The sequence below is a fragment of the Phaenicophaeus curvirostris genome, chromosome 9 (assembly GCF_032191515.1).
Source record: "Phaenicophaeus curvirostris isolate KB17595 chromosome 9, BPBGC_Pcur_1.0, whole genome shotgun sequence".
NCBI lineage: Eukaryota > Metazoa > Chordata > Aves > Cuculiformes > Cuculidae > Phaenicophaeus > Phaenicophaeus curvirostris.
Genome location: NC_091400.1, coordinates 15,938,078 through 16,050,903, shown reverse-complemented (window position 1 = coordinate 16,050,903; position 112,826 = coordinate 15,938,078). Strand labels below are relative to the sequence as shown.

Sequence of the window (112,826 nt, the reverse complement as noted above, 5' to 3'; positions counted from 1 at the left end):
CTGTTACTTGCCAAACGGGCTGAAATCTCCTGAGGTATCATAACCAAGCTGTGTTTGAACTACATAGGAGACGTGTGCTTTCATGCTGTTGATCATCTCGTAGCGCATACTTGCCTAGTTTCTGCTGGTGTTGGGTTTCGCATGCTAAGTGATGTATTTCTTACACAGAAATATTCAATAACCTTGAATTCTTCCATTAAAATAGTGTACTCCATTTCTTCAATAGTCTATGATGCTGGCCAAGAACTCACAGGTACAGAACTAGAATCTCAATGAAAATTAGTTTGGAGGACCTAGTTTTATTTTCCTGTTCTTGATTCTCAGAGTTAAACATATAATCAAAGCTGTAATCAACGCTGTAATCAAAGCTGTTCAGGGAGCATCAACTTGGCTCTATTGAGAGCTGTGTATTCTCTTCTTCATTCCCTGTTTTTTTTTGTGTAAACTATTGTTGGCATGTAACCAGAATGTGAGAGATGCAACAGGAATAAGTGACAGTGTTGAAATTTTTTGAGCTCTCTGATTTCCCATCCCTATGTGCTTGCTGTAGTTGTGTGTGATTTCATTTGCAACTGTATGCAGTGGATACACTGAATTGTGACCGTGCAGGTGCAATTCCTTTTATACTATTAGTTGTTCAAAGGAAAAAACTTCCTGGTTCTCCCTTCCTTGTCTTTGGAGCACTAACTGATGCATCAGGTCTTTTTTATGGTGCGAAGGTATTCTTAGTTTGTCTTTTGCCCTTGAATCTCTTTTCAATTTATCTGTTGCTGACTTTTATTAGCAGAGCTTATTAATTGTATATGACATAAGTATACCTGCCATGCTTAATCATGCATTCAGTTAGCATTTTCATACTTGTAGGTGTACTGTGAAGAAGAAATTACTGCTTTCATGCAACACAACCAATCGATGGCTAATTTCTCCCGTCATAGCAACAATTTGCATTCTTGCATAGTGATGCTACCTTTCACTTATGTTCAAGATCTACTGTCATTCATACAAAAATAGATACTTAATTGTAGAAAGATAAAGAAATTGCAAGTTTCATTTTGAGTTTCGCAAGATTAGGAAATCGTCCCTTAGGCCATTTGTGATGTTTTGTATCCTGGCTTTTTTGGTGCCTTAAACACCTCCAGGGAAGGTGACTCAACCACCTCCCTGGGCAGCCTGTTCCAGTGCCCAATGACCCTTTCTGTGAAAAATTTCACAGAAATTTCCAGCCTAAACCTCCCCTGGTGGAGCTTGAGGCCATTCCCTCTTGTCCTGTCCCCTGTCACTTGGAAGAAGAGGCCAGCTCCCTCCTCTCTACAACCTCCTTTCAGGTAGTTGTAGAGAGCAATGAGGTCTCCCCTCAGCCTCCTCTTCTCCAGGCTAAACAACCCCAGTTCTCTCAGCTGTTCCTCATAAGGCCTGTTCTCCAGTCCTGGCACCAGCTTTGTTGCTCTTCTCTGGACTCGCTCCAGACCATCAACATCCTTCTTGTGGTGAGGGGCCCAGAACTGAACACAGGATTCGAAGAGCGGTCTCACCATTGCCGAGTACAGAGGAAGAATAACTTCCCTGGACCTGCTGGTCACACCGTTTCTGATACAAGCCAAGATGCCATTGGCCTTCTTGGCCACCTGGGCACACTGCTGGCTCATATTCAGTCAGTTGTCAACCAACACCCCCAGGTCCCTCTCCTCCAGGCAGCTTTCTAGACAGACTTCTCCTAGTCTGTAGCACTGCATAGGGTTGTTGTGCCCCAAGTGCAGGACCCGGCATTTGGCCTTGTTAAACCTCATGCCATTGGTCTCAGCCCAGCAGTCCAGCCTGTTCAGATCCCTTTGCAGAGCCTCCCTACCCTCCAGCAGATCGACACTTCCACCCAGCTTAGTTTGGTCCGCAAACTTGCTAAGGGTGCTCTCAATGCCTTCATCCAGGTCATTGATAAAGACATTGAACAGGGCTGGACCCAGCACTGAGCCCTGGGGAACCCCACTTGTCACTGGCCTCCAGCTGGATTTCACACCATTTCCCACCACTCTCTGGGCCCAGCCATCCAACCAGTTTTCCACCCAGGCCAGAGGCTGACAGTTTCCGAAGCAGATTCTAGTATTAATGAAGAATAAATAAATAAAAGTTGCTAGGAAAGGATTATGAGAAGTTGTGTGTCTGGGGTGCAACTTGTAAATGTGCCTTCTTCAAATAAAAGGACTGGTTACAGACATTGGTTCAAGGTGGTGGTGGGGTTGGAGTAGAGAGTTGCTATGTTTCATCTCTCCTCTCTGAGGAGCAACACAGAGCCTACATACTGAAGACAACCTGTCTGGGAGAAAAGTCCCTGCAGGATAATGCTACCAGTTTCAGATTGGTCACTGTAATTTGATCACCTCTTCCTTATTCTTGCAGTTATTGTTTGAATTACCTTGGAGATGTTTGCTTTTTTCCCTTGTTGATTTTGTCAAAGCCCGTGCTTATGTAATTTCTACTGGTGATAGGCTTGTATGCTTTCGGATCGTCAGAATTCAGATTTAAATTGTGCAATCAAGTTCCACTTACAGGATGAGAAAGAAGCCAAGACTTGTCTTGGACCGTATCAAACCCTACCCTATCTGACAATATTTAGAAAGCTAAAGAGTTGGTAATATCTGTCTGTCTGTCTAAATGGACCCAATTTTAACTAAGCCCGACTTCAGCGCTACTGGAGGACCTTCAAGTGTTTGCTCAGCCCGTGCTACAGACTGTTGCTGCAGCAGAGCCAGAGCAGAGCCTGGGGCTTGGCAGCACGCTGTGTTCCGCGGTGCTGGGCCAGCAACATAGCAAGCTGGCCACCTGCTCGCAGAGGCTGCAGGCCTTCGCTTCAGCTCTCTAAATGCGTATTAGTTTTTCACTTTGGAGTCATTACTACATCCTAATGTTAGCCAGTTAATGAAGTCTTGATCCCACCTGCACCTCTGTGAATATCTTGCTTCTGTATTCCTTGGCTGATTTCCCATCCTTGTTCAAAAAAGTTTTGCTAGAAATCTATAAGTGGAGGTGAACAAGGAAATTTGACATGTAAATTTATTACCAAATTGGTGGGATTATTAGGTAAAATTCCAGCCATTTCTTTTAAAGAAAATAATTATGAAAATGATCAAATCTCTTCCTTCTTTAGTCTTCCCTCATTCATGCTTTTTAGTATGTGGGCATATGGCTGTCCTGAGAATGTTGTAAATGCAAAATCTTGATGTTCTAAACTTCTGCCATGGTAATCTTCTTTAATTAGGTTCATGTAGGTATCTCTGTGATGACCTTACTCAATTTGCACCCCGGTGTCTTTTAAACTCATGTGTCAAAGAAGAAAAACATGAAGCAGGAGATTCTTGTGTTTTGGATGGCCCGGATGCTGCCACCAAGATGTCAACTGGGTGGATGGTGACCCTTTAAACTTTTTGAATCAAGGCATTTTGGGAAATGCGCAATGTTGATATCATACTTTCATTTGTCTTAATTATAGCAGGTTAAAAGACAAAACATCTGCAGCAAACACTATCTTAGAGCTTTATGTTAGCCTGTATTAGCAGTTTTTTCAAACCTAGAAATGGTAATGTAAAAAGAATGTGAAAATGTACCGCTTAGAACAGAGCTTTATCACAATTATTGACTATTAGTAGTGCAAAGCAGCTAAATAAAGATGTCTCATATTATCTTATCTTACAAGGTACATACTAGGCATTATATGTCCATCGTGTCTTGTGAAACTGAGCAACAGCCTTTCCAGTTTCCTTCAACTGCTTTTTAGCACAAGTGGGTTGTGATAGAGAACCACAGAAAACTGAGCCAAATGTTGGCAACTTGCACGTAATGAAAAAAAGCTTTATTTATTTTGTGCTATTAAAGGGTGAGGGGTTTTTGCATTTTTTTTTTGTTTTGGTGGTTTTACTGGTGGAGTTCCCAGACTGCCCACAAGCAGAGCACAGGATGGCTTTGGCTAAAGGGAGTTCAAAAACAGGAGGTAACTCCAGAGCAAATGTAGTAAAAGCTTCATTTCTGATTCATTGTGAACCAGGGCCTTCTGCCTTCTCACCTCAGGAAAACAAAATAGCCCCCACTGCACTTCTATCATGATTTGATCTTAATCTTTGTTTTCTGAAAATGTTTTGGTTTGGTGGCTATAGCAAAATATTAATCATGGTCAGGAGTTGTCTCTGAAACCCTCCCTTCTGGTCGCAAGGTAGGTGTGACTTAAGAGAACAGAGGGGTGGCAATGGGAAAGATTCTGCAGTGTGGTAAATCTAATAACTACAGTACCATCATTCCTCATGGCTCAGTATGACATTTTCCTCAGCAATGTGCAAAAATAACAAACCAGAAGGACTTTACTGACTGAAAATAAAGGGAGTACTGTGAAAACCATGATGGTAAATTGTTCTTCAGTCATTACATAGCAATAACTTCATATTTGTTATCAAGACTCAGAAAATGACATGTTTTATTGTAATATTAACACTGTATGTTTGGAGCTGTATTTAGCTGTTTCTATAACATCATAAACCTTCCAAGGAGGCTTTGCCTGGACTCTAAACCATCGAAGTGATTATTTTCTCAGGGAGAGTGACTGGTGTAGAGCCTGGCTTTGAGCTGTGTAGCCTTTAAGTGGAGCAGGCAGGAGTCTGGACTCAGTTGCCTCTCAGATCAGGTAGGGAGTTTATTTCTAGCGCCACATGATTCACAAACGTTTTCTTGCATGAGAGCAAAAGACCTTATTACCATTTCTTATTACTACTTTTCAGTATCCCAGTCCACATCCCACATTGTGTATAGTAATTCTGTGTGAACAAGGGCAACTTAAGTTATTCTAAAATCTCAATTGCTATAGCATTAGGAGTTATAAATGGATTTGTGAATTTTAGTCTGTGTTTGCAGAAACCATACTAGCCAATGGATGCTCACAAATGCTTTTCGGGTGATTTCTTCTGCAAACCTCTGAGTTGCAGATAATTCTAAAGAGAATTTTTAATTGTTCAGTTTGGTGTATGGGTTTTGCAGATTTTGTTAGGAGAAAAACTGGAGAGCATGCCTGTGGCACTTTGAAATTATTTTCATCACAGAAAAACAGAGCATTTTGCACAAAATAGCATGCAGGAATAAACTCAACCTGAATTTCCTGACTTCTGCTTCTCCATTCTACTTATTATGGTTGTTTCTCAGGTAGGTGTATGAAATACAGACAGCTTTGAAGAATAATATATTGAAAAAAATATGAATTTGGAGTCTCTATGAAACTTTGAATTTTTAACACACTTTCTAAGCTGAAAATCATCCATTTTGATTATAAAGCTTCAAGCAGTTTTGCAGAGAGAAGTGTTGAGAACACCGTGTCATTTGCCTTGTGAAGCATAACATGCTTAAGTCCTTATTCAAGCCCATGAAAATACTCACTGATTTCAGTAGGCTTTGGATGAATCCCATATTTGCCAACTTGTAAAAATGCTGTCAATGTAGAACCAAAGTTTTGACTGTAAAAATTTCAGTTTGACAGCCAGATTGGCAAAGACTTTAATACAAGTATTTATACACTCTCTAGTTTACAAAGTATGTTCCCCCAAACTTAAGAACTTTATCATTAATTCTTTCCTTATTTGTGAAAATCATAGATTTGTGTATAGATTTGTAATCTGCACAATGAAAAGGCATTTTTGAAGCTTTAATTTCTAATATTTTTCCTCTTTATTGAGCTTTGGTGTTTTGTGAGTGTTTTTACGCAAAGTACAGAGCATGCCAGAAACACAGAAAGCAATTATTCCCTCTGAATATTCCTAAATTGCCTTATTATTAGGTTACTATTTGTAATACCCTTGAAACACAAATACCATCAGTTTTATTTGAGGAGATGTTTGTTTTCAGGTATCAGAAGGTAAGTAGTGTTCTAGTAGGTTTTTCTCCCCTGCCTTGCAGCACTGCTACACCAAACACTATGCATCCTTTTCAAGGTTCTGCTTGCTCTTTAATGAACTGATTTTTTGTCAAGATAGGTAAAATAGATTGAAATGCTCTTAAAACTAACCAGTCTGAGGGGAAAGCATTATAATTAATTTCAGGAACACTGAGGTTCTGAATATGCTAAGGAGAAAAATCATCAAAACAGAAAAGAAGAAAAACAGCAATTTTGAGCAATTGTGTGCCTATTTCCCATGGGTATTTATGAAGTATAGTACCATAAATTAGCTTGTCCAGTTCCTTGTTTAGGCTTAGTTGTGCCTAATCTGATAAAGTTCCCTCAGTTCCTGATGAAATGCTCCCTGAGGTAAGTTTAACCACTTCCTAACATGAACTGCTATCTTCTGTGCAATTGCCCAGAGGATGCGGGTGCTGCAAGGTGTATGGACCCAGTCACTAACCTGCAGGCAACAACTTCCATACAAATGCTGTCTTCTAAAACTGTTGACTGCCTTTGAATGTTTAATATTTTGAATGATCAGGTAGAATAAACAAGGTAAATCAATGTCCAGAACACCATAGTTTCTGCAGATATGTGTTTGTAATGCTATATCAACATGGGCTTGCATTACGCATCACCTTTAACTTCATCAAAATCGTATTTCGTTAATACTTCTAATACAAAGTAAGAAGAATTCTCCAGTCTAATTTGTTCTTATTTATTCTGAAATAGGTTTTTTTTGGTTTTTTTGTCCACCAGTCACTTAATCTGTTGCTCTTTTTCCCTCTTTTTTATAGGAGATAAGGTGTTTGCCAGTCATCCTCTAAATTCATTGAAGAACACTGATTCTGTCCAGGGAAAGAAATGCTGTTCGTAGGTTGATATGGAGCCCATGTGGGGAGCTTGCTCAGGTCACGTATATTGTCAGTGCCAAAAGCTGCAATTCACAGAGTTAGCAGAAAGACAGCTATTTAAACAAGCAGAGCCATCCTCAGTTTCAAAGGTTTTAAGGTTTTTTTACCTGAAAACTTCTTACTCTTTGAATTTAAATACTCATTAGGCCTTGGCTCTGACAGCAACTTCTCCTGAGCCTCCCATAAGCAAAGTGCATTTGGCTGAGCCTTCTGACCAGGTTTCATATGCTTTTTCTTCTTGCAGCAGCAGGACTTCTGAGCAAGCACAGGTAAACAAGGAAGACAATGGCAGACAAAGTAAAACAGCTTTTTTTTTTTCTTTTTCGTTCCCAAGTCCTGCATTGTAAGACCACAAGTGATTACAGGATTGAGTAGAATAGAAAAGCCAAATCATTTATTAGGTGCCAGGAATAAAAACCAAACCCCATCAAACGGAAATGGCTGATCTGCCATGTCAGCCATAGCTCATCCTAAGAGACTGCTCATCTCTTTCTTGCCAGTTTACTGCTGAAGAGCACAGCGTCAGCACCTTGAGCAGCCTGTGGCAAGAGGTGGCATTTCATGAAAATCATAAGGCTTTGGATATAGCAATAATTATGCAGGGATTTCATTAGCAAGGCCTGTCCTGTTTCCCTAAGGCCAGTCATTATAGCAGACTTGCTAATAAATCTGATCTGAAAGTTATGTATCTCGTGCTATATTTTCCTTTCCCAAGCTCTTTTCCAACCTTCAAAAACTTTCTGCAAAACCCAGGTGGGGATCTAACCTCTGATCTGCTTTTTCAGACTTGCTTCAGGATTAATATTATACAAATCAAATAGGAAGGTAATGAAAATACATCTTCCTGGCAGGGTACATGCTCTGGGGGAATGTCACTTAATGCAGGGATTAAGTTCAAAACTCATACACACGTGATAGGTCTAGATAATATGATTTGCAAAATGTTACCGTACTTTAAACTCAGCCCCTGATACCTTTTGTGTGTCTGCTTTCTCTGGGAGAGGAATCTCTTCTGGACGACAGCAGCAAGTCCTGAGATGCCAAAGTCCTTTCCTGCAACTGCTCAGTGTATGTGGGAATGTGAACCAAAACTGGTAAAGCATCTATTTATTTCAAACCCACCTAGTGGGCTGTTAAATTCACTGCTGTTTTGGGACTGACAATTGGTTACTAATGTCTCTAATATTTCCACTGCAGCTGGTATTATATGAACCAAGATACAAATCTAACCCTGAATTTAACTCATTTCATGATATGTGCAAAAAATACGTTTGTGGGAACTTAGTATGACAATGGGTGTTCACATTATATGATACATCAGTTATGCAGGTATCCTGGGCCATAGAAGTATCTTAAGGCGTGTTTAATGGGCAAACATCTAAAGATATATATGTAATAATCTTTGCCGTTCTGCAGTACTTCACTAAAGTGCATTTGTAAGGTGGTAAAAGAATATGTTTAATAGAAATGTTCAATTATACTGATAATAGTGGCCTTTGTTAAACCAGTGCACTTTCATTCAAATATGGAATTCCTGATTTGCTGAAGGAAATATTTTCCCTTGCAACCTTTATGTAAGGTCCAAATGATAATTTAGTGCTTTATAATGGGACTTTTCAGGCTTACCGCAGGACTCTCTATCACAAATACAGGTCTAGATGAAAAGAACAGGTAATAATTCTTGATAATGTTAGACTTAATGTGATTTCTGTGGGACTCAATTTCTATACAATTCTGGCTTTGTTTTTGTATTTTGTGAGGGTTTTCCATGAAGAAGTGATTACAGTTTTTAAGTTTCTTTTGGTTTATTTTTTCCTGTTCTGTTTTGGTTTTTTCCCTGTTCAATAATGTATGTGCACTTGGACAGTAAGTATGAGCAATTTGACAGAAAAGGAAGGGGTTTTGTGATGAAGGCCCTGGCCTGAAGCTTTAGAGACCTGGACTTGGCACCTGGCTCTGTACCAGCGCTTTTAGGTGACCCAGAGCAGGCAGCAGCCGGCACCCAGGTGCAGCTCAGCAGGCCATGGAGAGCAGGTAGGACATGTTGGATGTGAAGCACAGCTCTGGGCTGGGCTCAGTGCCTCCACACCAGCCCTCCCCACTAGCCAGGAGATGCAGCAGCCCACCTGAGCCCAGGGGCACTGAGCTGCACCTGATGGGACCACAGCTGATGCTAACCCAGTTTAGGCAGCCTTACCCACTGAACTGCCCCAGCTCCTGTTTAGCTGGTGAGCTGACCCAGGGCTCCTCACTCAAGTGTCACTCCCAACACCCCCACACCCCACAGAGCAGCGCCCACTCACACTGGCTAGTGGGGGAGGAAGGCAGGGCCCCTTTAGCTCTGTCCCTTCTCTGGGGATTCTTCCCAGCTATAAAGCTATTCCAGTCACTCTCTCATAGCCTTTGCCACATAAGCTCCAGCAACGCTCTTTTCATCTCGAAGCCCATCTCATTGCAGCTCCCAGGTAACTCCTCCAGAAAATTCCTGTGTAAATAGAGATCTGTGGCTGCCTCCAGTAAGGTAAATGTGATTATTTTGGTTTTGACTTTAGTGTGGCAAGCTCATTCCCTGAGCTACATAGTTTGAGTGTGACATTACTTTTGTAAAAACCAGTATGCTTTGTTAATGCTCTGTTTTGAAAGCCAATAGCCTTTATCTGAGAATCATGATGTGTTGTTGTTTTTCTTAAATGAGGCTGCAGTAAGACTAGAAATTATTGACCCTACAGTAAATCAGCTAATCCCCCATGCTTCAGTTTCCCCGTATGAAAAAGTGGGAGCAATGCAGCGATTTAGTAAAATTTCTGGATACTGAAGGATACCTGAGAGGGGGAGCTGCAGAAGGTGCCCTGTTGCTTGCTGAGCATTCAGATAACCTCACAGGAATTAAATTTCCTCAAAAACATTACCTCTGCATACAAATTATAATTTGTTTCAAAAACTTGTATGTATCTGAAAGGCATTTTAGTATACAGAGTAGAATGAAGATAATTGTGGACATAGAACAAACATAGCTGAGCTTTCAGCTGGGGAGAGATGCCAGAATAAACACACACTAGTTTTTCTTTGGTGTTACTTTGGAAGAACTAGCTGTGCACACATAGCTGCCAACTTCTGTTGGCTGAGTTGATATGCTTCTTACAAACAGAGATATAACTCAGCCAATGATTACAACAGACTTTCTTTGCCTTTTTATAGTTGTTTAATGTTTCTCTGTGCCTAGCTCAGCCTACTCCCAATTACGTCTTTACAGGTGAAGAAATAAGCTTTGCATTTCTGGGCACCCTTTACAATTTCTTAAAACAGCATGGCTCTGATGCTTTTTTGCTTATAGTTGTTTAATGTTTCTCTCTGCCTAGCTCAGCCTACTCCCAATTACGTCTTCACAGATGAAGAAATAAGCTTTGCATTTCTGGGCACCCTTTGCAATTTCTTAAAACAGCATCGCCCTGACGCTTTTTTGCTTAAGGGATTCTAAACCCATACTTCTGTGCAGTTGCTGAAACCTGATAGTGTCAATAAAGAATGATGCTAAGTATTAAAGCAGCCCCCTTTTCACCCTGAGAAATATGTTGTTCTTGTTCATTCTCCCCTATGATTTTCAGATTATTTTTTCTTTTTTAAAAAATGTTCTTAAATAAGCAGTAGAAATTGTTTACACATGGAATAATTCTTTGTCCAAATTGTCACCATATTTAAGCAGAAGAGTGTTCATATTCCCCAAAGAAGAGTTTTCTCTGAGCCCTGGTCTATTAGCATTCCCTTAGCAGAACGAGCCTGGAAGCTGGAGCACACATCTCCATGCTACTGACTTCTCTCTTTTCCCAGGATGACGAAATGGGCAAAATGGTACATGACTATTAAGCCATATGCAGTGACTCCCAATGACCCTTGATTTCCACTCTCTGCAGTGACAAATGCCACTAAACATTGCTTTTTTTTTTTCCTCTCTGGGGTTAGGACTATCAGAACTTTAGTGGTTAACCCCCTATTTGGCAGATGCAATAGATGAAAGGAGAAGAACAGTCAAGCAGAAGAGGCAACAAAACCAGATAAGAAAAAGTACTGAGAAATCTTAATATAATGTCAACAGTACCAGTATTTGTCACCAGAATATTCTGCTTGCTCTAATATATTGTTACTTTTTCCATCCTGATAATATCAGTGTGGTCCTGGCCCAGTACCAATGAAAAGACTTTTACTAATTTCAATGTACTTGGAATGAAGCCAAAACAGGGCAACACAAGCTAGACACTTAATATTACACACTATGCTTATTTTTCTGGCATGTCTTAGATTTCCTTTTTTATCAGTTCTAAAGGCTGCAATGTTTTCAAAAAATTGTTTTTATGGTATTTTCTTATTTCAAGCATGTTTTACACAATATTATCTAAGGTGAAGTCCATTGAAAACCTGAGTGCATTCTTGTAGCCTACAATCACCTCTAAAATTCAAGACAAAGTACTCAGGAAATAAGAGCAAAATAACATACTGGCCAAACTAAAGAATTAAAATTATCTGATTGGAAACCATGCCTTGCATGGCAAGCATCACCTTGCTCTCTTTTGTTTTAGAGGTCAGTATGGGCAAGTACTTAGTTTGCATAGTAAGAAAGCACAGCCAGTCTCTCTATATTTGATGGTGGTTTTCTGCTACAAACTAGCATTACCTCAAGAGACTAGTTTGTTTCTTTATGGGAAGCTTTGTGGAGGGCTATTAGGATAATGTCCTGAGTCTGCAACAGTCAGCCTAGTAACATCACAAAATTTCAGCCAGCCTCAACCTTTGTTATTCCTGGGTTAAAGCAATGTGCTGTAGTGCCAGAATTATTGCTTTCATTCCTCTTTACCAATTTGTCTTCTGTCTGCCACTACATTTTGACCGCAGTAGCCCTCTTTCTCTTCAACAACAGCTGATAAAGCACAGTCAAGTTTGCACTGTCTGGCATCCCACTCGCTTCAGCCCTGGCACTGCTGCTAGGAACATTAAGACTACCAAAATTCCCTCTTTGTAGTCCCAAAATTCCCTAAAGAAAGTTGAACAGAACCAGAAGACAATGCAGCAAAGAGCAGGCAAGCTTGGAGGTGTTTGGGAAAGAAAATCCTGAAGCTGCTTCAATGGAGAGAAGCTGCGACAGGGAACAGTTCAGCTCCTGGCAGCAGCCCCTGCTTAGCAGGAGCTCACCCAGACTTTCTGTATTGACAATTTGCACCAGATTTCTGTGCTTTCCATAACCTGGGTGACTAAGGGAAAGAAAAGAGAGATGCCATGAACTAGGACTGATATTTGAGCATTTTGGCTCAGCCCAGAATCAGGCTTATCTGCCTGCTGAAAGCAAGGGTATTTTCATACCAAAGGTATGGCACAGGTACTCCCTGCTAGCTTTCCTGTGCCTAAAATGGCTGAGTATTTGCCCTAGCTCTGCCTTTTCCTTTCTTTCAGCAATATTTACTTCACATTGAAGTAAATAAAATAGCTTAAGCCTTATCAACACGTTATCTTTTCAATGTTGTCAGTTATTTCCAGTCAGAGCTACATTAATCCACTACTGGAATAAGACACAGTAATTTCACACAAATTATGCAGAATGAAGATCTCGGCCATTGGAGCAAAACCACCTCACAGTTTTCTTATTCCTAACACTGCAGGAGGGATCAGGTAAGGCATTTACTCTTGGATGGCAAACAGCTGCCCCTGCTCACTTAACAAGGAAGACTAAAAGCCCTCATCAAACTCAAAGTCAACAGAGAGCTTCTGGCCAACATACTTCAAAATTCAGGGGTGTATTGTTGGGCTGCATTTGGAAAAGCTTATCACTCTTCTGTCTTTTGTGTTTGTAGTGGTGTGGATCCTCTCTGCGTCCGAGTTTGTAACACAGCTGTGTGCCTCCAGGATATAAACAATTATTGGTAAAAGGTAAGTGAAAATTTACTATGTAGTGTAACTACTCAGAGTTGGCTTCAGTTCTAGTGTTGGTGGATGAGACCTGAGTGGTTGCACCATGTAAACAGCATTGTGTGCAACAACAGGCAGCACTTCAGCTGTTTGCAGATGAGTCTGTTTTCTGTAGCCAGAAATGTGCATCTATTTGTTCACGTACCAGCTTTCTGGAAAACTCTGGCCATCTGACCTCATGGCTCTTCACAAAATAATTTTAGTATATCAGCTGTGAGGGTTGTATGCTTTCCTACATTTCCTATGAGTGTTTTAAACAACATACACATTTTTGCTAAAAAAAAACCACTTTTTTTTTTTACTTGTCTTTGAAATTTGAAAAACTAAAAAGATTCTTGTGGGACTGAAATGACAATAGGACTGCCTGTTAGTTAATGAGGCCCAGGATATTTTCATATTTAATAGCTAGGGGATGTGAAGATATAATGAAATTATCTTTGATTTCATTTTTGGCAATACTGCCTTTAAAGACATTTAAATACTTGCTTAGAGGCCAGCTGAAATGCTTGGAGAGGAAGGGAAGACCTCTGGTTCATGGCACGGTTTTAATTAACTAAACACTGTAGAGTGTTTACATTTTTTGTTAGTTCAATGTAGACACAGCCTATCTCCTTCGGCTGAGACAGCCATGTGGGAACATGTGTTGAAATACAAAAACAGGAGAGCAAAGGAACGGCTTATTAAGCTGCAGCAGGGTAGTCCTGTATATTTCTGGAAAGTGTTAGTGGGAGAATGTGTTCTCAAACATATTAAGAAAAATTTCACGTTCCATAAGTGTTTCATGTTGTTCGTATAAGGCATGTGATTTTGGCATTGTGATTTTAGCTACAGCAATTGTTTAAGTGTCGTATCACAAAATCCAAGTGTACATGTGCTGCTGAACAGGGCAGATGGAACTGAAGCACTTGTCTGTGCTGACAGGGTTGGGTGGTTAGGGACCATTTAACAGAAAACCAGAGGTTCTTTAGTCTGCTGGAAGTTTGCTTCGTGGCATCTCGAAACACAGAGCAGAGGCTGAAATTCACTGCAGTGCTTTAGAGATCCCAGTAACATTTTGAGGGTGCCTGGGTGCCCTGTGCCTCAGCTAGAGGGGAGGGTTTATCCTTTCAGTCCTGGTAATGAAGTCAGCACTTGATTATCATAGAAAGAAACATAGAATTTAACCTGCAATACTTCAACCTCTAAAACCACAAAAAAGCTGTCTGCTGCTGACTGTCTTCTGCATTAATTATACTTGGATTTAAATGTGACAATACTTCACTAACGGGCTAGCAGAAGAAATCTGTGTCACACTCAAAGTATGCAGGTGAGGTAGATGCTGTCATTAATACTGGCAGCAAGTAACCTCTCAAAATACCGGCATTAAAGAGAAAATGTCAGGGGTTTCCATTTTTAAAGGACAATATGAAGTGGTGTTTTTGAGAAAACAAAACCAGTGGTGACATGCCTCAGGGTTACCCAGGACAGGCTGGGGATTGTGAGAAAGCAGCACACAGCAAAAGTGCCAGGTGCCAGGGCCTCGCTCCTTTTCCCAAAACAAGAGAAGCCACCTTCAGAAATGTAGGAATTTCTGCTTCAAATGAAGGGAAATGGCTGTCCTGGGCTTCCTGATGAAACCTTCTCATATCAACACACTGGCAGAAACTAAACTGAGAAAAATCAGACATCTAAAGCTCAGTATGAACTATAAGTCTCCATTGCTTAGTTGTAGCTCTCTGCATCTGCTCTGTGATACTTTCAGCATAAACTGCATACCTTAAAAATGTTACTTTTCTACTGGGGAAGGAAGAATAAGGGGGAATGAGAATACCAGTGGCTATACATCCCAGCTTCAGCCAGCAAATTTACCAATTTTTGTGAACAACCTTCATCACTCGAGACTCATCACAGGAGAGCTGAAGCAGTAGTCTGGAAGGGCAATTTTGGCAGCAAATGCAGACTAAAGAAGAATAAATTCTGCGTTTGACTCTTCATTCCCATCCTGAGGTCTCCCAGAAGAGAGATGGGTAGCCCATCAGAAAGTTATTAATTAACATCATACTAGAGTAAATATCTTCATTTAATAAAACATAAAAAGCGCTTGGGCAATCCCTATTTCAGGTCAACAATCTATTATCACTAGGGTAAACAGTTTGGTAAAATTCTGTGATTTTTTTTTTTTTTAAACTTGAAAGGTGCTCAGAGAGGACAGAAACGTTTAGTGAATTGGATCCAAGAGACATTTCACCACCAAGGCAGACGTTATCGAAAAGGATCATTTGTATTGGCAGTCCTTCAAAGGTTACCCTCTAACCATGCTCAAATCAGGTGAGTTCCATGGAGAACTCCTACTTTATTCTGGGCATGGCTTCAAAGTTTGCAGCCACACAAGTCTGTCGTTACATTTTAACTGAAACTAAAATTTCCTTCTGATCTTTTAAACTCAGGTAACCTGTGATTTCTAAGTATGTATTTTTAGACAACTGCATGTTAATAAACACATAGAGGCTGCTCAAGATAGTTCTATTCCTCTGGGTTTCAAATGCAGCTTTTTTAGTAAAAAAACTGGAATAGTATCATCTCCAATAGATTGTAAGAATTTTTCTTCTCTATTACTAGTTAAACATTATGCTGGTGCATTCTAGAAAACTAGCAAACTTTTACATTTATCAATGTTTTTCTACTTTCTTTTCTTCTATTTGTCTATAAATGGGAAGAATGAAAAATGAAAACCAAAATGTTCTTTTCACAAGTTGTGAACTACGTTTTAACTATGTTAGGCAGTCAATCCAGCATTCAGCAGCTTGTGAAGCTGGGACAGACCTCTGCCAGTCCTCAGACATGGATTTAAAAAAAGACATGGTGCTGCTTGTTTGCACTTCTTTTACAAAATAAACTTTGCAGGTGAGTCAAATAAACAAAGCACCAGTCCCAACAAATAATGTTGGCATTCAGTTTATCCTTGCTGCGTACTTAAAAATTTGGTTATGTGAAATTTACACTCTTATGCCAGGTTTTCTGCAGCCTACCCAGTTTTTTTCGGGGGGGCTGGGGATTCTGGAGATGGGGGTGAGGGGATCCAAGAATCTCATTGTATTTTAACAGAGAGATATGTTCTTTGTATATTATTTTCTCTTTTTGTGATTTGTTTTTCTGACAATTAAAGTTGAGTGAAATGTTCAGAGAAGGGCTGCTAAGATACAGTGACCATTTCTGACCCCTGATTCTTGCAGATTCAAAGGTCTATACCAGGGTGCTCCAAAGCATTAGCAACGCAGAGCTTTGCTTCCATGGGGAGATGGATCTGCCCTGCAGTTTCATCTGAGGGCAGGTCTCTATCTATGTTGATTAGGGTGAAACACCGGAATCAGGTACATTACAAATGTCATCTTCTCCATTTCTAGGAAGGAATAATGTACCAGAGGGAACAAGTTCTTTTGTATTCTTTTCACATGAGGCAGACCTCATGTGAGCCTAAGATTTTGTTTATAGGGAAAAAAGTCAAATATACTTGGTGTTTTTAGCCAACTTCATTTTGCTTCTTTTCTTTAGAGAAACAGAACACAGCTCTGTAAAGCTGAGAATCCTCTTTCCCTGATATTTCCAGTCTGCCTTCCTGAGCAGCAGCTTTCTGAAACACATCACTTTGCCTGGCCTGTCACCAATTGATCATTAGTTATTCTAAAAATGTCCTCTTTGTGTCTAAAGGGATTTGGTCTGGCTGTCTGAAAGAAGGCTGTGAAAAACAGCCCCCAGCTCTCTCTTGGTGCTCAGGCTGTCACTGCCTAAGTATCCAAAGGAAGATGGTGACAGGCTGCAGTGCCTTCATTTCTGAAAATGCCAGAGTCAGAAGGAAGAATGGGAAGGTTGTTCTGCTTTTCATAGAAGCAGGACTTGCAGCTCTGTAACCTGGATGGTTACAGCATGCTATAGAGGGACAATGAGGCTGCATGAACTTTATCAGTGTACAATCTACAAAATAAGTATCTGAACTAAAGCAAGCCTCTTAAGGCACTCTTTTCTTGCGTAACAGGATGTGTACATTGACTGCTGTCCCAGTGACACAGCAAACTAGAAAATTCACCGCTCAGATGTATATGCTCTTGTATTGATGAGTGAGACAATAAGGGAAGGGCCCCAGTGGTCCTGTTGTTTATGAACAGAGAAGGACTTATGGGTGATGTGATGGTTGGAGGTAGTCTTGGGCATAGTGATCATGAAATGATAGAGGTTTTGATTCTTGGAGAAGTGAGGACGGTCATCAGCAGAACTGCCACCTTGGATTTCCAGAGGGCAGACTTTGGCCTGTTGAGGAAGCTGATCAGATGCACAGTTCCCTAGGAGGCAGGACTGACAGGCAAACGAGTCCAGGAAGGCTGGACATTCTTCAAGGAGGATGTCATAAAAGCAGGCTGTTCCCATGTGTCAGAAGACAAGCCGGCAGGGAAGAAGACTGTCCTGGCTGAGCAGAGAGCTCTTGCTGGAACTCAGGAAGGAGAATTTATGACCTTTGGAAGAACAGGCAGGCAACTCTGGAAGCCTACAAGGATGTTGTGAAGTTATACAGGGAGAAAATTAGAAAGGCCAGCTAGAACTTAATCTGGCTGCTGCTGTTAACAGGCAATAAAAAATGTTTCTATAAATATATTGGCAGCAAAAGGAGGGCTAAGGAGAATCTCCAGTCTTCATTGGATATGGGGGGAAACTTAGTGACAAGGGATGAGAAAAAGGCTGAGGAACTTAAGGCTTTCTTCGCCTCAGTCTTTAATAGTAAGACCAGTTGTTCTCTGGGTACCCAGCCCCCTGAGCTGAAAGATGGGCCTGGGAGAAGAATGGAGACCCCATAATCCAAGAGGAATGGTTTAATGACCTGCTACTTCACCTAGACAAGCACAAGTCCATGGGACCAGATGGGATCCACCTAAGAGTACTGAAGGAAGTGGTGGAAGTGCTCACAAATCCACTTTTGATCATTTATCAGCAGTCCTGGCAAACTGGGGAGATCAGAGTTGATTGGCGATAAGCAAATGTGATGCCCATCTACAAGAAAGGCTGGAAGGGGGGTATGGAGTACTACAGGCTGGTCAGCCTGACCTTGATGTTGGGGAAGGTTGGCAGCTAGTCACAAGTTGTGGTCCCCAGGGCTCAGTGTCTGGGCTGGTTCTATTTAATATCTTTATCGATGACCTGGATGAGGGGGATTGAGTGCACCTGGAGTAACTTTGAAAATGACACTAAGTTGTGCGGGAGTTTTGATCTGTTTGAGGGAAGCAAGGCTCTACAGAGGGATCTGGACAGTCTGGATTGATGGGATGAGGCCAACTGTGTGGGATTCAACAAGGCTCGATATCAGGTCCTGTACTTGGGCCACAACAACCCCATGCATTGCTACAGGTGTTGGGACAAATGGCTGGAAAGCTGTCTGTTGGAAAAGGAGCTGGGATTGCTAGTTGACAGCCAGCTGAATATGAGCCAGCAGTGTGCCCAAGTGGCCCAGAAGGCCAATGGCATCTTAGCCTATATCAGAAATAGCATGGGCAGCAGGACTAGGGAAGTGGTTGTTCCCCTGTACTTGGCATTGATGAGGCCACACCTTGAATCCTTTGTTCAGTTTTGGGCCCCTCACTAGAAGATGGACATTTGGTGCTGGAGCATGTCCAAAGAAGGGCAATGAAGCTGGTGAAGGGTCTGGAGTACAAGTCTAATGAGAGGCAGATGAATGAACTGGGATTCTGTAGCATGGAGGCTGAGGAGACCTTATCACTCTCTATCATCCCCTGAAAGCAGGTTGTGGCAAGGCAGGTGTTGGTCTCTTCTCTCCAGTGATAGGATGAGAGAAAGTGGCTTCGAGGTCTAGGCTACATATTAGGAAATATTCCTTCTTGTGCTCCGTTTTCTTTTTAAAATGTATTTTTATTTCTTCAAAGATACATTTATGGAGTTATATAAAATACAGCAGCTGGTGTCCTTACTGTAGGTTTTTCCTATATGGTGACAATGCTACGCAAAAATTAAATTTTTGTATTTTTTTTCAGTTTTATGAGGCCATTTTTGTGTGATGAAAATCATGAACTAAAAGATGCACCAAGATAATGAAGTTCACTGTAACATGGGCCCCATTCAGCAACATTCTTTTATAACGTATAAGAACATACTTTATACGGAACAGACCACTAATAAAAAGAGCATTATTAGAAAGAATCTAATATAAACACATTACAGCTTAGACCAGAGATTTTACTGACTTAGTTCCTAGTTGAATAAAGTTATAGTGTTTAGAATAATGTCTAATTTGATTTCAAAATTGTCATTGATGGACTATCCAGCATAGTACCTGGCAAATTGCTCCAGCAAATCAGATTGACAAAACTTTGCAGTTTATTTAAATCATAGAATCGTAGAATAACCAGGTTGGAAGAGACCCACTGGATCATCGAGTCCAACCATTCCTATCAAACACTTAACCATGCCCCTTAGCACCTCGTCCACCCGTGCCTTAAACACCTCCAGGGAAGGTGACTCAACCACCTCCCTGGGCAGCCTGTTCCAGTGCCCAATGACCCTTTCTGTGAAAAATTTTTTCCTAATGTCCAGCCTAAATCTCCCTTGGTGGAGCTTGAGGCCATTCCCTCTTGTCCTGTCCCCTGTCACTTGGGAGAAGAGGCCATCACCCTCCTCTCTACAACCTCCTTTCAGGTAGTTGTAGAGAGCAATGAGGTCTGCCCTCAGCCTCCTCTTCTCCAGGCTAAACAACCCCAGTTCTCTCAGCTGTTCCTCATAAGGCCTGTTCTCCAGCCCTGGCACCAGCTTTGTTGCTCTTCTCTGGACTCGCTCCAGAGCCTCAACATCCTTCTTGTGGTGAGGGGCCCAGAACTGAACACAGGATTCGAGGAGCGGTCTCACCAGTGCCGAGTACAGAGGGAGAATAACCTCCCTGGACCTGCTGGTCACACCGTTTCTGATACAAGCCAAGATGCCATTGGCCTTCTTGGCCACCTGGGCACACTGCTGGCTCCTGTTCAGTCGGCTGTCAAACAACACACTCAGGTCCCTCTCCTCCAGGCAGCTTTCTAGACAGACTTCTCTTAGTCTGTAGCACTGCACAGGGTTGTTGTGCCCCAAGTGCAGGACCTGGCATTTGGCCTTGTTAAACCTCATGCCATTGGTCTCAGCCCAGCAGTCCAGCCTGTTCAGATCCCTTTGCAGAGCCTCCCGACCCTCCAGCAGATCAACATTTCCACCCAGCTTAGTCTGCAAACTTGCTAAGGGTGCTCTCAATGCCTTCATCCAGGTCATTGATAAAGACATTGAACAGGGCTGGACCCAGCACTGAGCCCTGGGGAACCCCACTTGTCACTGGCCTCCAGCTGGATTTCACACCATTTACCACCACTCTCTGGGCCCGGCCATCCAACCAGTTTTCCACCCAGGAGAGTGTGCGCCTGTCCAGGCCAGAGGCTGACAGTTTCTCAAGCAGAGTGCTGTGAGAAACTGTGTCAAAGGCTTTACTGAAGTCCAGGAAGACCACATCCACAGCCTTTCCCTCATCCAGCAGCCGAGTTGCTTTGTCATAGAAGGCGATCAGGTTAGTTTGGCAAGACCTGCCTTTTGTGAACCCATGTTGACTGGGCCTGATCACCCGGTTCTCTTGTATGTGCTTCATGATAGCACTCAAGATCACCTGTTCCATGACTTTCCCTGGCACTGAGGTCAGACTGACAGGCCTGTAGTTCCCTGGGTCCTCCCTGCGACCCTTCTTGTAGATGGGCACAACATCAGCCAGCCTCCAGTCCAGTGGGACTTCCCCAGTCTTCCAGGACTGTTGGAAGATGATGGAAAGAGGCTTGGCCAGCACATCCGTCAGCTCCTTCAATACCCTGGGGTGAATCCCATCCGGCCCCATAGACTTGTGGGTGTCTAGTTGGGCAAGCAAGGCTCTAACCACCTCCTATTGGATCATGGGAGCCTCATTTTGCTCCTCTATCTCCTGGGTTTGTACACAGAGGGAACAACTTTCTTTACAATTAAAGACTGACGCAAAGAAGGCATTAAGTATCATTTAGCATCAGCTCATATTTCGTCAATCTTGTCACATGGGTAAATTTCTGGTCCTCCTATTATTTGCTGTCTCCATGTAGCTACTGAAAACTTGTCTCAGAATCACAGAGAGGTGGATGTTAGCAGGAACCTCTGGACATCATCTTGTACGAGTTCTCTGTTCAAAGCAGAGGCACCTAAAGCAGCTTGTCTAGGGCTCTGACCTGTCAGGCTTTGAACATCTTCAAGGATGGAGACTCCAAAACATCTCTGAGCAACCTGGCCCAGTGTTCAATTACCCTACAGTGAAAAAGCTTTTTCTTATGTTTAAGCAGAATTTCCTGTGTTTCAGACATTGCCCATTGCCTCTTGCCCTGTCACAGTCGTGTCACCACAGAGAAAACCCTGTCTTGTTTTTCTTTATTCCTAACCACGACCATTTAGTATTTATAAACAGTAATACAATGTTCAATTAATTACTCCATGTGATCTCAAAATCTTTTTAGAATCCATTTCTTCTCTCTAGAGAGAATACCACATGGCTTCTTCCATTTTGGACAAATTAATTCCCATTTGCAGATGTACATAATTCATTTGGCTTGTCAGCTCATGCAGATTGAATGGTAGCAGTGGACTGGCTGCTTTCTGGTTTGCCAGCTCTCTGTCTTCAGAGTAAGTTTTCATACATGAACTTAATTCTTTCCTGCATTTGAGATTTGCTGAATTGGAGGACCACAGTGAACATGCTCTTGCTCTGATGTCTGTGTTACTACACAGAGTAACAGCAAAGGAGAGTGGGAAGGGAAAAGAGGCAGAGGAAGGAGGAACACTGTTTTGGATGACCTGATTTGGTCAGGGATTTGGAAGTTCATAATAATCTGCAGTTGCTTATTGCTCTCATTTGGTATTTCTATACTAAAAGTAGATTTTTACTTGCAAGATCTGACAAAGGTATGATTACTACTTGTATTAATTCAGCTTTATTATTCAGAAGAGAGATTAAGAAATTAACTGACACTTTTCCTGCAACTGCACTTTACGATTTATAATGCAGTGCATGAACAAGAACAATCTATTCTATAAACTTACTCAAGACCCACAGATCTATAGATCTTGAATAGGCAGGGTGGTGACTCAAGGCAATCCTGCTAGAAGATTCTGTAGTCATGGCTCACAAAAGCCCACTAAAGTCACAACCAAAATGTATGAGTCTCTTCAGTGGGAGACCCGTGCCCTTCATCCATTACTGGACTTTTATCTGACTGCTTTTCTGTTAGAACTTGAAAAGGGCCTTATCTCACAGGAAAACTGTGAGCTTCTGCTACGCAACCTTAGGTTGTTGAACTCATCATGAACCCTATTTATTTTTACTTCTGTAGAGAGGACACAAATTATCCCTCTGACACCAGATATGAGTAAGTAGATGCACTCCACGTGCTCACATTCTTTCTATTGCAGGAGGCAGCAGCAGACTCCAGTGCTTCCTCTCAGTACACTGTTCCTATATATATTGCTGCGTGGTAGGGATATGCTTACATGGTCACGTGGGGAAAGGATCACGTAGCTTGAGAAAAAGTGTGTAGGAGTGAATCATTCTCAAACAGAGAGAAGAAAGCCCCCAGGAGTTCACAGTTGAGCAAAGCTAGCAGATCTGAAAAAAAAGTGCAGGAGTTTCATGTGATCTCTTATGCTACCTGCAGTAAAACCAAAAAGGATATTTGGTCCCAAAAATACCCAATACTTTGATTCAGATATAAATAAAAGGTAGAATTTGCAGATGGGAGTCTCACCCTCACACATAGTGGACTGCTGCTGATTCCAGCCCTTTTTCAAAACCTGAGTGAGACTGAGCCCAGTTCCCCAGGTGCAGGGGCTCCATTTTCCTCATGTTTCCTTCATGCGAAGGAGCATTCACTGGCAGCTGGGGAGGCTGCTCACTGGAATTTGGGCTGGTGTGGTATGGCTGGCATCTTGGTTTTAATTTCACAGGAGAATCTGAAGGAAGGGGCTAATGGTTCCTGTCGTAGCAGGAAGCCGCAGTGTGAGACTTATTTCTGTGGTGGTCACTACATCTTTAGCAAATGAAGGAACTAAAACCTTTTTTGAAGCCTAAGAGAAAGTGCTGCAATGCTGCTTATTTAGTTAGCTGTCAGGAAAGCCCTTACTGACAGATGAGAAGTACTTCAATTAGAAACTCAGCAAGAAGCGAGCTCTTCAGTCTGCAGTACTGGTTCCCATGATTTATTGGGGCAGGTCTTGCTGCTAGGTTTTACACAGGCAAGCAAACCTTGGAAATGCAGCTTGTGGCAGAAGAAAAGATGCAGGAGATCAGAGGGGAATGAGAATATGGGCACAATCAGAAATACTTGAAAATTGTACAGAAGTTATTAAAAGGAGAAAAGGCTTTAAAAAGGATGGCTGTGTACATACAGCATCTGCCAGAGGAGGAAGCAGAATGCAATGCTCTTTCTGGCCAGAATCAGTCCAGCGTGGTATTGCAGCAGCACACATGGATGAAATATCTGGACTAGATCCAGTAGCTGCAAATAGATTACAAGGTGATGGGAGCAGAAACTCATTTTATACTCAAGCTTGTGTAAGATCAGCAGCTTTCTCCATATCATCCAGTAATTGCTATCTGAAGAAAATGTCCCAAGAAGAATCTCAATAACCTAAAGCATAAGTGAGTCATTTGGCTTTTGCTTAGTTGCTAAGATCAGACTGAGAAGCTGTAAGGTGCTTAATTTGAAGTCAAATAATTTTATTTACAATATTTGAATATAATTAAAGATAAACTTTTCTCATGACTCCAGCAAAGCTCACGACTAGTTACATAGTCTTTTTGTTACAGATGGTTTGGCAAACTTTTGCCATACATCCTGGAACAAAATTTATTCTGCAATAATGAGAAAAGTACTAAGAAATGGACTTGTGAAACCAACTGCATGTGTCACCACTACCATTTCAAGCAAAGTTATGATCTATAACTACTTTTCCATTGCTAAGGTGATGAAGGTAAGAATAAAAATGCCAACCAGAATTTACTTTTAGGGAAAAAAATCTACCAGGCTGAAAGACTAGAAAAAAAATTGCATGACTAATTTTAGCAATTCTGCATTACCTTTTAAGAAATTCTGGCCGTGGCTGAGTGTTAAAGCAAGGTATGTTCTTTATTGCAGCAAAATGAAACCCTAACTCAGTCCCATACAGTCAATGGTAACAGCTGCTTCTCAGCATATTTGAGATAAGGCTGTCAACTTCAGCAGAGGAAACTATGATGCTTATGTTACCTGGAAACATCCTACCCACCACAACTTGACAGGAGTTATATATGCTTCCAAATAATTATAGAGTGCTTTATGAATATATAGTTAATAAAGAAAGAATAAAGAAGGGCCTGTTTTTCAAACAGTGAAACCTATGAGCCTGCAAGTGGTGTATTTACACATAGGTGACACTATTGAACAGACGAGACAGATGATATTTCAACATAATTTTACCATACAGGTGCTGAACTGTACAGTCTGCAAGTGCCACATATATATGGCAGCAAATTCCATATTTCTGGGTTTTGATAGCTATTTATGTGTACCTTTAGATTTGTTCATAAAGGTATGTAAGCTGTTGCTGTCAGAGTATTTGGAGTGTGTTATTACCAAGGCATTTAAAAACAGACTAGAAAGAAAACAAAACTACAGTGCTTTTAAATATTCTGACCTGAGTAGTCATTAAGGACAGACAATCATTTCAGCCAGCCTACAGGTTGCTCAACTGCGTGGATTGCTACAAAAAGAAAACTCAGAAAGGTCCAGAACTGCACAAAGCAGCAATGTGTTAAAGCAGAGGGGATACAAAATTAACTCCATATTTCAAAATCCTTCAGGGAGAACCTGAGTCCCTCTTGTCCCTATTAACAGAGCTGTTACTGTTCCTTTTGCGTTATGCGGTCATGAAAAACCTGAGAAGTATAGTTATCTCCAGCTGGAAGGGAAGGACTTGTGTCAAGGGGATGTTTGCTGGAGTATATTCTTTGGACATATTACATGCAAACTTTTTAATTCTGAGGGAAATTGAATAGCTGCTTTCTTTTCTCCCCCTAATGGTGATGACAGGACCCTGGACTGCCAGAACTGAGAAGGCCCAGGGGAAATCCCTACAATTGCAGCTGTAGAAGCGCCAACCCTGCCAGCACTCCCTTTGATATTAAACCCAGTTCTAAATGCCATTAAGAGCTATCTCAGGACAATCCAGTTTTAACCATTGCATCACAGAATGATTAATTTTAAGATTTTTTTTTTTTTTTAACAGGCAGTTATGGAGCTTATCACTCAGCCTAAAGAGGGTTTCAGGCAGGAAAACTGTTTCCACATAGGTGTATTATTTAGTTTATTTGTCTATATAATAATACACAGCTATGCCATAACAGAACCTCTTTAACCAGAATAAGTCATGTGGAAGTTTGTTGTTTTTCCAAGCATTTTGGAGTGCTTACCATATCCAAGATCAAATCTTTCCAGTTATGGTTGAATGCAAATAGTTCTGCACTCAAGGAGTAGGTTTGGCATTAAACGAGAACCACCCTTCACTGGTTAGCCAGCATTGTAGTACTGTTTACAGTGAGTTTCTATGTTGCCTCTATTTCTCTCTTAGAAAACAAAACTCCATATTTACCATAGAAAAATGTCATGAGCTACACTAAACAAAAGCACACTTTAGAAAAATCACTAATTTTAGAATGATCATAAATATTTATACCAGACAGACCATAAATAGCACCTTAGAGACTACACTCTGTTTATATAAGTCCATTTTAATTTAGAAAATATTGATTTGATAGACTGAGACAGCCATATCTGCTATACAGTCTCCCGTGACCAAAGTTCCCCCATTTGCACAGCATTCATATTTTGTTTCTGATTAAAGCTACACATAAGAGTTGCCTGCCATATGTTTTTTTTACAAATGTCTATTCATCCTGAGTTTGCTCTGGTGCAGTTATTATAGCTGGAAGTACACAGGCAGGTCCTTTCAGCCCTGCGCCCACTCATGCAAAGGGTTTCTGCACAACAGCAAAAGTCCAGCAGTGGGCAAGGGCTTCATGCTGCAAGCCATAGGCAACAGGGACCACGCAAGGTTGTGTGGTTAGCACACTGGGTTCCCATCCTCCTGAGCTGCTGCTGCAATATAAACTAAATTATTTATTTAAAGCAGTAAAAAAGTATTAGAACTACACATGGTTTGAAAGCACTTTTGTAACTCAGAATTATGGTCGAGGATTATCCCAACCTGGACTGCTGAATACTGAACCCAGCAAAAACCAGGTGTGTTTTGCAGCTGCATGAGTGTCCTGCTCTAGTCACTGCCTGTTCACACAGGACAGAGAAATTGGAAGAAAAATACAGGTGAAGGAGGAGGGCATGGGGGAATTTTTTGGTGTCACCTTGCACTTGGATTGACTTAGAGCTGTTGGGAAACCATTGTACTAGAAATGATTGCTCTAAATTTTATTTTAAATTCGACCTTGATCTCTGTCCATCTAAGTCTCATTTTCTGCCTAGAATAGACAATTACATCTAGAAATACCTCAGCTATCTACAGGTTATAATTGCAGTTGGAGGCTATTTTTAGATGTTCTTAACCCAAAAAGGTATAGTTAAATGTTAGTTCTGTACACAGGCTGTATAAACAAGAAAGGCATGCCATTGAAAATCTTTCTATTTCATTTGCAGATTGCAGTGGTTTGTGCAGTAGTGTTGCCCACTTAAAATCATTTTTTATTATCATAGAGTAGAGCCTCTGACTATCTTTTTCTAATCAAAAAGAGGGGTTACCCTCTTCCCTTCTCTGTGGGCAGGTTCAAAGCTGGGGTATGAGAAGTAAGGGAGCAGCTGGGTTTCAAAATCTGCACCCAAGCCACTAGCAATAATGGCACTGGATTCCTCAGTCATAATGAGGCCACATTCCCCCAAACAAAAGTATTTATCTGACATTTCCTATCCTGCAGCAAAAAACAGGGAGCAAGTTGACTGAAACCCTTGCTAATGAGAAGTTATTTGCCAAGTTGCCGTGTCACATTAAGGCAGCATAGTGTTTGCACTACTGTACTCTTTTCCCAAGTTTGAACCCAGTTTCCTGAAATGAAAGCAATTTCATATAAAATGTGAAGACACAATGTGAGGAACAGCAGCTGAGGGCTCTAGGTGCACGAATACCAATGCTGCATCTCATTTTAGTGACACAGATTGTGGGGAAGTGCAACTTTTCTAGAAGTATTTTCAAGTTTATATAGTGTGGTCAAACTGCAACTGAGCTGCAGTAAGATCTGCATTTTCTCTCTTATATCCTGATATTCTGATATTCAGATGATGTTGATCTGTCCTTGGTCGTGTTCTGTGCCTTAGTATTATAGCAGTTCAACAACATTTTTAGCAAATTTACTTAGTTAACCCAAATAAAGCCAAACTCCCAAGAACATGCCGGGTTTGGTGGTTTGCTGAATCTGTGTTTTTGTCAGGGTGTTTATTTTGGTGTTTTGCCCTTCTACAAGACCTCTCATTACTTTTTAACTTTATTGCTCATTTGTTGCTGCTCTGCACATAAATCAATGATAGTATCATGTAGTTTTGACTGCAATTTTTTCTAAATATATCTAGTTTATATGGTATAAATTCAAGTCACTGAGTGGAATAATGAATTCTTCAGAGAATTACCCGGAGAGATGCTTCTAAAGAAACAATGAGGCTAGCACAGGGTCCTATACCTGTACTTCCCCGAATGTTGTTGCCTCACTGGCTCTTTCTCAATTTTCTCTGAGAGAATCATAGAATCATAGAATAACCAGGTTGGAAGAGACCCTCTGGATCATCGAGTCCAACCATTCCTATCAAACACTAAACCATGCCCCTTAGCACCTTGTCCACCTGTGCCTTAAACACCTCCAGGGAAGGTGAATCAACCACCTCCCTGGGCAGCCTGTTCCAGTGCCCAATGACCCTTTCTGTGAAAAATTTTTTCCTAATGTCCAGCCTAAATCTCCGCTGGCGGAGCTTGAGGCCATTCCCTCTTGTCCTGTCCCCCGTCACTTGGGAGAAGAGGCCAGCTCCCTCCTCTCTACAACCTCCTTTCAGGTAGTTGTAGAGAGCAATGAGGTCTGCCCTCAGCCTCCTCTTCTCCAGGCTAAACAACCCCAGCTCTCTCAGCCGTTCCCCATAAGGCCTGTTCTCCAGCCCTGGCACCAGCTTTGTTGCTCTTCTCTGGACTCGCTCCAGAGCCTCAACATCCTTCTTGTGGCGAGGGGCCCAGAACTGAACACAGGATTCGAGGAGCGGTCTCACCAGTGCCGAGTACAGAGGGAGAATAACCTCCCTGGACCTGCTGGTCACACCGTTTCTGATACAAGCCAAGATGCCATTGTCAGCTGTCAACCAACACCCCAAGGTCCCTCTCCTCCAGGCAGCTTTCTAGACAGACTTCTCCTAGTCTGTAGCACTGCATAGGGTTGTTGTGCCCCAAGTGCAGGACCTGGCATTTGGCTTTGTTAAACCTCATGCCATTGGACTCTGCCCAGCGGTCCAGCCTCTTCAGATCCCTTTGCAGAGCCTCCCTACCCTCCAGCAGATCGACACTTCCACCCAGCTTAGTTTGGTCTGCAAACTTGCTAAGGTTGCAATGGAATTAATGGTTCTTATAGCGTACCACTTGGCCTTCACGTGAATTCACTCCCTTACTTAAAAGCAAAAAAAAACCCCAGAACATGAAAAAAAGGGCACCTGCTGTTCAAAGGATGGAGAGGTGGGCTTGTGTGCTTAGAGATACATAGGGGAAATCTTCAGAAGGGGAGGGTCCATAAAAGAGAACAAGGGCTCAGTCACTGTCTACAATGGATTTCAAAATTAATTCTGCTTTTCGAGGACACTTGCTAAACCCTTTTGTATGCTGCCGTCTCTTGCAACAAAGCTTTGGCAAAAGTTTTGGCTGTGACTTCTACTTAGTCCTAGATTTGGTCCTTATATAGCTGTCAGTCCTTGTATGTCAGCTATGCAATCCTAACACATATTGGTGAGGTGCATATGTAGGATGGATAGCTCAGATTCAACTGTGCTTGCAGCTGCAAAGAAAGATTGCAGCACTAGAGTGTTAGTGCCAGCTCTGTCCTTTGTTTGAGGTCCTCTAAGCACCATTGTCCCTCTAAGCAGTGGAGAACTTGGGACTCCTTGAGTAAAAGTTTTCAGGTTTTGGGTTTTTTTTCCCCCCTTTCTAAGAGGATCCTGGCCTATCTGTGGCTTGCAGGTTGAAATCAAGTTGTTGTATTCAGCATGAAAGAGTACCTTCTGGCAGTAGGAATGTGAGCTTGGGGATAAGCTCTGACATGGGCATGTGAAATGCTTCTCCTAATGGAAGTCAAACCCAGGTTTTAATGCAGTTGCAGCAAGGAAAATCTCCCACTGACCGGGGCTGGTGGGCTGGGCATAGGGAAGGATGCCTGCCACTGAAACTTTTTTTTTTTAAAGTCTTGTTAGCAGTCCTGGGAGATATGATATGACCACTAGATCCCTCATACTCTTCATTCTCCTAAGATATAAGGCTAGAAATGCATCTGTCTTCTGAACCTGCAAGAAGTTAAAATTGTGGTTTCTTGTCATGCTCTTTGTGCTTTTAAGCCCACAACCTGACCCTGCATATTTTGGGGACTCAGTAGCTTTTGTGCTATAAAAGGCTCTGGCAGATGATCCACATGCCCCTTCCTTCCTCTGTTGACGAAGCCTTATATAGCCACAATGCCCAATAGTCTGCCCGTGCGTAAGGTTGAGTCTCAGACTGACCTCAGCAAAAGGTCTGGATGACAAGCTGGATAGTCAGAAATGTGGCCAAAGTGCTCTGTGCACTTTGGAATATCCCAGTGTGCAGCTCAAAGCTGCAGTTAATGACAGCAGCACCTTTCATCACTGAGTTCTTACACTGGGGGCAGATGGAGTAGCTGATGTACTTTTAGCTCCCTTCAGCCTCCCTGAAAATCCCTGGGAAGCTATCTTTCTGGAGTACAGCCCTTTACCCAAGATATACTGCTCAGGTATCCATGATAAGGATGAGGTAGGATAACCTAGATAAAGGAAGAGACTCATGAAGTACCTGTAAACGGGGCTACAGGAACATACTAAGTGTGTTCACCTTTGCCATCAGCTCTCTAAAGAGAAAAGGGAAAAGGTTTAACTAAAAGTAGGCAAAGCTGTGTCTGAGGTGAGCACAAAATATTTCCTGTTATGAGCTCCAGAACAGAGGCATCAGCTGAAGTCAGTCTGATTAATCTATATCTTGGGTAAGTGTATGTACTTATCACATGATGTCCTTTTTTTTTTTTAATTAAAAAGAAACCCCTGTTCATTGAATATGAAGTTGGTACGTTGTTTAATATGGGATTTGTTGTGGGATCTTCTTGGAAATGTGGTGGTTGTGTCTTTATAGTACTGTCTGGTAAAGTGAATTTATGGGTACATATTTTACAACATTAGCGTCACCAAAATTAGAATGACCCATGACTATGTTTTATTTCTTACTAGGGAAAATATTTTGTGGCATCTCGGTATTTATCAATAGAGTTTGTACAAATGTTTCAGTGTTGACTGTATTCCTATCCACTGTTAAATACTTGATAAATATATATGTACTTGGAAATATATACATACTTTCACATTGCAAAACTGCTTAAGTACTCTGCAAAACCATGTAAAGAAGTTAGTTGTGTTTTTATTCTGGAAAATGCAAATACTCTATACATCCAAGAGGGATTCTGCCATTTTCTTCATGAAAAACAGTTCCCTCAGCGTACATACAAGTTATCCATGAATCCCCTTTATCTCTTTAGCTGCTACTTCAGGTATTATCAGGGTTATAGGGTAATCCACCTTTCTTTTGAAAGTGAAGGGAGTACCAGAGAACCACTGAAATCCAGTGGAAGCTTCATTGCAACAAGGTCGAGATCCAGAAAGAAACTGTCACCTAAGTCCTTCTGCTCCCCTAACTCCATTTATCTGCTGCTTAAGCCCACAGGCAGATAAGTGTGTAGCGCCTTCAGTTTTCGTTGTTAATGTTTCCCAATTGCCATGCACCAGGCAGAAAGCTCAGTGACTATGTGCTTGGAGAAGGACACCTTAATGTCTTCAATGTTTGCATTTCAGCCTGTGAGAGGCAAAGAGATAGGAAATGGTGGGGTTGTCACAGCCAGGCTACCAAAATCCCATTTCCATTTAATCTTGAAGTCTCTCTGCTGTATTTATATCACTCTTTCCAATTCTTTTATGTAACGTAAATGGGAAACTTGAAAGATAGATACGTTTTAATTCAGACTTCTAAGAAAGGAATCAAAAGGGAAAAAATCAAAAGTATCGAGGCATTTGGCAGTGCTGAAGTAAGAGAATTTTTTGAAGTATAATTAAGTAAAATGTAAAATAAGTTATTGAGAGGAGCAAGACTTAACACACACTTAAATGTTGCTTGACTTGAATGGTTTCCATAACCAGGTAGCTTTTATGGAAATATTATTGAAATGCCTTGCTCCCCTTTAGGAGGAGCACAAGCAGCCTCAGTTCTAAACTTAGGGAAAAGTTTTTACGTCATCAAAACCCAGCTACAGGCTTAGGAGCCTTCATATTTGCTCTCAGATGTGACTACCCCCACATGGTCACAGCATTCTCATTCCACTCGCATCTTCCTCTGCTCGGCATTCAGATGGTCTCTTCTGCTTACATTGAAAATCCAGCACTTTCATACTGATGTGCTTTCAAAATTTTGTCAGTCTTAAATAGAATATTTGCAGCATGTAACATCTTTATACTAAGTAAACAAATAATGAAATGTGATTTTGTAAAATTAGAACAGCCATAAAAATACTGTCTTCATTAGTGTCTGCAAATGTTGTTCAGGGTATTACTCAAAACATATTTAGGAGATAAGGAAAGATTATCCACTTGGCCTTACAAAGGACTGAGAGGACAGCATGTCATTGCTGTAAAATACTCATAGGCAAAATATGTTAAGCACTGCACCCTTAAGCCACAAACTAGGAGTTTCTTTGTCTCATGCTGAACTTTTACTGATTCATCTTATACAAAATACCACATCATTAGTACGCTTTGTTTGGAAAGGTAGACCAGAAGGGGAAGATCTCGACAGACAGGGTCAGCATGCTGGCAGGGTTTGTAGAGGAGGTCTGCAGACCTACACATCCTGCAGAAAAGTGTGCTCTGTGTGGCTCAGTCCAGTGATGGTTCCCTCAGCTTCACAAACAGCTACTCTCAGCCACGTCGTTTAAAAAATAAATTAAAAATAGTTAACTTTTACAAGAAATGCCTTTGACTATAGTTTACATTGCTAATTACTGTAATTTATAACAAACATTACCCAAGCCAAGCACACAATTAACTGCTGGTTCCTTTTATGATATTGGTATCCAGTGTTGTTTTGCTCTTATTTTAATGGATGCTGCAATGTAACCCTGTGGTGGCTTCATTATAGAAATCCAATCTTTTTTTGCTCAGACAGTAGGTTTTAACTCCACAGTTAGACTGACATCAGTATGGCACATCTCTGCACTACCTGATTGGCCATCTACCTCCAGCTCCTTCAGAGTAAATAATAAGCCAGAAACGCATGAGAACTGGCAGTGATTAAAAAGGCAGAATGACTGGAGAATAAGGTTTAATTGCTAGTGCTTCAATTGTACCAGGATAATGCTATGAACACTGACTCATCAGAATATACTGATTTGTAACTACAGCACTATGTTTTGAGAGAACTGAGAGAAGAACATTTGACAGGGTAGACAAATGTGAAATTGCTTTTAATGTTTAGGTGCAACCTCTGCAATTCCATACTGCTTTAATTTCCAGTCTGTAAGTTTAATGGGGCAGCATATTTCAAGATACCACAGAAAGGTTTAATATCTATCTATTACATGACCGCCTGTGATTGTGAAGTTCATACCTGATGACTCAAGTGTGATGACTTCCAATGTGATATTGCTAACAAAGTGTTCTGCTGAATCACCTTCAACTACTTCACCCCATTTTTTCCTGAAGGCAAAGTGTAGTTACTGCTGACTCACAGTAGCACTTACAGCCTGTGAATTGCAGGTGTATAAGGTGAGAATAGCTCTGCTGCAAGTTTGGGAATTGGGGATGCACAGGAGGCAAAATTTCAGGGAGCCCAGGAAGGGAGGTAAGTATGATGGCAGAATTACTGTATCACCTGACCTACAAAACCAAGAGACTATCCAAAAGAAAACTATTTGCAGCCTGTTCAGAGTAGGGCAGGGAATCAAAAATAGCTCCTTCTACTCCAGGAGGCAAGCTTTGCACTAAGGATATATTTGTTAACTGTGTTTGAAATATTCAGCAGGCCTGCAAAAACACGAAGATAGGTGGAATGGTTTAGATCAGCCACACCTTCACACCTCCATCTTCTACTTTACTTCTTGTTAAAAGAAAATCAAATTTGATTTGTAGCTCTGGTATTTGCTGAATGAAAGGAGTAAAACCCCTGTGAAAATAGCGAGGGATAAAAATACATGTATTTCTCAGTTATGTTTCCAAATCAGTGAAATTAGCTGGAGGCTCTCAGCACTCATCGCCCCATCACTGGTCCATCTGTCAAACGTAGGAGTAAACTAGATGTGTAAGAGGAAGCAGATACTGGCAGTACAACTATCTCAGTGTCTCCTTAGAGCAGATGAATACTTCCTTAAGCAGCACTGAGCTGCAGCCATCCCTTGCTGGCCGAGCATGTGTTTGGAACTGGCTAGACTCTGCTTGGCAGCCAGTGTGGGAAGTAAGGAGCTACAGTTAGCATTAAGGACCGGATGGTGGAAAATATCCAAGGACTTCACTCCACGTTTGGTCCTTTTTCACTTTTGTGCTGCTTGCCTGTTTGAGAGGCAGTCACACACGTCTCAAATTTATTGAAGAATGGAGACACTTATTTGCACCATTATCTGAAGGGAAATCCACACTGTCCGGGAAACCATGTGGGCTCATGGTGTTGAAAAGGAATGCCCTTTGGAGAACAAACGATGCTTGAACATAATGAGCCAAAATCATTCCAGCAGGACTGGCATTAGGTCAATTGGAATTTCCCTACAGACACTTCTCCCTCACCAGCAACGTCAGACCGAGTCTGTTGTGTAATCACAGAACCAGCAAACTCTTAGTAACATCAAAGATTAGTTACAGGAGGCCAGAATACAAAATCAATTGGAGAAAATACATTACAAACCACAGTGCAGATTTTCCTCTGTAAAGGTGCATAAAAGGTTTAGTGGTTTAGTGTTTGATAGGAATGGTTGGACTCAATGATCCGGTGAGTCTCTTCCAACCTGGTTATTCTATGATTCTATGATAAATAAACCTTTACTTAAATTACTGCAGGGGCTCCCATGCTGTTATGCAAAAACTTGTGTCTCAGAGGCAAGAAGTTGCTCTGACAAATACCGGAATCATGGATGAAAACAAATCCCACCATAGTCTCAAGATAATTTTAAACCTGTGACAAATGTCCCTGTGGCACCTAAACCACAGGTTATGTGCCTATGAATTTCACTGCTCTATTTACCCAAGGAACAGTGTAAAAATAAAGGTAAATTATTAGAAATTTATTCTGGTTTCTAGCCTTGCTGGAGTAGTGGTAACCCTGCTGTTCGAGAAGACCCTTCAAAATATTATGAGAGACCATTTTTGTGAGTACTGCTTTAACAGCTATGCCTTGAGGGTTTAAAAAATAGCCAGTAAACAAGACAAATTGGAAAACAGGTAGAATGGTGTTTGGCAAATGTCCAAAGGCCACTTCAGAAAGCAAATGCTAGAGCTGCTAATAATGTTCCATTACAAGTGGAGAAAATGCACTTCCCATTCTCTGTAATGTTTTTTAATAAAAGATGTTTAGTTTTGTACATCAGGACCATCCAGTGAAAAATCAGGTTTTTTAATATCTTTTGTGAAACCACTCCAATTGCTAACAACTGCAGACAGCAATTAAGCTATAACCCATCCCTGTTCCTGGCCAGAGCACTATAGACAGAAACATTCTCCTCTTGTGTCCTGAAATAACACTTCAACAGGTTTCCTTGTCAGAGAACATACAGCAATGACTATTTGACAGAGCTTTTATCCACAGCTTCCCTCTCCTGCAGCTGCTCCTGTAGCTCCAGAGGGACTTTTGCCTCCCTTCCTCCATAGTGGCTGTCCCACTATGGGCTCTCCTCACCTTCCTGCCTGCACTGCAGCATCATCCCTCGGGCCCTTTGGCCTTTACATGCAGGCCAAGAACTATTTTCTTTGTTGCTAATCTAAAAACAGAAGGTGGCAAACATGCCTCACATTTTTAATTCTGCACGTCAGCAAAGCCAGGCATTACATCCCAGAGCTAAGAATATTTCAAAAAGGCTCCCAAGAGGGACAAGCAAGAAGCAGAGTGGCTAATATAATCCATATGGAAAAGGAGGAGTCGGGGAGAGAGCATGGTATTTTACATTTGGAACCAGTCTGCTCTTGCTGCCCTAACATGATAATTAATTATAACTCTATGTCTCTGCCTAATTGTTCCTTGTAAAGACACTAGTGCCATATGTTCACTAGTGGCTGAGGAGGGCATTCATACATACTTGTGAACTGTAGGTCCTGCAGGGTAAAATCTTGCCTTCTCTAAGGAGCTTTCAGCCCATGGAAGGTAACTGATTATTTAAAATGACTGCACAGGCCTCTCTTTCCCCATCACTACCATGCCGACAGAAAGTAATTCTTTCCCATATTACCACAAGAGACAAGAAAGACTACACCTGTCAGGGCGAATGACTTCACACCGTCATGACCCCAAACTCACCTCAGATGTGTGCCCTGGGCAATCTCCTAGAGCTAGCAAGAGTAAGATGTGAGCTCTAATAACTATCTAGCAAGATGTGATCTCAAAACCAGACTTCTTTCTTCTTTTCCTTCTCTGAATAATGACTGAATCTCGAAGAGGAGAAATTCAGCACAACCTCCACTGTCAGTTAGCTGCTTGAGGCTATCACTACATGACACCCTAACCTGCACTTTCCTAGAATGTACACTTGTAGCATTTGTATGACATTTTATACTTAAGAAGTAGCATATTTTTCACTGAATAGAATAAAATGCAATGTTATTTATATAACATTATTATGTAACATTATTCTTGAGAACAAGAACATAATATTTGACATTAAAATTTTCCACTGAAAACTTCAGAATACTTTGTTTTGCTAATTACTGGCTAGAATGAATATCAGAGTTGATTTCTTGAGTACTCAACTGCTTATGGATTTTGAAATAGAGGAGCAGAGTCTTCACTCATACTCATCACAGTGTATTGCCCCATCACTCTCTCTTCAGCTGAGAAGGCTCTAACGAAGTCTACACTGCATTCAGCACAGGTCCAGATATTCCTTCAATGGTGTCTTGGCCTTATGCTTTTGTCTGAGCCAATGTAAAAAGTTGGGAAACTGATCCCAGTACAACTGGGATACTGAGATAGAGGCTTGTGAAATGCTCCTTTTGTTTTTCTCCAGCATGGTAAAGGTTTGATTTGGAGGAGGACGAGTGTCATTCAGTTATTTAACAAGTAACCACAATGTGCTATACAATCAGTATCTGCTGCTCTCATTTTCTCAGCTGCTGCTAATGCAGCACTCAGCACTAAGCCACCACTCCCAGGCTGACATTACGCCTGCAAAAGATTTACTTCACCAGTAACACCTACTCTTAAAGCATCCTTTCTCTCCTACTGGTGGAGGTGGTTTTTGGTTCTTGTCTGGGGGAATTTTGAGTGGTTCTAGCCCTTCCTGTCTTAATTGCTGGGGTTTCCTTTCCACCAGCAGACTGTTCCTATGTACTGGGATTAGGTACTGCTCTGGCGACCTTCCTGAACGAAGAGACTGACAGACCTCCGAAAGTGATACTGTCCAGCAATTCAGATACCCACGGCCTTTCAGAAGAGTATGTGAGGTAAGAAAAGGAAGATCTTCCAGCCTGATAGAGAAGTGAAGCTGGGAAGAATGACTTGGAAGTTAACATTTCATGACTTCCCAATGCAGACCAAAGGGCAAATGCTTTTGCAGTGCAGCTGCTGAGGTGGTGGTTACAGGCACAGAGACCATGTGCTGGTCTTGACTGTGCAGCTTTGAAGGCCAAAAGGAGGATGGGTCCCTTCCAAGGGAACACTGAAGTGGAGCAGAGAATGTTAGTAGCACTTTTGCCACTCCCCTTTGCTAGATGGAGAGTTTGAAGGTTACCAATATTTGATATGCAATTGCCACCTGAACACAAAATCACCTTTAGCTGTCCCCATCCAACTCTGCAGCTCCTGTGTGTTCCTGCACCCTATCAGTGTGTGACCTGAGCTTTTTATGGGTAGAGGAGGGGAGATTTAGTGATGGCTGTGGCTGTAGTCTGAGTTTATGGATGCATTTGTTTTCCTGTGGTCATTGCTATGATGCTGAGAGCCAAGCCAGACAGATCTGCACTGCACCATGATGTTCTTGACTTGAACTGATGGACCTGTAGTATTTAACTACCTTTCAACTGAGGTATAGAACTGAGTGTTTTGCTTGATTGTTTTTTTGTTTCTTTGGTGTGTTGTAGTTTTGTTTCAGGGTGGTTTTTTTTTTTTAAATTATATAAATTCTGTTGTTACTGTTGGGTTAAATCAAGGTAGCTGCTTGCTTTCAGGACCTATCTGTCTCCTGGTTAGATATTGGTCTAACTCCAGGCATGGGAAACTGGAGGAAGAACGTGAGTGGGGCAGCAGAAGACAGAAGTAAAGTGTTGCAAAGAAAAGCCTTTAAAAAATAAATAAATAAAAGTGCACACACACAAAACCACCATATTGCGGGCTTTCTGTGATTTCAGTTGATGATACTTGCTGCATACTATGTATTCATGTGTTAAAACTATATTTTCTCAAAGGAGTATTAGTAAGAAATATTTGTCAAAAAAAATATATTTGTTTTTGACATCACAATTGCACAGATTTGACTTCGTGGTTAACTGCATTTGTGTTTGTGATTGGGGGCAGAGGTGACTGTTTAGGGTAGGAGTTGTGTTGTGTGAATGTTTTGGGTTTGTTCTACTATTTCTGCAAGAGAAGGGAATTGCCATATTGGTCTCATTGCCACTTAGTCAGCTGTATAGCCAATTTAATGCTTTTCCTAAAAGTAAAGAGCAAGATGCTGCAAGGCTAAAAGTAAGCAAAATACCATGATGACCTAAAACAAGAAGAGAGAGCAGAGCTGTTTTTCCAAAAACACCTTTGAAGCACATAGTTCTCATATTTACTTTATTCTTCCCCATTTATTTATTTTACAGTATAGTAAGCTGTAGACCCACTTCTTCTCTTGCAGACTTCCCGTTTCTGGTATACTATGTTTGTTTGTTTGTTTGATGCTTACTCCTTTCCCCTGAATAGATTCTGGTTGCTAACTTATTGTAACCAGAATCTTGACAGTCACTCCTGTTAGAAAGCCCAGCCTTTAGCTGTTTAGCAACTTCATCTTTTCCCCTATGCTCAAAGGAAGCTGGGGATGTAATGCATGTACACAACTGCTATACTTACAGCGCACTGCAATGCCTGGAGCATCTTACAAAATTATCAGCAGCTGAGCAGACCCACGTGTTCTGCCTCACCAGAATTAACCCTGAGTTTTTCTACCTTACTACACTCACTAAGATCATCACTGAGCCACCTGCAGTGAACACCGCAAAACCAAGTGTTAGTCTGCCTTTTCTGTACAAATCCTATCCAGCTTGCATTAATTTTTTCACTGAAGCAGAAAAAACTGTTCTACCAACAGAAGAAATGAAAGCTGACCAACATAAAGAGTCTAGAAAGGAGATAAACAAAGGCTGGAACATTATAAGCAGTTTGCAACGTAGGAAGGAGGAGCAGGAAAAAGATTAATGCTTTTAGTGAAGGAAATGTCATCCTTAGAATAAACTGTTCAGTTAAGCTCTTCACTGATTCAATCTGCCCAGCTGTCCTAAGCTTCACAGTCTATTGAGTTCTACACGAACTTATTGTATGAAACAGACTAAGTCAACTAAGTTGAGCAATGAAAGATGGGTGCTGAGCTGGGCTCTGTTTTCACTGGTGAAGTTGAGGACCACACAGCAAACCTCTTACCAGACCTAGCTGAGAGTGATAGTTTTGCCTTAAGGATCCAAAGATCTCAAGGGTTCTGTTTCAAACACAGATGAAAAGTCAAAAAGTCCATTGCATTGCATAACCTAGAGAAGCTCAAGCACTTACAGGATGTTGAGGGGAAAAAATAATAAAAGCAACAGTTTCCTTTTGTCCATGCAGAGTAAAACAAGTAATTAGGAGCTTAATTTTAATTAGGCTAACATCTCAGAAGCCTCTTTCAACGTAAGAATTGGCAATAATAATTGGAAAGCTTATAGAGCCTCCCACCAGGAGGGTTGTAAGAACAGGTTAAGCAAATGCCAGTCAGGAATGGCTCAAGTACAGGTGATTCTTGAAACAGGAGGAGAGGCCTCTCAAGGAGGGATTTAGTGCATCCTTAGTTTCTTTTTTTTCAGCCTTATGGGAACATTTCACTCTTGATCACAGTTCAGTTTAAAGCTCAGAAGTGTCTGAAAGGGATGGGAGATTTTGCGTTATGTACACGTAAACACCATAACATTTACCATATTATGACTAATTTACCAGATTTACCATGTAAGTTGTAGTAATTTGTTTAGATAGATATAATTACATAAAAAGACATTAACTTATTGCCTGTGAAAACTCTAATTCTGTTCTGAGGAGGTGTTCAGATGCTGATCTTCCAGAGTGACAGATTTTCATTAGCAGGAAACATCAGCAAATTTCAATGTAATTTTCCATGGTCTAGGCCTAGCTTCACAAAAGTGAGTACAGTTATTAGGAACCCAACCTGAAACACCTATGTTTGAAAAATGAAGTCTTCAAGTACTGTGTCACTCATAGGCTATAACTGAAAGTCGTCTTAGACCTACAGAGCTATAAGAGTGAATCCAGTCACCCATTCTGTCACCCTAGTGGTGGAAACACAACTCTAATGCAGCTAGAAAAGTGACTTCCTAGAGGAATAAGATTATGCCCCAGGTTTGGAAGCTCTGTTTCAAAGACTGCATCTGCTTTATACCTTCATATGCTAAAAGAGCAGCCTCTAAGATGCATGTTTGAATCTCCAGGGCTAAGATGTTAATCCAACGGTGATATTGTTTTTCTCAGTTTCTGATAAATACTATAAATATATTTGCTCATACCTTCATCTATGAGCCTGTTACCTTTTTGATGGATGCAAGCTTTAGTGTAAAAAGCAAGCTCTGTTTTAAAAGAGGAAGGAGTGAAACTGCTTTGGTGGGGAGCGGAGAAAGGAGAAATCCTTTGCTCTTTAGACTGAAGGCCAGCTTTGGAGCTGCTGAGCAACTATGCAGCACCACATTACCTCTCCACTGGGCAAATACGATCTTGCAAGGCTGACGGAGACCAGCTCACAGGGACTAGACGACTAGAGAGACTAGACGGACTACTGCTCTGGTGGCAAGTAGCAATTCTTTATTCCTCAACCAGAGTTTTTATACTCTCCTGGGAGAGCTTGTCAGTTTCTACCAAGCTTGAGTGCACTGTTTACATTACGGCTATTCTTACCGTGAGAATACAAGTTCTGCAAGTTCTACAAGTGAGGGACTACGTGTCTGTTCAAGGATTCACACATTATTCTGTTTGTGGTGGTCTTATCTTAGACCTGCAGGTGTTCTTGAAATATATTTAACTCAGGCCCTGGAATGATGAGAAACTAAGCATGTTGCCAAGAGCCCTGATAGTCCACATCCTCCCTGTCAGGAGGAGCAGCTTTGTTGGCATGATATTCTGTTCCTGACCCTTTCAGGCCAGACAGAATATTGCTCTCCAGGCTCTTGGCTTTCATTATTCTGTCTTTGACCCTTTCAGGCCCCCAGAATGTCTAATAGTTCTCCTCACAAGGCATCTTCACAAAAAAAGGTGGCTTAAAGCTAAAGCTTTGTCAAAGGAACATGTCTGCTGGAATTTTTAAGTGCTTTTATGTCTCAGTGAAGAGAAGGACAAGTAAGCATTTTCAGTTCTGATGGCTAGTAACAAAACTTGTCTGAAGGACAAGAAATGCCACTTTTCCTTATGGTGGAAGGCTTCTACCCTACCCAGTAGCCTTACATCTGTTTTGTTGCAGCAACATCCCACATTGAGGCAAAGGAGTCTTCAAGTTAGTTCACTTACGAATGTCTCTTCAGTTCACTTTTCTTTCTAAAGCAGAGAGTTGGTGTTGCAGTGTATATCATGGTCTAAGAGCTGAGTTACCTACCTAAAAAACAGCATAGTACATAGCAGAGCTTGAGACAGGTAGATGCCAGTGGGGAAAGGAGGGCTTTGTGTCCAGTAGAAGCTCTAAATAATTCCCCACAACAGAAAGATGCTGGTAGAGCTGTTTTGTCTTTTGAGAATTGTTTTTTTCATAACTAAAACTAATTTCTTACTGGAACCCCCCGACTTTGTCTGCAACATTGAACTAAACTCGATCTTCTCACTGGATTTTCATAATATATTCAGAAATCCCATGCAAAGCATCTGGTGTGCAACTGGTGCTGGCTCACCTGCTCTGTTGCTGTGATGGTCAAAGTTGCCACCCAGGAGAAGCCAGGTACCAAACCCTTTGGCCCCTGGGGATTAGGGCTCTTGGGCTATTTTCTCCATTCTAAGTTATTGCAAGTGTAGGCTGATACTGCAACGTCAGAAGTGAATGGCTGGCTTGAAGACAGAAGCTTGCTTTTGCATGGAGTTGTTTGGTACTGGTGGCAGTTCAGCTGGTTCCTGGGCTTAAGAGGCAAAAGCCCAACCTCCCTGTACCCCAAGCAGCAGTGCAGCTGCAGGAGGCAGAATGTGGCAAGTACCAGGTGAAAGTAAGTCACGAGATACTAAATGCTGCTATCTAGATGCACCCATGCAAGTATCACATAGGCTACAGCTCAGCAGGTTAAGTCTAGCCCTCAGATTAAGGCAGAATCCTGCCAGACTCACTCACAGCACAGCAAGATCCCTGACAGAATCTGTCAAACAAAAATACTCCAGTTGAATTTGTTAAGATGCAGCGTGTTTGGGGTTTGTTTTTTGTATTTTTTTTTCTTTTCAAATGATGCAACTCCTAAGGCAAATACTTTTAAGGATCTCTCATTTAGGAAAGAAATTGAATTTCATCTTCAGGGTAATGCCAGCTGCTGACCACATACCATACCACAACCAGCTTTAGCAACATCCCGTGGCATAGAAAATCAGCTGTACCTTATACCACAACTGAAGTTGCTTTAAAAGTTCAGAAAATAGGCAGATTGAACTGACACAGTAAGAGCAAGGTGTATCAAAACACAATTTATTCTTAAAATGGCTCATTTACACATAACAGCAAGGGTTACGTAGGGGGAAAAGTGCAATTAGTGGAGAAGGCTTATTTCACCGTAGTATTTATCATCTCACTGCATTGCAAGTAGCTTCAAACTCAGGATATTACACTTCTTAGCAATGGCAAAAATGTGATTTTAACTTTGATGTTAATACTATTTCTGTACAGCTAAAAGCTGTGGCAGTACTCACAACTGCCAATGTATTGGACAATTTCTCACACAAGTCTTGTATGAAACAGATCACCTTTACAGTGTGACAGCTCAGACAAACAGATAAAATACACGTTAGTTTACTAAGTCTAAAAAAAACTTCAAAAAATGAGGTACAATAAAACAGAGCAGTTTTCTATTTGTGCGCAAGCCTATATTCAGTCTATAAAAAAAAAACTAGTAGCAACTCTGCTCTTTTAAAGAAATCAGCTTTCACAAAGTGCAGCTAATTCACTGTCTTCAATATGAAGGACCTTGCTTATGTTACATGCTTTTAAAAGGCATCGCTAACTGCAATAGGGAGCAGGATACTCAACCATCAGATGCTGTAAGATTAGATCAGGTGATGAATCAAATCATCTAACACTGCTACAGACTAGGAAGTTTACAAATCGCTCAGTCTGTTTTGTCAGCTACACACATAGGGTGGTTTCAAAATCTTTTTAAAAAGCATGTTTTTCTTTTAACATTAGAAGGTAAACATCTGCTTGCTAAGTGAGCAAGTTGATGAAGTCAAGGTCAGATTTGTTCTCAAAGGCAACACATTTATTATTCACAAAGCCAACTAGGACAGAGACATCTTTCCAAAGCAGTGGTCACTTTCACATTGCATTGTTTTCCATATTCTCCTTTTTATCCCATAGAAATTTCTCTGAGATTTAGAAGACCAGCTTTGGAAAGAAGTTAGAACATTGCATGACTCCAACTTATAAAGCACATCCCATCTCTTCCCCCTCTCCCACTTCTTCATTATTCTCTCCAATTTTCTTAACCTTGATTGAGGCCACAGATCCTAGTCATGCACTTCCACTTGCCTCTGGTACAAGCACACAGAGGTCATAGCAAGCCTCCATCCTGACAGGATCACCTCATCTCTACTGCACTCCTAAGAGGTATAAAATGAATTGTGATTGTCTGTTCATGTAACATCCCTGTGCACGCATACATACTCCCTACAGCCTGCCGAGGTACCATCACCTTCCATACTTCCTCACAAGAGTCTCTCATCTTAGTGACTGAGTAAAGTCTACAGCAGGAAGCAAGCAGCATCTACTTATGATACAGTCATGCTATTTCTATAGTAGGTGGCATATGCGTGAATTTTGTCTTTGTTTTCTTTCCTTACAAGGATAAACTTTGGCTAAGAACTTCAGTAGCATTATACTGTTTAACAAGTCCTGTAGACTAATAAAGGTGAGTTTGTTCAGCCAGCCAACAAAACCTGCCAGGTGGTTTTGTCACATAGGATGTGAACCAGAAAACTAATGCTACTCTATTGCCAAATGGAAGAAAGCTTCCTCGTTAGCATTGATCACCAATATGGTGATGAATTTTCAATCTGACCCAAGCTCTGCCACTGGGGGAAGAGACCACTGGACAGTCTCGGACTGCCTAGTTGATCAGGCTCTCTCTCTTGTTCTCTCCTTGGAGTTCGAAGATCTACACAGTCTTTCTTGGCAGATGGTATCTGAACACCATCAGACTTCCACTCTGCATGGAGAATCTTGTAATTCTGACCCTCGTTATTGTCCCAGAAGGTATGTTCTCCGCTTTGGTAAGAAATGCAAAACTCTATCTTCTCTTCAGAGGAAATGGCAGGAGGAAAGTCAATGGTAAATGAGAAGGTATCATTTTCAGAATCACTGTAAATATTGTTCATGTATACACACTCAACATCTGTGTAGGTCTTCCATGTATCAAAGGTAATTCGAACCTGAACCTTTTTTTCAAAGCTCACATTTCTTACTTTCACAGTGCCTGACAGCACCTTCTCTTGCAGGGTGCAGTTCTCCAGGCAGACCAAGTTCTTCTGCAGGCGGTTCCTAAAGTCCAGGTAGTCAGCTGAGGGCCGAGGGAAACCAAGAATTAAGTTTTTCTCCTCATGTAGCTTCAAGCCAAATGTTACGTTTTCAAGGCCTAAGAGGTCAAACTGCAGATCCCACCCAGGTTGCTCTTGGAACTCTGAGAATGTGTGTATCGCTGTCAGGGACAGCCCCTTTGAGTCCGCAAACACAACTCGCTTCTTGGCTCGGGCTGCTGAGTGTTTCCAGTCGCTCTTCTGAGCTCCAGAGTCAGGTTTTACATGAAGACATGGTCTGAGAGGTTTGAATCTGTTCACGAAGTTGTTTCTTTGACAGCCCTCAAGGGGGCCGAGAAAATTCTTCAGTGGTGGAGAATGGGCTAAGCAAATTCTCATGGCCATGTCCACAGGCATTATGGAGCTGGGCAAGGGTCTTGGGTCCAAGATCTCTATCATTCTGAAAGGAGCAGAAAGACAGGACGTTATTATTTATTTGTTACATGAGGTAAGAAGCTTCTTAAGAATGTGTATTTACTTCACCCACTGTCTTAACTATTCATGGCCTCACCTTTGCACAGCTTTAAATAACACAGCCTAAATTAAAATTGACGTTTCGAGCTAAGGAAGTAGACTAAGACTATTCAGTCATTTCTTGGTAATTCTGAACTCTTTTAATTCAAATGTAGTCTCATTCCCAAACCTCTGAAAAACAGATTTTAGTGACAACTAATCAAACACATTTCCCTTAAAATACAGAAAAGAACATTCTAGTAACCAGTAAAACAGATTCAGTTACAGCAGAATGCTCATCCATTTTAGCTTCCCTGCCTAAGATTCTGAGCCAGGTCTTAAAATTCCAGCTGGATCAGCTGCTTCATCTCTGAGCCAAGGCAGAACTATATTAAGCAAGTCACCTATCCCATCACAGCATCAAATGGGATGCTATATACCTTGATGCAGAACCATCATGCTGTGGCTCCAAACAACCGTAAGTACATTTGTTAGGCACTCTGGTTTTGGTTAATTCAGACTATTAAAAATGCCAAAGCACCTTTGGAAATATTTTCTACGAGCTACTAACCAAAGGTCTAGGTAATAGAGCTCTGCTGCACTGTTAACTTTGACTGCTGAGTGAATTAGGAGGGAAAAAAAGGGGGTGAAGACACACGCTTAGTATTTTTCACCTCATGCTTCAACAACTGGCTTAAAACCCATCTTTTTATAACCCTCAAAGTCCATGCCAAAAACCTTCTGCAAGTATTCAGTAAGAACACTACAGGTTTATTTCTCCTCTTTCAGATGATGAAAATCACAATTCCTGTGCAAGGACACGGCACATTTGAAGCCAAGTTAACTTGACCGTTTGTAAAAGGGTGCTTCAACTGCAGCACATCCCTTGTGAGAAGGATGCAGTCCTTGCTAGAAACACAGATATTTGTCGAGTCATGGGAAGCCAAAGCATTTGCTTTGTCACATAAATAAATGGCTTTCTCCTTCCTTCCCAGGGTTCTCAGTGGTATTCTAGAGCCCTGCCAAAAAAAAGCCTCTTAATTCTTCTCCTTTTTCTTTTTTTATTGTGACAGTGTTTACCATAATAGGATGACGAGAGTACCAGCATCAAATTAATCAAGTCCTGCCTTGCTTTAATAGGAAAACTAAGGCTTCAAAATACTGTCTCTGCAACTTTCATGTCCTGCTCCTGAACGTTATCAAAAAAAAAATAAAAAATCATAGAATAAGAAGGTTGGAAGAGACCCACCAGATCGAGTCCAACCATTCCTATCAAACACTAAACCATGTCCCTTAGCACCTCGTCCACCCGTGCCTTAAACAATCTCCAGGGAAGGTGAATCAACCACCTTCCTGGGCAGCCTGTTCCAGTGCCCAGTGACCCTTTCTGTGAAAAATTTTTTCCTAATGTCCAGCCTGAACCTCCCCTGGCGGAGCCTGAAGCCATTCCCTCTTGTCCTGTCCCCTGTCACTTGGGAGAAGAGGCCAGCTCCCTCCTCTCTACAACCTCCTTTCAGGTAGTTGTAGAGAGCAATGAGGTCTGCCCTCAGCCTCCTCTTCTCCAGGCTAAACAACCCCAGCTCTCTCAGCCGCTCCTCATAAATAAGAAAGTAAAAAAGAAAGGGAAGCGGAAAAAAAACCTAAACCTGAAAACAAACAAACCAAAATACCTAACAGCACAACCTGACAAAGGCTGCTGGAGGAGGCACAAATGAGCCGCCAGCCGCGTTCCCAGGCAGCCCGAGGACCTGCACAACCGGGGGAGGGGAGGAGCGCGGGGCGAGTTCCGAGGCTTTACTCCTGCGAAGCCGAAGCCGAAGCCGAAGCCGCGCACCGGGCAGAGGCAGCGGCGCTTACCTGCTGCAGTGCATGCGAACGCTCCTGCCCTCGGGCCCCGCTTCCCCGCGCCACCTCCTTTATGGGCCCTTCCCACTGCCCAGGGGCGGCTCCGGCCCGGGGGGGACGGCCCGGGGGCGGCCGCTGGCGCTGCTCCGCGTGGCCCGGACGGGGGCGGCGCTCTCGTCGTTCTTCTCCACACACCCCTGTTCCTTTTTTTCCCTTTTTTTAACTCTTGCTTTACTCCCACCTCCTTCTTTACCCCCTTTTCATTTTTTACCTTTTTCTTTTTTCTGTTTTTTACCCATTTATTCCTTTTCCTTTTCCCACTATTTTCTTTTTCGCCCTTCCCCCCCCCTTCCCCCCCCCTTCCCCCCCCCTTCCCCCCCCTTCCCCCCCCCCCTTCCCCCCCCCCTTCCCCCCCTTTTTACTTCTGGAGAAGTATTACAAGTCTGCACTATTTGAATCTTTGTCCATGCATCTCCCCCCACAGCACAGATTGGTGGTGCTGCTGCAGTATTGGGGAGCACATGCAGCAGCTGGGGGTGCTAAATCACATGACCTATGGGCAGGCATTAAATGAGACCTAGGAAATTATTTTATTCCATGCTTGAAGCATGCACAAAAGGAGTCACCTCGAGGCTTTGCTACACACTTTCCTCCTACTAGGTAGCAGCTCATTGCCCTGTTTGCTGCAAGAAAACATTTTGTTCCTGTTGTGTTAAAATATCTGGTTTGCCTGACTTTGAAAACATTATGAAAGATTCTTTAAAGTGATATGCTTAGCAAAAAAACAGTAGTGAAATACAGAACCTTTCATAGGCAGACAGTTGCCCAAGTCAGTAAATATGGACTGGATACAGCAACTTCGTGCCTACTTGGTAACCTGGAGCACGTTCATGGCCACAGACTGGTGTCCCAGTTTCTGGGTTGCCAATACAAGCAGAGAGCGCTGTGCACAGCCAGGGTAATTCTTTCCTCATCTGAGGAGACATCTCTGCATCAAGGCAAAGTGACAGGGTTATCTGAGGCAGCACACCAGTTTGCACTGTCAATGAGGGTTCTCTAGCTGTGCTTTTTATAGTGCGCTCAGGTTTCCAGTTATTTCAGTTTGGCAGCTCTACTGTCACAGGCAGCTTAAAAATGTAGATCTATCTGTCTTACCTTTCAAGCAGGGCTGCTAAATTGGGAGCACTGAAGAAAAAAAAAACACATTGTTTTACTGTGCATTTCACAGTACTTTGTGGCGTATCAGCTTTCCTGACTTTGTAGGTGCACGTAGAAGCAATGGCAGAAACGCACGTATATATAGGAAAAGGCAGTGTTGATCATAAAATTAGGCCCCATCACAGGGGTTTGTGCTTCTGACTGCTTCTGTAATATGGAAACCCTGATTGACCTACTAGACTAGTTCTTTGTCTTTTTCTGAAAACATTGCACTTGAAATGTAAGAAACTAATTGCAACAAGTTAGCTACGGTAAAAAGAGTTTTAGTATAGTCACCATAGTTTTGGTAAACTTTAAATGCATGTTTTTAAAAATACTATTTCAGCCTACCTGATGCAGAGGCAATGTAAGGTACAGGCTTGCTTTGCAAGATGTTCAGTGATGTTGCTCAGTGACAAGGAGGCAACTGGGTTCACAGTGTTCTGTTCAAAGACAAATACACGGTATTAGCTCCACAGTGAATTCTTTTATATGTTGACAGCCGTCTAGGTCTCACTGTTTCTTCACCTGTCTGAACCAACCAACGCTTTTTCAATCAGCAGCTCTAAGAGCAAGTAATGAGTGATTGTGCCTTTCTGCCAGCCATCAGGAAGCAATGGGCTGCTTTTGCTATTTGTTAGCTCTGGTCATTTTATTGCAGCGTAGAATGAAAGAGATGCTTTTTCAGTCTGTGTTCTGAAACTAGGTCATTAAAGTTTTTGTGGTTTACTCTAACTTTATTACTTTCAGGTCACTGTGCTTCTCTGCTGTCCTCCCCCACAGCTCCAGGAGGGAAGAAAGGAAATAGGATTAGAGGATACAGAAAGAGTTGAATGGCCTTTGGCATATAATTGAAGCCTTTGGAAAGAAAGATAAGCAAGCATTTCCTTAGAGCAAAGTTAAGTGATGACCATATTTATAGGAGAAAAAATTCCAGAGAGAAAAAAAATCATGAATCTCCATTGTACTGCATAGTAATGCATCCCTTGAAAAGTTATTCCTGTTTGCAGGGTGGGAGAGCAATGCTAGCTCAATGCAGCTATAGTACGCAATTTAACAGGGGAGTTTTTAATTTGATTTGGGGCTCGAGACTGTGCTAGCTTGAAGCTCAGGTCAATCTAGCTTGAGACTAAAATCAAATGCTAGGCCAAAGGGAAAATGCTGAAGTTACTAGAAAATATCCACCTTCTTTTGCTGGCACATATTTGCTGCAGCAACACTTAACACCTGTGAATGAAGCAGAGCTTGAATGAAAGAATATCTGTGATAACAGACACAGCCCATTAGGTCTGTGAGTCTGAACTGAGTTGAGCTTGTGAGCCTTTGAAAATTTAAAATCAGTAATTTATCCGATGAAATGCAGTGAGCAGAAGTCTTACTTAGTCTTAACAGAAGCTTATTTTCTATACTTGCTTCTCAAAACCCTTTGGTGAACTTTGGTTGCAAATATATACTAAGGAAGCTTGTCCAGGGAAACTCCATTGTTGTTTGGGAGATTTCTTCAGCATTGGCACAGTCCCTATGAAGAATAAATAAATTTCCAATCTTCTTAGAATTTTTATTACCCCATTCCTCATGATTCAACTAGACCTAATAGTTTCCAGCCTTTGGGATCTCCTCACCAAGTGGACATCATTAACTTACGACCACTTGTTAGGAGACAAAGCACAGGAAGTCTGGAAAAAAAGTATTCCAGTGCCCACAAAACTCCTCTTTATCATCATGATACTGCTACAATGTGGGAGACTCCAAGAGCACTTTTTGTTGGTATCAATGAAGCAAAATTGCTGCGAAACCATGTTTGTTTGGGATATGCTGCTTTTGAAATAAACCTTTAACTCTGAAAGAAAGAAGGTAAAAAATAAAATTAAATATTTTTTAAAAGGCAAAATTATGTAAAGTTGGAGATGGGAACAGTAAGTTTTCTGCGATGTTTAACTTTTCCAGGTATTTCATTATTAATATTTGAAAACTCAGACTTTAACAGGACAGTAAATCTGATTTGTTCCCAGTTGCAACTTGCTTGTAGAAATACGGCTTTTTTGTGGATCTGCCTGGCAGAAAACACCCATCCTCCACAGAAGGGGGCAAGCAATGTGCAGCCAAATTCTCTGAGAAATTCTTCAAATATGGATGGGATTTTTGCCCTCTTACAGCAACTATAAGGATAATTGGTCTCACCAGGATACAATCTAGGCCTAAATCTTTAGGCACTGGCAGGAGGTCCAGGTCTGGTTATTCTTAAGTCAATAACAAAAGTTCTTGCCAGATCTAAGAAAACTGTAAGGTTAAATTCAAAGGCATTTAAATTTAAGGCGTTTAAATTCCTAGAAACTGAAAGCTTTGGACTGAATTAGAAGTTAGAAATTGATTTCAAATGTCTAATCTTTTTATGACTGATTAATGACAGATTAGTCAATGACATGAGTCACTGCTATGGAAATATATAGTACAAGAGAAATGCATTGCTTTCTGAAACAACTGACATAGAAAAAGCAAGGAAATGCTTGCTGCTCAAAGGTTTTGTGTAGTGTCATTATATTAAATTCAAGATTTTTTGCTAGCAAGATTCCCTTGAACGGATTTTATGCAAAATGCAGCCTTTTAAAAGTACAATTGCTTTGGCTGTATGTAGTAAGCAACAGATGAAATAAAGACAAAGCCATGTTAATTATAAATTGCTGCTACTCAGAGTTAAAAGGGAAAGAAAAACTGAAAGAAGGAAGAACGTGAATGTAGGTATTCGTTCTTGTAATAATCTGAACTTTCAGTGAAGGATTCACAAGAGTGCAGAAAATAAAATACATACATATATTTCACATATGCATCTAAATCTGGCTTATGAACACAGACCAGATTTTGTGAATGCAAAGGCCCTCCTACATGTTTGAAAGAAATGGAGTATTTCAATATTTTTTGAAATTACATTTATTTTATTTTTTTTGTGGTGAAACTTTATTTTTTTAGCCACACACTCCATAAGGTTGAACCTTTAGATTATGCGACCAAATGTTTCGTAAATATGAATCATGTTGCTGTGTACAAATAGTCAGTGTTTATTCTTTTTCCTGTTCCTGTGTGGAGGAATTCCCTCTGCTGATCAGTAGCTTTTTCCAAGGAAAACAGTAAGGAAAATGCTGCTTTCTGCAACTTGGTTTATGTTTAATCCTGTGTGACCAAGAAAATGTTGGTTGAGTAAACACTTCCATCAGCTATGTGAGAAGCATTCTCATTCTTTGCGGCCTTTCAAGAAATAATGTGATTTCTTTATCCATATGTGAAAAATTCCTTACAGCCTTGCAGAAGACATATCATTTTTTAAATATGATTACCATTCCCATAAGGCTTACGTTGAATAAAAACCTTAGTCCTGAATGAGCATTGCTGGATGTGACAGCAGGCCCAGCTAATGTCTGTAATATGTTCACCTAGTGTTTAGGAGCCTTTTAAGGGTCTGAATAATACTCCTTTTCTTGTTCTGCCACCCAAGAGACAAAATCCATGTCTGTATTTTAGGTTCTCTCACAAGGTTGCTCTTGTCTTGTGTATCACAAGAGAAGAACAGAGCTTAGAAATGAGGACAGTGAAATTCTGTGTCAACTTTTTCTTGGATTTGCTATGTGGGGCAAAAAGCTCCCCTATGGCATAGGTCTAAGAGATGAATGAACCTTTTCTCTTTCTGATTTAGTCTAATTTCTAATCACTTCAGCTGTAAAAATGGAGTTGCCTAGGATCTGACCTAGTTAACAATTTTCAATGCACAGATATATATACATATACACATACACACACATTATATATAGCTCTAGTTTCATAGGCATAAAAATGTCATGCAGAGATTAATTTCATTTTTAGATTTGATATAAAGAATGAAGTTCTTCAATCCAAGTGCTGTAACAGCATCAGTCTTCTTTCGTTCCACAATGGAAGGAGAAGTAGTTAGGGCCTCTGAGTGTAGAGAGATCTGTGGCCTGCAGAACATATTTTCAAGAACTTGGTTTCCTTGGGTCATTCTTGGATTCCAGTTTTCAGAACACAGGGTTTACTGTCAAAATGTGCTTCCTCCTTATATGCAATAATGCTTACAGTAAGTTTTGCAATCTTTAAAATGGATTTAATCAGTGAGAAAAATCTTGCTTGCTTCTCTGGAGAATGACAGTCACAGAATAATAGAGGTTGGAAGGGACCATTTGAGGTGACCTAATCCACTCTCCTCCTGAAAACAAGCCTAGCTTCAAAGTCAGATCTGACTGCTCAGGTTGCTTGTCTAGCTGAGCTTTTAATACCTCTAGGGACGGTGTCCACAGCTTCTCTAGGCAAACTGTGCCAGTGCTTAATCACGCTACTCTACTTATCTATATGGAATTTATTTGCTGCAACATGTGGCCACTGCCACTTTTCCTTTTGCTGCACATCTCATGGGAAAGTTTGGCTCTATCTTCACTCTACTGCCTCTTTCACTAGTAGGAGTCTGCCCCACTAGTTACTTAGCCTTTCTTTCCACAAGTTGAGCTAACTCAGCTCCCTCAGCTTCACCTTGTACAGCACTTTTCAGTCCCCTAACCATCTTGGTGACTCCCACTGCTTTCACTCCAGTTAATAATCCATGAGGCTTTCTTATTGAGGGACTCAAAAGAGGACACACCTCACAAGTAACCAATGAAGGGAAATAATCGTTTCCCTTGGCCTTTATTTCAGGATTTTAAACAAGATCCATGGTGTTCTATCAAACACAGAACACAAGCAGAACTTCTTTGTTTGCTGTGGCAAAGCCTCTGTACAGGTTGGTACATAGACATTTGTGCAATTTCTCCAAGGCTGTTTGGTTTGTTTGGGAAACAGCAGTTATCTCGCCGTTATTTTGGCATACAGTAAGTTACATTTTATTTGTGCATTGTAGGGTTCTCTTTTTATCACTTTTTTTTTCCAAATACAGCAGGTTTGGAAATCGTTCGCTCTCTTGTATATGATTCCAGTCATCTATGGAAGGGATATTGCACTTCTATAAACAGACTATTGCAATTTTTCTTTCAGTCCTTCAGGACTTTTGATTTAACATCTGCCTCCATTTCCAAATGACACCTGTTCAAATTTGCCTGTAAAACTGGAAAAAAAATCCCCAAAATGCTGATACACAAGTCATTTGTTTTGCTTACTTTCATGAATAGGCCACCTTTGTACCTCTTTGGAGGCTTTTACTTTAAATTTTGATATTTAAAATCTTCCACATCTTTATTTCCACCCATGTTGCTGCCTCCATCTTCTTATCTCTTCTAACTCATTTTGGTTGTGTGACTTCTCATGCTGTCAATTTACATTTCAGCTTCTCCTACCTTCTTGCTCCAAGTCTACTAAACTGGTTCACCACGCTTCCACTTCATCTCCCTTAATCTTTTACCATGACTTATTGCCCTGTTAGCTTAACAAAAGCCACTAAGATTTTCCTCACGCCTTTGCCTCATCTCACTTAAGCATTCAAACTGGTAAGCTAGAAGCTGGTTGCCCATCAAAAAGTCGTCTAGTGCAAAAAACCACAGCTGCTCTTTCACCATGCTGTTCTTACGCCACACCAACAAAATTTTGCTCCAAACCACTTAAGTTTGCTCATATGCTAACCTAAACCACACAGATCCATCCTGGCTAGTTCTTTTTAGCCACTTGGTGCTAACCAGGCAACTCACAGCGCATGCCACTAACTTCATCTAATTTGCACTCTGCTGCAAAAGCACAGATCTCATCTCAGTGACACTGACTTATGTTTACAAGTCACAATGTATTATTTAAGGGTATGGGCAGTTATTAGAGGACTTATCTCTGAAGAAAGGATTGGGTGTGTTGGAGAGGAAAAGGAATTCTGTTTTTATTCCCAGACTAGTAAAAATGGAAAAGCTTCTCTTAACCAGGGGTGGTTTAGAAATTTGTTACAAAACTGGAATGTTTTGAGGAATAAATGTTCATCAGTTCATCTTAGAAACATAGCCATTTAAAAAAAAACAAAACTCCAACCTTTTTCTTTAGCAAGGAATTCTACCAGGGACTCCTTCCCAGAGAATTAAATGGGACACAACACAAGGCACAGGTGGCAAGGCATTCATGTCCTTCTCCTCGGTTAGGAAAAGCCCATCCTAAAGTTCCTGATCATTTTTCATATGTCTGTATATTTCTCTGCAGTGTATTTATGAATGCAACGCTGCACAGCTCTAATAGGAGAAAGATGGATTTCAGCGAAGGCTGTTTGCAGCCTTCTGATAGGACAGCAGAAGCAGGTTTTCTCCTGAGCCAGGAAGTGCCTGGCCATATCAACTGGCCGTTATGGGAGAGGGAGTTGTGATTCTGTCCTTTGGGAGCAAGTGAGGGAATGGAGGGAAGTAAAATATTTACAGAATAAAGCATAATAAATCTGTTTCCATCCAACCCAAGTTTTAAAACTCTCTGTCTGCCAATGGAAAGGAAAATTGCTCCATTTGTAGCTTTTTTCCTCAGGATAGCTATAAAGACAGTAAGCATGAGAGAAAATAAATTCCACCTGCGTATAAAAATGTTAGCATATAAATGATGTATCTGTTTTATTACTGCCATCATGCATTACACATTTGACTTCTCCAGATAATAGCCATATTCATAATTCATATAGTCTGTATTTGAGTACCCCATGGAGGGCATATTTAAGGAGAAAATCCTCTGCTAGTCATAGCACAGCAATGTTGAAAGCAGGATAGGGTGTTGGTCAAAGGAATGTCTCTTATTAAGAAATGACACCACCTTATCATGGCTGCTAGCTCCAAAATCAGGTTATGAATGCCTTGCAGGTATAATACCAGAAAATAAATAGTATACCTGGCCGTTTTATGTAACACAACATAAGTACAGATAGAGGAAGAGAAGTGATGACTTATTATCTGCTCAACCAAGAAACAAGATTGCTGATTCATATGCTACATCCTAAATCTTCACAAGTCTAAACATATTCTTGACTATTGTCAAATCTCTATAAAAAAGATGTTGTGCACAGGAACATGCCCATGCCTTCTGCCATTGAGCTTCTTAATCAAAAGGTCTAGATCAGCCTTACACTCATTGGTATGTAATGTCTCTTCCAGTATGCTGTCCTTCTAGCATCCCTTGCCATAAGCTTTACAGGTAAAATAGCATTAGTTTTGTCCTCTGTGTTTTTAAAGGGCATGCAAAACTTCAAAAACACATATTATAGCCTATAGCAGACTACAGCTTTTGTAAACTGCATTCCGAGTTCATGCTTGTGCCTTGTTTTTTATGATAGCCATATACAAAACCAAAGGTGAATCAATCCCTCCTGCAGGTGAAGGCCATTCTGTCCAAGGCAGGGAGCTTCCTGGACTCAGACATTCTGTTTGAAATTCGCAAAACCTTTCTACCATTTTAATCAAAATAAGACATTAATCTCTGTTTTGTTAAACCTGTTAGAGTTGGATGCAACGTAGATTAAGAACAACTGTGCCCAATAAAACCGCAGATTTTCTGGAAAAAAAATGAGACCTACTCCGGTATAAACACATCAAACCAGTGTGAAGTGATGAATAACTTGTTACCATCTAAATATAGGTGGTCTCTTCCATGATTTGCTGGCTGACATTTCTAATCATAGGTTCTCAGCTAGGTCAACAGAGATATTCCTCTTGCTTTCATGGGGTCTTGAGGCCCTCTGTTCTTAGGATCATTTCCTTTGTTCATCCATATGAGTTTGAAAGAGTAACTATATTCCTGAATAACTTTCCCTGAACCATGTTAACCACACTCAGTGTGTAATCCTTAAAATGCAAGCAGTAACAAGGGTGGAAACTTCCACTTGAAACTCTTACTACAAGTCTTTTCTTGACGGGACAAGGAGATGTTTAGAAAGCCATTCAGTGGGATGTGCTCCAATTTTTGAGACAATTCTGCTTTCACTGTACATCATCCCCACAGCCACAACAGTTTGCACAAATTTAACAAAGCCCAAGGTTCTTTTGAAAATGCATGTTTCTGTTCAATAAGCTTGAATAGCAATAACCAACACCAATCTCTTCCAATGCTGAAAAGAAACACCGTAAAAAAACTATGATAGTTTCAAGAAGAGTTGACTAATATTTATTTTATCTGTCTGTATTTTTTATGAAAGAAGTGGTTCAGCAGACCAGCAGAGCAAATCTGCTACATGTCCTGCAGATTAATAGTGATGTAAGTTTCACAGCTGAATGATGATGTTCTCATGCCTTATCAAAAGAGTCAGATGGTCAAGATCTGAAACAAGGAACTAGGGCGAGACTTTCTAGCAGGGAGAAAAGGAGACTTAGAAATATACTGCACTATATACACTCCAACAACTATAGCTATACTACTGTCAAATTCTTTGAGCCACTGTTATGTCATACAATATTTTAAATGTTGAGTCAGCATACTTTTAGCAGGGTAAGACTACCAAAACTCCATTGCTGATACGTTAGCATCATATCTAAAACCAGTTTTCTTCCTTTTTACATCTTATGAGTAGATGAGTTCAATTACCCAATGAGACTTCATTCATGCAGATAACTGACTACTCATCCACCAAAAAGTGTATGCGTGGCTTTGAGTGGGTAAAAGAGATATAAGTATCTATTCTGAGAAAATGCTTGGTTTGCTTTTTTTAAAAAAAAAACAAAAAAACTGAAAAATGGGATACTGATTTCCTGCCAGAGAGCAATTTTGAATAGTAATGTCTAGAATTGTCTATTGAACTGGATCTGACTTGAAGCAGGAGGCAGAGAGTAAGAAGAAATGGTGATGAAAAACATGGATGCCAGCTGAAATAAGTTGAGTTAGAGACTCCATATCTCAGAGACTTTGTTTTGTCTCTGAGCAGCACCCCAGAATGGGTACTGACATGGCACTACACTATGGTGTCCAACACTTTCCCCAAAGAGGAACTGGAAAAGAGCACTGCCCATTCACATTGAACGTTTTCTCTCATCGCATATGTCATAATTTAAATGTAACCTTTGCCAAGATAGAACTAAGCAAAAGTTATTTTATTTAGATATGCTATGTATGAAGTGAAATGTTAAGTCTTAGTGAATTCTATATTTTGACTGTTGTTAAGTGTTTTTTGTAGACACATTTATTTTATCCAAACATCATATTCTGGCAGAAATTCTCTCTTGGATTTTATCTTAAAAAGCTTCTCAGTGTCCTTGAGAAGTGCTAAGCACAGGGGGCCCAATTCAGAGGTGATGTTGGCCACTACCCTTCCTTTGCTCTGTTCCCTTTGCCTTGTCCCTCAAGTGATACAACACAAATGTTAGGAAAAGGTGAGAGCTAAAATGGTGCATGACATTTTAAAAGGTACATTTTCCTGCCATCCTGTTCCTTCTCATGCTGCTCTTTTTTGTCCCTGCAGTTAGAGGAGCTGTACCAGTCCTGAGCATGTCTGGCTGCTGTGTGTGCCAGCCTCAGGGCTGGGCTCACACATCCACACAACATTCCGCAGTGGAAAACTCATCACAGAATTGAGGCAAGGCAGGTTGCCGGAGGGAATATAATAGGGGACTCAGCCTGCCATTCTTTCCCTGAGGATGTGAGAGGAAGGGATGAGAACTGCCCTTTCCTCCTCTCACCTGCAGCTAACAGCAGATAGCCAAGCATTGATTCAGTGAGTCTTTCATTTTGGGTCATGTCAAAGAGGTTTCCTTAGAGCCACACCAGGACTTCAGATAAACTTCTTTGCCCTGAAAAACAAGTAAAAGCAGTTATATCCTCAGTTAATCTGAGAGGCAACTTAAAAAGTTAGCAGCCTGTCAGCTCCGAAGCGGTGCCTCATTGTGAGTGTGCTACTAGACTTAACATATGCTAACATGTCCAATGTAAAACCAAAGTTTGCGTGTCAGTGGTTCTGCTGCAAACAAGCTCCAATTCAGCAGCTCAAATGCACAACATGAACACGTATTTTAAAGGAAAGGGTCTAGATCAAATTCAGAGGCAATTTAAAAACAGAAGGGTGTTAGTGTCATACAGATAAATATGAGAGAGTGATACAAGTTGGTAAAAGGCACATAAGAAAGCAAAAGCATGTACAATTAAGTCACTGCAGGTCACTGTGGCCTTACTTTGAATTCCTTCTGAATTTAGCCTGGAATGTGAATGCTGATGTCAAGTCGCTGTTTGAACACAGCACAGCACAACCTGCCCAAGCTAAGCTGCAAACATAAAAACCAGTTCCCCTATTTCTGCCATACATTTCATTGTTAATCACTTCATGATTTAAAGACTTCTGAGACATGATGGTAAAATTGCTAGTTAGTAAGCTGTTTAAAGATTCCTGAATTGAAAAGCAGAATGTGAAATAAATACCAGTCAAGAAACCAAGAAATTATGGAAAGTCTTTGTCTCCTCTGTAATCAGTCCCTGGAAAAAGTATTATTGTTTGTTTTTTCACAAACTTGTTGTTTCCTGTAAGAGAAGCGATGTAAATTTTCCAATCAAGTAGCCATAAAGTGCAGAAAATTATCACACTGGTGAAAATAATCCCCCCTACCTTTGAAATTCCAAGATGTTTTTTATCTATTGAATGAGGTTTATTGTTTGGGATTCTTAGTTAACATTTAAGTTAACATTTATCCTCATGTTTCCATCCATTAATTTTAAGTGCCCCGTGTTTTGCAAAAGATCAATGTACAAAATAGCCTGTGTCCAGTAGTACAAGGTAATTTCTTAGCCATGTTTCTATGGTAGCTGTTATCAAAATGAAGGTGTCATTTTGGCCTGAAAAGTAAAGGTCTTTAACCAATTTAAAATTTTGGGTTTGACACTTTTTGACACATAATGTACAATCATGTTTGTGTTGGTTTCTCTTCACTCAGCAGTGTTTTTCCCTGAAGAGTGGGCAGAAGGCAGGGTTTCCAAATGGCACAGACTGTATTCCAAGATATATCGGAATACGAGGATTTAAAAAGGCAGCAGAATTTGCCAGTACTCACAATAACCACATATCTAGTTGCTTTACACAACTCCTCCCATTATAGATACAGAGGTGCTATGTCAAGCTTTTACACAATGTAAGTTTGGAAGCTCTGTCTGGGGAGTATGAAGTCACATAAGCCTTCACATTTGTGCTGGGATCAGCTGGAGCAGAAACAGGAGTTTAAAAGAGGACACTGGCAGATTGCCTAAGAAAAAATAACTGCCAATAAATCCTCTGTCTGAAGTATTTGGACAAAGCATAACTTGGAAATTAAAAAAATCAGTAACTGAGCAATTTCAAAATACAAACACAGACAAACTTGGATTCCTTGTTTCTTTGTAAAAAAGAAATATATTTCTGAAGTAGTTCAGTAACTAAAGGTCACATCTGGTTCCTTAGGCTTCTCGTTCTTAAAGGATGAGTTTCAGTGTTGTCCCAAGCTGACTTCCATCCATACATGCAGATATCGAACTTGAGTAACACTATTCTCCCACACAGGCCAAGCTCCTAACTTTGAGTTCATGCATTTCTGATGCTCAGACCAAGAATAATAGTCAAGTTATGATTACTCCATTCTGCCGATATAACTATTTGAGTGGTTCTAATATCACTTTGCAGCACGTCTCCTTTTACTCCTCTTTCGTTCTGGAGTTAACTCTTTTACCATTCCTAGAGTGAACTCTTCTACCATCTCTGTAGGTGAATTACCTCCATAGAAAAGACAAAATATCCACATATATACTTCTTTGTAAGAGTTTGCACAGTGGTGTCATACTCCCTGTCCCTCTTTGCACCCATCCTGCTGCTGGTTGGTTGCAGCCTGCAGTCTCGGTGGCCTCAGCTGCTGAACTCAGCGCTGAGAGACCTGCTCACACCATCTCGTAGCTTGTACTTTCAAGCTGGCATCTGAGTGACAAGATTGTTGATTTAGAGTGTGGTCGCAGGGCAGCCATTAATGCATAACTGAGGTTTAGCCAGTATGGTTTTCAATAGCTTTTATCAGTGATGTAAGTAGCATAAATACTTATTTAATTTCTTACTATACAAAAGCATATTGCCTCCACTTTCATGTGAACTGATTCCTCTCTTCAGGGGCTTATTAAATATGCCTTTTAAGAATGTTATGAGATCAGCATCAAAGTACGTTATGAATCTGTTCATAGATAAATAAAACAGTACAGAGGACTGCTAGCTAATACTAATGTTTTATTTATTTATTTCTATCTTTATGCCTTCTGCCTGTGCAGAACTTCAGGCCTCCTCCAGCAGAACTGCCTACCCCAAAGCAAAGCCTTTGGTTTCCTTTCCTATCCTAAAGGGACTAGTGGTTGCCAGGATTATCTAGCAAGTCATTTAGGCATGTTTCTGAACTTCCTGTTATGTGAGTATCTCTCTCTAAGTCAACATGACTATTCAAAATACCATAATACTTTGATAGCCAGAGCTTGGCCATCTAGGGGAAAAACTGCTGATTCAGCTCTTAGCCATCACCTGCAGGACCCTCTGGGATCTCTACTCAAAGCAAAGCAATTCTACTCCAGAAGCTGGTGCTGCTGTGCTGTTAGATGCCAGAGGCAGTTTCTACTTGCTACTCTCCATGAGGTGTATCCACCTTTTTAGAGCTGCCCTATCAGTTACCTGATTAGCTGCCAAATGAGAACAGCTCAGAAAAAATATGATTCTATTTGATTCCAAGTTAATTTTGCTAAAAGCTCTTTTGGCTAAATTGGAGGACTCCCAAGGCCTTCTGATGTTCCCTTACTGTCATCAATCTGTCTTGAATAAAACCCTAGTAGCATAAGGGCAGGCATGTATTAGTTGTTCTGGTAAGAATGGTCTGCACTTTGGTCACTCAAATCTTTGCTAAAGCAAGCAGATTTCTTTCAGATGATTCAATCTAGCTATAAAATGGAAAACTGATATTCCTAATAAAATTATATACTAGTATAGTCTAAAGTGTCTGAACAGAGAAGAAAGTCCCTGAGCCATTTGTGTACTCTCCTGCATATGCTGCCCTGAGTTCTATAGTGCTTTGCACTGCTCTGAATACATGGCTGACACGAGGGACTTCGCTGGTTGCATCAAACTAACTCAAATTATAAAAATTATTTGTTTGCCTGCAATTAAAGATCCTTAGGAACTAGAACACATTCCTTTTATTTATATTTTTTTTCAAGGAATATCAAATGCAAACAAGGCCAATTTCTGTCCAATACTTATCTGTTGCATAGGATTTTTGTTTACAGGCTAAGAGGGACACAAAAACGGCTGGATGCTATGTGCTCATCTACACTAGAAGGGCTATTCTGGTCCACACTGAAGAGTTTCTGTACATGGACAATATCAAGAATGACAGCAGTGGCTCTGCTGCATTAGCTATCCAGACAACAGAAAAAGGATCATCAGTGAAATTATTTCTGAAGAACAACAGTTACTAATCTACCAGGAGAAAGCAATTTCACTGTTGCATGCCTATGGGGCATTTATTATACTGGGTAGTGATAGCATTTAAGATGTATTTAAGGTTTTAAGATCTTAATCATGCCAACTACCTCCACAACAATCTAACTTTCCGTTCAGCTGATCCATTTCCAGTTTTGAAATAGTTGGGGTTGTGAGGTATCTCTGGAAAGTAAAATAGGTTCCCACTGGACACATACCGGTGAAGTGAGGTAGGAAACTCCTTCAGTAAAGTACTTTGAGATCCCATCATGAAGATGAAAGGGCTTAACCAGATGAGGGAAAGAGAGAAGGATGACCACTCACTCTCCTGGAGGGACGCCAGAGTGATAGAACCTGAGATATATTTAGTTTTAGCCCCAAGTAACCTTGCGGTTGAAATGAAATCATCTTAACAGCAATAGTTAAGATGAAGCATTTATGCAACTCTGTAAAGTAAAACAGGCCTATTTTTTAATTTTATAGACATTTTTTGGTCACCTCTAAAATACAAAAAGGATAACTTTTAAATATAATTCACAGAGAGCTAAAAAACCTCATGACATTACAGATTACCTTATACACTCAAAAATATCACCGTCTGAAGAGGAATTTATCAGGTGTTAGGCACTGGCTGTACTGGCCAAGTACACAGTGGGTACATGCTATGCAAAATAATCACATACCCAGGTGAAATACAAGCACTACTATTTACTACTTTTAGGCACCATGTAACCATGATCTTGAGAGAGACCATAAGGCAACATGTCAAAAATTAAGGTATGTTCTATACAAGAAAAAAAAAAAGGTCATTTTGTGGAATTAATGGAAAAAAATATTTTCCATGAATCACTAAAGACATAAGATTATGTCTTTATAAGACTTTTTATAATCTATACAGAATAAATGGCTCAGTTGCTTATGAAGAATTACAGAAAGTAGATCACAGAAATAATCCTAGAATAAACTATTTGAGTAAAACACTCAGATTTTTACCTCCCTTACTGTAAAACACAAAAGTCAGGAAAAGATTTTTCTAGGTACAGAAGTGAATGGTACATTGGATGTATAATGGTACATCATTTACAATAGTTGTGATGAAAAGCAACAGTACTTAATTTGCTAATATTTTCCTATCCTTCAAATGCATAATATTGGCAATAAACAAAGTCTAACAATACACTAACTCACCTTTCAATTAAAAAAAGTCAATTTTAAAATTGCTTTACACTTGGGTTTTATGTGTGTGGCACTGATGCCAAAGCCATTTTACTTTTAAAATGTTTTAATAGCTATTTTTAATAGGCAGTTTAAAGGCATGTAATTCACTTGACCACTTGATAATTCTGTGAACCTGCATTTAAAAGGAAATCCAAATGAAAGTATAAAACTTAAAACAGTTAAACAGTACTCTGGTAATGTATCAGTACTTGTAGCTTGTAAGGTCTCTTCCAACACACCATTAATAATCAGCCAATGAATTACTGGAGAATAAGGATTATTCTATTCCTGCAGCCTATGTAGAAGTAATACAAAATACCTGCTACAGATATGGAGTTAGTTTGCTGTCATGTTTCAGTGCCCATCATTGTGCTAAATACTCACCGAATCTTTGTAGTAATATAGTCTAGTGCAGAAATCCAACAAACCTTTTGTATAGCATCAGTGAAAATGTGGTTTTCTTGCACACGCTTAGCCAGGTAATACATAGAAAAATAGAGACATATGTGGCAGTCTCAAAATTAATCCAAATTCATTACTTTTAATTCAGTTTTGCAATTTAGTTGGCTCTTAAGACAGTTCAAATACAGAAATACTTTAGAAATTTTTGACTACCCAGGGTTTTCTAAGTTTTATTAGGCCAAATTCTACATGAAATTAAAGGTCTAACCAGCTGTTGTGCTATTTTGCTTCAGTCTGAGAGGTCTGATAAACAATTTCTCTCTTCAATTTACTCATGGAACAAAGAAATTAAATAGAAGATGTTCCTTAAATGAGGATTAATCCCTTAAATGCATTCAGGTAGGAATGCAAATATGCTTAACTGATAAATGTCTGAGTCTTCTGAGATTTATTTGTTACAGGCAAAAATATCTGTGGATGCAGATTTTAAACCTTACTTGCAGGAACAGAATTATTCCAATGGATTGTAAAACTTCTTTTCTCACAAGAATATCCCTGGCAAAATGTACTCTGCCCTTCTTGAGACATGACTACTGGCTAAAACAAGTGATAAGATTTTGGAAAAATCATATCAAAGGAGAAGTTTCTAGCTGTCATGTGTTGGTTTATATCCATGATAACTTATGCATAGCAGGACATATCGTAACTGTGCTCACTTCTCATATTCCTCCTTTTTTTTAAAAAAAAAAGACTATTAAAAAAAAACCCACTATTTAAAAAAAACCAACCCAAACTATTCATTTGTATTGTTTTTACCTGCAATTTATGACCATTGCAGTTTGATCCTGTTAACCTTTTGAACTGGTTTCCTATTTTCTGTCGCTCAGTTAACAATCTGCATAAATATATTCTTCACATTAAGTCCTAGGATTTTAATGTTTGTATAACTGATTTTAATACTACTGCAGCGACATTCCTTCTTTTCATCACAATTCCTCTTCTGAATCAGTACCATGACCTGTTTTTCAGTGGGAGCCTTCCATTAGTACATTACTACTTTTTTTAAAAAACGTCATATTTAGTTGCTTCTTTGATTTCCTTTACACTACATACCTGTATGGTGTTTACATTGCATACAATAGGCAATCAATTTAGGTATCCAAATTAAAAGTATAAGCTTCTTATATCATCAATGGAAAGAGGTGAAGTGCTTCAGAGGGCAATTAAGAATACAGCAGTGAGAAACCTGCCTGCTTTGTTCATTACTTGGAAGACCTGGACGCTTCCATTAAATGCCCAAGATAGATTGTGAAGATGCCTGAACCTCCCCAAAGCCATTTTTATTTTTTCCAGTTGCAAAAAGGATTGCAAACTAATATTGAATTCTGTGAAAATAATGTCACTTGAACTGCAACTTAAATGCAAAGACATTCTCTCACAAGTTCTTGCTCCTCTGAAATTGTCTCCCTCTAAGATGATTTTTCCAAGATAATTACTACTTCCCATCCCAGTCAGTTCTAGACCTCTATAACATAAGTAGCTGTCAGCTCAGAAAAGCCAAATATGTCCAGGTTGGATAGACATTCTAGTTTGTCTTTTTTTGGTTTTTTTAAATTTTACATAGCATTGTACCTTTTTGAGATACAAATTAATTTGTTTTGCTAACATCCCTAGTCAATGCCACTCCTCTCTGCCATGTTCCCATGCTGGCAGCTTGTGTAATTCTCTTTTGCACATGTAGAGCCTATGCTCTTAAAAAAGCTCTCTGTCCTCCCAGTGCAAGGAAAAGTCAGCGTATGACTGAAGTCCCTCTGTCAGCTTTGTCACACACACATAATTCATCCATTCCCAGGCACTAGAGAAATACAAACAAAAGCTCCCTTTAAGCCCTCTAGACGCGTCTGTCTAGTCATCTCTGGCAGCAAATCATTTTAAAGAAATCACAAGTGTTCTGGACTAAAGGCTTTTCTTCTGTGTAATCTAGTTCCCACAAACTCTCATACACTTTTATGTGCTTCTGGTGTCAGTATCACAAGTTTCTTCCTACCACTAAAAACAATCTTCTCCAAACGTATCATGTGAACAGCCACCTCCACAGCTGGCCACCAAGCTCCTGAACAGATCTCTTGGTTGCTGCATTCACAGTATTTTGATAACTAAATGGCCCAGATTACAGTTTGTCAACATCTCACACTATCTCCCCATCTCCTAGAGGGGCCACTTGGCCCTGCATTAGCTCCTCTCTGCAATGTTCAGTCTCTCAGTGTTTCACTTTCTCCAAGTCTCCTTTTATTTATTTATTTATTTATTACCCCTTCATTATTCCAAACCAACATTTTATATTTATTTCACTTTACCCCCATCTACTGGTAAAACAAAGCTGGCACATATAATATGCTACTAACTACAGATGAGTGACTGGCAGAGGAAAGGAACAAGCTCATGCTTGTTTAAGGTAACTAGTCAAAGTAGTTGGTAGATGGGATGAGAAGGGGAAGGAAGAATGTAAGTTCCTTTAAAGATCTGTTTGTATTAACATCCACCGTTGTACAACCTGTACTGCTTCGATTTTACAGTGAGCTCTTATTTCTTAAACTCATCAGCCACTCTCAATTTAGTAAAAAAAAATCAAGTAGCTTACTCTGAGAAAATTTCTATTTGTAGATTTAAAAAATTTAGTGATTAAAACAAGACTCATTTTATTTACAGGCACATTTCATTATTTCATGGTGTACAGCTTTAATCCTTGCTGGTTGGAGGTTTTTTTCCCTGTCTCATCTTGAAATACTTCAAAATGAATAAATTCTAAATCATTCTTCTTTTGGAATAAACTAAATTTCTGAACACTTCAAATGCCACACTAATGCTAGCATTTTCCTTCTCTTCCAAGAGCAAGGCAAACCACTGCAGGGATCAATTAGAAAGAGCTGAGAAATACTCATGAAATCAAGGGCTGACAGCTGAAAGTCTTAAACCTGATGAGCTGCCTTGCACATCGGCATGGACAATCTCTCTGACCATAAACAAACTTTAATCTCCTAATCTCCCCGAGTCCCTTTTTCTCTTCCTCTTTCTTTTTTCTTCTTTTCTGCCCTCTAGCGACCAGCCAAGCATGCTTCTAAACAAACTCTTCAAACTCTCCTCAAAGACTGCCGTGTAACTAGTTGGCCAGGTCATGCCACTAACATAAGTGTGCTGTAAGGGAAAAAGCTACTGCTACATCATAAATTAAATTAAAAACAACCAAACAAAAAAAAAACCCAAAAAAAAAACCCCAAACCAAACACCAGTCAAATGCTTTCGAGCTGTTAATGAGTGAACCTCTTGCCTGGTGCTGCTAATAACAGGTGAGTTATAACCTCCACACCCTCTAGAAAAAGCTTCAACACATACGTTGGGTGGGATTGTTATATAGTTCAGCTATGGTTTTCTATTCATACTGCTGTACAGAAGGTTGGAGGAAACCACTGAATTTTACAGATTATTTTCTCATGAAAGACATAAACATGCAGGTAAAATACAAGTACATTTATTTTACATTATGTGAATCTCAAAAGTCCATGTGAAGGCTATTGATACACCAATCCTAAAGTATACTGAGGGTCTTTGACTCGCTAAATTCAAGTTTAATTGAATCCTGCTCTTACAGTATCATATATTCAAAATTATTTTCCACTCACAGAGACCTGCCATAGTTTTACACTTGAGCTATCAGGAAGTTGTACGGGAAAAGGAAGTCATGATACAAGTAATTTAGAATAATAGTGTCTTTTTGGTATAATGATGTGAAAAGTATGAGGAGCTTCTTTGCTTTAGACACAGAATAAAAATATATTTTAAAATTGTGCTCTTTTTCTAATTCACATAAATTGTCTTCCATTAGCATTTGATAATAGCTTCTACCAAAGAAAGAAATACAGAGTTTGTAGAGAACTAGTGAAAAATCGTTCTAGTTTTAAAGTTCCTTAGAAGACCTGGGGAGCAGCATGTGTTTGTATGTACATAGATACTTCAATATACAATCCCTTCTTCAGTTTTGAAATGGAAGCAGCCAACTTCAAGTCAATTCATATTTACTCTGCTATAGGCCTGAAGAAGGCTTTTTTTTCCAGCTAATAGGTCTCATAAAAGATAGAAATGTCAGCACTGCAGATCTTGTTTTTAGTGTTTGGAGCCTGTATGTAGAAGGGACAATTTTCATCATGCATACTTTGGAGATGCTGGGAAGGTCAGAGATGGCTGCAAAGCCTATGAGCCACATTTGATGACAGTTTATGCTAGAACGTTAGGGCTACATGCAAAGCAGTGGATGAATAACATGTGTGTGACAAAGCTGACAGAGGGACTTTGGTCATAGCCTGACTTTTCCTTACCTGCTTAACACAGCTTATAATTTAAGTGGTGTTGGGGAGAAAAGCGGTGGCATGACAGAAAATACATGTAACCAAGTCAGCATGTGTTTGTCAAAGCTTCCCACCCCTGTGCTGGCCACTTTTTTTTGTCACACTTCTACTGTGGCTAAGAGTAACTTGGTAAACTAAACAGAGCCAGGATACAGACACCGGCATTGAACCTCAACCTCTTACTGTAGCACCATTTGGCCTGGGACAGCTAGTGAATTCCAAAAAAACATTCTTGGTCACAGTTTAAGCGTTAGCATGGACCAAAGGCAGGTAACTTGGTTGTAACTGCCTTGTTCCAGAGACAAAGATGTTTAACAGAAGGGATGCCACTAGACTGTACAAATCAGCAGCTGGATGTCTTTCTAGGTTCTTAAGCCGTTTAATTTACTAGTATTGCAAGAGTCTGCAAGTCCAGTTGAGTTTAGAGGCAATTATTTTTCCTGCCTTTGGAATAGAAAGCTACCAACACCATTCAACTACTTTTGCCGAAGTGTTTTATTATGGCACGAGTAGAAAAATACATTTCAAAATTACCAAATAAATCCCTTCATTAGCCCTACCTGAGCTCAAGCTTCCCCATGAAGCCTGCAAGGTGTACAAGAGGGAGAAAGATGCTCTCTCTTCCTTTCTGAAACCTTGAATTGGTTAAGTCAAGCAACAGCATTTTCCAGATCTGCTGAGATTAAGAAAACTGCATAATTTATATTGTGTATGTTCCATTTCATAGGCAGTATGCACTTAACGTCCTTTTGAGTAACATTATTTTACTATGCAGGTACCTATGTCAGCATTTTGATTACATCGTGAAATTATTAGCACCAAAATGCAGTCTTCAACGTTTTACAGGGGAAAAAAACCCAGCCCTCAGAGGTTGTGACTTCTACATTTAATTACTGTAAACAGCAAAGGAACGTTTCTGTTCTTCTGGACTAATTGTATTCGACTTTTGTGCTACAAATCTCCACTTAAAAAAGGAGTGGGCAGCAGATTAAGGGCAGACCACGCCAGTGCTAGCATTTATCGCGCCTTCTCACCAAATCTGACAAAACTCTATAGCAGAACTGCTCGGCAGTAACCCGCACCAGCAAGCTGAGCAAAGAAGAGCAAAGGAACAGCAACTTGAGACGACGGGAACTCCGTGCGGTGGGACTGGGGCGCTAGGACCCAGCGGCGAGCTAGGGGCGGGGCGGGGCGCCCCGGGCCCCGCCTCGATGCCGCGCGCGTGCTCACCTCCCCGCGCCTGCGCAGCGAGTCTGGCAGTGTCGCGGCTGCTGCGGATCCTTCCGCCGCGCCGGTCCTGGCGCTCCGCCCAGCGGCGCGTGCGGCGGGCGCGGAGGGGGCGGTGGCGGCGGTGGCGGCGGCGGCGGCGGCGGCCGGGCTGCGGCCCGGCATGGCTGGGCGGCGGGGTGCGGGGGGCGCGGCCGCCTTGGCTGAGGTGCCGGGCTGCGGCGTGGCGGCGGAGCCGGCCCGGGAGCTCTTCGAGGCCTGTAGGAACGGAGACGTGGAGCGAGTCAAGCGGCTGGTGCGGCCCGAGAACGTGAACGGCCGGGACACGGCGGGCAGGAAGTCCAGCCCGCTGCACTTCGCCGCAGGTACCGGCGCCGTGAGGCCCGCTGCCTGGGCCCGAGGGGGCGCGAGGGCCCGCACGGGGAGGCCTGGGCGCGGCGGGGCCTGGGCGGCTCCCGACGGGCGTCCTCTTCACCTCCTGTGTCCCTCTCGCCGGGTGTCCCTTGTTCCCTCCCGCCGGTTTTCCCGAGTTCCCTGGCCGCCCGCCCGCCCTCCCTGTGAGCCGCGGGCTGGCTCTGGTGCCGCCTGGGCTGGCGCTGGGGACGGTCTGAAGCGAGGTTTAGGCTGTTGGCGTGGGAGCTCGGACGGGTGGCCCGTCCCGGGCGCTGTCCCCGTGGATGGCAGCCGGCCTGCTCGCTTTTAGAATTTCACCCGTGAAGGATCCCTGCCGTATAACATCCTTTCCAAGCTTTTTGCGTTCTTACCTTTAGCGAATGGGCTTTGTAAATTTGGGGCTTAAATACGGAGACAGCTGACATCACAGAACTGCTTTCGCTGGTGACAGGCCAGGATATTGTATCCCACCTGTGTCTTGCCCGTTTTGATTTGATGGCAGCGTTAGGTGTATGACCCCAGGAGACAGCAGCTTTTTTTCGGCTAAATAATATGGATACCAATAAAGATGTTTTTGTCTTCGCTGAGTTGTTGTTGCAAAAGTTTCTAATTAAGGTGTACTTGTCGCATGCAGTACACTTAACAGGTCCAGGTTCCTGAAAGCCTTTTCAGGGCAGCTGCAGTTCACAGATTCAAGAAACAATCGACAAGAGAGTTCGGGAGACAACTGAAAATATCTTGTCAGAGGAAAACAGTTATGGACAGGAGTAGTCTGTCTTGACTTTAAAAAAAGAACTCCTGATCTGTGGAAAGCTTTTTCTTTAAAAAATGCATAACAATAAGTTCATGTAGTTGTTAGATTTATAATGTAAAAGAGGTTGGTGTGCAAATGGGAGAGGCCATAGTCATTGTCTACATTTGATACAGAGAAATTAATTGTTTCTCTCAAAAGACTGTAGGAGATGCCAAAAGTTTCCAGTTAACATGTATAAAATACTTGTGTAATCTCTTGCTCTAACACTCCTCCACTGCTTGAGGTACATTTATGTATGACGAGGTGCTAAGGGGAATGGTTTAGTGTTTGATAGGAATGGTTGGACTCGATGATCCAGTGGGTCTCTTCCAACCTGGTTATTCTATGATTCTATGAACTAGAACTGAAAAGTTCCATTGTAACCCATACGCCCACACTTCTCATATGCCTCTGTGGGTTTGTCACTGAAATGCTCTCTGGTTACTAGGTGGTTGCAGGACTTCTGCCTCCTGTTGAAGTTCTGTAGATGCTCTGTAGTAACACGTAAATTTGCTACAATCTGAGTATCACTGCGGTTGGCAAGTGTGTTTTGATTCCTTGTGAGGGAAAAACTCAAGACTTCTATCTCCACCGGGCTCTTGATCTCTGCAGGAAATAGTTTTGCGACTCAGGTATTAAAAGTGAGGAAAGCAAGCCTTGCACACATGGGTTACTCCTAGAAGGTTCTTGGCACGTTTCTCATACGTACTGAGATGTAAATCTTACCTCCCCTAATAGCCCCTGAGACCCAAGGTGATCATGAAACCTTTGCGGGGTTTCTGTATGCAGTGGCCTTTGGAATGTGAGGTGATGGGCATAATGGCTACAGGCGGAAGTCCTAAGTCATTCTAGCCTCTTGTGAAGATATTACAGAAAACATAGACACTGTTGGTAAATTTGTGGTCCTTGTTTATTTGCTGTTATATAAATGTGCAAAATATAGCTGAAGTTAAATAGCAGTAGCTATAGAATTGGCTTATAAGAGCAAATACTTTATTTATGACATATTCCTAGCTCCAAATGTACAAGTGGGTACATTTTTTTGTTTTTGCTGTGTACCAACTTGAATGACAGGTTTGTAAAAAGTGCCTCGGAATGTATAAAAGCACTTTTGGGCTTCAACCTTGATCAAATATTTATAGCCATTTTGGGCATCATTGAAAATAGGCATTATGAAAATCTCTAAATTGTGGTTGTATATACTCTCATAATAAATTTCTTCAACAGCAAATTGTCTCAGATAAACTTATGTCCCTAAGGGTTTTCTTAGTGGATCATTTCAAAGATGCAAACTTTGCCCGTTAGGTTAGTTGTTCCATCAGAAAGCAAATAGCCATGCTTCTAGTTTTAACCAGAGACCTGTGCTGCTGCTTACTTGCTTTTCTTCAAAAACAAGCAATGTGTTTCTGTAAAATACTTATTGTATTATATTAATTTTTTTAATAATATGAATTGTACATGGACTGGCCTGTAGCCACTTTTATCCTTACTGCTCTCAGGGCTTATCTGTTGGTCCATGCACATACTGCCTGTGGGTTGGCAGGGTATCATACAAAATATTGTTCAGTTTAATAGCCATGTGAAATGACTAAAAAAGAGATTTTGTCAGTGTTTTATTCTTTTTGTTATTTTTTGAAGAAACCATTGACTTGTGGGAGACCTATCAATATATTCATTGTTACAGTAATCTTGAATATTATTTTTCTACTGAATTTAATCTAATTTTTAGGGGTTTCATAAATAGCCTTAGTGTGTAAATGCCTTTTTAGTAAAGAATGCCAGCTGTGATTGTTATTTAAGTTTGTTGTTTTAATTTCTGTGAGTGGGGCAGGAAATTCTCTTATTCCACCCTGACACCTTTCCTCCTTTTATTGCTTCCAGGTTTTGGTCGGAAGGATGTAGTTGAATATTTACTTCAAAGCGGTGCCAATGTCCACGCACGAGATGATGGAGGACTCATTCCTCTTCACAACGCTTGTTCTTTTGGTCACGCTGAAGTTGTCAATCTTCTCTTGCGGCATGGTGCAGATCCTAATGCTCGAGATAATTGGAATTACACTCCCCTTCATGAAGCTGCCATTAAGGGCAAGACAGATGTCTGCATTGGTAATTTTCTCCCACTCTTCTTGTGACTGACTCATTTCTTTTCACTGTGAAAAATCAAGAACCTTTTAAAGACCATTTTTACTTTGAAGCTGTAGCTGATATAAGTGTTAAAACTAAAAATTTCTCATAAACTCCATTTCTTATGCCAGTTCTGTAAGAAATGAATTTTGAGATCTATTTTTGATAACTACCCGGGTAAAAAGGTTCAAATTGATGTCATAAGGAAGGAACTTCAGAGTGACATGATGGACCTAGATTCTCTGTTACTTCAGCCTAGACTCCTTTGCTGCCTTCTGCTGCTACTTACAGTGCAGTGGAGAGAACAAAACTGGTTTTAATAATGGATTCATTCTGCCACATTAAATTAGTTAAGGATAGGAGCTAAACTTCAATTCTATTGATCTCTTGTTTTGACTACACAGTTCTTAAGAGTTGGGAAGAGCCAGAAAGTTAGGTCAAGAAACTGATTTTTTTGATTGTGTGTTTTGTTCTCATTTAATTTATTAAGGAGCATATGTGGAGAGCCTTATATATTCCATTGCAGTTTCGTCTGCAGTATGAGTGCAAGGTGCCTGGACTGCTACTGCTGTATACAGTTTAGGGCATAGCCACTTGTGGATTTGAGGCAGCGTGCTCTGGAGCTGATATCAAGTAGTTTTTTGTGATGCCGTCTTTCAACTGAGATTGCCTCCTGCCAGCCTGTGATTGTTGTGTTTCTACTCTGACTTTCTCTCATAAAATGTGCCTAGGCATGTTTCAGTAGTTAAACTGTTCACAGATGACATTAAGGAATTTTGACATCAAAAATTTGAGAGGGGAAGGTAGGATCAGTAACTGAATGTTTCTTTTGTTGCTTTTGGCTTACAGTAATGATATGTCTCGTAAGCCTTGTCTTATAGAATTGCTTTCTCATGGAAAACTTTGGCATTTTGTAGTACTGCTGCAGCATGGTGCGGAACCAACCATCCGGAACACAGATGGAAGAACAGCTTTGGATTTAGCAGACCCATCTGCAAAAGCAGTGCTGACTGGTAAGTGATAATATTTAGATTATGTTATGATGAATAACAGTCAACTGAATGCAATGCAGTATTTAGGGATTTGTCTTTCTGGTATTACTTTTAACTTCTGTTTGGTTATTCTAAATAGAAATTCCTGTATGGCCATCATCTCAGTCATGGGTCATGTTCTGGCTAAATAGTTTATTATGCTAGTTCAGTAATGCCCTGTCAAATTTTTAGCACTTATATTCTCTGGAATTTTGGAAGAGAAAGATAAGTAGTGAACTTCGTGTATATTGGCATTTGTTTAATGACTAAAGAAAATCCCTTTTGTCTTCCAGGTGAATACAAGAAAGATGAACTCTTGGAGAGTGCCAGGTATGCATGTTTAGAAGATATCTGGAATTTAGTTATATTTTCATAATTGTATGTTATGAATATATATATTGGCTTTTGAATTGACATGCCACCTTGATGCTAAACATTAGCTGTTATCTGTGAATAAAGCTACAAAAATAGTTGTATGAATGCCTTTTTGCTTTCCCTTTAATGCTGACAGTACAGAACTGAAGGTATTACTTCAGATCTGCCTAACGTTATAGCAAGGGAAAATATAAAAAAAAAAATAAGCTATTAAAAACCGGAATGAAAATATTGATGCCTGTTTCATATCTTGTTTTTCAGAAGTGGAAATGAAGAGAAGATGATGTCTCTTCTGACACCATTAAATGTTAACTGTCATGCCAGTGATGGCAGAAAGGTACTTTTGTTTAAAACCTGATTTAAAATTACTTCACTCTTACATGTTTCACAGTTATTGTTTGACCAGATTTTATGAATGTTAAATTCAGAATCTGTTTTCTTTAATATATGTGGGAAAATAAGATTGTACCTCTGTAGCAGCTAGCTGATACTTTTGTTTTGTTTTAACTTTAAAAAGACCATGTAGGTATTTCCATTCTGGGAGCAGTAAACAAACACTCATTCAGTTGGAACTTGAAGCTTTTTCATAGACTCTTACGGCTATCGCAGATACACACATAGGCCTCATATTTGCCATACAGCCTAGGCAAGTTATTGCTGCTGTTTCAGGAACAAGCTGTTCATCACTATAAATAATGGTAAAGTAGCATGTGAAAAATGTTCAGAATCTCTATTCTAAAAAATCCTGATAGTCTCTTGGGTTCAGCCCTTAGCCTGCTGAAAGTTCAGATTATTGAGTATCGGTTTTTGGCATCCTCATTGTTCTCATTAAGTATGTGAACTCGTTCACTTAAGTTTTGTTCAAATTAGTTTCCCCGTTTAAGGCATTGTTAAGATGTTGGGGTCTTTGAAACACCTATGCATCTAAATTTTCTCATCTTTTAGTTAGGGGATTAATCCTTTGGGAACTCTACAAACCCCATTCAGTCATGGGTTTGTAAATGAAGAGGATAAGATTTTTCTTCACTAATTTGAAGTTCTGCCCTTGGTGCTACTGATGAATATCCTTGTGTGGGTTTGCTAGTAAAGATCACAGAGCAGTTATCTGACTGCTTTGTGGAGGGTGAGAATCTAGAAGAGAAGATTAAGTTTTGCCCACACCGTATTAACTTATTGCACTCACAGATGTGGATTACAGTCTCTGTTGATAATTTCTAAACTTAATCTATTGATTGTCAGGGAGCTCTCTCTGTAATTTAGCAGTCATTGTTTCTAATGGCCATCTTATTTCCTCTTTTACAAGGGACATGATGTGTCCCAGCAAAGTATTTATACTTATGGTAAGCTAAGAGAGAGATATGGAGTGCAGGACTTAAATCTGTTAAGAGGGCTTTTGTTGCCAGGATGTATTAGTGATAAAGTAAGTTCAGGATTTGTGTTTGTGGTGCCTGCTAGAGTAGTCAGTAAACGATGAACATAGTTATCAAATATCTGATGCAAGCACTGTTTTTTTTAATATTGCAAGTACTTTAGGGACTTCAGCAATTGGTACTTTTAACAGGTTTTGAAAAATTGAATGTACTATCAACCCTTGATTTTGTGTTACTGATTACTTCTACATTCTGTCATTTCAGTCTACTCCTTTACATTTAGCAGCTGGGTATAACCGTGTAAAAATAGTACAGCTGTTACTGCAACATGGGGCTGACGTGCATGCTAAGGATAAAGGGTAGGTCCATTTTTCCTTTGTGCAGAATAAACAGAATTTGTTAAAAATTGAGATGAAGTAAAGACTAATAATACTATTTTAACCATGAAGAATTTCTAACTTGAGGCTGTTATACCGTCTTTAACCTTCCTGTTACTCCAAAAGTGCAAAGTATACAGGTTTAACACTTGTGAATCGGTAGGATCCAAATTGAGCTGACCATAGAACATGCTGCCTTTTAGGTATTATTTTTAATGTAGTATGTTCATACACCACTGTGAAGTCAGCAAATACTTTAGTGATTGAATCAATCTTAATTTTCTTTCTACTTTTAGGTTTCTATGAATTCTTTTGCAAAGGATGTGATAAGAATCAAAGAACTGTTTCCCAGAGGTTTTATTTGGACTACATGTTTAAGCATTTGGTTGTCATGTCAGGAAATGTAGTGAAATATAGACATGCTAAATTTATTTAGTTACATAAAATATAATGAAAAAACTGTTTTTAAAATGTGTATTAATGTACATTAAAGATTACAGAAAGCAAATTTATTCCTCCTTTTTCCAAGGATTACTTCACAGCTCCATAAATAGGTGCCTAATCAGACAGCTCTAATTATCCACTTGAGGTTGGAGTTCACTTTTGTCTTTTCTCCCTTATGAGCCCAGAGTGAAAGAATTAACTTTGTGCAGTTTCTCACTTCCTCCTAAGACCACTGGGTACGACTGTGAAGCTGGCTTTAAAACCTTTTTAGCTCTGCTATTACTGTATTGTACAGTGACTTAAACATTAGCCAGTAAGAATTCTTTAGTTTCCAGGGGAGAAGATAATCTTACAGCAATGTTCTTTTGAAGAAGTAAATAATTGCTTTCACTCCTGAAAATCCCCTGAAGGTAGTTCTTCCTGCTTAGGGTTCCAAGTCTGAGTGGAACCATTTAATTTGTAGTAAGACAGCGCAATTAATTTCTCATTTTCTGATTTTAAGCATTTAGTGTTCTGAAAAATGCTGAAGGGATTTTCTGGATTCTTCTCAACCTCATTTGAACATCTCTGATAATGCTTTTGTAAAATGTCCAAGGTGTAGCATAGTGCTATTTGCAATGTTATAGATGCATTTGGAATCAAGATATATGCACTAAGGTAAGCAGCCTCCTTCTTTTTCTCCTCTGTAGAGATTTGGTGCCGCTTCACAATGCCTGTTCCTATGGTCATTACGAAGTAACAGAGCTTCTAGTAAAGGTTGGTTTTTGAAGAGATTAAATTGCTTAATACTAAAAAAGAAGAGTTTATAATAGACTAATGCAAGTTGCCTATTTTTTTATTTTGTACTTAGATTTACAAAACTTAAAGAATGCTAGATTGCTTTTGCTCTACGTGTTAGTGACTAAGCTGGAGTCACAGAATCTTCTGCTTGCAAGGAAGCTTTTTCCTTATAAATGTGCTTTCTGTTTTTAACTCTCTCTGCTCCAAAGTTGAATGTTTTTGTACCACCAGGTAAGTTCTTCTTATCTCAATCTTCCCATCCTCACCTTCCCAAAAAAAAAAAAAAATCCAAAATCTGAGCGATATTGAGTGTGACAATAGAAAAATATGGAAGACAGAGTATTCATAGGTTTTTGAAAAGAATACTGGTAAAGTTTGTAAATTTTTTTAACATTAGAGAGTAATCAGTGTTTTGAGGGAAAGAACTTTACAACATCAAGTCTGATGCTGAATTGTAGCCTTCACCCGTAAGAAAGAAAAATGTGTCCTTTTTTGTAATGTCAGTGAACTCTCAGAACTGAAGTGACTCATCTGAATTATGTTAATCTTGAAGTTGCACATTAAACTAGTGGCTCAAAGATGTGGCCTGCAAAATACCTGTGAGTGTTGTCTACCTAGAGGCTTTTGAACTGTGCCTGTTCTGAGATGCTACAGCATATCATGATCATTAAAACAGCTAGGAGAATCTTGTTAGATAGCTGTAAATATTTGTATGCTCAGGGAACAGCTGCTGTTGTTCTCTCCTGTATGTCTCAGTCTCCACTAATTCCATGTATTGTTTAGCAAAAATTAAATAAAAAATAATTGAAATAACCATAATTTTAGTATGTATAAACAGTCAAGATCCTTTTGGTTTTTACTTCAGAAACCAATTGTAAATTGAATCTTTACAGTTGTGGTACTAGACAAAAAAAATAAAAAAAGAACAACCTTCTTGCCTAGACACTGCTATGTGTCTTAATTTTTAGGCTACAGTTGTGTTTCCTGTTGGATTTCTGCTCCAGTGAATCTTGAATTGTATTTCGCAAAGCACTACAGCTTTAACAGGAGCAATGGGGAAGGGCGTGTCCTACCAGGCTTGCTTACAGACAGAACTCAGGGGCCATACAGAATGTTACTGGAGAAGAATTACACAGATATTAAACATCCAAGAATGGGACTTGCAGAACCTTGTACTTAAATATTTTTAATTTAAGTTAACTTTGAGTGGCCACCTCCTTCTGGGTATCTTGGCATTCGTACCTCAGGTTGTATTCACAGAACATATATTTATGTCAGTGCAGCTGTTAACTCTAGGCTTCTAGAGGAACAAGAAACAGCAGCTAATTCAAAGGTGATTTGGAGTATATGAATTAGGCTCTTTCCAATTTGAGTTGTAGCAGGGCTACTCTCCTTTTAGAGATGCTGGAGAGAGCCTGAAGAGAGTCACCTACCTTCAGCTTCCTTGAATGTACCTGTGAGACACTAGAGGACTAAAAAGTGCAGTGTGCTAAAAGGTTGTCATATTGGAAATGAATCTCTGGAGAATATCTTGGATACAGTTTGTATACAAGCATTGATTTTTATTTTAACAGTCTACTGCATTAAAACTAATAAAAAATGTCTTTTTCTAATGAACTGATATTGATATTGCATCTTTTTTACCCCTTTCCCTTTCAAGCATGGAGCATGTGTTAATGCAATGGATCTGTGGCAATTCACCCCTCTGCATGAAGCAGCTTCTAAGAACAGGGTGGAAGTATGTTCTCTTTTGTTAAGTTATGGTGCTGACCCAACACTGTTGAACTGTCACAACAAAAGCACCATTGATTTGGCTCCAACACCCCAATTAAAAGAACGATTAGCATGTGAGTATGAAGTGAGATCAGTTCTACAGTTATAGATTGTAATGCATACTTAGGTTCCCTAGGGAGTGACCTGCTAGGAATCAGATTTGGAAATTTCTAAGCAGTTGTGCAATCTTGGACAGGAAAATTTACTGTTTATAATATGAAAATGCTAGGTTTTCTAAATGTAGACATTTAAAATAAATTGTCAGTTTTATAGTCACGTGATTGTGATGGGTTTTGTAGCTTTTCTTCCCTGAATACAAGGCTTCCCTCATGACCTTGCTGGTACACATCCATTTACCATACTTACTCCTGTAATTTCATCAAAACTGTTGAAATACTCATTTTTATTCCACTGTGCTTAGAAGAAGAGAAAAAACATAACTGTTTAGAATGCCAGATATGTTTGAATATGCCACTCTCACCAAAAGCTCAAAGAAATTGATGAAAGGCATTGATTTTTGTAGAGCAAACTTAAGGAATTGGAAAGAATGCCCTCAAATTCTGTCCTTGAGCAGTCAAACAATAACTTTTCTGGGACATATACAAAAATGATCAATAAAGAGCTGCATTAGACTTTGTGTCAGCATCTAGAAATGGGTTTCTGAAAAGGAGTGGAATCAAAAACAGTGGTGAGTGAAACGGATCTTGTTCAGCCAGTTTGGATGTCTCTGGTTTTGGTATAGAAACAAAGTGCAATTCATGTAGTGTTTTGGCCTAGCTAACATGTTCTGTCAAATTATGTAAAAGCATAGTTCAGATTTGGAAATGTCTGTGCCATGATCTGCTGAATAAAATGAATATTTTTATGTAACTGAAAGAAACAATCCTCTTGATCCTTCTTGAGTTAAGGAGTATAACCTTCTGGTATGTATTTTTCTTCTTTTAAAGATGAATTCAAAGGTCACTCGCTGCTACAGGCTGCAAGAGAATCGGATGTAGCTCGTATAAAGAAACATCTTTCTTTGGAGACAGTGAACTTCAAGCATCCTCAGACACATGAGACGGCATTGGTAATAGCTCAGGATTCATTAATTATTTTGCATGTGTTGTGACTGATAGTTTGGAACTAAAAATTTCAGCGTCAAACAATGGAATTCAGACCAACCCGGAATATCCAGTGTGCAGTTTAATAGATTACATTGATTAATATTTTGTTCTTAGGGTTAACGTTAAGACTAATCTAAATTGCCTGTTTAATTTAGGTTGCTTAATTTACTGTTTTACTATAGAATAGTTTTAAGCAACAGCGTATGTATATTAGCCTTGTTTGTAAAGCTTGATGGTTTTCAGCAGTTTTTAGAGAGGGAGCTCTGAAAAATACCAGAGTAAATCCAAAAGCCGGTGTGTAATCTCCCAAATTGATAACCTTCTAAATGGGGAGGTGGGGATTCTGTTGACTTTGCGCACAACCAGCTCTTAACTGCCAGCTGATCGACAAGCAGTGAAACTGGCTAGTTGTTAATGCTACAGTTTTTTTAATGTTCTCAGCACTGTGCTGCTGCATCTCCATATCCTAAGAGAAAGCAAGTATGTGAATTGCTGCTGAGGAAAGGTGCCAACATCAATGAAAAAACAAAAGAGTGAGTGGTTACAAATTAATACTTCTAAGCTTTTATTTAGAAGGTATTGCAAAATACATTTTGAATAATTTTATTTTTTTTTAAAGCTTCTTGACTCCTCTGCATGTGGCATCAGAAAAGGCTCATAATGATGTTGTTGAAATAGTTGTGAAACATGAAGCTAAGGTATGACTTATGATTTATACTTCTGTTTGTTCAGGTATTACTAGTCTGTAGGATTTTTTTTACCATGAGAAAGGAAAGCTGAGTAGATAGGCTTCTCTAAAATCATTCAGTTTGGAGGGTTGAGTTTTATAAACTTAATACGTAGGGCATCAGTCTGTCAGTCCAGCCCTATACATTGAGATATCATCGTTGTTTTGTTTCTGTTTTATCAGGTGTGAATGTAGTTCTCATAGTTAACTTAAAGCTTGTAGGGTGTCTTATTCGATGCTTCATTGTCCAGCAGCAGTAATGAAATGCTTAAGACAAAGAAAGAAAAAAAAATAGGGATATATACAAACAACAAGAAGCTGGACTGAACTTTAAAAAACAAGCAGACTTTAGCTAATGTTGTATTCAGTAAAAATAACAGTGAAGTCAAAATCTTAAATTGTAACACAGTGTTTACTTAAAATACACAGCGTTGAGTTCAAATTTCCACAAAAAGAAAAAGTGGAAAGGAGATGTTCTCTGTAATGCTTGAATCCTCCAAAATTATGAGCTGAATCTTTCTGTCATGGAAGTTTGATACAGCTTGACTACTGTTAATTTTCCAAAGTGGTGATCAAAATCAGAGGAACAATAGGTAATACCTGTAACCTTTGGGTGCAGAGCTTTAAATTGTTAAGTGCACACGCAGAGTCCTCAATCTGACGGACCCCAATAAGCCAATGTATGTAAAAGCTTTTCTACATGTGGACACCGAGGATTTATGCTACCATGAGCAAAATAATGGGCTACTTCTGCATATGGTAAAATTGCTGTAACTGTTTATTTATGCTGGATTATTTGCATGCCTCTAAAAGGGGGATATTCTTCCTCCGTAAATGTAGCTATAACTTTATGAGCTGCTTTTCTTTAAATTTTATCATTTTCCAAAGCTCATGACATCTCAATACAGTGAATATGTTTTTTAAATTAAAATAAGAAGAATACTTGTGAAACTCTCCCATTCAGCAATGAAAACGACTTTAATACTAAGTTTTGATGGTGGTATTCCTTTGTATTATTTTTAGGTTAATGCATTAGATAATCTTGGCCAGACCTCTCTTCATAGAGCAGCACATTGCGGTCATCTTCAGACATGCAGATTGCTTTTGAGTTCTGGGTGTGATCCTTCCATTGTGTCTCTGCAGGGCTTTACAGCCTTACAAATGGGTACTGAAAGCGTGCAACAGCTACTACAAGGTATAACTGATCTATTCAAGATCCACTTCTGGGGCAATGTGGTGCTTCATTTTACGTGCCATTTCAAGTAGTGTCAAGAAACAGTAGGGAACCAAACCACCAAAAAAAAAAAATTAGTACTTTCTACAATAGACAGCACTGGGTTGTGCAGTTCTTATTCCATAGGTCACTCTAGATGTAGTTAAACTGTATCATTTACTCTCTAGAATTTAGCTACACAGTTTGTCAGAGATGAGCAGAATGTTTCATGGAATAGTCATCTGGAATAACTTTGGAAAAATCTTGATGTAGGGAATGGGGAGTCTTGTAAGGAGAAAATGAGTTTAAAGGCAGAAAATGGCTGCTTTGCATTTGTGAGCAGAGGCAATGGCGTATGTGGATTTTCAAAAGTAAGGTTAGCACCTTATGCCTATAGGTAAGCTTCTTGATATAGTTTAATTCTGAAACTGAAATAGTTTAGTTGGTTCCGCGCTACTTCAAAAAGGATAGGAAGTATGTTGCTAAAGGCAACTTAGCTCGGTGTTTGCAAATAGCTGCAGTTATATGTAGACAAGTTTTGCCTCTTCTTACTATAATTGGTTAACTTAAATAAGTGAAATCCTTGAAATATTCAAATGTTTTCCTGTCTTAACAATTTCTTTCAACTATTTACACTTACCTGTCATGCAACCTCTTTTATTTTGCAGAAGGTATCCCGTTAGGTAATTCTGATGCAGATCGACAGTTGCTGGAGGCTGCAAAGGCTGGAGATGTGGATACTGTAAAGGTAAGCTTAAACCTGTCCTAAAAATAAGAGGGAATTAGATCCTAAACCATAGTTTCTCAAGGCAAGCAATCAAACAGCCCTTCACTGACTACTTTAGAGTTGTGATCCATCTTAAAACGTTTGTATTGCACAAATATTAATGGCAAAATTTAGGGTTTAGAAGAAGTTGATCTTGTATAAAACGCATAAATAAGAAGTCACAGACGTGGATTTGGGAGGGGGAGTATTTTTTTATTTTCCTTTTTTCTTGGGACACAATTGTGAAAAGTAACGCCTCTATGAAAAAACAAATGAAATAAATTTTAATGAAAGCAGTTTTTAAAAGATTATGTGTATAACAACATTTATGACTAAATTAAGCAAATACTATGCATAATGATATATGTTGTGTTTTGGGGATTTCACAGAAACTATGTACAGTGCAAAGTGTGAACTGCAGAGATATTGAAGGGCGTCAGTCTACACCACTTCATTTTGCAGCTGGATATAACAGGGTGTCTGTTGTTGAATATCTTCTTCAGCATGGAGCTGATGTACATGCAAAAGATAAGGGGTAAATACTCATGTATTCTATTGCCAATTGTAATTGCCGATGTCTGTCAGCTTTTCGGTATTGCTAGCTGATAAGCATCCAGTCTTTCTTGAGACGTTTGATTTTTTTATTTCATGGAAAGTTCTGTTAGAATGAAGCTGTTGAGACTGTCCACAAAAAGATTTTTCTGTACTTGAGCATCAAGGACTTCTCTAGCCCTGTGTTTTGTACTTCTCTTCAGTGCCACTGCTGATTGCATTTTTACCATTTTCAAGGTTGATTGTCTTACTGTTTTAGACTACTGTGGAAAATTTAAAAAAATTATATATTTGGGGTTGTTATGGCTTGATTGTCAAAAGTGCACTGTGTTTTAAGTTTATATTGTTTTGTGAAAACAGACTCAATTTTTAAAGAATTTTTTTTCTCTTTTTTTAATTATTTCCAGAGGACTTGTCCCTTTACATAACGCTTGCTCATACGGTCACTATGAAGTTGCAGAACTGCTGGTTAAACATGGTGCGGTTGTCAATGTGGCTGACTTGTGGAAATTCACTCCCTTGCATGAAGCTGCAGCAAAAGGAAAATACGAGATTTGCAAGCTTCTCTTACAGGTATTACATATGCTGTGGAGAGATTACTTACTTACCTTTCTTGTTCAATCTGAAATGTTATTCAATTTATTTGAGAAATTGGTCTGTGGTTTGTGGCTTCTAAATGATTTTAGTTCACTGTATGTTTTCACTCAGACGCATACTATTAGCGACTATGTTAGCCTTTCTCACACAGTAAATGGAAGGTGCTCTCTGAAGGATTTGAGCATGTGTCTGAGTAAGGCATAAGGTGCCTAAGATGCAATTTGTTTTTTCTACTTAATTCCTTACCACCTGTTTCTGATGTGTACAGCATGGAGCTGACCCAACAAAGAAAAACAGAGATGGAAATACTCCTCTAGACCTTGTTAAAGATGGTGATACTGATATTCAGGACCTACTTAGAGGAGATGCAGCTCTACTAGATGCTGCAAAGAAAGGTTGTTTGGCCCGAGTCAAAAAGCTGTGTTCACCTGACAATGTCAACTGTCGGGACACACAAGGAAGACACTCAACACCACTACATTTAGCAGGTGAGTGTTTTAAGTAACTGGTTTGATCAGAGTTAATATTTACTATGGCTAAACTTTGTATGTCTAAGCAAGTTTAAAGTGTAGCCTCCAGCTAGATGATTCCATATTTTCTCTTAAAAAAAAGTATTTTACCCATATTAATTCTACATTCCTCTTCTGAACTGTTTAACTGTTACAAATTTCGTTTCCACTCTGTCCAGCCAAATAGGATCTTTTATTGTTTATTGACAGAAGTTTTAAAACCAGGTGTTCTTAAATGGGATCAAGCTGTCTTCACTAATAGATAATACACTGTCTTCTCTGGGATTGACAACTTTCAAGTAATTTAAGTGAATTATTACTTCTCTGTTGCCTGTTCAGGATGTTGTTTTAATATGTTCTGTTTATTCTGTCCTTTTACAATCTCTCAGCTGGTTACAACAATTTGGAGGTTGCAGAGTACCTGTTACAGCATGGAGCAGATGTGAATGCACAGGATAAAGGAGGTTTGATACCTCTGCATAATGCAGCATCTTATGGGGTAAATATCTCACACTTCATTTGCACTTATTTGGCTGGTATTGATACACTAATTGTTTTTGTGGAATTCCTGGATCTTTGTGCTTGGATCAAGTCTTTAATCAAAACAGTTGGAATACTTCTCAAATTCAGATGTTTTTCCTTTGGATTCCCCTGGATTCGTGAATCTATTGTAATCTGTCCTTTTTTTTCACAAAAGAAGGAATCTTAACTTTTCATTGGTGTGTTATAGGTGAGCAAGAAACCACCTTGGTTTAATACTTTAAAAAATATAATTAAAAAGTAAATGTATTCTAAGAAAATTCAGAATTAAGGCTACAGAGAAGGATCAATTAAATTAATATACTGTGGTACCTTGGAATTTAACAGGTGTTTTTCTTTTCAGCATGTTGATGTAGCGGCTTTACTTATAAAGTATAATGCATATGTGAATGCTACAGATAAATGGGCTTTCACACCTCTGCATGAAGCAGCCCAGAAAGGAAGGACACAGCTTTGTGCCTTGTTACTGGCACATGGGGCTGATCCTACTCTGAAAAACCAGGAAGGACAAACGCCATTGGACCTGGTCACTGTAAGTGGTGGGGCTGCTCTTGAGATGTGGCAGCTCATCTAAAAACTCTTTTGAAAGAAATAAGTAGTAATACAGCAACTTCTGTAAAATTTTAAATACTGTGTTTTCTGTGGTGCTTATACATGCCTGGTAAGTGAAGTCAGTAAAGTCTTTATAAACTTTCTTTAAATATTTCCTTACTCAAGACATCTTATTTCAAGATGGAGTGGGAAAACAAAACACAACATCAACAAAAGAAATTCAAAGCTACACCCAGAGTAACTGTTTAGTTTCATGAGTTTTGGTTGCCAGTAGAAGCTTTGGACGTTTTTCCTAGAAAATTAATTCTATTTATTTGTCCCTGTAGTTTTTTAGAAAAATTGAAGTCATCTTTTTTTAATCTTATTACTGTTTTTATTCATAAGCATTTTACAATTTCATGTATGTTGTTGGCACAAAAGGCCATTTGTCAACTCCATTGTAAAATGCATATTTTTCCAATATGTGTTTATTTTGTGTATACTTAAGAAATCTGGAGTGATGATAATGTATTCTAGGGGAAAAAAAGGTTGTATGGAAGTGCTCCTCTGTTTTAATAAGTTGTTTTCTGCTATTTAGGCCGATGATGTCAGCGCATTATTGACAGCAGCAATGCCTCCGTCTGCCTTACCCACTTGCTACAAACCTCAGGTTATAAGTGTGTCCCAGACTATGGGTTCTACAGCTGATTCCCTGTCTGTTCCATCCAGTCCATCCAGTCTGTCTGCTGCAAGTAGTCTTGACAACTTGTCTGGTAGTTTTTCAGAACTGCCTTCTGTTGTTGGTACAAACAGTGCAGAAGGAGCTACTGTTCTGGAGAAAAAAGAAGGTGAGGCTTCTCAGTTAGAAATTAATAGAATTTTCTACTGTACAGCAAGAAGAATACACAAATGTGAAGTTTCCCACATATGCACACAGTTACTGTGACATATGCAGTATCCTTGTTTCTTATGAAGTGATGAATGAGAAACAGAAGTCTAGAAGTCTTGACCTGTGCTTTGCTTTTCGACCTGACTTGACCTGTGCTTTGCTCTTTGACTTGTGCTTTAGTCTAGAAGTACTTTCCCCTTATAGAATCTTCGCTGTACAGAACCAAGATGGTAAATGTTGTTTTAAAAGAGAAGTCAAATGTCATTTGGCTCCAAACCAAGCAGTATTTTACTACAAACTTTATCTAGTTTCTGAAAGGCTATTCTTAGATCAGATATCTTGAAAATGTTACTGAAGACGAAGAGTTTTTCTGTTGTTATTGCCACAGACAGTGTGAGATGTGTGTACTTTATTTTACAATACACGTATAAACGTTCGTTGCAAATTTTACTGCTTTGTTCTTGCTTGGTTTCAGGTGTAGATTTTAGCATAAATCAGTTTGTGCGGAACCTTGGCCTCGAACATCTAATTGACATATTTGAGAGAGAACAGGTAAGTAGCTGTATTTATTTCCAGATACTCAGCTAGAAAGCAAGGGAGTAAGTACTGACTGTTTAGAGTAATGTAATGAAACAGATTTAAAATGAGTGAATGTCAAAATTACTGGAATGAAGGAGAAAGGATTGTAACTGTGGATTTTTTTTTTTAATTGATACATTATATATATTAAAAAAAAACCAACTAGGAGTAATTCTGTCCATATGAATTTGAGAGTATAGGTAGTTTTCCTTTCTGGGGATATAAATGGTGGAGTAAATAAGTAATAGGTGTTGATTTGAAATTTCAGGGTTTGTTTCTCTTGGCTTGAATACATCTAGAAAATTGTATTTCTCAATCAGAAACATGATCCTTACAAGCAACAATAGTTAAACAATTGTAGTTTTAGTTGTAGCATATTTTTGAAAGATGAAAGTTCAAATAAAACAGTTGAGTATAAGTAAAGTGCAGGAATAATACACTAAAGTCTCCAATGCTTACTTCTTTTTGTACTTTTTATCTGAACTATTATGTGGTATATTTTCACTGCCTTTGGCAGCTGTTCTAGTCTGTTTATGCTGTTGTGCAAAAAATGATGTTGCCTTCATTATAGATAACGCTGGATGTATTGGTTGAAATGGGACACAAAGAATTGAAGGAAATTGGAATTAATGCTTATGGCCATAGGCATAAAATTATTAAAGGAGTTGAAAGACTCATTTCTGGACAGCAAGGTATTTACTTGTTTCAGATTATTATGTAACACTGCCTTTATCTAATCCATTTTTATAAATGCTTTATATTATTCCAAATTGTATCTCATTAAGAGTTGAAAATAAAACTTGTCCTAGAAAATGGCACTTGAAATTATAAGAATGTCTTCTGACTTGAAACATGAGTGCTTCTGTTTGTGCTGTGAATTGCTGTGCGTTACTGTGAATCTTGTCATCCTTCCTCTCTCAAGTTTGTTTATTTTCTTAATGATCACTGTTTTGTGTTTACTTAGGTAAAGCGTAGCTCTAGTGCGAAATGATTGTAAGCTTTTTGAGGTAGGAAGTATTTAATTTCACCAGAACGCTCTGGAGAGCAGAGCACACTCTATTGATGGGTTGGGGCCTGTGATGTACTTTTTGTCTGGATTCTGCCAAAGAATATTCTCAGAATGCTAGCAGAAATTCTTATATAAACTTCTCTTTGGAGGCACAGAAGTGTATTTGTAGTGAACCAAAATTAACATAATTGCCTTGTTTAACAGCTTCAACTTGTATTGAAGTTTATGCTAAAACCTCTTTATTTGTGTAGCACTGCTGGGAACAGTGCACTTTGTCTCTTACGCAGCCATAGTTAAATAAAAAAGCCCAAATCTTTTTTTTCCTCCTTGTCTCACTGAAACATCGCTTACTGTTCTGCTGTGTTTCGTAGAAATGGAATGAATTATTTAGAATTGGTGGGATTTTTTCCCCCTTGAGACACTATCTGCAAATTCTCATTCTGAAGTCTGCACTTAGTAGTAATGACAGTTACAGTCTCAAGCTCTAAATAATCTGCTACTTAAGACAGTATTAACCAACTCTTAAGATAATACTTTTCCTACTAATTACATATTTATAAGCAAATCTTCATATTTTTTTCTTGAATGTTACATTGTTTTTGACAGATTCATTGAATACTTTGGATAGAAGTAAATTTTAAAATGTCACTTCATCTAATGTCCTGTTTGAGTTCTAAGTTTGCACAACCAGTAGTCATATATTGGTTTTGCCTTCCAAGTAGGACTGATGTATTTTGAACTTGCATGTGTTTGAACATATTTTAATGTTTGTACATATTTTAATATGTTTGTGCATAGACAGAATGTCAGACATCTAAATCCTTCACCATTCCCACTCCCATTATTTCTGGACTCTTTCTGTCTTGCCATAAAAGGCCTGATATTTTCACTTGTAACATTAACCACAGACAAGTGCTTAAACTGAATATTTCAACAGCTCTTAATTTTTTTTTCCTAGGGTGGGGAGGGTTGTAGTCTGGTTGTTTTGTTAATTTTCTGTCTTGCCCTTGTGCTTTTGCACTCAATTAGGTTTGCATTGGCGTTTTGCCATCTATTCCTGAACACAATATAACCAGTATTTCAAGGCTAGAAGGGTATTTGTGGACAAGCTTTATTTAGGTGCTTTCCTCTGAGAGTTTCTTGATCCTGAACACACTCTATTCCAGTTGCACACTGCTAACATGAGGCTCCTGACTGCAGATGAATCTGTAATTTCCCTTTTCGCCATGTTATTCCTTTCTAGAGATATTATGACAGACCCAGCATCTAATTCTGCTCCCTGCTATTTGTCTGGGAAGGCCTCGGGCAAAAATATGTCTGATACACGCTGTCTTCTTATTCTTATGTCTAGTAATTACATTCCCATTATTTGCAAATAGTATATAGCGTATTCCTGGTAATATATGGGTAGAGGTTATAAACAGATGCTGGAAAAGTTTGTTTGAAACTGAGATTACTTAAGGGATCCCACTTTGACATCTGCAAAAATGTTTGTGGCTGATGGAAAGCAATTAAAGTCAATAATCTCTGCCTGCCTTAGTAGGTTACCTCTTCATCTTGTAACTGAGTTTTGAAAAAATGGTCCCTTTAAAAAGAAAAATCTCTTGCTGGTTATCATTCCAAATCAGCAGTCTTAAAGCAGTTTATGAAATTGTTGTTTTGTTATATTCACAGGACTTAACCCCTACCTGACTCTAAATACTTCTGGTAGTGGAACAATTCTCATAGATCTTTCCACTGAAGACAAGGAATTTCAATCAGTAGAAGAGGAGGTATGCCTTCCTTCATAGCGTCTCAGTATTATTGTTGTTTCCACTAAAGAAGTAGGTGAAGAACTATTGCTAGACAATTTAACAGTACAGTAAACATCTCTAAGCCTAAGAAAAACATGCATAAGGATACTTCAGATTTCCAACTTTAACAGCACCAATTATAATCTGTGTTTGTGAAGTCTCTTAATTTTATTACTGCTTGTAGTATTTTTAAAACTTGTAGTCTGTAGACAAGCTCTTTGATATAATGTATAAATTCTATGCTGCCAGTTAGCATACCATACTTACATTCACATTCTATGCTTGTCTGTTATACAGTTTTAAGTCACATCCTTCCAAATTGTCATAATCACAGAGGACAAAATTCTGAAGAAACAGTATTCTAAAATTGGTGACAGTCTTTTTTCAATTTGAAAAATAGACGCGAGCTATTCACATAAGTTTTTAAAAAATTAAGCCTGTTCATGTGCATTCACAAAATTTGGCAGTACTTCACATATAGTCACTGCCTAAAAATTTCTTGTATGATTTTTTTAAAGACAGAATTAGTTCTTTAGATAGTGGGAAGAATGTTTTGAATGTGTTCTGAAACAAATGTACCCTCCTTAAAATTCTCAATCTTCAGATGCAGAGTACTGTCCGAGAGCATAGAGACGGAGGACATGCTGGTGGAGTCTTCAATAGATACAACATCTTAAAGGTAGCTGTTGAATTTATGGTCGATGGTTACACCTTTGCAGTTTTGACTGAAAATAAAATATCCATAAAATGTTCCACATTTGTTTGTTGAGTTCCATAATATGTTACAAAGTGGCATTCTGAGTTGTGCACTGGAAAAAGGTCATCTTCTAGGGCAACTCAAGATTATATGGAAAAAATGTGTATGGGTTATAGTCATTAATACATTTTTATGAGAAATTGAAATAGAATGGCTTGAGAGAAGACTGCAGAATGTTTGAAGAAAAATAAGGTCTTACAGGAAAAAAAAGAAATTTTCTGAGGGAACGGCAGGGGAAAAATCAGTTAGAAGTGAAAGCAAAACTCTTGAAGCGTGGAAGTAAGGGCACCTATTTTGGCCTGATTTAGTGCCTTAGTAGCTTAAAACACCAGACAGTAGGCAACTGCTTTAAATACTTTAGTGGAATTTTGGGTTATGTTCATATTTGGTTTTTCCCCTGGAAAAACTCATTTTCATTAAAATTATAGAGATTTTTATTTGCCAGTAAGCATTACTAAGTTTTATTCTGAAGTAGTGTTAACTTCCCCAGTAGAATTTGCTCTATATTTACACACACAAGGCTTTGTGAATGCCTAGCATACCCCTGCAGAGAGTGTCTCATTTGCTTCCTTGTAAAAGTGTTCTAGAAATCTTCGTGGAAGATGCTTCTTAATTCACTGGGTGATGTTTTTACTAGCTATTTGACATCAAGCTGTTCAAAGTGATGCTCGCGTAGAATTGTGACCAAGCCTGCTAAATTTAAATTCAGAAGTATTGCTCAGCAGATATGTAAAATTAATTGATTCTTAATTTGAGCACAGAAATATGATTTACTTGTGCTACAACAGTCAACTTCTGCAGGATGACTTGGAGAATTTGTGTTTTGTTGAGTTCTAAGGAAAGCATTCTTGTTTAAGTGGCAGTCTTAAGTGTAGTGCGGTATAGCTGCTGTAAGTTAAAACATTTGTCAAGTAAACAGAAGTTTTCAGTTTCAGGGCAGAACTTACATTTTGACTGTTTCAGATTCAGAAAGTGTGCAACAAAAAACTATGGGAAAGATATACTCATAGGAGGAAAGAGGTCTCTGAAGAGAATCATAACCATGCTAATGAAAGGATGCTGTTTCATGGTGAGATATTAAAATGCATCTTATGAACTCATTTCACCGCAACAGTTTATTGGAGGGTTTATACTGGCTCAAACAATGTAATTTTTCTCACTGGAGATAGATTCTAGGTTTTCCATGAATTTTACATGAGTTGTATATGTCGTGATGGGGTCATATAACTGCATATTTTTCTGAAATTTGTATCTCCATGTATTTCCTCTAAAAGGGACTTCAGAGTTCGAAGTGTGAACAGTTTAGCAAACGTGAATGGAGATTAAGGTTGTGCCTTCTCCTTTGTTAAGTTAGTATTTCTGTTTTATTGACTATGTGACCAAAATGATTAAGGATCAACCAAGTTTTCTTGGTTTTATATTTTGACATGTTAGTTCTTATTCCTAACTCCAGTAAAGATAGCTTATAATTAGTAAACTAAAACCAACTGAAATGTCTCCTCTGCACAAATATGTAATTTGTCCTGACAATCAAATTAAGCCAGTTCACAGTACATCCTTACAACAAAAGCTACATAGTTCCCATATAATACGTTACTGTTGGAAGCAGCAGTAGCACAATAATTAACAGCTTGCCAAGATTTGTAGATATCTAAATCTTGTCTTTTAACTGTGGTCTGTACCCCTATAAGGGGAAGCGATCTGTTAGTGGAATGTCCTGTCTTTAAAGGAAAGTCTTTTTAAGTTAGTTGTATAATAACAACATTTTCCCTGTAATGAAGTAATTGAAACCTTATAAATGTAAATATTCTTTGTTTTTCTTTTCAGTACATTTAATCTTTTTTTAAGCGTTAACATACATATTTAACTACGAATGCCACTTGCAGAAGATGACAAACAATTTTTATAGGTTTTACTCGTTCTCATTTGGAATGTTCTTCCGCTTCATATACAGTTTTATCATCTTTAGGCTGGAGGATAAGGCTTTGAATTATTTTTACTATAATGCCCAACGTAACTCTGAAATACCGTGTTCTTTCAGAACAGCTTTTCTCTAAAGGTGCTTTCATATTTTGTAATAAAAATCCTTACTAAAAAAAACCCTGCAGTTTCTGTGAAAATTAATCGGTATTGGGTGTCTCGAGATGCAGAATCCAACCATTTTGAACAGATTATTTTTTATGCCTGCATTTTATGACCATTGCAAGTAAATATTGTGTTACTTTAATTGGTTTTTAAATGCAATCTACTTAGTTTTAGGAAGAAGACAGGGTTTGTGTAGCAATGCATTCAATGAGTCTTGTTTAAAATGAAGCTCTGCCAAAGGCAGTGCAGATCCTTCTCTTGAAGCAAGAGTTCTCTTAGATATTATCCTTTGTAAATCTGTTTGAAACGTACACTTACCACCTACTGTCATTTGTATAATACCTCTAGTAAATAGGCTGTGTAAATCTGAGGTTGCTATTTCTGGAGGTTGATTTTGTTATGTAGATGTGTAGAAAAACTACCTAAAAAAGGCTGGCAATGGATGACTGAATTCTGACACACAAAAAAAAATCAGTATACTGAATTTTTAACATTTTACTTCCTTTCTCTTAGGCTCCCCATTTGTAAATGCAATCATTCACAAAGGCTTTGATGAAAGACATGCCTATATAGGTGGCATGTTTGGAGCTGGGATTTATTTTGCTGAAAATTCTTCCAAAAGCAATCAGTATGTGTACGGAATTGGAGGTGGCACTGGGTGTCCAATTCACAAAGATAGATCTTGTTATGTTTGCCACAGGTAAGTCATTCAAAATAATCTATTTTTGCCTTTGTGTATTGTGTTATAGACCATCAAGTCAGCAGAGTCTTTCTGAAGAAAGATTTGCTTGGTAACCTTCTTCGGTGCATTTAACCAAATCTTTGGCCTTAACCAACTTAGATAGCCAGAGAGTGAGGAGGATCTGCTAGATGCTTGTGTGAAAGATGCAACAATATGAGGGTTTAGTTCATTGCTTGTTACAGAGAAAGGAGAAAATTTGTGATATTTAGATGCTGTATTTCTTTTAGGAGGATGTACTTTGTAATAATTGGTCCCCACCTCACTGCTATCTCACACACTAAAATATACATGTGGATTTGTGGGCTCTGGTACTAACTGAGCTCTTAGCAGGTGTTCTGCAGAAAATTGGATTTGTCTTCTACTGACACTATCACTTCAGAATAAAATTACTCTTACATCATGGAGTTGCTAATTGTGGTAGTGGCCATCATTTCAGCCAGGAGATTATTTGTGTGTTTGAATGCAGTGTTTTGCATTGGTATCACAGGGATAAGGTCATTCTTCTAATTTCCTTCATTGAGTCTGTGACCCTTCTCATGTTGCTAACTCTTATGTGGCACTCTCAAATAAAGAAAATAATCTTCTAGTGTTACAGAGGATGACAGAGCCCTATCATGCTTTCTAAAGCTTTGATTAAGAGGGTTTTTTTTTAATTTGTCTTGGATGAAGAGTTAGAAGAGCAGAAGCTTTGTCTCAGCAAAATGGTACATAACACTGGTCTACAACCCTGCTGAGATTCCATTGCCACTGCAGTAGTATGTGTGTAAAGAATAGGTATCCTTTGTGCTGTCTGACAAATGCTACTATGATGTATTTTGTGTTGACTGAGAGCTTGCACTTGGCCTTGACGTTCAATTGTCTGTTAGATACAAATCTAGTGTTGGAAGACAAGTGAATTACGTATGTATTTAGTAGGAGGGAGGGGGCACCCTCAGAATAGTGTTTGTTTTTTTTTAAAAAAAAAAACCGAAACAAATAAAAAAAGTAAAACAAGGAAAGGGTAGTAACAACCTTTGAGTGTATTGTTAAGCAAGCTGTTTCCAGCAACTGAGATAAAAATTTTTCAATGTTAGTACCAAACCTTTCCTCAGGCTAAAGAGCTTTTTCTAAAGGGAACAATAACTTCTGTCCTTCAAAACAGAACTTAAGAATTTTGTGACCTGCAAAGTGACTGAGTGTAGTGAGTAAGGCATGGACCCCATCGATGGGGTGACAAATGAGATTGCTTTATTGAGTGAACGCAAACCTTATATAGTGTTTCTGTACCCAGTCAGCAGCTACCCCAGTGAATTTCCACCTGTGAGAATCCCACAGTTACAGCAATAGAGCGCAACCCACTATTTACCACAGATGTGCCCCTTATCTTCATGTTTTCTGTCTAATGTATTATTTTCTTATTAACTCACGGGTCTTAGTAAAGATTCCAAGGTCTCAACAAGCTAGCAAGCCTGAAAACACTGGCCGTTTGCTCTGTGCTTGCTGCTAATATCGCGGGTATGCCAGATCATCGGCCACTTGTCCCAGAATACAGCCACAGTGAAATCTTTTGTGCCCGGGACTGAGGTACTTCGAAGTTCCACTGTTCTCGACAAGTACAAGTTTCAAATTACAAAGTTTAGTCTTTCTGGAGCTTCTGTAAACATTTTGTATTCATGGTCCTTTTTCCCTTTTAACACAGGCAATTGCTGTTTTGTCGTGTAACACTGGGCAAGTCCTTCCTGCAGTTTAGTGCAATGAAAATGGCTCATTCTCCCCCAGGGCATCACTCAGTGACTGGGCGACCCAGCGTAAACGGATTGGCATTGGCTGAATATGTCATTTACAGAGGGGAGCAGGTAAATAGCTTTTTGGTTTGAGTATTCAGACTTTTTTTAAAAGGCATGAAATGTGCTGAGGATTTTCTTACTTTGAGGTACTGGGACTTGCTTTTGTCTTAAAACAAACTCCAGCTATTGTTGCAGGTGAGAAGATTGATATTTCCTGAATGCTTCAGGCATTTTACCATTGTCATTTTGCCGTTTTTCCTTGGCATTAATAGTTTTTCTTCTCGTTAGCAAACATTCTGAGTTTATCCAGAAAATGAAATGCTAATAAAGACTGTGCATGTCACTCTTTCAGGCTTATCCAGAATACTTGATTACTTACCAGATTATGAAACCTGAAGTCACTACTGAAACTTAAGATGCATTACTTGTGGGAAACCATCAGACTTTGGATGTGAAGATACCAGTGGCTGCCATCCTGTTAGTTACAATGAGTTGTTGAACATCCTTATACACAGGTTGTGTGGTAGCAAATGTGAACAAAATATACCAGTTTTGACTTGATAAAGCTTTAATAGTGTACAGTACATTTTTCTAAAATTTCAGAAATGTCCTCTTTTTCAGCACTTTAACAGATACCATTCCAGGCACAAACTGGGGTTTGGCTGTACTAAAATATAAACAAAAATCAACTTGAAATAATGGTTTTATACAATACTGCATTGAAAATTAGCAGAAAATTTAATGCTCTACACAGGAACTCATTTTACTAATACTGTGTTCTTTAAAATACTGCATTTACACTGAAAATGTTTTCATTTGTAAAACTGTAAATAAGAGCTTTTGTATTAGCCTAGTATTTATTTACATTGCTTTGTAATATAAATGTCTTAGAACTGCAACCTTGTACAAAATGTTTTTTTCCAGATGTTGCTTCATTCATCTGTGTTTTCTCATGCATGATATATTTGAAAAGCTAATTTTTTTTTTCAGGGTTTATTACTTATTTGTAAGGGAGAAAGCAGATTTTATCTGAAGAGGTTTAGAAATATCCAGCTTTAGATTGAATATGCAAATTTTTGTTCTGTATTTTTATTTATGAAATATACATTCCTGAGTGATGGGCAATAGAAACAGAATGTTCCACCTGAATGCTGAAGTGGTTTTCTACCTACTTCCTAGAGTTGCATATCTTATTTCTGTAAAATGTTTTCTGAAGTTTTTTATTTAACTGTAGGTATAGCTAACCAGTATCCTCTCTTCAAGGCTGGTAGTAGACCTTGCAAGTTACAGTTTTAGTAAATTATTTTCTTCAAATGTAGTTGGAAAATTAACCTCAAGGAGGTCTTTCTTGAGTTCCTCTTGCTTAAATTTAAGCAAGGAAGTTAAGTAGTTTATTCCTAATATGAGGGCAGTTAACTTGGCTTTTTCTGTACACTTATTTTGGTAAATCAAGCTACCTGTTGGTACCCTCAGGTTGTGAGTATTGTGAGGTGGAAATGTTAAAACCATCCTGTCATCTCCTGTGTTTCTTCCATGTTAATGTTCAGGCTGTAGTTGAAGCAGGTGTGTAGAAGTGTATTTATTTGCAGTGCTCTTGGCTGAGTGGAACTGGTTGAGGTGCAAGGATCTGCTCCCTGTGCTTGGCTGGCTGGGCAAGGACTGGGTAAGTGGGGTGAGCAGCTCTTCCACAGCAGCAGCTGCCTTCGGTAGCCCTGATAATCAAGACTGCTCATGTGGAGGAAGACTTACAAAAGGTACAACCTCCTGTTCAAGTCTCTTTTGGGGTTGCTGAGCGCACCAGTTGGTTCAGTCAGCCCTGTCATAGCGTTCTTGTGTATTCTGCTTCTCTTCCATCTCCATCTTTTACCTACATATTTCAGAAATATGTATATACAAATTATAGTTCATTTGGGATTAGAGTGGCTAGGAGTATCGTTTAGTTGTTTTATATTTCCACATACCGGACACAGTCCCAGGAGACAATTTGTTTGCAGGGCATGTTATCATACCATGGTTTTAAATGTAGTAACTGATCAAGATAATGAAATTTTCTTGCTAAAGTGGTGGTTATGTGATTATGCTCTATGTAAAAATGTATTGAACCTTACCCAGTTCTGTGGGGAATCTGAATAAGACTGCATAACTCTTGCAGAAAGCAATATTGGCAATGAATAAAAAAGGCTTTGATTTTTAGGTACTGTCTCCCAGCACGCTGCCTGTTCCTTAGCTATAGTAATGCTGGAATTGGTGTTCATGCAAAATTGTTAAATCGTTAAAACTTTTTGTTAGTGCTAAAACGCTTCATTCTCTATGAGTGATCACTTAATGTCTTGTAAAATATTGTGGTATGATAGCATTTTAAGTGGTACCACAATGTTGGTTTTGTGTGGGGATTTTTTGAGCTGGTTTTTTTTTTTGCATGACATAACCTTGCACTCTGAAGGTGGAAGCTGTAATGGTTTCATAATAATGACACTTGAGGTGAACATTTAATCTCTTGTGCAATTGGTTCTGCTTTACTCATCTTGAAGTGTCTTTCCATGTACTGTATAACATTCCATATCCATTTAACACTAAATAAATATAAATCACTGGTTTTCTGGTAGCATGGGAGTAATTACAGACACAGTATGTCAGCCCCCTGTTTTAAGTGTAAGTGTGCACAACACTATATCAAACTATGTTGTCAGAGGGGAAATGAATTGCATTAAATAGAAAAGCTTTTAATGTGGATGAAAAACTGTAAACAGTGTGGAAACTTGTAGTTTGGTATATAGTTAACAGTTTTAGCTAGCAGTGAAAATGTTTTAATAATAAATCTAGAAGTAAGCTTCAGTTTATGCATTTAAAACTCTGTTATATGGTCCAAACCAGAAAAAGGAAACAGCCTTACTTGGTTTCCTAAAATGAGAAGTAACTTGGAGTATCTTACCCTTCAGGTAACTGCATAGGTAGCAGTATGTTACATACATGAGCAACAACAAAAGCACCGCTTAGATTACGTGCAGTATCACAATAAGTAAATAATTTTATTTCAGTAGGACCACTTACGTGGTAGGAGGTTTCCAAACCAGATTCATATAGAAGTTTTAAGTAGAAATGAGCACTAGAGGGCAGGAAAGTAAATGTTTGGTAGGAGTGAAGGTGATTAAAATTTTTAAAAGTATCTTGGGAACACAACTTCTAACAAAATTGCTTCTGAAAATTCCACTTATCTAGGTTGTAAAAAGTTAATTTTAAGTAATTACTATAAAAACAACGGCTGCAGCTAAGCAAATAGAAAATTTTAGGGCTTTTTGTTTAAAATGTTACTCATAACTTAGATCTTAGTTCTTAGAAATTAAAAATAATTTAGCCAGACTGTTCTGTCATGTATAACTGAGAAGATTATCTGTACCATGTACATTGTCACTAATTTTGAATGGAAGTAGCTGTGTATAAAAGGAGTTGCAACTATCTTTTCTATCCTGAACGAGCTCATTGAACAGCATGCTTTTTGTTTACGTGTGTATACAAGTACTCGCACACACGCTCACTCACTCATACCATTTGCCAAGAAGCTGTGAAAAAAGTGACCTGTCCAGCAGACGCCTTTGTCAGTGAGGGTGCTGCAGCCTAAGAGCCATTTCTCCCCACCTTCTGAACATAATGTAATATAATAGTCTTTCTCTTTTGCTGTAGAAACGACAGAATCCTGTGGGTGTCTTGGCTTCTGCTGTCCAGTAAAAAAAAAACTATAAAGGCTTGGTTTGTACTCATCTAATGCAACAATGTAACAAAGACTGCTTCCTCACCTTTAGTGAACTGGAAAATCAGACTGCCTGAGGTCTACCCCTCTGTGGTTCTTGGAGCTGCGCTTTTCCTGCACCACTGAAGCTGCAGGAGATGGAGATGGTGTTTGTGAGGGAAGTGCTATAGTCGAGGGTGTGGAGGGAGGAGTGTGCCTCCCTTTGCCCCACTCCAGCAAGCATAAGCAAAGGTACTTCTGAGACTTTTAAGGGGTTTCTTCCCTCTGCCTGTGGTTCATTAGACCAGAAGAAGCTTTAGGCAGGCGTAACAGAAGGCACGACAAAAAGAAAAAGCATGTAGATAACTGGTTTGATGTTAATATGTTCTACCCTAAATAGATGCAAGGTTGGTAACTGAGAAGAGACAGGAGCAGAGAGATAAACGAAGTAATAACAATCTATGAAGAAAGGCAAGTACTACAAGCACTGAAAAGTTATGGTAGGAATAACTAATTATTAAGAATGGCCAAGGTAATCATGGTACATAAACTTCCACACTTATGTTGGGAATAATTTCTGCCTATTTTAAGTTAAAACAGCAAACGAGTGTTGACATGTAAGCATTACAGGGATTTAAAAATAGCCCCTCTTAAGGAAAACATACATGTCAAGGGGAAAGCTGCAGCCAATTCAGAACACTAATACTAGACTTGGGAAATACTGTTTGCAAGAGAAAGAAATTGGATTCAAAAACTGAAGGCAGGTGTCCTATACTGTAGTTCTTGAAAACGTTTTTGAAGCATTGATTATCAGAGACAAGCTGAAAAACCCGCAGTAGATCAGCATCCTGGTAAATTGAAGTATGTCATGTTAAATTACCTTTCTGGATCCTGTCCAGTGGTAGAATGTACCTGGGGAGGTGGGGATTTTAATGCACCCAAAAAATTCAAAGAAGGAATTGGAGGTCAGATCTATCTCTCCATCTGCGAACTTGATAAAAGAGAGCTGCAACTCAAGTATCTTTCAGCTGTGTCTTAATAATGTGACAGTGACGGGGGCTGTGGTGGTTTCTTACATGGTGTAATTGCTGTGTACGTGGTGCCATTGAAGAACGCGTGTGTAGAGACACAGCGAGGGGGACATTTACAGGCAGCGTTTTCAAGTTAGTGCCATTAAGAGTTTTCAAAAGATCATAGTAGTAGTATTTGCAAACGTGAATATTTAAAATAGATGTAAATTGCTTAAGGAACAAAAGAAAATGTACTAGAGCCTAAGAATGAGACTTTTTTTATAGTTGGGATAATGCTGTTTACAGATCTAGGTCGGCATGTGTGGGAAAGGGTTCATGTTCATTTAAGCTAATAGAAATAGCCTGAGAAAAGGACTTGAAAGTAGTCGCTTATTTCTGGGCTAGCAGTATATGGTTTTATGTTGTCTAGCTGCTCTTCAACAAGCTAGATTTTTTCTGCCATATATTTTGAAGCTTATTTCACCACAAGAAGCTTATTCAGTTTTGTGAGACAGTGGGCGTCAAATCAATAGACGGGTGTAGAAGTAGAACTCTTTATTAGCCTGCTTAAGAGGCGGGTAAATAAATCAAGCAAGTAGATAGGATTGACATGTAAATAGAACTGACGTGACATGAACAAAGGAAAAAAATAATTTTGTTGCAAAAATGAGTAACAGTACATCAATTAGTGTATATAATACAAGCCAGCTGATGAGGACAGCTGTCTAATAATTTCTAATTATTGACGTAGTCAAAGTGGAAGCTGACAGCAGGTAAATGAAGTGTTATTTTAATTAATGATAGAATAAACGACCAAGCAGTCCAAAAGTCTCATTTTTAAATAAATAAATCTGTATATGATGACCAGTGCCTGATAGAGTGGTTACCTTTTTGGAAATATTTTACTGAAGCATTGCAAACATGCAATAGAATAAATTAGGTCTGGGTTGATATTAAGGATTTAATTTTGAGTAGTAAATATTTATTAGGGCACCTGTTTCCATAAAGCAGTCTAATGCAGGATATAGGGAAAGAACTAGGACAACTTAGCAGGAGGTTACTAAAACCGAAAGGTGTGTAAATGATAACAAAACTATGTAAATAAGGGCAGTTTCATGGATAGCATGGTCCCAGTTAATAGCAAGAGGCCCCTGAAGCATGTGGTATAGGTGTTATTTAATGCAAAGACTCTAAAACCAGTAAACAGACAAATAAATGAATTGACTTCAAAATAAAGAGGCTCATGATAAAGCTTATATTTAAAAGCTTAGGATTGTGAGAATGCACTAGAAGCTGCAAAAACAAGGTTTTAAGAGAAGAAAAAGTTCTATTTAGACTAGAGCTCTATGAACGGAGAACAGGTTAGCGCCTTACTAGTAAACTGGATTTCTAAAGGTGCAGAACCGATAGACCTTGGAAAAAAAAAACAGGATTAAAATTGGGGGCAGGGAGGGAAAGGGCAGAAGTTGATTGAGCATCTCTGAGTGCTGGGCAGGAATGTTAACAGAGAAGATCTACAATAGCCTACTCTAGATTATAATGAAAGGTACTGAGTGCCTTGATAAGGAGATAAGAACAGAGAAATGTGCTGCTCTTAACTGTGGTGAAGAGTAAGTCAGATTGCTGAATTTCTGAAATGAAAACCTTTAAAGTGAACTTTCTATATGCCACATGTTTTAAACGTCTTTAAAAGCCTCTGAGCATTTGTTTAACCAGACGCAAAATGAGATGGAGTGGCAGAATGCTGAGCTGGTGCTTGCACATTTCAAGCGATTCTCAGTAGCAGCACAGCAAACAGGAGGGAATTCTAATGGGAATAACTCATTATGGATAGGATTGGACAAAAGATACGGTAACCAGCTCTTTTTATGTAACTGTATTTGACCATATTCCAAAGGACATTTTGTGAAATACCACCTGCTATTAAAAGGGCATTTAATCAATTATAATTCCAGAAATACCTAATAAAAAGAACTGATGTTGTTAATATACAAGAAAGGAGTAATAGTAATTCCGGACCTGTACCAATTAAAAGGGATAATTCACATTTACTATAAATGGAAGGATTTATTCAGGGAATTTTGGATTGGTTATATATATAAGTACCACATGACTGCTGTAGGAAAGTGGTCCAGCAGAAATACTGGAATCGAGACAATGATTTGCAACAGATCCGAGAAGCCTGTAAATGTGGCAACTCGTAACGTCCAGGGACTCATATAAGATGGTCTGTAAACAAATAGTTTTGGATTTAGGCATGCTTACTTTCTGTGTTCTGAGTGTTCCCTCCCCATTCCCAGAAAGTGCCAGCTTTTCAGTAGTTTAACAAAATACTTGAGTTAAATATTTCCTATATTAAGGTTTGGTTGTGGTTTTGGTTGGTTTGGTGGTTTTGTTTAAAAAAGAAAGAGTGATGATGCAGTGTTATATAATTAATAGCCTAAATAGTAATTGTGTAATAGGGTGCGTTGTTATGTATTAGTTGTTTTATTGTGATATCAATAAATAACATATTTTCCTTAAAAAACAAACAAGCTTTAGAAAACAATGTCTCCTTCACTGGACTGATTTTACAGTACAGATTTGTAGGAGTTTGTGGTTCAACATCTTTAATCTACTTGAAGTACTGTTGAAGTAGTGTGTTTAGACTACTTTACAGCAATTTAGCGAGAAATGAAGGAAGACTAATTTTGGAGAAATATTTTCTCCTGATACTTTGGAAATGTATTTTGCAACATATAAAGGCTAAAATAATTTTCACAGCCTTTTATGAAAGCATCAGAGTGGGGGAATCCAAAAGCTTATATATACATAAAGCTGAATATCTATATGACTACACTGGTTTTTGCCCTGAGAAGTGGCTGCTTAGACTTTGGACAGTGGAATTATTCATCATTTTGGTGCTGGTGGCTTCCTTTCAATTTTCTCTTTGCATATTATTCAAAGATGGAGCAGCCTGTAGTGGGAAGGAAGACAAGAGTTAGAGCTGGAAGAGGGAAACCCTTTCTCTCTGCAATGTCCGCGTGTCTGTGTGTATTTGTGAGTGAGAAAGAAGGTGGGGAAGATGAAAGACTTTCCCTGCAGATTGGATATATGGGTAGAGTTCTAGTTTGAGGGGAGTGGGAGAATGGAAGGAAATCTAAGCTTTTCATGTTTTGCTTATTATGATTTTGTTAATGGGGAGGGGGGTTGAGAATGTCTCTATTATTATGGTTTGAATTGTAGAATTGTCTTAAGGCTTTGCTTTTTCATGCCAAGTGACACATGCTTTTTCAGTCCCTTTTCCTTCCTGGAACTGATATGCATAGAGGCAGAGCTGTAGCAAGTTTCCTAAAGTCAATGGTGATCTGAAAGTCTGTGTATTGCAAAATAAAGCCCTACACAAATAAGATGACAGGCAAACAAGTAACAATAAACAGCAGAACACAGAAATACGAGCATAGTGTCAAGGATGCATGTGTGTATCCTTTTACAAGTACTGCTTAGGAATAAGATTAAACTTTACGTTAATGCTGTCTTCAAATATCTTTGCAGTGTCCTTCTGTTGCTTCCTGCTACAAAGGTGCTGTGTACAACTGGTGGTACCACATTGGGTCTTGGAACCAACCCCCTGATGGCTGATTAAGGAAATGTCAACTGGCAGCTCTGCCTCACAGGGTTTTGGGAAACAGCTTTGGTGGTTCATGAGGAAGGAGTTCTTGTCATTGTCATGTTGTATTTCCAGCTCCAGAGAGTTCTGCCTTGAAGTTTCCCATTACTTTTCCTTGAAAAATGCTGTTTACTTTTGGTCTTGTTGTTGAAGGTGTGCACATGTGCATGCACATATCTGTATCTGTTTATGCCCATGATTAGTTTTTAAACCCAATGAACAATTTCAGAGAAATTGAACAGCAGGATAAAGATTTCAGTTGGATAATCTTCACTACGGCCACCCAAGGAGTCTACAGAGAAATTATTCCTGTTTTACATGTGCAATGTAACAATGAGGACTGCCAAGTCATCTCAGCTACGTAAACTTTTAATTGATCACAAAGTTTGTATTTATTTCAGATGCATTACAGAAAGAAATAAGAACTCTCAGGAGATGTAGCTAGTTGAGAACTTAGTAGATTGACATAAGGAAAGGAAATGAGTATTATCTGACTAAACAGAGAAGGCATTTGGTATCCGAGAAGGCATTTGGTATCCATCATAAAGCCCTACTTTCTGAACTGGAGCATGTTTTGATTTGGATGGTTAGCCATTGGCTATTAGGAGTGGTTAGATATGTTATCTGTGAGGTTGGACTGTTTTGACACTAAGGTTATTTTAAAAAAAAACCAAACATCTTTTAGGTCACTGTGACATTAATGGTATTGTAAATGTGGAACTAGTAGGCACAGAAGTGAATTGCTTTTAGTCAATAAAATACCCGATGTATATTGTAGTGAATGCATAAAGTAACATGTAGGTTTGATCAGAGTTACAAAAATGTTTGAGGAACATGCACAGATCTCCATAAAATAATACCTTCATCATTCGTGATTTCTGTGAAGCTAAGAAAGTTGTGACCCAGAAATGGATAACAAAGGGCTAACGAGGTTTTACTTTGGAGGTGTTTCTTTTGAGTGGGTGCAAAGATATAAATAGGAAATAGTTTTGCCTCTTAATTTCTGCTGAAGTAAACCTTTGGCTTTTTTGTAATAATTTTCATGTATTTCATCACACTTGAACCTAACAATGCTAATAGAATCTTGTGTAATCTAACACAGCATCTTGCCCTGTTATGAGAAAAATGTTAATTGGGAATCACAGTTGATGACTAGAAAAATTCTTGTGAAAATAAGTCTTGCTCATTTACTCTTCACAGAATTGCTTAACATGGTATGCTTAACATTCTGGAACTTTCCCAGTCTATGACAATGGAAATGCACATGATATCAATATTTGTGTTATTAAATCAGCAGCAGCAGAAGATGTAGTCTGAAGGGCCGTGCACTGTACCTTTCTTATGAAGTCTTTCCAGTAATATGCCACTTAAAATAAGTATAAACTGTTTACAGTATGCATTTTCTGAAATTTATTGCAGCCTTGAACACTACACGGTGCTTACCACAATGGACTTTATGGCTGTAAGCTATTGTAATGTTTATCTTCTGCACATTGATAATGACTATAATCAATTAGGTACAAACAATAATTTCTAGCATCACTTAGAGCAATTTTGAGTTATTCTTTTTAAAAGCTTCGATAAAGACCAGTTGTTTTTTCTTTTTAATTCAGGTAAATCTCCATTTATTTTCAGGTACAATCTGATCTATTAATGAACCTGTTTAAACTATATCCACAAGCACCAATACAAAGAGCTTTTTCTATTCTTGACACAAATATAGGTCCATAAATCAAAGCTACCATGCATTTCTGATTATTCTTAAGAGAAACATTATTCAAATATATTCATTGCTTAATTTCTGCCACCCACTCAGTCATACACTGTTTTCATCACTCTGCGTATTAAGTCAGGACTATTTCCTGGGCAAGGCAGCTCCCAAAAGCAGGGCAAACTTTATCTGAAGGTACATCTTTCCTTTCCACTAATTAACATCTTTTATCACTAATGATGAAACTGTACTCACACTAAAAAAAAAAAAAAAGCTCCTGTGGAAAATGGATGATTCTATGATTCTATAATAACTTCACGTGTGGCCTCGACTGCCAGAAGACTGCCTGCCCACAAGAAGGAAGATGTGTGTGGGCAGAGTTAACTCTCTAGGGGATGGAGCCAGCTGAAGCTCTTGCAACAGAAACACAAGTGCAGCAGGCAGCCAGGGACTCTCGCTTCAGGGTTAGGGTCTTATGGGGAGGGTAAGTATATCCCCAGGATGGGTCTTAGTGCAGAGGGGATAAGATGAGAAGACTCTTACAGCTCTAGGATATAACTTAATGGTTTTTGGAGGAGATAAGATGCAGAGACTGTTACATACATCTTTGTTTTATGTAAGAAAGAAGGAATGTATCAAGAAAATGTCTCTCGTAATCTGATCAACCTTTTAGCATCTGAATCCATGTACAGTTCACATGATCACCTAGGAAATAATTGAAGGGAATCAAAACAAAACCCACAGATCTTGTATCTCTTTTAAGGAAACACTGGGTTTATTTCAGGGTTGCTCTCCCGATGAGGTGAAGCATTGTTGCATGGAAGAAAAAAAATCAGACATGTTAAGCTCAATGTTTAAGGAGTTATATTGTCAGAGTGAGGCAGGACTCAAAGTTCTCAAGAGACCATTACATTATGCCTGTGCCCCAAGGCAGGATTAATAATGCCGGTATCATTTGACAGATGTTCACCAACGTTATCTTGAAGACTTTTGCTGAGGAAATGTCATAACCTCCCTAGGAAATCTACTCCAGTGTTTAATTATCTTTATTCCTAGGAATTCTTTTCCCCAATCTTGCCTTTATTTTTTTTTTTCTTACAGTTAGGAGCAGGAGGTCCCCAGCTCTCTGGGATGGGACTTTTTTGGATGGGGTGTGGGTGTATCTCATGTGCCGGCAGAGTGAACTGGGATGTATGTTTGAGGAACTCACAATCACTTATACCTCTGGAATAGGGCGATGGGAGCCCTCATGCTGATCAAGCTCTGTATAGGGGGCAGTAGTTTCCAGGGCTAACTCTGCCTCACAAGCAAATTGCAAAGTAGCTGGCACCTGAGGACTCCTGAGGCTGCTGCCAGGGGCAGCCTGTGTCTGAGAAATCACAGGCCTCTTCTCCATAGGCATCTCCTCACTGCTGTCCTCTCCTTGAAGGCTTATGGCATGTGGTATGGGCTGCACCCAGACAGCAGTGACAGCAGGAGGGGGTACTGATGACAAGGCAGGTCCTTCCTTCTGGGACGTGGTGTCATGGTGATAGGAAACAAGCTCATTGCTGAAGTTGACCCTCCCCACAGTGGATCTGGGTGTGCCACAGCAGAAGCACCGACAGCCCAGCAGATTGCTGAAAGCTCGCCTGAAGTCTGCATTGAAAGCATAGATCACTGGATTCACTGAGGAGTTGGCCCAGCCAAACCACACAAAGATGTTGAAGGTGGTTTGGCTAACACAGGGTGACAGTTCTTCATGGTCACTCTCCAGCTTGGGTGGGCAGAAGGGCAGCAGACAGTTGAGCAGGAAGAAGGGCAGCCAGCAACAAACGAAGACTCCGATTATGATAGAGAGGGTCTGCAGTACCTTGGTCTCCTTGTGCAGGGAACTCTGCAAAGAGGAGGTGGGCTCTTTGCTGTGAGCTGTCCACTGTCCCCCTGCTCGCTCGAGGGTGGAGATGCAGTGGATCTGGGCCTGGGCAATTCGGTAGATCCTAGTATAGGTGACAATCATGATGGCCACAGGGATGTAGAAGCTGATGAGGGAGGAGGTGATGGTATAAGTGTGGTTCAGGATGACATCGCAGTGAGGCAATCCAGCCAGCCAGGAGCCTGGATATCTCACATCCTTGGCTTTATGCCAGTGTAGTTGCACCGGGATGAAGGAGATGAAGATGGAGAGGATCCAGGCTGTGCCTATCATGGTGCAGGCAAGGCACTGTGTCATCCTGCGCTCATATCAAAAGGGGCTGGCGATGGCCCAGTACCTGTCCACGCTGATGATACAGAGGTGGAGTATGGAGGCGGTGGAGCACATGATGTCAAAGGCCACCCAGGTGTCACAGAAGTGGCTTCTGAAAAGCCAGGAGCCACCAGCCACCTCAGTGACTGCCTTCCAGGGCATCACCAGGATGGCCACGCAGAGATCAGAGACGGCCAGCGAGAACACAAACCAGTTGGTGACCTTGGTGCACAGGTGTCAGAAGCGCAGCACAGCCAAGCACACCAGCGTGTTGCCCACCAGCGTGCCCAGCAGGCACCCGGTGAGCGCCCGTGGGCTGCCTGCCACGATCCCCATCTGCACTGACAGGGCAGCCGGAGCATTACTGCCCACCTCGGCTCCCCGGGGTACTCACCGCACCACTAAGAACAGGAATAGGTGAGCAGCGACTTTCTGCACAGCTGGAGGGATGGTGGGGCGAGTCCGGCACCAAGCAAGCCTCGTGGATGTGTGGCAGGAGATCGCCCCGCGGCATCGCTCGGGGAAGCTTTTGGCAGCCCGTGGTTTGTGAGGAGTGTGGAGGAGGATCTGGTGCTGCCCGAGGATCTCCTCCCTTGGGAGAATTTGATCAAATTTCAGGTTTCTTAAAGAGCAGGATCACGTTTCGTGTCTACTCACAGCAAGAACACTCTCACATCTGATATCGGAAGCCGAGTTTTTACCCAAACAGGTCTTTGCTCTTTATTTTTTGTTTTGAATTAAAATCCTATGTTAAGAAACAAAAACCAGAAACCTAAATCGCCTCTACTTTAGCTTTATTACATTTAGCAGAAGGTTGTTCATGTGTTTCCTCAGACACAAGCATGCAAAACCTGCCTCTGTATTTTTTTTCAGCCAATAGTGTTTTCTGGTGTATTTCAACAGCTTTCCATTTGCTGTTACATGTGTCAGGTAAATATCTTGCATCTATTTACAGCCTGCTTTCAACGAGGTACACTAATGCAAATAAGGTGCAGTCCTTTGTTTTGGAAGAATTTATATAGTAATCCTGTCATGAGAAAAGAGATTGGGATGTGAATAGAAATTTTCAATTTGTAATTACTTAACATGGCAAATGTATTCATTTTTAGATGAGGTATTTTATATGTTCTTTTTGCCTCTGAATTAGAACTATTTTATCCACTAGTGCCAATATATGTAATTTTCAAGCCAACAAATATCTGATTTCTAGTGTACTGTTATGATGTTCTAGGTAATTAGAACAGAGACTGGAAATTTTTTAGGGAAGTTTTGAATAGCAAACCTGGCAATTTAGCCTATAAAAATGATCATATTTAAGATAAACTAGCTATATTGTATCAATTCATAACAGATTGTTAACATTTGGTCGTGTCTTTTAAGATCTGCTTTGTGCCTTGGAGACCACAATCTTCACAATGAAGCCCACAGTGTTATTCCTGCTGTGACACTAAAAACTGGAACGTGTTTCTTGTTAATGTGTTTGTCTGTAATACAAAGTCATATTTCAAACAATTTATATAGTCTTTCCTAACAAAACTGATACTTTGTTAAAACAGTAGTAGCTGTCAAAACAACGTAGGGTGTAAGAAAAAAGCCAACTCCACACCTTGACTTACTTGGGACCATCTGTAGTACATGGATTTTGCCAATATCTGCCAGCCGCAGCAGGTCTCTGATTTTCATTTTGATACTAAGGACTAAACCTTAGTTTGTAAGAGTTATCCACACACTTGCTAATTTGGCTCAATACATTTACTCTTATTTAACAATAAATAAAATTATGCTGAAGAACAGAAGACCTGTAAATGGAACAGTAGAAGGAATTAAAGCAATATAGCACTGAAAAGTTCTTTTGAATATTCAGCAGACAGTGGTGCTACAGGACTCCATAGCAAAAGCTAGCATCATCCTTCTAAATGCAACTGTTTGCAGGGTCTGTGTGTATCTCCAGTTCCCAGGAAATCTTTGTGCTCTGCAAATATCTCTAGATCCTTTTAGCATGCATTGTAAAGGGAAGTATATGTGATCCTGCTGGTTTGTGTGCATATGTTTTTAAGTGCCCTACCTCAAAACTTTGAGGGTGTTGGCTGAAGAAAAACCTGACTTGAGGGGCAGACATCTGGAAAAAATTCGTTTCTTACGTTTGTATTTAAAGCGGGCCTCTGGGTAGAAGTCGAAACATCTGCTAACTATCCTCACCTATAGGAATGCTGCAGTGTGAACTTGACTCTTATTAAACACAAGAGAATCCACACAGACGGAGGCATTTTGAATGATCTTAGCTGAAAGAAAACATTGTCACATTCATCTTCTTAGATACCAGAGGATCCAAGTGCATGATGCAAATGCTAAGAAACTGTACAGTGAGTCAGTGGCAAAGACAGGAATAGAAACATTGCCCTGCTCTTCTTCCTACATTGGGCTTGTTGGAGTGAAGTGTAAGCTTATCAGAGAGGGAGGAAAGAGACACATGGGGGAAAACACAAGGCTGTGTGAAAATCTGTGTGTGCAGCAAGTTGAAAACACTATAAACTTTGATTTCAAGGCCTGTACCTATTTATTAATCTTACTAGGGATATAATAGGAAGGGTCTGAGCAAAATAACTTAAAAAAAAAATAAATACTGATGGATTGGATAAAATGGTCTCTTGCGACTCTAGAAAATTTGCAAGCTCATTCTACCTGTGGAAAAAATAAACTTACCCAGAGAATACATTTAAAATAAATTACATTGTATATAACATCTAGATAAATTGTTTGAAGTATGACTTTGTCTTATAGATAAATACATTAACATATAATGTACATATTGTGCATTTTTTTCAAATGCAGTCATTATATTCAAAATCAAGAAGATCTCACAAAATAAGATGTGTATTTTTGCTAAGAGCCTAACCACTTCATCTATGAGCGCTTTCAGAGGTCTTGGGTATGTCATCTGGACGTGACGAGCATAAGCTTTTGAAGTGATAGGATTGCTCGGATTTATTTTACAGCTACTATTCAGTCTGACAGAATGCTTTATTTTTGCAGCTAGAAAAGATTAGCTCAAGGGTATCTGTCTTCCCATTGCATTCTCCAGTTCGGGATTGAAGTACAGAAGAAAACATAGTCTTTCCTGGTACTGCCTTAATCTTCTTTGATTCTTCCCTTTAACCTCTAGTGATACAGGAAATGCACAGATCTATTTAGGGCCATACCAACCCTTTTAATTCCTTTTGTATCCTCTGTCTGCTGTAGTTTACTGCTCCTGAAGCTGTTTTCAGTAGTTAGTTTTGGAACTGGACCCCAGAATTCAAAAGGACAGCATTTTGGCTGAGCTGTTGCTGGGCATTCACCATTTCACCACACTGGGTTTTGCCAAATTGCTTTTCTGGTACTCAGAGGTACACATCTGTTTGCACATCTCTGTGGTTTCCTTAAGCAATAGCTAGCGCTAATGTAAAGATCCTGCCTCCTTCATTATTCTCTTATTTAAGCATTTTTAGAGTTTTTTTCATTTCATGGAAGTCCACCATTTCAAATATAATTAATGTGATTAGCATATAACTACTCTAAATAACAGATACTGTAAGTAACAGAAGAGTACAAGGTATATTTAAGTGCTGAACTTCTTATTTTTTAAATAACAGGTACATTTATATATTCTTTTAAAAGTTTTACAATAAATATTTTAAGAATGAAGCAGTGTAGGAGGTCAAATCTACTGTCATTTGAAATGCAACTTTAATGTGAACAGCATGAAAGAGAACAATTAATTCATAGCATCACAGAATGCAGCTTGGAAGGGGCCTCAAGGATCATCTGGTCCAAACATTTTTGGTGATACATAGTTTGCTTTGCAAAGCAGCATTTCATAACTGTACATATAACCTGAGTTATCTTACTTCAAATTTCTATTTAGTCTTTCCTATTAGCAATAAATATATATTAAGAAGTTTAACATTTCTAGATCTTTCAAAAAGTCAAACAAATGGTTCGGTACTGTGCCAAGAAACAAATTTATTTTAGTCTGTTGAGTAAGGCTTAGTTTAAACGTAAAATCAATTTTTTGAGCATCTTGTATTTCATGTTTTCAGTAGGTGACCTTTGGTGATGGTACTTTTCTGATCAGCTTCAGTAATTTGGCCTGCTCTCTAGGGAAGTTCTGTGTTGACATCACATTGATAAGCTCATCATTTTGTTTTCTTTTATCAAGATATTCTTCCTTCCATTATTCTTCAGAATTAGCATAGGTGAACCTCTTGTGTTTTCCCTGTCTGGTGTTCTCAGTGGCTTAGTTTTCATCAGCTTCCTTGGCTTGCCCCCTTCTCAGTATGGTTCTAGTTTGCTGCTTCCACCAAAGCTCAGATCTGAGAACAGGGCTGGAAATTTATCACCCTGGTTTGGAAATTCCTGGTGATTGAATACTAGTACTTTTCACTCAGCACCTTCAAAGGCAAACACTTTCAAGCAAGTGTTAATATTTCGCATTTAATATAGATAAGCAAACATCCCTTCCTAACTTGGGTAGGGCTGAAAAGCCCGGTGTGACATTTAGGTACAGTCCAAAGTCCAGGAGGTAAACCCAGAAACTTTAATGCACAGGCAGCCCTGAGATAGTGCTCATGACTACTCTGATCTTGAGCAGAACTCAATGGCAGCGTTTACTATAAGACAAAGCAGCATACAAGGCCCACTGGAGTAACACTGGGATTGAGTTGGCTCCTGAAACAGCCCCTAATTTAGGATGCAGAAATCTTTGCACATAAGCTGTATTTTTGAGTTGCGCAGCACAAAACCCAGCACTTTCTTTACTGAACAAAGCAACGTGTCCAGCTGCTGGATTACTTTATGACAATGGCTGCCTTTTTCCAGAGAGGCTGGCCAAAGAGCTTTTTGATTTTGCTTTTTCAACAGAAATGCAAAATGCATTACATTGCTATAGTAATCAGTACCTACATTATTTTAACTAATGTTTAATCTATATTAAAGTAATCAAGATAAGACTAATGTGAAAGCTAGTTTATAATAACGATGAGTACTTCAAAATGTTACCTCCATATATTTTAGGATGCAAGTGCTTCCTTGACTGCCATTACTTTTATAAAATAAGCTTTAAAATTAAGATTAAAAAAGGCAATCCATCATATATTTCCAATAGAGAGCACACCCAGCATTTTACAGAATCAAAAAATTTTTAAATGCATTCTTACTAACTGATGTGGAAGAACTATTGCCAAGTTATATTCAGATTCCTATAGTAATTAATAATTTGTTCTCCACTTCTGACAAAAAGTTATCTTCTAAGTTGGGAATGTATCTCTTCGATTTGCTTCAGAAAATGCAGATTTTATTTATTCAGAAAATCAGTCCGAGTTTTCTTTACCTTTTTGCCCATGTCCCGACAATGTGTAAATAGTTTTCTGAGAAAAGATGTGCAATATTGTCAAAGGATAGACTGCAAATGGATTTTCTGTCTATATGGGGCAGTGCTCAGCATTAAGAAGTGCAATTTAACTTCTACTCAAAATTATTTGACTTTAAAGAATTTCAGACAAACACAGCTTTGCTTTTTGTTTTGTTTTGCGTTCACTTATTGTAGAAATTTAGTGAAACAGGGCCTGTCAGCAAGCTGGAAAGCTTCCTAGCATCCCACAGATGCGATACATGATAGCCACCGCATTTTTGTGTTTCACAAGAAACACTTCAATTTCTTGTCTTGTAAAAATCTGCATGCAGCCAGTATTGGAAATGGTAGGACTACATGGCCAGACAACTGTAAGATGATGTGCAATGGTTTCTGTCCTGAAGAGATGATCATGCCACTGCCACCAGTAAAGCTTGGTGCTTGGTTAATCTGGGTTTGGGGAACAACAACAATTGTAAGCAAGGCAGAAGTGATACCAGGAAGCAGACAAAAGCCTTCTGAATGCTTCATATCCCTATATTCACTCTTCTTTGAAGATCCCACATCCCTACAATTTATCCAATCTGTATTTTAGAACAATCTTTGAATTCCTCTCAAGCACTCATTTGACAGCACAAGCTTTCTGTTACTTAAGCTAGGTTACTAGCCTGTACTAGCAACCAATGGCAAGCCTAATTTACCCACTTACAGCAAGCTCATGGTTGGACTGCAGCATTTAAAGTAACTGGGCATTGATGTTCAAGGACACAACAGACAAAATTTCCACAGCCCACACTGGCTACTTTGGAAAATTATTCAGATTCAAGTTCTTGTTCTTTACCTTCAATGCTTTCCCAGACTTCATGCCAGTAAAGGCTGCCTAAAATGGTCACAGTAAAGCTCCTGCTTAATAACTGCTTATGAGCTGTCCCTGGTCAGGAAAAAATTCCATCTTGCAAGAGACACTTGATTGCTATTCTGTTTGCCCAAGATAAGGGAGACCTTTTCTTT

At 39.5% G+C, this 112,826-nt stretch overlaps 2 protein-coding genes, 1 long non-coding RNA gene and 1 pseudogene across 4 annotated transcripts; 2 read left to right on the top strand and 2 right to left on the bottom strand.

Annotated features, from left to right (window-relative positions):
• The first annotated feature begins 23,664 nt into the window (after positions 1-23,664).
• Positions 23,665-32,706, top strand: LOC138724192 (uncharacterized). The gene is made up of 3 exons (XR_011337989.1): positions 23,665-23,808; positions 25,102-25,165; positions 32,332-32,706. It is a non-coding gene; the product is annotated as an uncharacterized lncRNA (long non-coding RNA).
• A 9,527-nt stretch (positions 32,707-42,233) lies between these two features.
• Positions 42,234-46,721, bottom strand: PPP1R3C (protein phosphatase 1 regulatory subunit 3C). Its single transcript, XM_069864335.1, has 2 exons — positions 46,651-46,721; positions 42,234-44,740 (listed from the first exon to the last, which is right to left on the bottom strand). The coding sequence occupies exons 1-2, from the start codon at positions 46,662-46,664 to the stop codon at positions 43,795-43,797; spliced, it is 960 nt and encodes a 319-aa protein (XP_069720436.1). The 5' UTR covers positions 46,665-46,721; the 3' UTR covers positions 42,234-43,794.
• A 21,923-nt stretch (positions 46,722-68,644) lies between these two features.
• Positions 68,645-99,497, top strand: TNKS2 (tankyrase 2). Of its 2 annotated transcripts, none has more exons than XM_069864323.1 (27): positions 68,645-68,846; positions 71,549-71,773; positions 72,709-72,804; positions 73,116-73,152; positions 73,459-73,534; positions 74,832-74,926; positions 76,078-76,144; positions 77,829-78,015; positions 78,889-79,010; positions 79,489-79,580; positions 79,667-79,745; positions 80,798-80,969; positions 81,656-81,735; positions 82,143-82,288; positions 82,713-82,878; positions 83,171-83,390; positions 83,801-83,910; positions 84,295-84,483; positions 85,081-85,330; positions 85,847-85,923; positions 86,522-86,642; positions 88,634-88,731; positions 89,357-89,431; positions 90,473-90,578; positions 92,108-92,294; positions 94,015-94,171; positions 94,455-99,497. In XM_069864323.1, the coding sequence occupies exons 1-27, from the start codon at positions 68,645-68,647 to the stop codon at positions 94,515-94,517; spliced, it is 3,495 nt and encodes a 1,164-aa protein (XP_069720424.1). In that variant the 3' UTR covers positions 94,518-99,497. The 2 variants fall into 2 exon arrangements, with proteins under 2 accessions (XP_069720424.1, XP_069720423.1); XM_069864322.1 differs by having other exon boundaries at positions 85,841-85,923.
• Positions 99,498-105,073: 5,576 nt separating this feature from the next.
• LOC138724349 (D(1C) dopamine receptor-like) lies at positions 105,074-106,713 on the bottom strand (annotated as a pseudogene).
• Positions 106,714-112,826: the final 6,113 nt, after the last annotated feature.

Coding starts and splice junctions, on each gene's coding strand:
- TNKS2 (XM_069864322.1), top strand. CDS start 68,645: ATGGCTGGGCGGCGGGGTGCGGGGGGCGCGGCCGCCTTGGCTGAGGTG. Junction 73,153..73,458: donor GAACTCTTGGAGAGTGCCAG/GTATGCATGTTT, acceptor CTTGTTTTTCAG/AAGTGGAAATGAAGAGAAGA. Junction 82,879..83,170: donor TTTGCAAGCTTCTCTTACAG/GTATTACATATG, acceptor TGATGTGTACAG/CATGGAGCTGACCCAACAAA.